This window comes from Amphiura filiformis, chromosome 19, assembly GCF_039555335.1.
Source record: "Amphiura filiformis chromosome 19, Afil_fr2py, whole genome shotgun sequence".
Classification (NCBI taxonomy): domain Eukaryota; kingdom Metazoa; phylum Echinodermata; class Ophiuroidea; order Amphilepidida; family Amphiuridae; genus Amphiura; species Amphiura filiformis.
The window spans coordinates 21309688-21445257 of NC_092646.1; the positions used below are offsets into that span (position 1 = coordinate 21309688).

Sequence of the window (135570 nt, forward strand, 5' to 3'; positions counted from 1 at the left end):
ACATTCTAAAATTTTGCCAAAACTTAGAGTTGATCTGGGGCAGCGCTAAGTCACTAGTTGACAACTAGTCTTAATGATTTTGAACTAAGTTTGACATGATTTATTGTTTTAATTTCATATTAACTGTTGTCAATTATGAAAATAATGTTCTCAGAATATTCTGTTTCTGAGGTCTTCAGTGTGTTTTACACATAAGAAACTGTCTTAAAAAAACACAACAAATTTAGGGTGAATGAATAAACATTGAACTAAGCCAGTATTGTTTAACCAAATTGCACAAGAAAAATGATTATGATATAGCAAGTAATCTTTAGTTAAGCAGATATGTTCAATCGAAGCAATTCTGTTCAATTGTTTGATACGTAAAATATATATTTTGGAGACATGTTACCAATGTTCTCTTTGGTAAAGATGCATGACTTATTTTCAATAACAAATTATATGTCAATTTGATAAAGATAAATCTTGCTTGGCTTTTGTCAGGACAACAAGCAAGATATATCATATGCTATTAAATTATCTAATATTATTTACACAGTGTTGCTCATGAAGCTAAATGAGCAGCGTTAAGTGGATGCATGTTGTTTTCTATTTGATGAAGCAATATAGTATGTATAGTATGTTTTTACAACAAACCAAGGACTTAACATGTATATGAACTTTACTTGTTCAGAGTATCTTTTTTAATTTAATTTGCCGTAACAACCTTGTAGGCCTATATAGCTTACAAAATACACATGTAATTTTATTAACGAAATCTCAATGAAGACCATCAGCAATGAGTCATTACATTTTGATCATTTTGACTGTGGTTCAGAGCTCAAGTATAATAGACATGTATTATATAAGCCTATTGTATTAGATGTTACACAACTGTTGAAGGCCATAGCACCCAAAACACCCAAATAAGTTATCAGCTAAATATTTCTAGTTGATAGCTAGTTAGCAAAGTGTTTAGCAAGGTTTTATGAATAAGAAATTAGTTGATTGCTACGTAGCTATCAACTAGTGGATTTAGCATCTTGCTAAGCACTAGTTGGTTGCTAATTTAGCAAGGCTTTATGAATATCGGCCCTGGGCTGATATTCATAAAACCTCGCTAGGCCTAGTTGACAGCTAAAATTGACTTTAGCAAGCTGCTAAGCCTAGCTGATTGCTAATTCTTATTCATAAAACCCAGTTAGAGTTAGCAACATTCTAAAATTTTGCCAAAACTTAGAGTTGATCTGGGGCAGCGCTAAGTCACTAGTTGACAACTAGTCTTAATGATTTTGAACTAAGTTTGACATGATTTATTGTTTTAATTTCATATTAACTGTTGTCAATTATGAAAAATAACGTTCTCAGAATATTCTGTTTCTGAGGTCTTCAGTGTGTTTTACACATAAGAAACTGTCTTAAAAACACACAACAAATTTAGGGTGAATGAATAAACATTGAACTAAGCCAGTATTGTTTAACCAAATTTGCACAAGAAAAATGATTATGATATAGCAAGTAATCTTTAGTTAAGCAGATATGTTCAATCGAAGCAATTCTGTTCAATTGTTTGATACGTAAAATATATATTTTGGAGACATGTTACCAATGTTCTCTTTGGTAAAGATGCATGACTTATTTTCAATAACAAATTATATGTCAATTTGATAAAGATAAATCATGCTTGGCTTTTGTCAGGACAACAAGCAAGATATCCCTGATATATCATATGCTATTAAATTATCTAATATTATTTACACAGTGTTGCTCATGAAGCTAAATGAGCAGCGTTAAGTGGATGCATGTTGTTTTCTATTTGATGAAGCAATATAGTATGTATAGTATGTTTTTACAACAAACCAAGGACTTAACATGTATATGAACTTTACTTGTTCAGAGTATCTTTTTAATTTAATTTGCCGTAACAACCTTGTAGGCCTATATAGCTTACAAAATACACATGTAATTTTATTAACGAAATCTCAATGAAGACCATCAGCAATGAGTCATTACATTTTGATCATTTTGACTGTGGTTCAGAGCTCAAGTATAATAGACATGTATTATATAAGCCTATTGTATTAGATGTTACACAACTGTTGAAGGCCATAGCACCCAAAACACCCAAATAAGTTATCAGCTAAATATTTCTAGTTGATAGCTAGTTAGCAAAGTGTTTAGCAAGGTTTTATGAATAAGAAATTAGTTGATTGCTTACGTAGCTATCAACTAGTGGATTTAGCATCTTGCCAAGCACTAGTTGGTTGCTAATTTAGCAAGGCTTTATGAATATCGGCCCTGGGCTGATATTCATAAAACCACGCTAGGCCTAGTTGACAGCTAAAATTGACTTTAGCAAGCTGCTAAGCCTAGCTGATTGCTAATTCTTATTCATAAAACCCAGTTAGAGTTAGCAACATTCTAAAATTTTGCCAAAACTTAGAGTTGATCTGGGGCAGCGCTAAGTCACTAGTTGACAACTAGTCAGTCTGCATTTATTGTTTTAATTTCATATTAACTGTTGTCAATTATGAAAATAATGTTCTCAGAATATTCTGTTTCTGAGGTCTTCAGTGTGTTTTTCATATACGAAATTGTCTTAAAACACACAACAAATTTAGGGTGAATGAATAAACATTGAACTAAGCCAGTATTGTTTAACCAAATTTGCACAAGAAAAATGATTATGATATAGCAAGTAATCTTTAGTTAAGCAGATATGTTCAATCGAAGCAATTCTGTTCAATTGTTTGATACGTAAAATATATATTTTGGAGACATGTTACCAATGTTCTCTTTGGTAAAGATGCATGACTTATTTTCAATAACAAATTATATGTCAATTTGATAAAGATAAATCATGCTTGGCTTTTGTCAGGACAACAAGCAAGATATATCATATGCTATTAAATTATTGTTGCTATGATTTGCCGTAACAACCTTGTAGGCCTATATAGCTTACAAAATACACATGTAATTTTATTAACGAAATCTCAATGAAGACCATCAGCAATGAGTCATTACATTTTGACTGTGGTTCAGAGCTCAAGTATAATAGACATGTATTATATAAGCCTATTGTATTAGATGTTACACAACTGTTGAAGGCCATATAGCACCCAAAACACCCAAATAAGTTATCAGCTAAATATTTCTAGTTGATAGCTAGTTAGCAAAGTGTTTAGCAAGGTTTTATGAATAAGAAATTAGTTGATTGCTTACGTAGCTATCAACTAGTGGATTTAGCATCTTGCTAAGCACTAGTTGGTTGCTAATTTAGCAAGGCTTTATGAATATCGGCCCTGGGGGGGGGATGCACATTAAAACCTGGTAGATACCGGACTATTTTGGGAAAAAAATCCATATCTTCAATATGGAAGGTCAAAATTTTCAATTGGCCGACGGCTTTTCCTCCCTGCTACATACACTTTAAGGGCTGGGGTATGAACGTTTGGACAGTATTTATTGTGGGACATTAGAGCACATCAGACATATCGAATTGCATTCTGAATACGAAGAATGTCATTCTGATATCAAATAATTTTGATTTTTGAAATTGCAATTTAATACACATTTTATGGCAAATAATTAAAAATTGATATTTTTGATATTTAACAGCACTTGAAGTAAACTTTATATATCTGATGATTTATACTTAAAGTGTATGTAGGTGGGATGAAAAGCCGACGATCAATTGAAAATTTTGACCTTTCAGTATTGAAGATATGGATTTTTTTTCCCAAAACACCAAAAAAAATTAGGTCTTTTTGGGAAAAAATCCATATCTTCAATATGAAAGGTCAAAATTTTCAATTGACCGTCGGCTTTTCCTCCTACTACATACACTTTAAGAATATGTCATTAGATTTATATAATTTACTTCGAGGACTGTTACATGTATATATCAAAATTTGAAAAATATCAAATTTTTATAATTTGTCATAAAATTTGTATTATATTGTGATTTTCAAAAATGAAAATTATTTGATATCAGAAAGACATGCTTCAGTATTCAGAATGCAATTCGATAGGTCTGAGGTGCTCTCATGTCCCACAAAAAATACTGTCGAAACAATAAATGCTCATTTTAGATCCCTTAAGAATATATCATTAGAGTTATATAATTTACTTGAGGACTGTTATATATCAAAATTTGAAAAATATCAAATTTTTATAATTTGTCATAAAATTTGTATTATATTGTGATTTTCAAAAATGAAAATTATTTGATATCAGAAAGACATGCTTTGTATTCAGAATGCAATTCGATAGGTCCGAGGTGCTCTCATGTCCCACAAAAAATACTGTTGAAACGCAATAAACGCTCATTTTAGATAAGAGCAACAAATTTCAACAAAAAATAACACACAAAACACTTTTATAAGGTTTCATAAATTTTACATTTATTTCACTTTTTCAAGTTTAGTCTCAATTGGCTAATCCATTTGAAATCCACACCCCACTGAGGAATATTTTCCAACCAAATTCAAAAGTTTAAATATAATTCCAGATCCAAACACTCTGAGCACACATAATCCCACCCAATAGACTTTTGAACTTGCCTAAATTATACATGTTCCCATTTCAGACTGAAAATACATGTGTCTGCAAGGTGTTTACATGTGTATGCTCAGCCACTGAAAAAGTAGAAAAGGTGTTGAAAATTTTGGAATTCCAAACAAAATGTTCTCATTTGAAGCGAAAGAATTGTGTACAATCCAATGGATTTAATGCCAACAGTTTTCAATTATTTTAGCATACACCTGGATGAACAGAAGGTACAACTGGAATTGAGTTGACTTCTGTGTAATCTTCCACATGGGGGGTGTGGATTTTAAATGGCACAGCCGAATATATTTTCATACATTTATTTCTTGCATAGGAATTTATAACTTGCATAGTATTATAACATTATACTATATAATATATTTCATCAAAATATTGACTTTGCAGTTACACCTAGGATCAGGCTTTTCTATTTAAAATCCATACACCCTAAGGAAGACCCGACCTTAAAATAATTATCCCACACAGGGGTGTAGATTGCAGGTAGCCCCATTAAGGTTGTGTCTTCAATAAAGGGTGTATGGATTTCAACTGGATTAGTCCATTTCTATTATCAAGCACAATCAGTCGGAACTATTGATTTTGAGATATAACCTGTTGTTTTGGAAACTCTTTAATTGCTCATATCTTTGGAACTGGTTGTTCAATTTCAATTTCAATGGAGTTTTCTTCAAAATGAAGCTTTGTAAATTATTTTTACTACCCTATATAAGAGTTCCGGCTGATTTTGCTTGATCACATCACATAAAAGTAAATGCAAGCTGTTCTGAATATTTCCAGGCTTTCTTTTGTTTTAGATCAAGGTATCAGTACAATAAATAAGCAGTTCACCAATCATGACCTTACAGCCAAAGTGAGGGTCGCTTTCAAAAATCGAGGTAACTATAATGACCGCAAGGATGTTTTCTTTATTTGAGATATCAGTGACGGCAAATTATGCAGAATTACCCCAGTTATGAAAGTAAAACTGATAGAAGGTACATATTCAATAGTTATACCCATATTAGCCTGTGCATAAGACAATAACTTTAACCAACATGTTTGATCATGGCGAGTGCCACAGACAATGTAATGGTGTGCTTGCTATAACATTGACCATGTTGTAGGAAAGTGAAAACTCATAAAATGTATGTGTACAAACCCATAGGAATGCATACATTTGAATTTGAACCTTCCATCGGTTTTACTTTCATAATTAACTTTGTTATTTCTGCATTATTTGCCATTACTGATATCTCTAATTAAAGGAAACATCCTTGCCGTCATTATGGTTGATTTTTGAAAATCAAACCTCACTTTGCGGCGTGAGCTGTTACTACCTTATTTATTGTGCTGACTGCAACAAGGACTTAAACAAAAAATGAATAGATATTTGTCCTGATATCTATCACTAGAGAAGAATTGATTAACAAAAGTACAAGCTTTGTAAAGATCAAAAATGAAAGATTCAATTTAATTAATCGGGGGTTGAGTCATATTGAGGGCATTTTAAGAAAATGGCAAAGAAGGTTGTTATGTCCTGCAGGGGTATGGGTATGGAAAAAATATGCACCTACAAGTAATATGGAAGGGGGAAAAATTACTCCCATGAAACTGCCACTAGCACCATTTTCATGATATTCTGACTGACTAAACCCCCTTCTAGATCTAGGATAATCAATTTCAATCAAGATCAAGAAGTTTATGGAACTAGAACTTGCTGTACTTTGAGCACACATAATCCCAACACAGACTATTTTGAACTTGCCTACACATTGTACATGTTCATTTCAGGCTGAACATAGATGCATCTTCAAGGTGTTTACATGTATGGTCACTGCTCAGCCATGTGAGTTGCTGATCATGAGATCACATCAATGAGGACCTGGCTTCCATGTTCGCAAGTCTGATGACTCTGCTGATGAAGAGCCAGTGAACAGATCGATCGCAATGTTACTGAAAATTATTGGCATTTTGGTCCATGTTGGAACATAAAAAGTTTTGATAATGGCAGAAGAAGTTAATTTCTGTCACTGTCTGTTAGTGCTGTCATCATTCACACAAACAATGTCCACATTTTTTGACCAGATCCTGCACAATATGGTCCAATTGACACAAACAAACTTTATGTAAGTGTGTATGTCATCTCCCCTTGGCATCATACCAATCTCTAGAAAGAATTCCGCACAATTGGCTCTATTTCATCCTCACACCTTTTTCATCCTCTACACAAGTCCCTAAAAAGATTGCACAGGTTATATGTTGCTTGGACGGATTCTTTCATAATTATATTGCACCACTTTTAGTTGACTTCATAGCACTGCTGATCTCACTTGTCCTTTTCTTTGAAATAGGAAGCTGAAATGTGAACCGAGGAAATGAATACATGTAAGTTACAAGTTTAATTTGATAAAACAAAGCTCAAAACATTTTGTTTTTTGGTGACAGTGTCATCAGTAAACCACTGAGTTTTTCAAAAGCTGGTGTTGTTGTGATGATCCAACAGCTGATAAAGCAGTGGATCATAAACACAACAGAGATAGTAGACTCCTCGTCTCTGCTCCCTCGTAACTCCTTGCCCCCCCCCTCCAGATGATCTGGATTGGCTCTCTGATCCATCTTTCTTTGCAACTAAGTCTAACATCACTACCGGAAGTGACACATAACTTCCCTCCAGTCATCAGCTATTGGATCATCAGAACAACACCAGCTTTGAAAAGGTCAGTGGTTCATTGATGAAACTGTCAGTTAAAAAACAATTATTAAGTTTTTGCTTGATTTTGTTGAATGAAACTCTTTAACCCTAACCGCCCTGAGTACTACAAAATACTACAAACAACTTCACTGCTGTGAAAGTGTATCCCACAGGATGTGATGATGCAATCACCGTAAGTGATAAATGGGCATGCTTTTGCTGGCCCAGCCAGCGTAAGACCCGTGGCTAAGTGTCGGCGGCCTAGTGCTTGGCATGCCAGGGGTCCCGGGTTCGAATCCCACCCAGAGCAAACAACTTCTTTGTTTGTTTTCTCTCTTTATTCCTCCCTTCTTTCCCTTCGAGTCCCCAAAAAGAACTTAGGCCGATAGGGTTAATAATAATAATAATACAAATTACTTCACCCTGCTACGCGAGCATCCTCTCCTTTTTACCCCTAGCCACACCCACAACATGCACGCAAGATCACCCTCCTCTTCCGCATGCTCATTAAGCCTAACCGCCATTCATGCTTCAAAATACAGGCTGTGTGTCTCCCTTTCAGTCGGCGGGGGAGGGCAACACATAGGGCATCTCTGACCAACCTCCTCTTGGGGCATTAGGGTTCAAGGTCATATTTGAAACTTACCTAGTTTCTCAATAGCCTCTACACATATGCTTGGAAACATATTCTCATTGTATGTTCCCATCACTATCAGAGATGTTGTTTTCACTAGCACCAAACCAATCTTTTCCTGAAATGAGAGTAATAGAAAATAGAATTTTCACATCATTAAAGTGTCATGACTTTTATGTAAAGTCTGCACAAAAAGTAACTCAGCTGTTATAAATACGCCTATAGATTCAGAACTAATAATTGTTTTCACAATATTTCAACATAGAGAGAAGGATGATTTAATTACACGCATTTTGATACCCCATTCGTCAAATGTTGTTCAATATTAACAACACAGTAGTGCTTTTACAGAAAAATACCCGAATTAAAAAGTTGCAGTTTACAGCGATCACTGGTTATAATGCCAGCACTGTAAACATGTAAAGCCCGCCATTATCTTCGCGCTTACTTCAAATCAATACAAGTAACTGCAACTTTTAAATTGGGGTATCAAAATGCGCGCAAATAAATCATTCTTATTTTTATGTTGAAATAATGTGAAAACAATTATCAGTTCTGAATCTATAGGCTTATTTATAACAGCTGAGTTACTTTTTGTGCAGACTTTAGTTCAATATGGTTATGGGAGTAGGTGGGGCTGGGCTCACACACTCCCATTTCAGAGATGACACTTTTTGAAGTATGATGGGCTAGCTGTTTAGACTCTCATTTTAGCATCACTGTCACCCAATAAGTTTTAACAAGTATATTTTACAAACCTTTGTGTCACCCAAACATATCCTACATATCCCTTGTTTTTCAAAAAAAGGGGTGGGGGGTGGGGGCAGGGGATGCACACACTCTCATTTCAAGGGTGATGCTTATGATGGGCAGTTATAAGACCCTTTACAATATTGCTGTATGCTGTTACCCAATAACTCTATATATATTTTACAAACTTATGCTGTCACCACAGATATTTCTAATACTTTCTTTTTACTATTTTGTCAATTTATCCTGCAGAAAAGTACATGTACTTCAATTTAATTCTATACAGGGTTCCTGCACCTTGAAGCCTTTAAAATTCAAGGACTTTTCAAGGACTTTCAAGGTCCAAAAGCATGATTTTCAAGGACTTACCACAACACAAAAATCATGATGCCACTCTTCATGCACCACGTATTAACGAAAGTGACAGCTCCTCGCCACTCCCCAAATTTGGTCAAAATTATACTTTAAAATTTTCAAGGACTTAGGACCTTGTGCAAATTTCCAGGACTTTCAAGGTGTTTCAAATTCAAGGACTTTCAAGGACCGTGGAAACCCTGTATATACTTAGCATTTATTTATCAGCTATTCTAATCAATTTCCCATTTTTTTTTTTTACCTGTTACTAAAACAGAGGGAAATGATTATATGACCTGTGCCTGATATTACTTACAGACTTGGCATATATTGAGTTCTTATCTGCTCTAACACACTTGTACAACTTCTCATTGAAAAATAACCCTTCATCTCTGGTTCTTGAGGGATCTTTGAAGGCATCTATGAACTTCTGGATCTGGTCTTGTGACAACTGAAAACAAAAAGAGAGAAATCTTGATACTGATAAAACTATAAAAGCACATGTTCAAATGATACATGCAGAGCCAATATAAGTGATGATATTACATGAATCTTGCAATGTAACAATCTATAAATTTTCCCTGGTGTAGGGTTGGGAGGAATGCACTCGGGAAATAGTTAGCTTATACTATATTTGAAGAGAAGAAAATTAGCATGTTTCAAATATTTTCACATATTGCTAACAACATGACCAATTGAATATGATCCTTAAAGTAATTTTTGAGTACTTCCATCGCCCAGGTATATGCTGGTGATCGGCGATCGCGTAGAATTGATGAGGTCTCCTCCCCTTCTACACACCGACGAGTGTTGGGGCAACGTTCTTGTTGTCAAGACCATTGATCAGCCAATCAGTGTGATTGTTTATCACTTCTGTGTTTGTGTTAGCTTGGTGCACAGCACAGACCAAGGAAGTAAAAAAATGAAGTAATATATGTTGAATTATGTTCTGCTTTTGTTAAACTCTTAGTTTGACCAACAGATCTGATAATGTTGATAATCAGCAATGTTCAAAAGGATGGATTTAATGCCCACGTTGCCGTTTTGTGAAAATTCCAAAGATTCTCCGACTTCTTGGAATAACAAGAATAGTAATGAACGGTCCTTCATTCCAGTGGCATAGCCAGAGGGCAAAGGAGGCAGCTGACCCCCTGTGAGAATCCCCCAATGGGATGCTGGCCCTCCTGATATTTAAAATTTGTAGGCTTTTTTTGTACTTTATAGCCCATTTTTGACCATTTCCGTCAAAATTTGCCCCTTTAAAGTTGCATTGCCACCCCCTTTGCCCACCCTCTGAAAAGTGCTGGCTACACTACTGCTTCATTCTATCTACAGCCATGTACATAGAATGCACTCCCTGATCCTCACATTCTAGGAATTGTGAAACAGGCCAACTTAAAAAAGGCAGCTTTAACATAATGATAAAAGCCCGGATATATCTTGACATAAAAAAAGAAAAGAAAATAGGGTGGGGGAAAGACGATAAAAAAGAATTGTATATCATTAAACTTACTGTGAATCCAGCAGAGCTTGCCCTCAATGAGACATCTTTTCTTCTGATTATGGCACAGTTCTCTACATGGCCTGTGGCTATCAAGGCATCATGGAGCAAGTTTTGTAACTGGTTCATCTTTGTCCGATCCTGTAATGAAACATAAAAAAATGCAAAATACAATATATGTCAATGTGTCGTCATACAATTACAGTTGGATCACAGTCAGTGGCTGGACTGGTGGGGGGGGGGGGGGGAAAGTGAATTTCAGGGGGGCAAAATTAACAAATTGGGTTTTATTGCTGACAAGACCTTAAAAGGATTTAATTAATGTGTGCACAATTGATAGATTTTCAAAACTTATCTTTTCAGTCACCGTCGCCCTCTGTTTGTTAGCTTCCCAAGTGGACTACTGACTTTGGATTGCAGTTAACATTTTTAACACAGGACTCTATGGAGAGTTAGGCCAATTTCTGGCCTAACTAAAATTGGTCATGATGTAATGCATCTTTAAATGAATCTGGCTTGTGATTGATCGCCCAGATCCCGTTATGGTTTAAATCCTCCCGACACGGACTGGTACCATTAACTATACATGGTACACAACTATCTAGGGAATGCGGCGCTTTTGTGCTGGCAGATGAACGTACGCATCTAGCGCGTATTGTACCACCATGCTTAGTCTTGTGGTTTTTTATTGATAAACAAGTATGATTGACAGTGTGTTTTAGAGAACGAAGTCCCGGGTAAACAGGGGGTAAAGTTCTGCTTAAAAGTGAAAGTCCATAGTCGGTTTTTCGGATAATAAACTGGCAGATTCTAAAATTAGAATTGTTCAGTATTGAAGTGTCATTATAATTATGCCATTATGATATGTTGCATTCAATAATATAAGCCTACGTAGGGCCTATACTTTACTTTTACTGTCACAAATATAATTATATAAACTTTTTCATAACCATTTTATACTAGTACAGGGTGAGTCAAAAAAAGTGCAATAGAGAATAGAATCCATTTTTATTTAAGAACCGATTTGAACTTTTTAAGTTTTAATACATTTTATAAATGATATATCCATTAGTGACCTTGTGTGAAAAAACCAAGGAATTAGCATTTAACGTTTTGTTTTTATGACACATTTTATAGCGATACCCAATTTTAATGTTTGTCCAAGAAACATCTAAAATTTGAATGTCAGCCCACTCTGTGTAAGGTAGATTTGGAACAACTGCTATTTTCTTAACCTCATTGGCATTGAAATAAAATGGAGCACCCAAATTGTTATTGTCCTTGGTCTTGTTTAAGGAAAAGAAACATTATTTGTTGTTATTTTCATTTCTCATTGATTTTAAAGATGTTTATTCTCTATCAAAAATATACACGGATTTTTCAAATGTCGCAATGAAATGCGCCATAAATTGAAGTGGAGTGCATTATAAAATATCCAGTAAGTTAGACATATTGGGATTAAAAAAACTGGAGTTGGAGTCGAGTGAGGTATGAAGGACTTAAAGTAATGTTAGAAAGTTTGTTTGAACAGAAAAAAGAAATTAAAATAACGCAAAAATCAACCTTATTTAAGTTAAAGTCAGTTTCAGAGCTGAATGCCTTTATCGTGCATTGTGTGCTCTCATTCAAAATACATGGTACCTCGTGGATAAGTAATGAAATTGGGTGTCGCAGCAAAAGGACTCATAAAAATTAAACTGTAAATGTGATTGACTTCATTTTTTCACAACAGATGACTATTGAGTGTGGAATTTATAGACACTTTCAATAATTGGAAAGTTCAACGTGGTTCTTACATAAATATCGATTATTTGCTCTATTGCACTTTTTTTGACTCACCCTGTATTTTGATGTAATAAATATCAGTATAATTTCTAGTTCAACTGAATGTGTTCATCATGATTAATAACATTTTTATTTATCAAAAATCGACTATGGCATAGTCTAGGATCAAAGCAAAGTGTGAATGGTAGAGATCCATAATGCATCTCACGAATGCGCACCAATTCTTTAGAAATTAAACCGCCCTGCATTTAACTGCATTTCCAACATAATTAGCTTATGTCCAGGCGCGTACAGAAATCTAGCAACCAGAAGGGGGGACACACATTTTTTAGTGAGCTAATATAACATAATTGAAGCTGAAATGGTCAAATATGAGATTAATCACATCAAAATCACATGCACACAGGTGTTTCTCTTTTCTTATTTCTCTTCTCTTCTTTGATACCCAGGGGTGTGCCCCTGTTTAAAAGGGCTGTATACGCTACTGGCGCCTCGATTAAAGGTAGAATACTAGGTAATTGTAAGGACAGGGAAAATGTGCGATGCACAAAAAAGCACTGAAATGTGCGCATTTCAGGTATAATCGCGCATTTCAGGTATAATCGCGCATTTTAGGTCCGACTGTGAATTTTAAGATTTTCCCAAAATAACTATTTTTCAAGTACTCATTTTCCAAAAACCTGAAGTTAAGTATCAAGTATAGAAAATAGCCTGTTTCAAAAAATTGCAAGAAAATATAGATGAAAAAAAAGCAAAATTTTCTAAAATATTGCAAATTCAAACTTTTTGGGGAGAAAAATCACACATTTTGGAAAAAAATGCACAAAAAATCGCGCATTTTCCCTAGCATAGATGCTTAGGTAATTGTAACCTCGTAAATCACCTACCTGTGCTGGTCTGTGTGGAATTTCAGGATCAATATGATTGATAACAAGACGCACAAGTTCTTCTATTTTATCCAAATGAGCGTAATCACTTAGTTCAACCATTGTTGTGACAATATCAATGTGTTACTATCAAGGTACTTGATTACACACACAAATCATGCATAATATAATTGGGTCTATTTGAGAAACCAGTCCGAAGGGGATCAAGATAAGAAAAGAAGAAACAGATCTTTCCAATCTGAGCTCGAAAGTTGGTAAACCGCAGCTGAATTATCTGTTGGCACTAAAATATGTTGAAAGATGTACAGTGTACATACGTGTAGATTACCAGGCTGCAATTGCCTACAATGATATTCCTTGTGCTTCTTGGTGATATGGTGCCTGCTTTTCTAAACATGCTAAACCGAGTCTGAAAGTTGAACTGCTGCTGATATTATGTTTCCATCAACTAGGAAACTGAAGATGGAAAGTATATAAATGAGGTATTCACCAGACTGTAATTACCTACAACACTGATAAAATGTGCATCTCCTCAAAGACAATGCTTACAAATTCATGCCGTCATGTATACCAACACTGAGGTTGAAAGTGGGTGAACTGCAAGTAAATTATCTATTGCTCCCAATAAAGAAGAAAGATGCAACCAGAAATTGCGTAGACAATAATAATAAAATGTGTCCTTTGCTCCTTGATGATGGTGCTTACAATTCACAAGATACAAATGTTGACCAGTTGAAACATTTGGCATATCATTATATGTCACATCAGCCTAGATGTTCTATCAGAGAAGATTCTCTGGTTGTATCAGTTTATGTTTACGTAAATACACTTCTCTGCTGGTGTATGGTGGTATGAAAACAGGATGTACGTCAATGCCGAGTAGCCTATTGGGTGCAGAATCAATATAACTTGCAAATTGCAGCCAAAAACATGGAAAAATATTGCTGCACCATGTGAATCCTTTTGCTGTGTCGTACTGGCAGCTCGCAGGTGATCAAGTGTCCGATAAAGTAAGCCAAAACATGGTGAAAATTTCCTCTAAAAACCATTGATTTTCAGAGAATATCAGGTATATTAGTAATCAATAACAACAATCCACCAATCCTAACTGTTAACAGTTAGGTAGACCAAAATAATCAATTCTTCTCATACACAGTGACTGTTGTTCCATTTCACCCTGGGGTCTATATTTAGTAGTGGTACAAACAAAGGGACAGTACACAAAGGATTATATACATGGGCAATTCCACGGTAACTCGTGCTACACTTTATGGCGTCCTTTTACATACTTTGTGCTCCAGCTTTTAAATTGATTTGATTGGAATCTGTATTTTTTGTATTTTAATACCCAACATTCAAGGCTAGATCCTCATAGTATTGCTAATTCAGGATATCAACTTTTGTATGTATGGGACAGCTATAAAATCGGTAACTTCGTGCTACTGAGCAGAGGACATGCTTAAAAATCACTCATTTTTATTTTGATGGTGTGCTAAAACAAAAAACACTAAAGCCTTATTGATTATATGATAAGTAATTGCTATAATAAGGTTTGTTTTGGTATACCTTAAAAAGTTGTGCCCCTCATAGTTTTACATTGACTGGCAAAAAACATGGTAACTCGTACTACGGTAACTCGTATACAGTTTGTCCGCCATATATAAAATGGTATTGTTCATCTAAATGTCTTTTTTTTTTTGATAACAATTCCTCAACAACTGGTGTAATGATCAAATAACTCAATCTATGTACAAATAACCCCCCAAATAACCCATCTATGTACAAATAACACTATTCAGTGTATGTACCAGCATACAATGTACCACACACATTACATACAAACATCCCAGCGTTACATACGCCTTGCTTGATCCTGTTTGGATATTTTATTCTAGGGCTTAAATTTAAACAGTTAAATTGAACAGTCAACAATTGATAAAACTTTTACTTCCATGTTATTTGACTCTAAATTCCCTCACAAAACTTGTAATGTTCATGGTTATTTGCTCTGTAAGTTTTTAAAAATTGCTTTCTGAGTTATAGAATGTTTGGTCATCTTTTGGTTGAGACCATTTCCTGCTTGGTGCAAATACTCTAGTTTGCCCGATTTCAATCACTTCACTATAAGCTGGAAAATGAGCCTCATTACACTCAACAACAAACCAATTTCCAATACAAATCTCAGAACTATACCAATCTCAGTATCAACAATGTCACTGTGGCTGTTAATCTCAGGATTTCCAGTATCTATTTTGTTTGTTTTATTTCTTCTTTTGCCTCGGTTACTCATTCAGTGGATGTTTTAAGGTATCCTCTGTTCTTCCATGAGGCCCATATTAATTGATTGGTTCTTAGGCTAGATCCTAGGGGGTGGAGGGCTAAAATTTTGGTTGCATCATTTTGACCAGGTATTGATAGTGGGATATATGCTAAATAGCATGTTTTTTAGAGAGACTGTACAATGTAAAGTCTTTGAGCTTAAAAAAAAAGGACTTTATTGGTGTGTGCAAAAATTTGGTATAAATAAATTTACACTATTTTGGCACATGATCGGGGTGGAAACGGGCTCCTTGAATCTTATCTCTCTCTTTGCCTTCCATATTTTTACTTTAATTTTCCTGCGACAGGAGGTCACTTTTCTCTTTAATTTTTGGCCCCCACACATGTGTGGTTGCCTGGTTGTTTCTTTCTTTCTTTCTTTGTTTGGCTGTCCGGGCGGAAGCAAATTCATTAATCCAAGTGCTGTACAGCTCCAACACAATAACTACAAACTTGGTACCGGTATGGTGATAGAATAATGGTGGCTTGATGTGCTGTGTAGTTTTGTGTTATGTTATTTGCATATTTATGAATATTAATGAGCTTATTTACAAATTTTGCCTACATTTTCATTAATCCACTTTGCAGCATTATAAACACAATAACCAATCAACTTCAAACTTGGTTTGGTCGGATATGGTGGCCTGATGTGCTGTATAATTTTGTGTCATGTTATTTGCATATTTATGAATATTAATGAGCTTATTTGCATATTGCATATTATTTTTATTTACAAACCTTTGTTATTTACACACTTTTGTGTGTGTGTGTATAGGCACCTTAATTACTTAACTGCATAATTCTAGTTTGTCATGGGCAGGCTGCCCCCTCCCCACACTGGCTACACTGCTGCTAGAAAGCTGTTACCAATATCATGGTCACATATAAATGCATATTCATGTAGTTGGGAGATCCTCTATTGCTGCCAAGTGGTAGATTTTGCATTACCTTTGCTGGTACATGGGGAAGTGGGCTATGGTAACTCGTGCTACATCGGTAACTCGTGCTACTGGTAACTCGTGCTACAGTTTTAAATGGGTCATTATTATGTGATGGATAGTGTTTTGTATATTAATTTCTTATTTTTACTCAAGGCACTACTAGTAGAAGGAAAATAATAAGTGGCATCAATTAAACTGCCAACATTTTGAAAATATATAAAAAAAATGCATCTTTCGGTAACTCGAGAAACGCCATATTTGCCGCTATGAAAATGCAAAAAAAAAAAAAAAATAGTTACCAATACCATGGTCACATATAAATGCATATTCATGTAGTTGGGAGGTCCTCTATTGCTGCCAAGTGGTAGATTTTGCATTACCTTTGCTGGTACAGGGGGAAGTGGGCTATGGTAACTCGTGCTACATCGGTAACTCGTGCTACTGGTAACTCGTGCTACAGTTTTAATGGGTCATTATTATGTGATGGATAGTGTTTTGTATATTAATTTCTTATTTTTACTTAAGGCACTACTAGTAGAAGGAAAATAATAAGTGGCATCAATTACATTGCCAACATTTTGAAAATATATAAAAAAATGCATCTTTCGGTAACTCGTGCTACGCCATATTTAGTGCTATGAAAACGCAATGAAAGAAAAAAAAAATTAGTGGGGATTATTTAAAATGTGTTGGATGTTTCTTGAAGACCATATTTCAGAGATATAAAATGTATCAAATTTAAAAGAAAAGTGCCCATGTTTACTAAAATAGGCCCACTTGGAAAATATCTAAGTTGAACAGGAGTTCTTCACTTAAAATACACTCCCCAAAGAAACTTTTAAAAAAACCCAAAATGTTAGAAAATGCCGAAAAAAGTTTATAACTTGAACCTTACATCTGTTTGGAATAATATAAAAGTTAAAAGAAATATATATTGACAATTTCATTTTTTGAGTCATGTCCACTTTTGCTTGAATTGCCCACATGTACACACCCACCTCAACCTCTGTTGGTGCTCTCAAAGGGCGCTTTCCTATTCTGCTATCAGGAGTGTCAGCCATATTGCACTTTTGTTTACACATAGAGATTGTTGCTAAGGAAGTGTGTCTGGGAGGAAATGCCCAGGGACAGCAATGCTCAGTGATGGATTGCCACCTGGAGTGTAATGACAAGCTACTGGATGGTTTTGATTGGTCAATAAATTTGTTTAATGTCATTAAATTATAAAACTGAAGAAATTAAATTGTTGCAAATGTTTGGAGTAGAGTACATGTTAAATGGCTTTAGTCCCAGATGAAAATCCATGGGGGGGCAAAGAGAAAATGTTAAAAACAAGTTTGATGAGTTTTTACTTTTTGAACAATTTTAGAAAAAGAAAAAAATGACTAGAAAAAAATGTAGAGAGAGGATACAAACTGATACTATAGATTTTGAGAAGTTGAATGATTTTTGGATAATTTTGGTCACCTTTGGTGTAAATGCCCAATGCTGACAGAAGTCCAGTAAACTTATTTTTGAAGTTTTAGGTCTTGACAAGCAATATCCATCAAAAACAAAACTATGGACACCAAAACAAGCTTTCTGTGGTAAAATTGCATTTGGCAGCCGGACTAGAGCTGAGCTAATAGAATATTAAAAAGTCTCTGGTTCCCAGGTAAATCAAGCCGCTATCCACAACAGGAAAAAGCCACTGGCTACATAATCCATTTTCAATATTGATGAATTTTTCATAACTTTGAAATCTTATTGCATGGTGCAAATTCATGTTCTTAAATTTCTTCTCTTGCACTATGTAAGCCTACATGATGAATTTTTAAAATAGCTCCTGGCTCAGTGAAAATAGCCCTGGTTGGTGGCAAGGACAAGCTTATGAACCAGGGACCTTCTTTGTAAATACAGAGTAGTAAGTAGCCCCTGGTCCCAAAATCCTTATTTTCAACCCAGGCCCCCCAACTCAACACAAAAGTTGGCAACCATGAGAGTTACCAAATCTTTCAAACACCCCCTTTTGCAATGATTTTTCATCAAATTTACCCCCTTTTCATGCAAAATCGAGGACAAAATTTGGCCAAAACAACCCCCTTTTGTTGTTTTCAATGACTAGAATTTCCAACACCCATTTTAAATGACTAGAATTTCAAACACCCCTTTTTCAATGACACTAAATATTGCCAAAAAATTACAAGATTTTCTCAAGTACCCCTTTTATCCAAATTTCGCGGACAGTGCAAATTAAATACCCCCAATAATGCTGATTTAACAGTCAAATTTCGCGGACAGTTCAACTTAAATCCCCCCTATTTTGCCAATTTCGCGTTCTTTGCTACTGTTAAAAAATTACCCTTTTTCCGTGCTTTTTGGTAACTCTCATGGTTGCCAATTTTGGGTTGAGTTGGGGGCCAGGTTTTCAACCTGGGGGGGGGTACTCCCATACAAAAAGGCATATGGGGATGTGCTGCTCCAATGGCTTGTTCTCTTGCAAATAATCCTTAGACATGGTCCCTATTTTTTGCTGGAAAATCCATATAGGCATAGATCCTTTTTGGGGTGATTTATTTGTCTACAAGAAAATAATCAAAATCAAATGTTATGTTCTGAGAACTGAATAACTGTTATCATACCCTTGTGTAACCATAGTGACCGCATACATTCAACTGACTTCAAAAACTATGATATACTTAACTTGGACAGGAAAATGGGTATATATTTTATAGAAATCCTTAGACATGGGTACTTATCCACGGTCAAATGGCCCTTGGAAATGAGTACGAATTTCAAGTCTGGAGCCTCACAGTCACACCCCTGTCCACAAAAATATTGAAGTACCCCACCCGAATTTTCAAGCTAGGTTTAGAGTCCAAGATTAAAAGCTGTAAATTGTAAGAAAGTACCAAATGGTTCATGAAGGTTGATTTACTTATTGCTAACTTAAGATGAATTACTGATTTATAAAGCTATCATTTTACCTCATCATGCTCATCATTATATCACCTGTTCAACTTCAAGACTGATGATGAGAGTGATAAATTTCATTGTTTCTCTTCATTCAACTCTGGTGATTGATGACCACAAAGCTACTCAAAATTAACACAGGCTCTGTGCTGTACTCTGATACCTACGATGATCCAAGATGCTACGCTTGGTGTTCGCTTTGCTCTCTATTCAAGAGGCGTTGTGTTTGTGAACGGGGCTAGTGCTACTCAAAATACCAGTATATTATTACCAAGCAATGGTGTCAATTATGATTAAATAATTGATAGACCAACAATAGAGGTAACAATAAATGAAAATAATATGCAGCATATTTGTTCCATTAGCTGCCCAGGGCACACACGCTTTGTTAAAACAAATTCATTTTGGGTGGGCGCTTATTTTTTACATTGTTTAAGCCGACAATACATAAAAAAGTGATGAAATATCCACGCAATTGACTTGAAATGCAAAGTACTACTGAGAATTATGTTGGGTTGGGAATGTGCATAATGATAACAAGTGGAAAGTGATATTTAAGGGTGCATTTATTGAAGTAGTCAGTACAGTGTCATTACATTTTAAATGTTCATCCGACTAAATTCAGATATCAACGAACACTAGCTGCGAGGGCATCTGTGAACAATTCGTAGCTAGTGTTTCTCTTGAAAGTAACTTCAAAAGCAGTAGTAAAGTAGGGATGGTCCATACGATCATCCCCCCTAATGTTGATACCTGTATGTGGGTTTCTGACCAAATTAACCTCATATTTGGCCATTTTAGCCCCCAAAGTGCCAATTTTTGCGCACTTCACATGAATATATTCAACGTTTCACCATATTGCATCATTTATTTTATAGCTTCAATAATGGCAAAAATTTTTGCGTGCTTCACACACATTTGTACCATAGACTATAATTGGTTGCCAAAGGGTGCTGGATTCATTATACTTCAAGAAAATTTGTCCAACACCATCCCCCAATGTCAAAAAGAAATCTATGCCACTGGCAGTGGCAGGGATGCACACAACCAGTAAGTTTTATATAGCTCCATCTTAGGTGTATTGTACAGTGCTTCCTTCCTGTCAATACTGTGCAGCTCTGGGTTAGCGGAAAATAAACACAAAACGTGATGCGGGCAGTAGCCTAGCCAGGATATTGGTGTGTGGGGCAAAGTAATACTTTTGTCCCCTGAGGGCAAAGTAAAATTTTTGTCCCCCTGGGGGCAAAGCCAAATTTTTGTACCCATTTGTCAATTGTTAGTCATTTTAAAGACGCTTTACTTTTTGCAGTCCGGGGGGTATATGAATGGGTCCTTTTTTCAAAATTTTCTCAATTTTTCTTGAAAAATTGGTATATTTATGGGTCCACTTTCAAATTCTCAGCGGCACGTCCCTACCAAAAACCAAACTTGAGTACCCCGGTGCCATGCCCTGCCATCTTATCCTTCAATATTTTCTGCCCCCTCATCCTCTCGGATATGCAACTGGTGTGGGCATGGTGACAACAGGAAAGTTATAAACAGGTGCAAATATAAACATATGTGTGCCAGTGTACCTGACTAGACAGACCAACACAGGCCATATACCTAGTGTAAGAACTAATGTGGTCCCTACAGATATAATCATACCAAGACAAAGCTGATTTAAACATGTAAAAGTCAGCTGTCAGCATTATAAAGCCATGTAAAGACAATATCAGTGACTGTTTCAGACAACAAAATAAACATAACCTGTGTCCCTCTGAGTTAGCTTTTAAAAATGTATACCTCTTCAGTCCCAGGCTTGATTCTTCCTTCATTCTCCAGCTTCCCAAGATATCTGGCAATCAACTCCATGGACTCCACTATGTCCACCATAGCTGCAGAAGGGTGTGTTCAAACTGAGATATTTCCAGTTTGCATTTCAAAATATCACAGCACACCCTGTGTTGCCAACAAATTTCAGCCCATAGTGGGTCACATCTCCGTAAAGTCACCCAATTTTCCCCTTAACCATTTGTTTCTATGAGACGCTGTACTATTGAAAGTCACAGGCACCAATACTGAAAAGTCACCTATTTTTTTCTTAACTATTGGTTTTTCTATGAGACAGGAAAGAAAATTGTCAAAAGCCATATATGCGGACAAATCTTCAAAAATCACCCAATTGGGCTACCAAATCATCACCATGGATTTGGCAAACCTGAGCAGGAACACCAGATTGAACACTCACCAATCATAGACCCTATAAAGAATAGGGTCTATGCACCAATGCTCACCAAGAAAACAGTTTTGATAAACACCACTTAAATCTGAAATGCTAAGTGGTGCTTGTCAAATAATATGGGCCCTACTTTTTTCAAGTGGGATTTATTGATTTTTTTCTTTGTTCCAAAATAATGTTATTGTGCCAGTCCAAACATTAGTTATATGCTGAGATTTTCTTCTACGCAAGCAATCTAGAGACATGCTTGATAAACTACTTACATAACAAATTACCGAGTTGCAAAACTTTTCGTGATAAAATCTCGAACGGTGGTAATGCAACTGCAAATTTCACTTTTGCAAACTTAATCATTCACAGAGTTACGCTGCATATTCCCCTTATTTTTTTCAATCTTAGTGATAAAGTCTAAAAATGAGCAAAAATACCTTTAAAAATATCCAGGGACCTCAAAATAGTGCGCATCAGTTACTATGTCCGCCTAGTAACAAGTTATTACGTCACACCAAACAAACAAAATCTTACGTCTTTGTGTATCAACACGTCGCGTCAAACAAGAAAAAACATGTATCATTTAGTTCGCGTCATCAAATTTTCAGTCATTCACTGCCTTAGGTCTTATATTAAATCTGTGGGCCCGGAGCAACCCATGTCATTTTTAGGGGCCGAAACTTGACACACACAAATGTTTCAAACAGTTTGCAGATTTGAATGTTAAACTGGTCCACCATTTGTGACAATTTCTCCATTGAAGCAATTTGTGATTTGTAATACCCAATGAGGTACTTAAATCATTGTAACATTTGCTGAGGAGGACACCCTCAATATTTCTCAAAATTCTGTTTTGTACAAGATTGTAATGTACTTTATCAAAGTAACATACCCCGGCTGCAAAAATTGAGACTTTAGGTGGCACTGTAGTTTTATCAAAATCCGAGATTTTGAATCAAACACAGGAACTGTTTGTTAAATTATTACGATGGAAATATTAGCCAAACGCGCATGCGGTACATAATGTTCATAACACACTTATGCAGTGGCGCATGGGATGGTCATACACACATCAAAGGATCATACCATAGCACAACCGACGTAGTGACACGCATAGGCGACATCTGCACTGGTAGAAAATTTCAATTTTCTTTGCTTAGCCTTATTCATGTTATTTGTTCAACACAAAATTAAAAGGGGACACATCTGATCGTAAATGGAAATGTTACAACATGGCTTTTTAAAACTACCCTGTGAAAGACTACTGTACTTAAAAGGCCAAGCAGGGTCAGAATTTCATTTCAAGGTGCGAGAATCAATCTTGATTCTTGCAGAATAAATTTGCAGGAATCAGTTGAATCTTGCAAATCAACTTCTGTGTAAACTACATTGATTCACGCAAATCTGTTCACAAGAATCTCTGCGAGAATTGATTCTCGGATTCTCGCCGAAATTCTGACCCTGCCAAGTAAAAAAAATAACATGTATATCGTCCAGACTGTTTCAAAAATCGGTGAGGGAGGTCTTTAATATTTGTTATTATGTTATTTTTTTCCCTTTCATTTCTGTGTAAAATTACAATTGCAAAGTGTTTGTCAAGTAATGTCAACACATCATAAAATCGGGGAGGCCCCCAAATATTTTTGTTATTTTCCCAAAGCCCTACCCCTAGCTTGAAGAAAGTGTTTGCAATGTGTTTATAAATGATAACCAAGAACTTCTTAACATGTCTTTTCATCACAATTTTAGAAACAAAGTAAAGAAGCAAATAGGAAAAATAACAAAAATATTTGAAAATCTCCAAAAATTGGTGAGGGCGGGGACGATATTACCGGTATATACATGTCATTTATTTTACTTGGCCTTAAGCCTGAAAAGATTTACTGTACAGTAAAATAAATCTGGGGTCAATGCTTGCCCTTAAATTATTTCAGTTGTCCTAAAAAAGTATTAAAAAATTTAGACGGTCTTTCAATTCATATTTTGTCTTTTTGTGAAAAAATGTATGTACCGGGTATTTTCAAAAGAAACTTAGGCTAAAATTTCTTTTGGTGACTGAGTTTTTGCTGCCAATGCTCCCAGTCCCAGATTGGGGAATAAACTACTACCGTACCAGGTCAAATAAAATATTGTACTTTTGAACAGTTCAGAAGCTACTGAAGAGCCACCTATTTCAGGAAATTTATCAGCAGTAATTTTGAGGTACCGGTAATGAGCGACTTTGAACATTTTGAAATGAATTTTGCGCTATACAAAATGTAAGTATAGTTTCCAGAGAAGCACTCTCTATAGGCATACACCATTCAGCAAATGTGATGCGATCAAGCAAAATGAGTTCGATGTCGATCAAAATCTAAATTCAGTATTCAATCTTATTATGAGCCATTTTCAGAGCTTTAATTTGCTGAAAACTCCATCATAATTTAGACTTATGGTTTCAGAGATATGGCCATTTTACTTTAGTGTTGCTCAAAGAACAATAAAATACAAAGGATTGAAAGGAAGTTGAATACGGTACCAGTACTATTATTGATTAGTGAAATCTGAGATTTTGAATAAAACACAGGAAGCGTCGTTTAAAAATTATTACGATGGAAACATTAGACTTAGTCAAACGCGCGTGCATCAGTACATACGATATGCATATGGCCCTTCGCACTTGATTATTAGTTTCCTGTTTTAAGATTTTGAAAAAGGGATGATCTGACTTTTAATTATTAATTATCTTTTATTTTCTTTATTTAGTTTGAACTATTACAAGCAACTATTGACTAGTTTTGACTAGAGCTGGCATTTAATTATTTCACAACAATAATAATTTGACAATATTTGATTTTATAAATGAGTGAAGGTGGAGTTGTACTCTTTGTTCATTTACAAATTACATCATGATTGTTGATATTATTTAAGTCAGAAAATGGCAAGTAGAAGTAGATGAAAGTTATTTTTAAAGGGGCATTTCGTGATCCACAGCCTCATCCCCCACTTTTCTCAAAAAAAGTTGAGATTTTTATATCACTGGAAACCTCTGGCTACATAATGTTTATGTACAAAATATTTCTTGCAGATTAATTAGTTTAGCAAAGATATCGTGAAATTTGAATTTCGTTCTGGTGCACCAGAACGAAATTACAACGTACTGTCTATGTAGCAGTGTAATAAACATAATCATGCATAACTCGCAAACGCAATATCGGAATCAACTGAAATTTAGGGAATATGCTTTTTTGCGGATATGTACTGAAATATGTGTCCGTGTGTTTTGAACTCGCCACCCTTAGCGTTACATCACAAATATTATGAGTTTTTACACCAATCAAGTTTTAAATTAGAATATCTCCACAACTATCAACCCTAAACTAGCAAAAGTATACATTTTTGGAAAGCTGAAGGCAAAAGCAATTTAAATGTACACATTTCAACTCATTGTACATGGTGACCTTGAAGTTATAGGCTACAGGGTGGAATACAAAAATTCCAAATAAAAAATGGGTCACTTAAAGGGGGATAACCCTATTGGTTTTGGATATCGGATTGTCTTTAAAATTACATAATAATATCAAATATCGCCCCCTTTATGCTGCTTTGTGAAAAACGAGAGCATTTTCAGCGTAAATGTGAATAAATAGCCAAATTTGCAATCCAATACCTTGGTATACGTGAATTGCATTCTGGGCAGGCAAGCAACAACAACAATTCCCGATCGTATGACGAATGCTGACATGCTGTACAATGCCCGGCCCGTATTGAACAGAAAAGATTTGTGTTTTTTCGGACTGTTTCAGAAAAAAAGGAAACAAAATATATTTCCCTTGCAATATGTACATTTCAAATGAATATAAAAAGTTTGGGTTAAAAATGGAGAGCAAAAAAAACTTCTGATACCGGGTTTTGAACCGGGTACCTCGCGGGTAACAGCATAACGCGCTAACCAATTGAGCTAAACCGCCCACGATGTCCATCTTGGAAATTAATTATTAAACACGCTGCACCGTCTCCTCAGCAGTTAGTGTGGTTCGCTTTTTTCACAGAATGTGTATAACGCGAAACCAAAGTAGCTGTTGAGGAGACTGTTGATTCGCAATTAATTAAATTCCTCCCCAGAAATCCAAGTAATTTTTGTATAATTTACAAACTGGTAACCTGTAAAAACCGCTGTGTTTCATGATTTCTCCGGAAATACATCGACTTGGAGCGTCAAATTTCAGGATAGTAATGAGAAAAATAGTATCTATTTATTATATGTGATACCAAAACCTCATCAACAATGAAAAAAATTGGGGGGGGGGGATGATGCTGTCGATCGGGTTACGGCCCTTTAATGCATTGCTTATTACTAACTTGCAGATATAAACTGAAAGTAAACGACATTGATTTGGTTAGAGGTTAGGGGGAGCCTACTGACTTTGGAAGAAAAAAAATCACAGCTGTTTGGTAATCAAGATGTTTTGTATGCTATGATTTCAAAATGCATTCAAATTCAATGCATTTTGAAATCATTAATAGAGTATGACATTTTTTAGGTCAACCATGAATGATCCTAGCATCTAGTTTGGACAATAAGCAATAAGTTTGGACACTCCAAAACCGAAAAAACAAAACAAAATTTTTATTTTTTTTTCAATTTCTGGAATTTTTTGAAAAATGGGGTGGGGTGGGACTATACTCGAACGTGGGACTATAATACTCAGACGAATACCGTAATAATCAAGTGCGAAGGGCCGGAGAGTCACAGAAACAGTACATAAATAAAATAAAAATAAATGTAGATTTTATAATAATAATAGCGGGCCACACCGTCGACGTCCTATACGATAAATATAAATTTAATACTCCGTTGGTGAGCGACGGGCGAGTGGTAGTGAGCGACAGGCGAGTGGTATTTCACTGAACGCAAGAAAAGGAGTTCTATCTGATTGGCTAGCAATCGATCGCTTAGGTCGCTCAGTAGTCAACTACAAACTCATGCATTCAATTCGATTGAAATCGATTATTCTATTATTGACGAAGACAAAGAGCGTGATAGTGTGTCAATAATGTACATTGTATTGCACCTGGCTTTACCAGCATTCCTTTATAAAATAATTTTCTCAAAGAGTTGAATATTATCAAAATTTTTACCCAGGATTTCAAATTTTTACCCGCAAATTGCAGTTAAACATATCCACAGCAAAATACCGGTCCTCACTAATTAGTACATTTAATTTCCAGTTAGTACATTTAAACGAAACCTGTGATTTACGTGACAACAAATAAAATTTTCTTACAATAGAAATATCATATGGGATACTGATATAGTAGGCAGCAACCGCCATAACGTGGAGCTGCTACTGCGTAGCTGACTTTTTGTTCCGTGGAGCCAAATTGACCAATCATGTTAGAGTTTTTCATTACTCGGAGGTAAAACTGACCAATCAAGTACGACTTACTCATTACGTGAAGCGAATTTAGTCATTAAGAATTTGCCAGACGAGCTTCACGTGGTTGCAAGATATCCTCGGTCACGATAGTTATGATTCAAAAAGTAATTTATGAAAAGTACGAACCGACTTATTATTAAGATGGACATGCACTCACAAGAAACTCATACAGTATTGTACACAACTATATAGCTAGGCAGAGTGGTGGTAAACCATGCACACAATTCAGGCTGATTTGTACATCTTATGCGGCGTGGCTCATGGAATTCGACCTTCAGCAAACCAGTTCGGATTTACTTTATATACTAGTAGTAGGCCATACATACTGTAGTTACGGTACTGCCCGCTTTTCCTATACACAATACTCAGTGCGCTCACCATTGACGCGTGACCTAGTGTATGTTAGAAGTATTATGCCATTGCCTATATGACGTCACTGTGTAAAAAATAACCAGTCAATATTTAAAGTATTCTCTGAAATTCTAGAAAATATAGTTTTGTAACATTTCCTAAATTTTTAGCTAATTTAGGTGTTTGGAAATATTGGTACTTTTGTGTTTTAGGAAGGATATGTAAACGACAGATAACACCAAAAAATATGAACAAATTATTTCTAAACCGTGTTAAGTCTGCAAACCATTATGCTTCTCATTTTCAAGAACGCTGGTTAACAATAAGCAGACTATTGTCTCATTTCGTAAACAAAAGCCCAGACAGTATTGTTACCTTGCGTTCGCTTTATCATCATTCACCCAACTGAAACTATAATACCAGCTCATTGTTCATTGCACAGGGTAAAACAGACACAAGTGCAGTGTGTATTTAACCAGAGAATTCTCTGGTTAAATACACACTGCACTTGTGTCTGTTTTACCTGTATGTACATAGTTGAGCTGTTTTCATTGAGTGTTATCTTGGTTTAATAGCTTTTAATGGGGTTTAAGTCCTTCAAAGGTCGTGGTGAATTCTACTGTAGACATGACTGCATCATGATTATTTTAAAGTCAACAACATTCAACAATATGATCACCGTGATAGTATGACAGTATCAGTACCGTGGGTGTCAGTGATCCTGGCCTGACACAGTAGACAAACAAACAAACACGCCACACACATGGCACATGCATGCAAGGTAACATTGACTATACACTAATCAAACAATGGTATTGATCCTGTACAACTGTTTGTGGTTTATTTACATTCGATTCATTTAAAATCCACATATAGTAAACATTAATTTTGGCAAGAGTTTTCTCTCTCTGGAACGATGATGCATCAACTGGCTCCGCGTAATGAAAAGATCTAACATGATTGGTCAATTTAGCTCCGCTGCGTTAAAAAGTAAGCTACGCGTAGCAGCTCCATCGCCAGGCGGTTACGCCAGCCATATACTGATCATGCGAAAATCGTAAAACATAGAATAGAAACAGTGTGGCCGGCTCTCAAAATCTCAAATTGTATGCATAGCCTGAGTCGCACGGCCTATCTCAAACAAAATAGCTCAAAATCACCATGCGTAGTTGTTGAAAAACGTGATGATTTATCGTACTACCACGGCAATTTTTAACACGAAGATATAGGGATGTCGACGGTGTGCGGGCGCTTTACATCATACATGTATATGTCGTAAACTGAACAGCTTCAAAGCGCTTTACATTTATTCCTCCGTTTAATATTAGAATATGTCGGAACCACGTTTGCAGCCTACAATTGGCGCAGGGTTCATCAGTACCGATACAACGACTGTGACTACCCCTAACACTAACAGTAATAGCTTCCAATCCCATGATACACCTGGGTGGGGTGAGGCAAGCGAGGGCGAGGCAAAGCACATTATTGGCATTGCCCAAGGGCTAAACACGGTCACGGTGGTGGGACAGGGACTCGAATAGACCCTTCAACTTCTCTTCATAGACATAATATTCAAGACGAAAACTTGCATTAAGATTAATCTAGCAGAAATTTTTTTACACTGACAGTATAAACAGGTAAGCTTAAATAAAAAATAAATCATGAAAGTACAACTTTGAACTGAAAGTGAAAATGAAATTTGAAAATACTTTTAAAAAAAGCATACAAACCTAGAGAACGATGAATTGATCCTCTATACTGTAAAACACGCTATCCTTTAGGTCGCAAGTTTTTTTCCAAACAAGTAGAATCAATGGAATATTGAAAGGAAATAACTTTTTTTTCTAACAACTTGTATGCAGCAGCAGCAGCCGACATCGACAAGGCAGGTAAGCGTTGGATTCGTGCGCTTAGAAGGAGGTCATGAATATTGATACACTACGTCATCACTGTCCATGTACGTCTCATACACAATAATTCTGTGGTCTCATGAGTCATATCCCTGCTCTTTTTTTGAAAAGAAAGGACGGGAATGAACAGAACCTGCTAAAAGATCCAGAGGATAAAGTCTTTTTGGTATTTTTCTCTTGGGGGAATAAAAATGCATTTATTCCGTGAAATATTTTCTGGTGTAGGAAAAATAGATAGGGTAGGCCTACACTCCACTTTTAGTACCAACTTTATTCCACAGTGGAATCCATTTTATTCCGTCCTGGAATAAAAACATTTTTAAAACTTTATTCTGTCTTAGGAAATGAAAAGAAAGTTTCCCTTACAAAGAGGGAAAAGAAGCTCATTTTTAACAAGATGAATAAAGTTCCTATAAAAGGGAAAATTCCATTTTCGATTTCTCGAATTTGGACAAAATGAAGGGAAGGCCTATTGAGTTATCTTTTTCAATTTCTCAGAAAAAGAGGTGAAAAAATCCTAAAAAGGGAAAGGTCCATTTTCAATTTCTCGAAGTTGGACTAGGAAAAAGATGAGCCAATGGAGAAGTTTTTTCAATTTCTCAGAAATAAAGTTGGTACTAAAGAGTGGAGTGTACCATATCTATTTTTCGTACACCAGAAAATATTTCACGGAATAAATGCATTTTTATTCCTCCCAAGAGAAAAAGCATTATGTATAAAGCCTACCTTTAAACCCCCCTAAGAAGGTATGAAAATACCAAAAAGACTTTATCCTCTGGATCTTTTAGCAGGTTCTGTTCATTCCCGTCCTCATGGTCCTTTCTTTTCAAAAAATGTTCAGCAAAATTTGAGGGGATGACCACTGACCAACCAACCCATTTTGTTGATGTGGTTGGAATGACATATGTGAGTAGGCAAACCTAATTGATGTTTTTAAAGCAAAGTCATCGAGTCCCAAAGCCAATATCTCTCAGAAATGTTGTCCAAGAACATATTTTCAACATACCTGAAGTTGATGGTGGGCCAAAATGTCTGACATTGGTTTTCAGGGCCGGGGGTCAAAATGTACAAAAAATGTACAATTGGGGTTTTGCATGGGTAATATCTCAGCTAAAAGTATTCTAATAGGCTCAATATGAGATAAGAGTAATGTCCTACCAAAGGGCTCTGACTGGCAAAAATGGACAATAACATTATTTTTACTTTTGGGGTTCTGACCCCCCCCGAAGTTGGCCCTGGATGGATGAAGTTGCATTTTGAGGGCCCTATATATTTTAATGTAAAGGAGTCACAAGTTTTCCGATGCCAGATTTAAATTCTACACAAAAAAGTACCCCAGGATACATACTTTTCAAAGTTGTTGGGGGTTTCCTTTATACATTTATGGACCTCTAAACATCGTCTTTCGCGTTGCGACACATTTTTTACGCTGACCACCCTAAATTTCAAATTGATGCCACGGGAAAACGAAATGGATTATGAAGCTCAAATTTTCAGGATTTTACTTTCTCATCAATATCTACCACCACACAGAAAAAGAAAGAAAATTGAAGAGGTGCTGCGGTGCACATCCCTGGAGTTGACATGGAATGGCTCAATAGTATTTTCTTGTGGTAATTGTATGTTAATGTATTAATGTAGTTATATATACATGTAGTTGTATGATGATTTCTCATTATGTGTTTTAGTTCATAATCCTAAACGATGGATAGTTGTAAAAGACCTTTAAAGAACGACGCATATTATAGTATACATTAAAGTTGCATATGCATCAAGTTTCCTAAAACATGTATAGTTTGTTTTAGTTCATAATCCTACACGATGGATATAGTTGGTAAAGACTTTTAAAGAACGACGCATATTATATTGTACATTAAAGTTGCATATGCATCAAGTTTCCTAATAGTCAGGGAGTGAAGGCAGTTTAGGTAGAATTAATTCCTCAATCGACGATTTTTGTACCAGTGGGTGTAGAATACATTGTAGTATTGTATAACAAAAATCGACTAAAATCTACTTTGGGCAAAAAAAATTACAAGCCTTTGAAAATTGCACTTATTCTAACTTTGAGCAAGTTTAATTCCGAAGAGGTAAATAAAAATACTTTTGCAAAGCGTGGTCGCATCGGCTATCGCGCCGGCATTACGCGCTCAATACATGAGCGTCAAATTGCGTATATTGCGAATACACCGTGTTCCGCGCTGACTCACAAAAAGAAATCTACGCCACGGATATTTAGCGGTTGCGGTTTTATACCATGCTATAATCTGCTAATAATGTCCCACACTCCCCATCGAAATTCATCACAACATGACAAACGAATAAACTCAAATTACTTTCCAATACCGTATATATGCCTAGGCCTACCTTGAATTTAAAATCTTCGGAAAGTCATTACAAAAGAAGTTTCCGAAAGTCATAATTTGCATAAACGAATGCAGTTGATTTATTATTATAGCCGTTGCGGTTACCATGCCGCATAATGCCCACTCTCCGTCGAAAGTCACCACGAACGGATAAACTAATATCACTTTCAAAATTATTAGATCACTTGGACCATTTATTTTCAAAATACGTAACTTAAAACCACCTTTGTCTCAGCCATTAATTTGTTAGTTCCGTCTAAGAGATGTGATATTTTCCGTCTTAGATGAAACTGGAAGTTTTGTTACCATTAGCGCGTCGGGAAGTTGCCACGACCTGTGCGTAATCCGCGTATAGCAACGCAGCAACGGACCGTAAATAAGCGGGCCACCATTGGTTGATCTACCGAATAAATCCAAATAATTATTTGTATTTATTAATTTATCTATCTATCTATGCATTTACCATTCATCTGGAAATGCTAGAACTTATTTATTTATCTATTTATTAATTTATAATTTATCTATAATCTCCGAGATGATACCGATGAATCGATCAGTTCCTCTTCAAAGTATCGATTATCGGCAAGTTCCTCTTTATTATCCTTCCGCTGACACACGGTTCGCAGCATTGATTGCATATATTTTGCCATTCATTGACGGCGGACTGTTTACGTTTGTTTTGCCAATAGATTAGCTTAGATTTGCGGATTATTAATTGGGAATTTTAGCATAATAGCTTAAAAGATATTTCGAAGGTGTCGTGTTAGTCTAAATAATATTATATTATGCACCTATACGCTGCCTATAGCAGGCAGCGTATAGGTGCATAATATTATAATAATAATGCCCACTAGGTCTAATATTTAAAAAAACAAAAAACAAAACAAAACATGTCTCTCGTCCTCGGCTCTAGTCCGGGTCTTTAAAAACAAAAAAAGGAAGAGTTGCTTTTTTTATTTCTTATAAATGATCGCAAAATTGGTGCAAATACAAATAAACTTAGGGCTGTTTTAGCGTAGGCCTATACAATAATTTATGTCTAAAAAAAGACAAGGGCTTAGTTATTTTGTTGTTCTGTCTGGAATTAGGCTGATCACAAAACCTTCCATGATGTTTGGTTCTTTTAAGTGGATCGTAGGCCTATCAGGGTAGCGTGTAGTACGGTACCCCGGTAGCCCGTGTCCCGATTGACCACTTTTTCCCTCGTAAAGCATGAACTGCCAAGATGGTTAAAGTCTAGAAGAAGTAGAGTAGAAACTGGATTTGTCAATCATAAAAATCTAATCGTTTTTTACTTCAATCCTACTACAAATCTGTCCTTGTAGGCCTACAAATAAATCTATTAAAGCTATAGGTTAAACTAAGTTCCGTCAACTTTCGCTTAGAAATAATATTTGAGCATGCAAGGTTGTTTTAACCGCCATCGATTGTCAGTGACTCAATTTCATGGAGCGATAACATTTCAATCAAATCAATATGATAGGGCCTCATAGGCTACGTTCACGCAGGGCGACGCTAGAAGGGGGTATGTGGTGTGATACCCCTCCCAATACACAATTTTTGTCGGCAAAAATGGACTGTGCTGTCAAAACCATGCGATTGTCAGCAAATGTAGTCAAAGCTATGTGTTTGTCGGCAGAGTCATGTAAAAGATTAATGTGTATAATGTGTTACGAATTTTTGTGCTATTGTTAACGTAGGCCTATTGTTAATGTTATCATGGTTATAGTAGTTACTAATTAAAAAAATGTCGGAAACAAATTGGACCGCTAACACCCCCCCCACACTAAAAAAATTGGGTGTACAATTCACATATATTTCCGTCGGCAAAACATGCTGTACACCCCCAATCATATTGGTCTAGCGACGGCCTAGGCCCTGTGTTCACGTTTAATAACTCTTGCTTACATTTCTTCCCGAAAACAAAATGACATTAAATTACCATAAGGACCTATTAAACTGATAACGGATAATATTGCCAACAATTATTTTAATCAACAGATCAACATTTAGGCCTATTGTATAATCATAGATTATGGTATAGGCCTAATTAGTATCAAACACACGCGATAGGCCTATCACAGGTGTAGGCTATAAGCGTGTAGTGTGCCAGCAGGTAAATACGTAGGCCTATAGTCCTATACTATTTGACCGTCAGTTATATTATACATTAGCAAAATAAAAACACGATAAATCTACTGCATTAGCAAATTGCATATAGGCTTATAGACTAACCGTAGGGCCTAGGCCTAGACCAAACTGTTAGCAGACTAAATGCTTGTTGGACCAAATGGTTTGTAGACCAAGTGGTTTGTAGACGAAATGGGTTATAATTTATTAGACCAATGGTTTTAGACTTATTAGGTATTAAACTAAACATGCTAAATGGTTATCGAACCAACTGGTTAAAAAACGGAATAAAGGTGCACGGAAAGAATGCAAAAAGAGGGATATGAGAGAAAGCCAATCCACGAGATACTTAGGTCTAGATAACTATTAATTTCCGTTGAAGGCTTCTTGTAATGTCTGATAGGCCTACCGATCTAGTCTGGCCTCTACCATGTAGTTGTAGACCTAATAACTTTTTCATAACAAAGTCCTACACTTTTTGACATTCTTGTCGACCGTTCTGATAGGCCCTAAGTTTGTATTTATTTAGGCCGTATTAGTGTTAATGGCTATGGGCTTATTTATAGACATGTAAGGTCTAAATTGATTAGACGTTTAGTACGCCTATACTATAATGACGTATATAGGCATAGGCTTAATTTAATGACCAGGCCTAATTGTAATTAATTGGTGAATGACATCGATGTATTTTATACATAAAATGTAGTACTTAAATATTTATTTTTTCGTATCCATTCAACAAATGGGGACATTTTGATTCAGGTATGACAAAAGGGTAAAAGTTGCAAAAACTTAAATTATCTCAAAATGGCCATTTTTGTGATACACCACTATGTCATCCGAGCGACAAATTATTGCACAAGGTGGCGATCAATTAGACACACTGACTTCGCGTGTTGTGTGATGTGACGCTCTGGTTTACGCAGTAGCCTATGCAACGCCAACACGCTCACTTGTTGCGCGAACGCAAATACAAAACAGTAAGCGTGGACGCGTTAACCATGTTTGCGTAAATGCGGCTTAATACAGGGTGTATCAAAATGATTGGTACCGGGCTATGTGACATTTTCAAAAATATATCAAAAATATAAAATTGCTAATTAATATAGATTTTTTACAATAAATAGAAAGGATCATATGTTAACTTATCGATCTAATAATATGAAGATGATAGGTTCATGCATCTGGGAGCTATTGTCATTTAAACGAAGATCGACGTAATCATGGTTTTACTTACACAACATGACAAAATGAATAGGTTCACTGCTTGAAAAATTTATTGCATTCATGCTCTTCAATATCTTAGTCTACATAACATAAAATTGCTTTACACATGCTTTTAGAAAGACAGTTCCTGAAGTCCCTGCCTTACGACTCTGGCAGTGTGAGGTGAAGCTCTATCTTGAATGAACTTAACACCTGGGATGGATCCATTCTGTTAATGCCCATATCAAATTTTGAAACATTGCAAATTATAGCAAGTTTGCATGGGATACTAGTACTCCTTGCTCTTGGAAACTGTCTTCTAAATCTTCTCTACACTCCTCCATAGCTTTGTGTCAACCAGTGATTCTTTACTATGAAAGCATGCTGAAGTGTGGAATACTATGGAGCTATTCCAATAACTTTTACCAGGTCTAACCTAACCTACACTGTCTACAGTCTATAGCCATTCTGCCACACCATCTACTTAGTAACCTCAATACTACAATTTAAATTACCGCCCTGGAAGCCGTTGATACACAAACTTCTTTTACCCCACCTAAATTATTCAAGTCAATAATATTACTCTCAACCAATGATTAGAACATTTATATAATATTATGAATGAAGAAATAGGTAAGGGAAAAAGCATTTCCATGATTTTCAACATATAATTCACACAAGGTATCTGTAGCAAAATAGAGTTTTGAAATTGGTGCGCTACTGATCCAGCGTTGCGATGAAAAGTGTAAAAACACCTACTTTCCTTTAGAATTATGTAACTTCTGAGAAGAATGTGCTATCTTTATGATCTAAAATTCTTAGAGACGATAAAACTATTATAATTACAAATATTTAAACAATTAACCCCAAACTGGTACACAAAATAGTAAAATAATTCGGTAAAAAATGAAAAGTCGTCGGTACCAATCATTTTGATACACCCTGTAGTCGGAAACGTTCGTGATTTGTGTATTTTTACTGTAAAATAGTGATTTTCAAATGCCTGTAGATTTTTTTGCCCAGGGTGGATTTTGGCCGATTTTGGATATGTGATTGAATATTTAAAGCCACGTCTACCAGTACAAAAATTGTCGATTGAGGAATTAATTCCAGCAGACACCCTATCTAGGGCTCTCACTCCCTCACTATAAAGCATGTAGAGTTGGAAAAGAGTTTTAAAGAACGACGCATATTCATGATATTGTATTTTACATGTCAGTGTATTTATGGTGATGATGAACATGATGATAATATTGTACATTAAAGTTGCAAAAACTATGAGAGAAAGGTGTATCAGTTGAAGACTCATTATTTGCTATATTGATCTGCTATCTACTGGAGATAGCTATGTTGATATGTTATCACTGAAGATTGCTATATTGATCTGCTATCTACTGAAGATAGCTATATTCATCTGCTATATGCTAAAATAGCTATATCTACTTTCTACTGAAGAAAGCTATATTAATCTTAAAATATGCTATCTACTGAAGATAACTTTTTTCATCTGCAATCTACCGGTGATAGCTACATTGATCTGCTATCTACTGAAGATACTAATATTCATCTGCAATCTACTGGCGATAGCTAAATTACTGAAGATAGCTATATTAATCTGCTATCCACTGATACCGAAGATAGCTATATTGATCTGAAGGTAGCTATATTGATATGTTATCTACGGAAGATAGATACATTGATATGCTACACCTCTACTGGAGATAGTTAATCACCTAGGCCTATATTGATCTGTTATCTACTGAAAATAGCTATATTGATCTGCTATCTAAAGAGGATAGCTATATTGATCTGCTATCTACTGGAGATAGCTATATCGCTCATTCTACAAAATCCGGTGCCAATCCACTATAAAAATTGAAAAAATAAAAGTTGTTCAAAAAGACCTGCTTTTTGTGTTTTTTAAGAGTAAATGTATCACCACTTTCAGATGTAAAAAATTGCCAACACCACTTGCATATTTTTCTTTCAGGAAGTCATGATGTTTTGTAACACTAAAACTCTCTATGTAATGTGAGCTACGTTACCGACTACAAAATGGGCTGGTTTTACTCAATCCAAGGTCATAAAAAGCAAATTAAAGATCACTTGAGTGAAATGTAAAACAGATTTCACCATTTCATAGAAGTTTTGAAGATGCGTAAATGAATGTGTAACGTAGCTCACAGTAATGTAGTTCACTGGTTTTTAATGTTTTTAATGTGATTTGCTAACGTTAGAACGTTATCGGGGTTCGACCACTGGTAGCTTTCACATATTATTAGGAAGTACATGTAATACAAGTGCATAGGCCTACTATAGAATCCTGGTAACGTAGCTCACCAATCTTAACATGGTCGGTCGAAATTTCAATGTTTACAACATTTCTATGCCAAAAATGCTACAGCATCACGATTTTTACTGTGATTTTTAAAAACCTATGAGTGTTTCCTTTCAAAGACCGCAAATTACATTGATACATGTAGGGCCTACCTCTATTTTACTTCTTTCCAATAACGTGTGTTAAAAAGGGGTAACGTAGCTCACAGCGTTTTATTTTAGAATTACACAAAGACGTTTTAATCACTAAAAATAATGTTGATAAACAATATGATGGTGCGTTATCTAATTAAAACACAACAAATATGTAAAGAAATCGCATTTATTCAAAGAAAATATCCAGGGTTAGATGTGACACTTGAGCAGTGGAAACGCATTTTTAGCGATTTTTGAGCCTTTGCAAGGGTTAATCAGGCTGAAGAAAGCATTTAAAGTATGGAAAAACTATATATGTCCGTGTAGATCTCGTTGCGTTCTACCAGAAAAACAACATATTTGATGCCCTAAATGCTCGACAAAGTGTTTGTGGACCAAAGAATGGAAAAAAGGCTATTGGCACCGGATTTTGTAGAATGAGCGATATTGATCTGCTATCTAGCCTACAGAAGATAGCTAGGCCCATGTCGATCTGCTATCTACTGACGTTAGTTACATTGATCTGATATCTCTACTGAAGATAACTAGGCCTAGGCCTAATCCCACTGGCTATTTTGGCCGTTTAAATTGCTCTGATTGGCCTACAACACGACCTATAGGCCTACAAACACAATAAATGTGGATGGTTCCATTTATGTATTGCAATGTCAAAAAATAACCCAATGGCCTATAGGTCTAAGATCATAGCATGCAGGCCTACAATATGGCTGTGATCAAACTTGGGAATAAGCATGATTATCTCGGGATAACATGATTATCTCGGGATAATTATCCCGGGATAATATGATTAGGCTATCCCGGGATAACATGATTATCTCGGGATAATCTGATTTTCCCGGGATAACATGATTGTTTCGGGATAATTATCCCGGGATAACCTGATTATCCCGGGATAACCTGATTCCCCGAGATAACATGATTATCCCGGGATAATATGATTATCTCGGGATAATTACCCCGAGATAACATGTTTATCCCGGGATAACATAACTTCGGGATAATTATCCCGAGATAACATAACTATCTCGGGATAATTTTCAAAAAAAATATTTATTAAATGTCACCCATGAGGCTTATAATTATCATTTGGCAGTGTGCCCGTGTGTGATAAAGTCTTCAGGTTTTCAAGAATTTAAAGGTTAACGCAGGCCTATAGTAGGCCTACATTTAGGCCCTTTCTCGTTCACTATTAGGCCTACTTGCAGTATTTTCTTTGTTTTGAAATGAGTGATTACAGCCCAATATTTGGTGCTACCTTTCCGCGTTTTACTCTAAAAATGTAGGCCCTATGAGAAAATAGCTAGTGAGCAGGGGCCGGTCGTAACGCGCTTGCTATAAAAAAGTTTTCCCCGAAGCTATTGAAAACGTCATAATATAAATATTCATGACCTCCTTCTAAGCGCACGAATCCAACGCTTACCGACAAGGCATGACAGGTGGAAGAGGTCGGGTCAAAAGTTCAAAGGTCATCTCCACAGAGACGACACAGAAAATAAAAATATAGTTCTCCTTAAAATCTCAATTTATATGCCACATAATAACAGAATGTTGTTTGCAACTATTTGGATGTACAACAAATATCATATTAATCATAAATAACTCATTTATTTTGCTTCAAAATTAACAGAAAACTTACAAAAATGGGCGCGTATGAATTCCAATGCGGCTCAAAGCGGCGGAACACATCGTATAAACTAATGTGTTGCTCGTCACTTCCTTGTGTACACAAAATGTATGGGAGAAACAGATCGATAATAAATTATAAGTGAAGATCCGTATAATACTCGACTGTATTGCGACAGGTGTTCTATAGTTACACTCAGGAAACGGAAAATGATGACAAGAAACGGATATAGTGGTGGAATAAAAGTCCATGCTCCATCATTACGAGAAGAACTACTGGCAAATGTGACACCAGAAAGGATCCATTCTTCTGTGAGTATCAATCAATCATTCATCATGTTCATGCATGCATTGCATTGAATGCATTTCAACTTAACAATGACTTAGTAACTCCACTTGCACATTTTCATAAAAATCATGTCGATAAATGATAATAAAACTCTAGGTATAGTTTCCCATGATTCCTAGCCAAGAATTACTTTCTAAGATATCTTTTTTTATTAAATCAAATTCGTAAATAAAATGAAATTCATTCTGCATCAATATTGTGCTTAAAAATATCTTTAAAAAAATAAGCAAGTTCGATAATTCAGAACAGAGTGCAGTCAGTGCACTGCATTATTGCGTTAAGGCTTAAAAAATTTGCGTCTTTGTGGAATGTGGATCCATGCAAGTTTGCCGACAAGGGGTCGCAAAAACTTGAAACCACACAGATATTTGTGCGTCCATCTGAAATTCATGATTAATCAAACTGGGAAATGCCGTGAAATTCATGATTTTACTGGGAAACGCCGTGATATGCAATCCATGATCATGATGATCCTAATGGCAATCCCTTGTTTAGGCTAATGAAAGTCGATTCAAAGTTTCCCGTTACCCTACTCCGCTCAAAACAAATTGTTGGCCAAATATTTCATTATTTTGAATAAATGTTGATTTCTAACAAACTTTTAAATATACAAATAAATAATTGTGTTTTTAAATATATCATAAATCTCTTTCTGTTGATTTTCAGGGATTTTCTTTGCATATAGGAGCATGGTATATGGCTAATAATGAATTAATAATGAGTACCTATTCAATTCTCTGTCCCGCACTTTTTGATCTGCTCTGATCTCATCCCGTAAAAAATATTGTGAAACTTTTGATAATAGTTGTACAATCACCTTCATGTGGTTGTAAACTACATCTGTAAACTACAAACTGTGATTTATCACATGTATACATGGGCAGCTATTGGTTTACACCTGTAACAGATGCAATAATGAAATGGTGTAAAATAATGAATAATGAATAATGAAATGGTCACCTACACAGTCATGAAAAATTATGTAACGGGAAACTGGGAATTGACTTTCATTAGCCTTAGGAAAGTTGTTGCTACTCGTACGTGTATTTTTGATGTCATATTCCATCATGTCCATCTCATGATAAATTTCCTTTAATATTTCCATGACAGTTTTGGTCCAAAACATGGTCAGACTCGGAAACAGACCTGTGAAAAATTGTTGGGTCCACGCGGATGCAAGATACACATACCGGTATGCAGAAAGATTGGTGGCGCATCCAAATTTATAAAATTATACGCATCTGGACACAATGATGCGCAAAAACAAGAACCCTGCTGGGGGATATCATGGCTGGGCTCACAGAGTATTTCAATGGTGATAAACTTTGCACTTTTCGAAGAACCTGTTTTGATTTTTTTTCAATTATTGTTAAGTTAGGTCGGATAACTCGGATTGACCCCCTGTCCCAGAACTTTCATATTTTTAACAAACCAAGGTTTAAACCGACCTTGGAAGTACCACCAGTGTTGTAAATGAAAAATAAAATCACAGGAATATCCGATCAGTCAAAGTTCATTCCCACAGTCGTCTATGGGAGGAGAGTGTAGGCCTACTTGTACAGCTGTTCATTCAATTGCAATTTCTATAAATGCAAGGTGGAATGTAAGTTTAATATTTGGCCGCATAACATGGGAAAAAAGGTTGGTCGTTCTGGTTCTGGTTGAGTCGGCATTGCCAGACATGCTGTACTTCACCAACGTCAAATACCAGTGAAACTTTGTTACCAAAGTCCAAACCCCAAAGTCAGAAAGATGGACTCAACAATATGGCATTTTTAAATTTTATACCTTAAGTTTGGTTCACAAATTTAATATTCATCCCATTTCCCACCACTTGGGGGATGTCGTTTTCTTCAGGGGGTGGGTCGATCATGAATACATTGGTGACCTGATGAGGCAAATTTTTAATGTGAAGAAAGTGTATGCACTGTGCAGAGAGTGTTAAAATTTTGATTATAAGTTAAACGAATGCGCTCTCATTGTGCAGAATATTTGAGTTGCCATCCTTTTGGTGTAAAAATTTGTATCATACCACTATAAGGGAAACATCAAAGAACACCACTAACCTGATATATTTTCGTATCTAGTCAGTGATTGCGTATTTTACGCTTTATATCTAGTCAGTGAGAGCGTATTTCGCAAGCCCGATACGCGTGTACGGCGAGGTATGCGTATAAAGGCGATTTGTGTAAATCAGGCGCGTAAAATGCACGCAATCTGTAATACGCGGAACAGTTATCTATTTTTTGTAATGTTTTTCCTATTTAGCAGCAATTAAAATGTTTAAAAACGTAATTATTTCAATATTTAGAATGACTTAGTGGTATGATAAATTCGTTATTAGGTTCAGCGTCGGTATGGTACGGGAAATTATCGTGCGCTCAGTGTCACGATAATTTCCCGTACCATACCTCCGCTTCACCTAATAACTAATAATACCCCCCTCTTTTTGGTCTAAAGATTCTATTACTACCCCCAGGCCCATATATATTCATGACCCACCTCTTCCTAAGAAAATGACACCCCCCTTGTGGTGTTGACTTGTATTGACTATTGAGGCTTTAGCAGTTATCAGTATCACAATCTTAATAGGCTTCATACAAGCGCACACTATAATAGGTCTACCTTCAAATGGTGCTTTTAATTAAACTGTAGATACAATTGAATTACTACTGGTGCTGAGTTTAATTTACTTTTAATTATGATGTTATGACAAGCACAGTACAGTAATTGCAATAATAAATTTTAAATGAATGTATGCTTCAATCATTCAGCTTTCAATTATTAGAAATATTATTCTACAGGACCCGGTATCTGATTTTATATACTTTCAACCACATTAAATTATGTTTAAAAATTTAAAATTTTTTTTTTTTTAAAATTCATAATTAACTCTCTATTCAATGCATGCTGCTATCATATAGGGGCAGCCTTCCCGATTGCAAAACATTTCAGCTAAAATAGGTTAATAGAAGAAACCAGTAGGCTTTTTCCAGTGAGCAAAAGGCACAAAGCTTTAATGGCAAAGGCTGCAGAATTTCAGAATGCTTTGATATTGAAGGCCTAGAAGTCTCGAGGGCAATTCAGCCATGGCCTCCTTGAATTTTGAGGCTTGCATGATATGGTGACCAGGCTGGTTATAGGACTGAGAGCTGGAACCCAGATACCTTTTGGTTTATTATAGAATTGTTTGTTCTCAAAAGACTTCCCATGTTTTGTACTAAAAATTTAAAATCATTTTGTAACTTGCATTTAACTATTTTGTCTCTTGAACAGCCTGGAAGAAGAAGACAAAGGACAGTTGCATCACCAACAGAAAGAAGACCATGGACAAGTCCATCAAAAAACCGATCAAATACAACAGTAGTATCTGCAGGAAGCAGTCGATCAACTCTAGACCAAACACCAAAGATTCAAAACTGGCTTTGCCATAAATCAGTCAGAGGCATTCAGGTGAGATCTCTTCACTTTATACTATAGTTACAGGGACCCAAAGCAGTAAAGCAATTATTGTCTTCCTGCCTTTGCCCCCATGCCATTTCAATTGTGTAACTTTGGACACCAGCGACCCATCCACCCATCATTTTGGATGGGCATTGCTCATGGGGCAGAAAAGATTCGGCAGATATTCAATTCTAAAAAGAATGCTTGAATGAGTTTTGTGAACTCAAAACAAGACCAGTCTAGTAACTGAAGGCTGCAGCAATTACAGTTACTGAACCCCTAGAAGGTGCAGAGGTTTGGTTTACATGTATGTTTTCAGGGTCAAATTGAGGACAGGAAAAATTTTGGTGAAAATGATGGACATTTGTCAAATCATGGCTAAGACCCTGTTGGGCACATGTATCTTTTACCATGTGATTGATGTAGTTCCCTTGCATCATGATTTAGCAAATTGCCCGCTTTCCTTTTAGCCCAAATTGGGCCAGTTTGCTATTATTGTTCAGTGCTCACATGCCATATTCAAAATATGAAATACCGGTATATTGTTATCAGTACAGCTCTTCTGTAAAAACCTACTGAATTTTTTCAAATATTGTTTAAAAAAAGTTCCAGTCTCTATCAATAACATCGATGGTGCGCCGTACACATTTCAGTTCAGAAGATATTCTAAAGTATTTCAAATGTGTGTGTGGTCTCAATCTGGTTTGTAGAAGTGTATTTGATTTCTGTGTATACATAGAGTCTGTAGATGTTTACTCAAACTTCAATAGATGTTGGTTTATGTTTCCCATTACGGTGCTAATAGTTGGTTATCTTTTGTTGCTGGGTGCTGCTACCTGGTGCTACTGATTCCATTAGTGTGGTAAATAAATGAAATCAATACTACAGAGAAGGAAGGGGACAAATTTATGACAACGAATTATTTCATAGACTTGTGAGCATTAAAAGGGCATTTTGTGATCCACCACTTTCCTCAAAAACCTCTGGCTACATAATGTACAAAGAATTCTTGCAGATTAATTTGTTTAGCAAAAATATTGTGAACTTTGGTGAAAAGTTCTGGTGTTACAACACGTACATTGTCTATGGAACATAATCATGCATAACTCGCCAATGCAAAATCAACTGAAATTTTGGGAATAAGCTTTTTTCATGGATATCTACTGAAAAATGTCATAAAAAGAGGATGATATCATCATTAAATACTCTTAAAATTGATCAAACCAAGAGTTCTGAACAATGCTTCTTGATTTGAGAAAACATAACATAAAGATCAATATAAGAAAATATTTGCTGTTTTTGTTCATAGTTTCAGAAATAGACATTGGATTTTTCAAAGTAGGGTGTCAAAAGCTAGTATTAAGGACAGATGTTGGTCACCTCAATGCTAAAAGTTTGAACATGGCATATATCGCATATTCTGAACTCTTCAAGTGAAGCACCAAATTATGTGTCGCGCATCAAGTTGTTCTTTTTAAAAGACACTTCTTTTTTGGAATTTACCTTATAACACATCATTCATCAGTTTTCTCCATTTTTGCTTTGATACATGTGATACAATCCTATTATTTTCTTATTTTTTTCTAATTTTCACAGACATGTTAAACTGTGTGTCCTTGAGGTGTTTAATACTGTGTCATAACCAGTGATTAATCATAAATTGGACAGACAGAAAATCCATAATGTTAACAAGTTCTATCATTCACATATTCTTCTACAGGAAAAGGCTGACCCTGAATCAAAGAATACCAAAAATATGTACATGGCAGTATTAGATAGAGAAAACTCATTTGTTAGGGTAAGTAGTCTTCTATCTTCATTAAACCGGGGGGAGGGCACTCAACTTTTGAAGTTACGGTATGTGCCTGTCAATTGGTCCCCTTTTTTAAAGTTGAATATACCCAATGACCCTCTTTTTTGTTAAAGTCGTACCAGATGACCCCCTTTTTATCAGGGCCGGCTACCCAATGACCCCCTTTTTTCCTAAAATTGTATCATCAAAATGCCACATAGTAATCCAGAAGCTTTCAAATTCTGTTATTTCAGCAAGTTTGTATTGTAAATTTGGGACAAGAAATAGAATTTTGCTCCATTTGTTTTTCAAAATTTTCTACCCAATGACCCATTTTTGACATTTTATACCCAATGTCCCCCTTTTCACTATATTTTACACAATGACCGCCTTTTTCATTTTGTTTGTACTCAATGACCCCCTGTTTTTAAAACAATGTTTTGTACCGATAGGCCCCTACTTTGGAATGCTGGGAGGCACATATACCTGTCACTTCTAAAGTTGAGTGCCCCCCACAGCATTTAACAGAATGGAAAGCTCTGGGGAATTGACATAAATTGAGAGGGCAAAATAATCAGAACTGTCGGGTTCGAACCAGTGCACTCAAATTTTCTGGTCCAGAGTTTATCCAACTGTATATATTTCACCAGTTTAGCTTAAATATGGCAAAATTTTCATGCACTTTGCGCATTTGTACTGTAAACTTTATTCTGCAGCCATAAAGTGCCTGTCCTCCTATACACACCGATGATCATTATGGGTTAAACCAATCTTGTTGCCAAGACTGGTGATCAGCCAATCAGTGTGATTTTTTATCGCCTGTGTGTTTATGCTCATATACGTGATACGCACAGTTCCGACCATGGGAGAAATAAAAAATTTACTTCAGATGAACATTTTCTACATATATATATTTTCATGTTATCTTTTAATTTTTTTTTGCAGGATATTGAGAACGAATTACTCCATAAATCATTCCTAGACAAGCGCAAAAAGGAGATGCTGTACAAGAAATGGAGCGAACAAATCTTTGAACCGATTCAAGACAAGATTTACAGAGCAATGAAAGGCAACTATGCAGCTGTGGATCGCAAGAAACGAGAACTGTTTAATGACTACATAAACCATAGAAACAAAAAGGTAGGGAAAAAAGAAATAAAGAAGATTTCACTAATGAGACAGAAATTTAAACTACTTTGTTACCACTGTGAATTTTGTTCGTTATGAACAATTCCAACTAAAAACGAAGGTGATTTACTCACGTTTTACTGACGCTTCAACCCGGGATTTCACCACTACACTAGTGGTTTCATCAGACTGTCACCTCAAGGATGAAGTGGCCTACGCACTCTACAACATCTTTGACCAGCTCATCACGCCCTCTACGCTGCATGAAATGAAACAGTCAGATGTGATGAGTTGCCAGTCTGATGAAACCACTAGCGTAGTGGTAAAGCGTCACTAAAACGTGAGTAAATCATCTTCTTTTTTAGTTGGAGTTGTTCATAACAAACAAAATTCTTAGTTTGAATCAACATTCCTAATGAATTTGTTCAAAGATCCTTTGTTACCAGTTATCAAATTCCAGAACTTCAATGTTTTTCCTTCATTAGCTGTACTAGCGGAATGGCATATGCGCCTCGTGCGTGTGTGTTAAGTGGCGTGTACACCAACGTGCTTACGATAGCACGCTTTCTGCTAGATTGGCATAGCCCGTCGGTTGGCATAGCCCGTACATAGCAACCGCTATTATTTGCCCCGAAAAACTCACTTTTTTACAGATTTTGAGGCCAATTTTTGACCGTTTTCAACCAAATAAAGTTCTTGCCCTCTCTGTATATTAGTTTTATTAGTTTTTAGGGCATATCTTTCAAGATACTTTTGATGAGAAAAATAAGATATGAATAAATCAAGGCTATATATAGCATGGCTATTTGAGCTGACTGAACCACTAGAAGGGTCAGAGGTTTAGTTTATGTTTCATGGTTCAAAATAGACCTAACAGTTTCTTCATTTTTAAACACACAGGGCTATGTATTTCTAGACACTTTTGATGAGAAAGAATATGATCCTCTAAGCCTAGTGGCACCAAGACCAGCACCCATCACAGCAACTACAGGAGCATTAAATGATCCATTGATTGCTCAGCGTAGAGAGAGAAATGATGAGGATAGGATGGTCATTAGGTGCTATACAGGTAAGATTATGGGCTATGGACAATATGACCTTAATTTTTCACACAGAGGGTGTAGAATGGATTCAGGTACATGTAACCCATTGATATTCACACTCCCTGTGTGGAAGATTAAGGTTACGTCTTCCGTAAGGTGTATTGATTTCAACTGGAATAGCTCTATTTGGTGAACTAGGCTGGTTGTCACTACGCCAGTCGGAAGTAAGCTAGAAGCAATAACAATGATGACAACATGTCATCTTTCATTTTCAATGCAGCACTTTTGGTGCCTATAGTATTATACTCATACAGGGGAAGGTGGGCACGCTGCCTGTGGGGATAGACAGTAAGTAAGGGTTGTCTGAGCGAACTCAAAAATAGCGCAAAAATGATGCAAGTGTATATGAAAGAGAGTCATGTCGCCAGGTTCGAACGTTGTAGCGGCGTCCGCTGAATTCAAGTATGCCTGTGGGGGTCGACGATAAGTAAGGGATGTGTGTGCGAACTAAAAAATAGCGCAAATGGCACAAGCGTTTACAAAAGAGAGTTTGCGCGTAAGCGTGCAGTTGAATGCTCCGTGTATACCCAGATGAGCGATGTCGCCAGGTCCGAATACTGTAGTGGTGTCCGCTGAATTCAAGTATGCTTAGGGAGCACAGGTGTGGAATATGTGTTTATGATATACTCAAGGCAAAGTTAGAATTTTATTAGTGATGTAACGTTGGTGTTTTCATTACCTAATTACAGGACAATCATTATCAGAGAAAGCTGTGGAGCAGAGTAGACTACCGCCATTACCTCTAGTCCCTCTGGGAAGACATGGTACAGAATGTAAAACCTGGTTGGCTATGCCATTGCATGATATAGAGAGTCCTGTCAGGCACATGAGCAGGTAAGTCTTATTGTTTGTTTGTTACTGCTAGTCCTTCTAGGAAGACATGGTACAGAATGCAAGACCTGGTTGGCTATGCCATTGCATGATATAGAGAGTCCTGTCAGGAACATGAGGCCTCATGATTGTGGGTTCCAGCCCCGCTGTGGCCATGCGTGTTGTGCCCTTGAGTAAGGTGCTTCACCTCAAAACTCCTCTCTACCCAGGTGTATAAATGGATGCCGGCATTCTTTAAATCTAGGAAGGTAACATACTCGCTGTAGAGGATGCGTAGCGATCCCCCTGCAGCAACATTACATGGAGGAGTCTGGCCCAATCGCCAATGAAAGAGGGATTGGCTCTCCATTCACTGTTTATATACAGGTTCGCCTCCTTCACCTCTTTTTAGCCACGCATTTTGTACATTTGTATGTGTTGCAGCTTCTTCATTAACTTAATGTTTTTAACTTGTAGCTATAACAGTATAAGGCCATTCCATTTGAAATCCATACATCCCATATGGAAGATGTGACCTTAATATTCCACACAGGGAGTGTGAATTTTAAATGGGGTTATCTACTTTGAAATCTATACTCCCTGTGTAGGAAATTAAGGTCATGTCTTCCATTGGGAGGATGTATGGATTTCAACTGGAATAGTCCTTCATGTGTTTCATTGGGAACTCATGTATAAGTTTAGTTTTCCAATAGGAGTTTTAACCTTCTGACCATGAAAAGTCAGGTTATTTTCCCCACTCTACTGATACAATGTTGTCAGAAATGTGTAGCTAAATATGGCCATCATATTCTTGTTATGTGAAGGAAAAGAGGAGATCCGAGGAATTAAAGGAAAAGAAAAATTTAAAGAACAAAGGCAAAAGACAAGTAAAGGAAGCAAAAGACAAGCAAAAAATAATAGAATGTTTAGAGAGAGAGAGAGAGAAAGAGAGAGAGAGAGAAAGGGATGGAAAGAAACACATGAAGAAAAAAAAGAAAGAAAGCAATATGGCAAAAGAAAGAAACAGATAGAAAAGACAAAGATGGAAGAAAAATGCACACAAGATTAACTTTATGAATTATCCTCCAAAATATTAATGTTTTTCATGAAGCAATATATTATATGACAATATGTATTTTTTCTACTATTTTGCAATTTCAGGAGAAGAATGAAAGGCGTATTCAACGATTGTCATTTTGACTTCAAAGATTGGCCGAGTTTCAGCGCGGACTCTACATCAGCTTCCAACGCCATCACCACCAATATTAACTCCACCTCCTTGGATGCACAAATGGATTCTCTCACCACAAAGGATGAAGTCGTCGTCGCTCCACCCCCGATGGAAAACAGGTCCTTGGCTTTTGTGACATAGCCAGGTCAAAGGTTGAATGCAATAATGACCTCGCAGGTCAAATGTTATATTTGATGACTTTTATGGCAAATGTTATATGTAATCAATGTATTTATTGTTTAGTTAAAAGAACAACTAAAAATGAACAAAATATAATGTAAATAGCAGAGTTAATGTGCAATCAAAAGCAAGGAATTCAATCATTTGATGAACAAAATGTGACATGGCATATCAAAAAGAGACACTTATGGGCAGTTTATCAATTTTGAGTGTTTTGTATATCTTCAATATAGAGATATTTTGCTCCACAACGCCATTTTCCCCAATGAAATCAAACATTCCTAAGTGAAGATAGTGAGTTTGTAAGTTATGGTATTATAAAATTGGAAATTGAGATATCGGTCGGGCCTTTAGAAATATTATTGACAATGTTGAGAGTAGGAATGACCTTGAAAAATGTCTGAAAAAATACAAGATGTCAGTTATATTCCGGTCTGAAACTATCAGACAATACTTTAAACATTATTAAGATCACAAATTTGCAACAAACCCAAATTGTGTAAAAAATCACGTGGGCAGATTTTTTGCTATTTCTCCATTTACGATCCTGCCCAAAAGTGTCTCATTTTGATATACTTCGTTACAAATGTGTATATTTTTATCACATTTCTTGACACTATGCATGCAGAAAGAAACTACTAGGCATATTTTTGTATTCTTGCATAGTTTTGTTATGATATTTGCGATTTATTATAATTATACACCAAAAAAATTGAACAAGTGAAACACAATTTTTAGTAAGAGTGACTCTTGATTCTATGCATTACATCAATAAGGTCTTCCTATGGTAAGATTGCATTGGGTCCAACCAAAATGTAGGCCTTAAGCATTAATATGAAGACAAGGCTGAACTGTTATATCAGTTAATGATATTATATTTTAAAAATATGGTAGAGATATATTGTAAAAACTCGATAGTTAGCACATGTGGTTTATACTATCGAACGCTTTTGAAAACATGAAATTGTACCAAAGTCTGCTTTACCAACTGAGCTAATGGGGTTGAGACACACATTTGCAGGGTTACTTGTTCGTATATAACTATGTCTATCGATGATTTGCTCAAAACCCTTTACACTTTTGTGGATGGGGCTCTTCACGTTTGCATGTTTTAAAAGCTCTCGAAAGCAAGCACATATGCACTCATAGAAATTGTTCGTTGGCATTACTCAGTAAGTTGATGTAAGTCGTTGCGTCAACTTTCCGAGTAATGCCAACGCATCATAATTTGAGTAACGCTGACTTCGATATCATTATGTTGGTCGCACTCATTTGCACTTACTTTATTGAGTTGTTACAACTCAGAAAATGAAACTAGCCTAGGTTAGCATAATTTTCTAGAGGTGTGCTATAGTATACAAAATTTTGCACTGATTACAAAAATAAATATTTGAATACTGCTAATTGTGCAGAAAATGATCCAATTACGTGAATTAAGTAACAAAGTACCAAATTGGGATAACTCAAAACAATAAGTACCAGTAACTTAATATGAACGAGTTACATCAACTTACATGTTGAGTTACAATAACTCAACTAATTGGTTCTTTGAACCTTGTTTATTTTTCTAAGTTCCCTGAACATCAACTTTTTAAGTAATGCCAACAGAGTTGATTAGTTGACGGAACTTTTGAGCTTTTCAGCATTTTTAAGTTCGGATAACTAAAATGAATTTTGTTTTGGCAACTTTTACACTATTTTTGAGTTGTCCAAACTTACTCCTTTTGAATTAAGCCAACAAGGCTGAACAAGTCATTTCTATGAGTGTGCTCACTATCAAGTTTTTTACGGTAGTTACTTTGTAACTATAAACTCACAAGTTCAGAGTTTTGAGCCACTCCAACATTATAGTCAGTACTGGTATGTGCTTTGTGAATGGGGACATGATTGAATTAAGAGTACAGCATATTATGTCCTCATTCACAAAAGACATACCACTGACTATACCATGTATACAGATGTCTTCAAACAAAGAACGGCAACTCAACAATTGGAATGTCTCAAAACTCCCAACTTGCGACTTTGCGCTCATTTTGTGGAAGTTTATAGTGATCTATATTGATACTTCCTGATCCAAATTCTCAAAGACTTTTAATGTTCAAATCCATGATAAGATGTCGAGTGTCTCCATGGATTTGATAACTTGCAAAAATGCAACAGAAAGTCTTTGGGAAATTGTATCACAGATATGGAATATCACAGTAATTATGTATTGTATATTGTTTGATAATCATTGTACAGGGTTTAATATAAAGATTCAAACAAGTGTGCTGATTTCTTCTAAACCACTCTAGCCATTTATATGTTGTCACTATGGGAAATGACCAAAGAATTGGGCCACAAAAAAAAATTGTTTGATTGGCATAATCCGACCGACCCTAAAATTAGGCCCGACCCTAGATTTTTTTTAGTTTTTTTGCAAAAAAAAATTAATTAAAGTTTTCTTCAGATTTCCTTTTACAAATTAAGCGTACTGCTAGCCGTCCAGCGCTATTATTTGCACAAGGTCCAATGCACACGCTTGATGTTGCGCACGTATACGCGATGGTTATGCTGTCAAAGGAAATCTGAATAAAACTTTAATTAATTTATTGATTTAATTTTTTTTTAAAGAAGAAAAAAAGTTCCAAGGCCTTTATCAAAATCAATTTACAGCTTTAAAAGTTAAAAAAAAAAATCCCAACCTACTAATTTACGCCAATCAAACAATTTTCTTTTTGTGGCCTTGATGAAGTCCGTCCAGTATCACAATAAGAAAAGGAATGTATTTCTTGTTGATGAAATCCATGTTCTGTTTGTATAGAATACTCTTTATGTATATAGAATATTTTTGTCTCTCAGAAGGAAAATAAAAATGCCATCCAGAAACTTGGAACAAAAGAAAACAATGAGCACTGTGCAATTATTTTGTGTGTCGTGTGTTAGTACCGCATAATAGTGGACTTGGTTCATATGTTCGGTCGTGCTGAAATTGCTTAACTTTATGTGAAAACCAATTTTGCAATAAAAAAGAAGCCAGAATTTGATCATCAAAACTTTCCAAAGCTTACCATGCACTAACTGAGAATGAATGGATGTGTTGGCCTATGTCGGATGAAAGGGGTGTGCGTATTTATGAAACCTCATGTGAAATGGTTACGTTGTGCAGCAATAGGCCTAGTCATCATTTCAGGATGGAGCTTTCTTGAGGCGAGAGCATTTAATTCACTCCCAGTCTCCCAAAATCATGAAGGTAGCAATTACGACGGGTTTATATAATACAAAAGATAATTCATACATTTAGCATTTTGATCGGCCAATTATTATACCCCCGAATTGCGTTCTGAAATGTTCAGTGATTTGTTTTGCTATCTACTGTAGATAGCAATTACGGGCGAGGTTTATATAGCACTTTGATCGGCCAAATAATATAGCCCCAATTGCGTATTGAATCATCATCGCTTTTAATATATCAGTTATGTTTTGCATTTAAGTTTGGATCTTGTCTGCTATACAAGTTTTAAATTTTATTAGCTTCGTCATAATAGCATTTCTTTATACAGCTTTGCATTCGCATATTGGCTATTTTTTTCTGAACGCACGCCAAGTTAGAAGCAGTTAAGAAACTCTTTTGGTATATTTTTATGTTTGATATTTGTTTTGCTATCTACTGAAGATAGCAATTACGGCGAGTTTATATAATACAAAATAAATTCATACATTCAGCATTTTGATCGGCCAATTGTAATATCCCCGAATTGCGTCCTGAAATGTTTGGTGATTTGTTTTGCTATCTACTGAAGATAGCAATTACGGCGGGTTTATATAATACAAAAGATAATTCATACATTTAGCATTTTGATTGTTATACCTCAATTGCGTCCTGAAATGTTTGGTGATTTGTTTTGCTATCTACTGAAGATAGCAATTACGGCGGATTTATATAATACATAAGATAATTCATACATTTAGCATTTTGATTGTTATACCTCCGAATTGCGTCCTGAAATGTTTGGTGAGACTCAGTACACCGGTCGATCTTACCGTTTCCGATGTTGATTAAGATACTTCTTGCATCGATCCCGAGATGCGGAAAAACCAATAGTCATTTTGTCCCACATAAATGAATAAATAACAAAACCCCCGATCCCCGAGTGGACTCACCCATTCGGTGACGTCACACGATAATCATCCTTATCCTCCTTGGTTTCTAGATGAGATAGACGTGTGGATTTTTCTTTACCAACGCTAAGTATCATTACGAACCAAAGGACGAGATATACAGTTTGTTTGTTACACTGAGGTAAAAACCAACCAGTATAGTCGCTAGGGAGATAGTTTTGACGACATTTTCGGCTAGAAAAGTGACAAAAACGATCCAAAAACTTAGCTTGTATGTGTGTTTCCGTTCATATACGGGACACACGTTTTCAAAATGGCCGCCCTTAGGACGCCATTTTATTTTTGTTCTCACGTAAAACAACTATAACAGACTAGTAAGTTACAATAGATGTTTGTACAGTACTGTGTATACATGTATGGTGAGTGATTATCGCTATGTTTATGGTGTGCTCTATCGTTATATCTTTCAGTACGCGTCTGATGACGAGTTACTGCTAAGAGTTCGTGGGTTTCGAAGGACCAGCCTGACAAATCTTCCCCAAAAGGTTTTCAGTTTTTCATCCCTTTGTATATATATTTTTATATCATACCACTACATCAGCGTCAGCCACTGTGCGTGTGGGTCTGTTTATTGGGCTTGAGCTTGTGTTCGGGGGTAGTGCTATCGCCCCCGATTACTACAATGTCTAGGCCTTGTCAATCATGCCCTTCCCTTGTGCCAGAGTGGGACCCGCATCCACTCTGCTACTCCCACAGGGATTGCTCTAAATCAAATAAGTGTGCTTCCTTTTGCATAGGCTTATCGGACATCCACTTGAGGATTTAGAAAGTAGCGCTTCGTTTAGGTCTTGACACAGACAGAAGACGAAGACTAAGAAACAGAAGCCTACAGGTAAGATTGATATGGTAGGTACTAGCGAGGCCGGCAAGGGCCACGCTAAGGTAACCTCTGGGGCTCCGGTCCCGGGCAAGCAGGCGGACCCTCCGGGGACTGCTAGCGAGCCCGAAGGCCTAGCAGCCAGCGAAAGCACTGACTTTACGTCTAAGCTAGTAGCAGGCAGCAGGGCGGTACTTGCCCCAACAGGCGAGTACCAGTCTACCAGTGAGATCTCTAGCGAGCTTCTTGCAGGTGGACACCCGTCTATTGCTGGCGAACGAGCGGGTGTCGCACCCGCGGCAGTAGCCGGCGACGGACACTATGCGCAGGGGACCCCGGGCTTGCCTGGGTTGAAGCCTAGCATACAGCGTGCAGCGGACTCGCCTCGGCCGGGCTGTAGCACGCAGCGTGCCAGTGGAACCCGGGCTTGCCTGGGTTGATCCACGCACGCAGCACGCCTTCGTTCCCGCAAGGGTCGAATGAAAACGTGCATGGGTTTAGCAGAGACGATACCGGGCTAACGCTTCAGGTGTAGTCTTAGCAGAACCAACTGGGGTTGTCACACGGCAGCGTTCCATGGTGGGACCGCCGAGTGATTCCCTGGGCCTTGGAATGGCTGCCGGCTGTCCTCCGGGACTGGCTAGCGGCTATACCGGGGCTGGGCTCGCAGTCTCTCACGGGACAGCGACCCAAGTGCAAACAGTGGCAGCTACCGAGACGAGCTACGGCTTGACTTCAGTGGTAGCCACTATGCACGCGCCCATAGCTGCCGTGAGTGGTCCGCCACACACAGCGACCTTGGGCGAGGCTCAAGAGGTTAGGGTAGGTAGTTTGAACAGCCTGGCTGATCAACAACCCACTTATGTCCTCGAGAGCCAGCAGAGCGTGGGTGATCCATTACAGTCAATGGGTCAATTACCCTCTTATGATCGATCACTATCTATTCAGCGGAGCATGGCTCCATTGATTGATACTGCCTATTCAGGTAGCGAGGTGACTGATCGAGGGTATACACGCTCAGCTACCCGTGATACTAGGCAAGCTCCTTTTAGCCAAGGGACAGCCAGTATAGCGGGTACCCATACACACGGCTTGATCCTCTGGCGGGAACGCTGTGAGGCATGGGTACAGTGGTACGCAGCCGGGAGCCCTACCGGGCACCTACGCTACAACCACGCAGGTACCGCAGTACTGCGTCCTGGTTACCACAGTCTCTGTGGCAACAGGGGGGAGGCGGTACTGGTACTGCCGTTCCATGGGGTTTCCCTGGTGGCGGATCCTTTCAGGGACAGCTACCAACAGGGTATGCCCGTGGTATCCGCCGCAGGGTGGTTTCTTCCACGGTCTACCACCGTGGCAAGTGCCGCCTAGCGTTGGGCAAGCAGTACCACCAGTTGTTACCCAACCCGGGCGGCGAGTGGCTAACCCTGATACAGCTCAGGGTAGGCCGCACACTGCTATGTCTAGGGCGACAGCAGCGAGAGCGTCGCGGATCCCGGGTGCTATAGCTAGCATCTCGGGGTCTAGCGGGAGTACTCCCTCTTCTGCTGGTGTTCAGTTGGCTAGCCACACGGTGGCGACACCTCCCTGTCCACCTTCAGATGCCCGTCGTCAGATCTCTTCCTCATCAGAGAGTGAGTCAGAGTCTGAAGGCGAGGAAAGGAGTCGGAAGATGAAACCAGTAGCGACTCACAGTCTGATGAGACTGTGCAGCTAGCTTCAGGTATCCTTCCCCGCTTCCCGTGAGGAACTCGCTAGCAATGGTCTGCCTGCGGACACCGCTGAGGTGATGAGCCGTGTGGCCCAAGGTTTGGGCCTGGCTTTCTCTCAGGAGGAGTCCGTTCAGGAGGACCAGGGCATCTTTTCAGTAGGATGCCCAGCTAGCGCGTCCACACAAGGGTCGCCTCGCACTTGCATTCCCGGCGGACCTCAAGGGTAGGTTTCAGTGGGCTGTCAGGCTCGCTGGAGCTTCGACGCCGGCGTGCTTGCACGCTTCCACTGCGTGTTTCGCAGGAGGACTACTGAAACCTACCTCAGGGTCCCTGACATGGATCCAGACGTTGCTGCCGCCTGCCGCTGGCGGCCAAGGCGCACGGGTCGTTCTCCGCCCAGTGGGAGGAGGAGCTAAAGCTCATCGATAAGCGAGCACGCCGCTTATCAGAGTCTCTAGCGTCGCTACCACGCTTGCCGAGCACCTCGGTAGGAAGGTAGCGAACGACCACGAGCAACGTCGAACTCTTCCGCGAGGTTAATCTGTTAGCGGTGCTAACAGCTAACCTCAACGAGAGTTCTATGGGCCTAGCCCATAGGATGTCATCTCGCCGCCGGGAGAATGCCTGTCTGTCCCTCCAGTCAACTTACGGCTCCGACTTTGCTGATGCAATGAAGAAGTCAGACTCGGTGGGACAGGGGCTACTCTTTGGACAGGCCTTTTGCGCCACGGTTGAGGACCGGGCAAAGAAGGCCACCAATGAGAGCACTCTGAAGAAGTCGGAGGCTGCCCTGACCAAGGGAAGGGCAGTAAGGCGAAGAAGAAGCACAAGAAGAAGAAGTCTTCTAAGCGTTCTTCAGCGCCAGCTCCAGCTTCAGCAGGACGCCGCACCACAGACTACGCCCGAGCCGAGGCTACTCCAGCACCTCCCAAGAAAACTGGGAAGCGCAAGAGTAGTGCTGGACCGATGGCAAGCCCCTAAGAAGAGCCGTTCTTCTAAGGGTGGCAAACCAGATCGGTCCTGAGGGCACGGCGGTCGACAGTCCATGCCGGCAGGCCTTGGACTTCCACAGGGGATTCCCCTGTGGGCGGCCGCTGTTGCATTACCCCAGAGATGGCATGCCATCTCACCGGGCGCCTGGGTATTGTCAGTGGTCAGTGGGGGTTACAGGCTGGAATTTACCAGCCACCCCTCGTGCGCCTGCACGATTCAGAGGTCCACGGTAGTGCCGCCAGACGGCCCCCAGCGTCGGGCACTACTGTCAGAGGTCACTCAGCTTCTCACGAAGCAAGCGATTGTCCCGGTCTACCCCCTTTCACCAAGGGGTTTTGGAGCACGTTTTTCTGGCTCCAAAGAAGACCGGCGACTGAGGCCCATTCTGAACCTCAAGCCGTTGAACGAGTTCATCAGGCCCAAGAGGTTCAGAATGGAGACTCGCTTCGGTGCTAGCCTGCCCCATCAAGGGTATGTGGGCGGCATCGCTAGATCTCTCGGACGGATATCTGCATGGTCCGATCGCACCTCAAGATCAGAGGTTTCTACGCTTCAAGGTACAGGGTCAAACTTACCAGTTTCGATGCCTGCCATTCGGCTTGTCCACCTCCCCCAGAGTGTTTACACTCCTGGTCAGGGCGGTGGCAGCGTACCAGAAGCGCAGGGGAGTCAACATGTGTTGCTACCTGGACGATTGGTTCATTTACGGACGCACCCCGCTGGAGACACAGTGTCTCGTGGAGTTAGTAGTCCGTACGGTGCGGGACCTGGGATTTCTGATCAACGTCAAGAAATCCAATCTGGTCCCGACGCAGACACCACTATTCTTAGGGGCCCAGATCAACCTCAAGGAGGGGATCGCGGTGCCCTCACCCGAGAGGGTGACGAACATGGCGAGGTGTGCCCGACTCTTGGCCGAGTCAGAGGGGGCACCCGCTGTGGCATGGATGAAGGTTTTGGGCCTTATGGCCAGTATGGTAGACCTCGTACCGTACTGCCGCTTTCACATGAGGCCTATACAACTACACCTTCTAGCCTTTTACAGGCCCAGTCGTCACCCAATATCCCTCGCGGTTCCGATGTCGGAGATCGCGCGAGAGGAACTCTGGTGGTGGACCCATCAGCCCAATTTGACTCAAGGTGTCAGGTTTCCTGCACCAGCGGTGCGTCACGTAGTGACGACCGACGCGTCAAAGCTGGGCTGGGGGGGGGCACATCCACGGGGACTCAGTCTCGGGCCTATGGTCGGCCACGGAGACGGAGTTCCATATCAACCTTCTCGAACTTTGGGCAGTGGAGAGAACTCTCCAGCATTTCGAGAAGGTGATCGTGGGATCTCATATCGTTGTCCAAACAGACAACACAACCGTGGTGGCCTACCTCAACAGACAAGGGGGCACCAGGTCACCACGGTTATGCCTGCACGCACTACGCCTGATAGGGTGGTGCAAGGCCAGGCAGATTACGTTGAGAGCGATGCACATAGCGGGATGCACCAACATCCTCGCGGACGATCTGTCACGAGGAAAGGTGTCGGGACCTACAGAATGGTCCCTTGCTCCGCAGGTCGCCCAGACGATCTTCGAGGTGATGTACCACCCCTCGATAGATTTGTTCGCATCTCATCGAAATCATCAGCTGCCGGTGTATTGCTCAAGGGTCGCAGACCCACAGGCATTCGCCGTGGACGCTCTGTCCGTAGACTGGGGAGGAATGACTGCTTACGCTTTCCCCCCGATCTCACTGCTCGCAAGGGTGGTGACCAAGATCGGGAGGGCGGATTGCAACGTCATTCTGATAGCACCGTTCTGGCCGAAACACCTGTGGTTTCGACCGATGGTGGATCTACTAGCGGCTCAGCCGCGAGTACTCCCCGAGTTACCAAATCTACTCCGGATGCCCGGAGGAGAGGTACCAAGTCTACCACTAGAGCACCTGCAGTTAGCTGCATGGCCCTTATCAGGGAACGTGCGGCGGAGGGAGGCTTTTCATCAGAAGCTGCTTCTCTCATCGCCGGGGGTAGACGAGAGTCTACCCTCCGTACGTATAGTCAGCGTTTGGCTCCCTACTACGCATGGTGCGATGAGAGAAATACATCTCCCACTAGAGCCCCTGTGCCTCTAGTGGCAGATTTTCTGACAGAAAAGTTCAGGTCAGGACTTCAGCAGGCAACGATAGCCAACTATAAGTCAGCCATTCTCTCGATTCATCGGGGATTTGAAGACGGGTCGACTATCAATTCAGATGGGTCCCTAAGTCTTCTTCTCGACGGTATGTTCAACGAGCGCCCGCCGGAAAGGAAGGTGGTCCCTCCATGGGACCTCAACACAGTCTTGGAGTATATTAAGGGTCCCCCTTTGAGCCCCTGTCAAAAGCGACCCTTAAATACGTCACTCTTAAGGCGGCCTTTCTTCTGGCGTTGGCTTCGGGACGGCGCTGCTCAGAGTTGCACGCAGTCTCGAAGTCAGCCTCCGTATTTACTAACAACGGAGCGACGCTGTTTCTTCGCCCGGATTTCCTTGCAAAAAATGAGCGAAGTACATTCCGACACTCGCCCCTCTTCCTCCCCAGTATTGGGCAGGGTTCGTCAATAGCCGAAGACAGGTTGTGGTGCCCGGTGAGGGCGCTACAGCACTACCTTGGCCGAACACAAACCTTAAGAGGGGCTCATGACCGCTTATTTATCACTCACGCAGAACCGCACGGTCCAGCCGCTAAACAGACTCTGGCACGGTGGCTGGTCCAGGTGTTGGTGGACTCGGGGCGGCAAAAGACGCTCGCCCCAAGGCCCACTCAACCAGATCTATCTCATCTTCGTGGGCCTACCATAGGGGGGTCCCCATAGAAGAGATTTGTCAGGCTGTGTCTTGGAAGAACCCGTCGTCCTTTTCCACGGTTTACTACAAAAACGTAAACCAACGACCAGGCGATAAGTTCTCCAGGGCTATTCTGCGGAGATAATATGGTGGTTGGGTATCAGGTGTTTTGCGGACAATCAGAATTCCAACATGGTAAGAACCAGTGTTTCTATTCTTAACCACTGAACTTTCAGTTCAGGGGTTTTTTGTCTGTTCACGTAGTCTTTCTGTTTCCCGGCCGTGAGGGGGGGAAATAGTTTGACCTCGCGATTACCATGCTACCCACTCTCCCGATCCTTATCAGATGCTGGCCAATCTTGTACCTCCATCCGTCGGTTACTTGCTAGATCGATCTTTCAGATGTTGATGCAAGAAGTATCTTAATCAACATCGGAAACGGTAAGATCGACCGGTGTACTGAGTCTAGTCCCAAACAAAAATGTTTGGTAGACTCATAACCGGTGCGATCTTACCTTTCCGATGTTGATTATCCTGACCCCGGCCGCCCCTACAAGTTTGGCCGAGTAGGGCTGCCCAAGTCGGATAAGGGACGATTATCGTGTGTGACGTCACCGAATGGGTGAGTCCACTCGGGGATCGGGGGTTTTGTTATTTATTCATTTATGTGGGACAAAATGACTATTGGTTTTTCCGCATCTCGGGATCGATGCAAGAAGTATCTTAATCAACATCGGAAAGGTAAGATCGCACCGGTTATGAGTCTACCAAACATTTTTGTTTGGGACTATTTGTTTTGCTATCTACTGAAGATAGCAATTACGGCGGGTTTATATAATACATAAGATAATTCATACATTTAGCATTTTGATTGTTATACCTCCGAATTGCGTCCTGAAATGTTTGGTGATTTGTTTTGCTATCTACTGAAGATAGCAATTACGGCGGGTTTATATTTAATACAAAAGATAATTCATACATTAAGCATTTTGATCGGCCAATTATTATACCCCCGAATTGCGTTCTGAAATGTTCAGTGATTTGTTTTGCTATCTACTGTAGATAGCAATTACGGCGGGTTTATATAGCACTTTGATCGGCCAAATAATATAGCCCCGAATTGCGTATTGAATCATCATCGCTTTTTAATATATCAGTTACGTTTTGCATTTAAGTTTCGGATCTTGTCTGCTATACAAGTTTTAAATTTTTATTAGCTTCGTCATAATAGCATTTCTTTATACAGCTTTGCATTCGGCATATTGGCTATTTTTTTCTGAACGCACGCCAAGTTAGAAGCAGTTAAGAAACTCTTTTGGTATATTTTTATGTTTGATATTTGTTTTGCTATCTACTGAAGATAGCAATTACGGCGAGTTTATATGATACAAAATAAATTCATACATTCAGCATTTTGATCGGCCAATTGTAATATCCCCGAATTGCGTCCTGAAATGTTTGGTGATTTGTTTTGCTATCTACTGAAGATAGCAATTACGGCGGGTTTATATAATACAAAAGATAATTCATACATTTAGCATTTTGATTGTTATACCTCCGAATTGCGTCCTGAAATGTTTGGTGATTTGTTTTGCTATCTACTGAAGATAGCAATTACGGCGGGTTTATATAATACAAAAGATAATTCATACATTTAGCATTTTGATTGTTATACCTCCGAATTGCGTCCTGAAATGTTTGGTGATTTGTTTTGCTATCTACTGAAGATAGCAATTACGGCGGGTTTATATAATACAAAAGATAATTCATACATTTAGCATTTTGATTGTTATACCCCCGAATTGTTTAGTGATTTGTTCATACATTTAGCATTTTGATTGGCCAGTCAGCTAAGATGATAGTTTTCGTTCATTCTATCTCATTAGTTTGGCGCAAATTTACCAGAACATTTTCCTGGAAGTTGTATCTAATAATAGATTATAATATTTGACAAAATTTGACCGAAATCGTATAGACGGGAATCGTGTGAAAGGGAACGGGGAGATAAACACGGAGGAAAATATTAATGGATCAATCAGTCAGCCGCCTGGACAACCAATTCTTTAGAAATGCTTAGTCGCGCTAAAAGTCGATCGATACATGTAAAAATCAGCACAATTCAGAGATACACCTTTTTGCTATGAAATAAATTTTCTCGGTCAAATATAAAGCAATATTTATTTTTTCTTCAGTAATGTCAGTTAAAAACTTGGTGCTTGGATATACATTTTTTTTTTAATCCTGGTGTTAAAATTAAGCATCAAATTGTGTCTTTCAGTGTGATATTTTTGATTTTTATAGGCCTTGAATTCGCCTGCGAGCTTTTTACGGAATTCATGTTTTAGCGTCTCAAACTAACATAGTTTGCTAAAGAAAGATATTTCCCACCTCTGTAAAGCACATCGTGTGGGTCTATATGTTATAGTTTTGTCAGAATTTCCGTTTTTGGAGTTTTACCCTTTTTCCATTCATGCTCCGAAAATGTCAAACTAAGTAAAAGTAGGTAATGGTGAGTACTTTTATCTCGAGAGCAACCAGCAGAAATAGTCGATATTTCCTTTGTTGTTATCCAGGTCAATTTTTCATTGAAAGCAAATTGCCCGACCAGCGATTAAATCCCCAATTGGGTGTTCTGGTTAAACATGATCAGTAGGAGCGCTATAGGTCTGGGAATTTCTTTGCTATATTGAAGTTCTGGCAACACTATAGCCATGCCGGTATTCCTATTAAACCCAGGGATATCGATCCACAATGCTAGTACTAGCCTTAGATTTCACGTGTTGATTTTGAAATTTTTTCAGCCGACAGTGAAAGATGGTGAAATCAAAACGGAAATTCTGACAAAACTATGATATATCGCTCACGGTGATGTGCGTTAGAAAGTTGGGAAAAATCCTTCATTAGCGAACTATCTTACTTTGAAAAGCTAAAGGTTGATCCAAAAAAGGCTCGCGGGCAGAGTTTAAGCCTATCAAAATCGAAAATCTTACACTAAATGACTAAATTTCACGCCTAAGTTTAACACTAGGATTTGAAAAAAATACAGTATCAAGCACTACAGTTTTTCCTGACATTTACTGAAACAATGAAAAGGATTGCTTTTCATTTGGCCGAGAAAATTAATTTTACAATGAAAAGGTGTAACGCAAAATTTAGCTCATTTCAACACCAAATTCGATCGTTTGTATTGCCTCATTAAATGACTGAGTGAGCCTTGCAGAACAAAAGAATCGGTTGTCCAGGTTGCTAACTGCAATTAAATCGCTAAAATGTCAAATCTGAGCGATACAACCCTCATTAAAATCATACGCAAGTAACAAAAATGCAAAAAGTCATCGCTGCCAAACAATAGTTTCAAAAATGACATTAATTAAAATACAATTGGTGCACCCGGAGTTGTCCGAAGGGTTAAAGCGTTTTAACACTAACATATGCCTACATAATTATAGGCTGTTTTAGACCTATAAAAGTAAAGAAAAACTAGATCAACAGAGAAGTTACTCAAAAATCGGGTTTAAGATCTTCACCTGGCTATAACCATCGAAACAAGAGTGCCTAATTTCGATTTGATTAATTCCTGCTAATTTTACATGAACTTGCCAAACTTTTACCCTTCAAATTACTGGTCAGATGAGTAACCTTCTTTATTTCCTAAAATTGTTTCATTGGCCGAAACTTGAGAAGATAATGATTTTATGGTTTTGCGCATAATAATTTATTGGATGATGAAGATGAAGACTCTTTTTGGTAACTGATCTTCTGATTGGTCAAAATTCGTAGAAACCTCACTTTAATAAATATTCACGTGTTCTCTCGTTGTAACCAGGAGGTTGTCAAAAGTAGATCTGAAAACCGAAATGTATAAAAGTTCCGTCTGAAAATAAAGTAAACCATTGACCAAAAAAATAAATTCAGCATTTTTTATAGATTACGCGCCGTATACCCTGACATGGTCCAAAGACAAAATGACATCCGCCATCTGTCGGTGAAAAGACTATTCTGATTCGTTACAATCAGATTGCCTTCGACCAATAGAGGGCAGTAATTCATTTCCCAAATAATAAATAAAAAGTAAATAAATAACTGAAATTATAAAGATGTGTCATCGCGTGTCTTTGAACTATAAAATACTGAAGGTAATTCATACATTCAGCATTTTTATCAATCAATTATTATAGCCCGCCGCGCCTCGTTCAGAAATCTCTTTCTTTAAATTACGTTTTATATTTTTTCCAGGCCTACTTTTTTAGTTCCATCGGGTAGCGGATGTTCAAGTTTCTCTTTCTGCTACATATAAACTCCCGTTCAGAACAATTAAATTATCTCTATATTATAAGCATCGTCGTGTTTCTTGTTTTCGCTATCTACTATAAAAGATAGCATTTTGAGCTTAATAAAATACAGAACATAATTATATTTAGCAAAACGCGTGTTGTGATATATGTCCGTTTGTTTTTTCGGTATCTACTCAAAATTTACGGCGCGGCGGGCCTATGCAATACAAAAAATGTGAAAGCATTAAGGCCTAATTTTGGTGTTGAAAAAATTCGTTCCAAAAACTTTTAAAAACGACTTGTAATAATTGAAAAATGTGTAAAGTTGAAAAATTTTGAAAAAGCTATTTTTCACTGTTGAAAAATAAAGTTTTTTGATATATATTTGTCGTTTCATGGTTTTTCGGTAACTTAAAAAAATACAGAAAATAATTCATATAACTAATTTATTTAGCAAAACTCGTGTTAACAATTTTTGGTATATTTTGATGAGGGCTTATAATTATTATCAATTGGGAGGAGTCAAAAATCTGCGAAAAGGTAAAAGAAAAGCAGGATGGATAAGTATCAATTCAGATCTGGAAGAAGCGTATGAACAGAGACGAGGGGAGCTACAATCTAAGTCATGTTTATGATCCACTGTTGGAGACTGCTTCTAACATTGCTACCGGAAGTGACATAACTTCCCGTCATGCAGTCACCAGCTTTTGGACCATCACAACAACAGCAAGCTTCGAAAAAGTCATTGGTTTACTGAAGAAAAAGTCAAAACTTTTTAAATTTTTATTAGGCCCTGTCCCATGATAATCTTGCTACGTGCTATCTTCTGTAGATACCGACACGCGTGACCTGATATGGTTAATCTACGTGCTATCTTCAGTAGATAGCAACATAACCTCCCTCATAATTATGTTTATCTAACCCCGATAAAACCGCAACTTGCTATGTGCTATCTTCTGTAGATAGCAACATGACCTCATAAGTTAATGTGCAATTTTCTGCAGATAGCAACCTCTTGTTGATAACAACATACGCGTGACCTGATATGGTTCATAATCTCATACGTTAGCAACGTAACATAATATATACGAGGGTTGGTCAATAATATCCCGCAACTATATATCCGCTCATGCATGACTTAGATGACTGTTACTTACGATCAATAAAGTTTGTACCTTTGTCTTTCAAAACACATTAGTATTAAGCAGTAGGCCTATACAGACTTTTTATTGTACGTACAATATTGTATGTACAATATGTACGTTATTTAATCTATTGCCATTCTATTTCCAGTACTGTTTAAGTTTTAACGAATGTTTGATGACGTAAAATAGATAATATATTTCTGCTAGATATTGTATGCAACATATTATCGATTTTTCGTCATCAAACATTCGTTAGAACTTAAACATTACTGGAAATAGACTGGCAATAGATTGAATAACGTACATATTGTACATACAATATTGTACGTACAATACTCGGAGTCTGAAGCCCGCTTTAGAGTACTTTTAATTACATAACCTCATTGCATAAAGTCATTGCTATACGGTATGTACACTGAAAATTGTCAACATTGGCGGGAAATTTGAATTGTAGTTGAGGAACGTGTAGTCAAAAGAAGCACAAGTAAGGACCAAAGCAGTTTACAAGCCTTATTTTTGGTATGAGGTAATCCAAGTATATATATTCAATTGATAATTGTGAAAGAAGAAATGTACCCGTCAACAGATGAAGAAAGAGACCGTATTTGAACTTTACCAAAAAATAGGCCTTAACGACAAACAAAAATGGTGTGAAAATCGTGAGAAAAGAGCCCACAAGGTAGAAGCGAGAATCCAAATTATCTCCAAAATGAACCAAAAACAAATATGATTATTGGTATGGTATGAGAGACCATACTCAGGACAATAGAAAATGTTGCAATAAAAATAGAAATATGCGCATGCGTTGATGGCATGATTAAAAGTACCAAAAATGTATGGAAAAAAAAGAAAATTTCAGCAAAAAAGCGCTAACAATATGACTAATACAAGGTTTGCGGAACAGTAGCTGTGTGAGTGAATTGCTATGCTAAAATTAGACATACCTTTCGAAATTCAAGTTTCTTATTCAATCCAGAGCCTCTCTATGGTGTGCTACTTTGATTACAAAAACATTACCTTCTGAAAACAAAGGGTTAATTAAGAAAGAAATGTTTGTGATTTCACCACTGGGACCTCCCTTTTAATAATCAGTAGATACCCAATCGAACCAGTTACCATTTGTTAAATTTTGTCATCGATTAATCTTTCTATCTCTTATTATTTAAAGAACAATGGGTGATAAAGCCTACTCAAAATTGAAGATATTCAACATGATCCCTTATCTTGAATAAAAATGGTATAGGTCTATAAAGAGCATCATTTCTATGTTATCGGTCTACAAAGTCGCAAAAACCCCGTCGGATTCCATATACTTTTATTCTCGAGATATTTGGAATTATGTAACAATACCTCAATTTGCCGCGAGATTTTCTTGACTACTTTTCACCATAAATCAGGCAGTGTCCATACGCTATTGTGTTTATGCTAATGTCATTACGTAATCAAGTATTAAACATCGCTAATACATAATTATTGGTTTTGAAAGACAAAGGTATAAACTTGTATTTAGCGTAAGTAACAGTCACTCAAGTCACGCATGAGCGGAGATATACCATACCGGTAGTTGCGGGAACTTATTGACCAGCCCTCGTATGTTTATCTACTTCCGATAACACTGCAACTTACTAAGTGCTATATTATAGCAACATATCCTTATATGGTCGAATCCAACCAAAAGTGTCCACGGGCCAAAAATAAAAGTCCGATATAAAAATGTCTCCACAATTTTTTTCCTTTTGCCCATTGATTGATGACATATTGGCCTTATAGGAACCAAAAGTGCCATTACTAATCTTGAAAAATAAATCCAGGACGTATGATAGTAAATGTGATATCAAAACCCAATGTTACCTACGAATACCACTAGGATGCTTTCACTATCGCAATACTAATCAACCTAAAACAAATGGAATATTCCCATTAACGCTTTTTTCGTGTAATGTAGACCACAGGGTGTCAGGAAAATGCTAGCTCAACCAGAAAATATTTGTTTTATTTTTATAACGCGATCAATATGATCTTAGTCAATTTATGCTAGTTTGAAAATGAAGTTTAGGTCAGTTTCTGTATTTTATTTATCAAATGAGTATGAATCAATTTACACATTGTATAAGAACGAGTAGGATATATGTTTAGGTTTAATAGTTTAGGTATAATAGTTTACCAATAAACCTGATCAAGATTCTGTTTCCCGTTCTACTTATGCATGTCATCAAAAATGTGTAGCTGAATCTCGCTGTTATATTCTTGTTATGTGAAGGAAAAAGAGAGATCAGAGGAATTAAAGAAAAAGAAAAATAAAGAACAAAAGCAAAAGACAATGAAGCAAAAGACAAGGAAAAATAATAGAACATGAAAAACAAGTTAAGTAAAAAAGAGAGAGACACAGGTAAAAAAAACGTGGATAAAAAAGAAACAAAGCAATATGGTGAAAGGAAAAAACATTACATAAATAGAATAGATAAAGATGGAAGAAAAATATACACAAGATTTACTTCATGAATTATGGGCAGGAAAACCTCCATGTGTCTTTGGCCCCTGAACATGTTTAAAGCAAAACTGCCAACAGATTACATTACAAGGAGGTTTTGCTTTAAACATGTTCAGGGCCAATGACACTTTTTACTTAACATGACATTTCTCACATATGCATGATTATTGGTATGGTATGAGAGACCATACTCAGGACAATAGAAAATGTTGCAATAAAAATAGAAATATGCGCATGCGTTGATGGCATGCATGATTAAAAGTACCAAAAATGTATGAAAAAAAAGAAAATTTCAGCAAAAAAGCGCTAACAATATGACTAATACAAGGTTTGCGGAACAGTAGCTGTGTGAGTGAATTGCTATGCTAAAATTAGACATACCTTTCGAAATTCAAGTTTCTTATTCAATCCAGAGCCTCTCTATGGTGTGCTACTTTGATTACAAAAACATTACCTTCTGAAAACAAAGGGTTAATTAAGAAAGAAATGTTTGTGATTTCACCACTGGGACCTCCCTTTTTAATAATCAGTAGATACCCAATCGAACCAGTTACCATTTGTTAAATTTTGTCATCGATTAATCTTTCTATCTCTTATTATTTAAAGAACAATGGGTGATAAAGCCTACTCAAAATTGGAGATATTCAACATGATCCCTTATCTTGAATAAAAATGGTATAGGTCTATAAAGAGCATCATTTCTATGTTATCGGTCTACAAAGTCGCAAAAACCCCGTCGGATTCCATATACTTTTATTCTCGAGATATTTGGAATTATGTAGCAATACCTCAATTTGCCGCGAGATTTTCTTGACTACTTTTCACCATAAATCAGGCAGTGTCCATACGCTATTGTGTTTATGCTAATGTCATTACGTAATCAAGTATTCAACATCGCTAATACATATTTGTTTTGAAAGACAAAGGTATAAACTTGTATTTAGCATAAGTAACCGTCACCCAAGTCACGCATGAGCGGAGATATACCATACCGGTAGTTGCGGGAACTTATTGACCAGCCCTCGTATGTTTATCTACTTCCGATAACACTGCAACTTACTAAGTGCTATATTATAGCAACATATCCTTATAATGGTCGAATCCAACCAAAAGTGTCCACGGGCCAAAAATAAAAGTCCGAAATAAAATGTCTCCACAATTTTTTTCCTTTTGCCCATTGATTGATGACATATTGGCCTTATAGGAACCAAAAGTGCCATTACTAATCTTGAAAAATAAATCCAGGACGTATGATAGTAAATGTGATATCAAAACCCAATGTTACCTACGAATACACTAGGATGCTTTCACTATCGCAATAATCAACCTAAAACAAATGGAATATTCCAATTAACGCTTTTTTCGTGTAATGTAGACCACAGGGTGTCAGGAAAATGCTAGCTCAACCAGAACATATTTGTTTTTATTTTTATAACGCGATAAATATGATCTTAGTCAATTTATGCTAGTTTATTTTGAAAATGAAGTTTAGGTCAGTTTCTGTATTTTATTTATCAAATGAGTATGAATCAATTTACACATTGTATAAGAACGAGTAGGATATATGTTTTCAAGAATATTAGGAATTATAAGCATACCCCTAACGCTTTATACAATGAAAAGGTGAACAAACCCGGGTATTCGTAGGTAACATGAGCGATTTAACAATATCTATATTGAGTTTAGAGGTTTAAAGTTTGATATTATGGTAATGAATTAATAAAATGGAAGTTTTTAGATCTCTTTCAGATGGTACGTCCAAATGAATAAATGCTATTACCTTAGATCAAAATTTTTTGATGCTTTTAGCAAGATTTTGACCACTTCATTTTGATATACAAGTAGTTAATCAGCAATTTTACATAATAAATAATTGTTGAATGAATCCGTATATGGGTAATATTAGTGTCCTGGGGTACCGCTTAAAGTTTTTGACAATTAATTTCCATTGGTAGCGACACTTCATTACACATGTCATGTATTATGCTGTATTCGTAAGTAACATTTCAGTATTGTAGGTAAGAATTAGACTTTTGGTGGATATCCCAATCAAAACTTCATTTTATAAAGCACTTTGAATGTATCATTTTCTTTATGTGCGTTTATTGATACTTTAGACCCTATCATGTATTAATAATGTTGGTTCACAGCGGTTGAAAGAGTATTGAAGTAAGAAACAAAGGCACTAAAGTGACTTTAATTTGCTTAATTGCACACAATTCGCTTAAAACCGTTATTGCAGACTTGTGAAGTCCATCTTGGAGTCAGTTACGTATTGTGGCCTTTCGTTTGAGGGCAACTACAATTAGCTTTATACCAGGGTCCATCATTATGTTGTCTAGATCATGAGACAATGAGAACAGTCGTTTTTTCCATGGTATTCGTAGGTAACCTTAGCGAAAACGTCAAAAGTTACCTTCGAATAAATCAATTTGGACATAAATTACTCAGACACCAGAAGGTCGGTAAACATTTAAAATGAAGCACACATGACAGTTGACAAATCCAAGTATTTATCCCTTCTAATCTTCTTTGAATCTGATTTTTCTTTCAAATGAGCAGACCGTCGTCTATTTCAGTACATATTTTTCAATAATTAAGCCGTATTCAGTTTTGCATGGTGGGCATGTATGTGAATTCTCAACTTTCATTGACATATGATTTGATAGCAAACATACAGGCCTTCGTTATGTACCAATATGGGCATTGGCATGAATGGCGGTGTTTCACAATTGCGCATTTATTAGTGATTTCCATTTTTTAAAGATATATATAGTGCTATGAAAAATTGTATTCGTAGGTAATGTAAAAAAATACCACTCAAAAAATGATCACAAAAATTCATAATTATGTACAAAGAAATGAAAAATTGAACAGGCAATCTTTGAATACACGCCTTTCAGGAAATCAATTTAGATTCAATCCAATGACTTCTTTTCATAACTGATTTAGACGTTTTTAAAAAATATTTTAAGAAATATTTTGAAAAAATGGGTAAAAATAGCATGTTTTGGGGTCTCTGTGTCTAAGTTTTTCACAGAAGGGGTCTTATTATATATGGCGCGAAGCGTATGATCATCATCATCATCATCATCAGTCGGCTGCGGAGCAGGCGATTACAAGCTTTCTCCAACTAATGCGATCTGGGGCAAGCGAAACAATTTTGTTTGGCTGCAGCATCCCTTCAGTATCTCCCAGGAGGTGCTGGACATATACTGTAAGTACAGTGTGCGCGGCCGTCCCGGTTTCCTCTTCCCATGTGGTGGAATATAAAGCGCATATTCTTTCACAGGCTCGCCATCTTCAAGACGCAGTATATGGCCGAGAAATTTGAGTTGATGAATCTTGACTCTGGTAACCAGTGGAGTGGTGTTGGTCAGGTTGTAGATGGTTTCGTTTGGAATCCGATCCACACGCTTGATGTTTAACATGACTCTGTAGCAAGATGTTGCAAATGCATTGATCTTGTTTTCCATGTCCTTGGTAATTACCCATGACTCGCACCCGTACAGAAAGACAGTAACACACGTTGTCTGAAACAGCTTGATTTTTGTTTCGATTGCCAGGGACGGGCTTCTCCAAAGGCGTTCCAGTTTCCAGAAAGCTGCCCAGGCTAGTGCTTTTCTTCTTTTTAGGTCTCCAACACTAGAGCCCATCTTGGAACCCAAATACCTGAAGTCTGTGACATGGTTGATGGTACTACCATAGACTTCAAGTGTTGGTTGGGCGTTACAGTTTGCAGTCATATATTCTGTCTTAGGTGCGCTGATTTCAAGGCCTAGATCTGCTGCTGCAGTTGCAGTCCTAGTAAGCTGTGACTGGGCCCGGTCTATGGAAGATTCCAGCAGGGCAATATCATCAGCAAAATCCAGGTCATTCAGCATCTTGGCAGGATACCTGCTTGACCGACGTGGGTAGGTAACAATTCCAGCGTCAATTCCAGAAGTTGATTTCATCAGAAGGTAGTCTACCAGGATAATAAACAGGAATGATGATCATAAACAGCGTATGATCAAGGCGAATAAACACAATACAAAAATGAATGCCAATTGATTAATACTTTTAAGTTATGGCCCTGAACATGCCTTGTACACTTTTCGTTGGATTCGACCATATGTTTATCTACTGCTGATAACACCGCAACTTGCTGCGTGCTATCTTCTGTAGATAGCAACATAATCTCATAAGTTTAACTGCTCCCGATAATAGCGCAACTTACTCTGTGCTATCTTCTGTAGATAGCAACATAAACCTCATAAGTTTATCTATACTCCCGATCCCGATAACACCGCATCTTGCTAAGTGCTATCTTCTGTAGATAGCAACATATTCATATTGAGTAATTTTCATCCAGATAGATAAAGCTGAAATGCTACTGACACAGTTCAAATATACAACTTGATCCGGGCAAGTAACAACGGGTGTTTTAACTGTTACCAACGGGCAAGTGCCAAAATCGAGTCAATTTTAATGCGTGGAAGGAGTAAGCAACCTTAACTTGCACTTTTCTCGCATACACGGGAACACATAGCTAACATTTAATCTTCGTAAATTGCGGCAGCTGTGGCAATTATTTAAACACATGACTTTCATTCAGATCTCTTTAAACATGCATACGCCACGGATTTTATTTGTAAAGAATGTGTGCTTCAGATTTATTACAAAAAATGAAACTGAACAATAAAATATCATAACTCGCACATGAACATGTATAATAAAAAGCCCTAAAATATACAAACATTGGCGGTTGGTCACAATATGGGCATGTGTTCAAGTATAATTGTCGAGGAAGTTGTTTAACTGTGTGAAACTGAACCACAACAGTTGCCCGGCATGAGTACTTTTATTTCATTACCCTAAGACAGAGAAATTTAAGAAAAACAATCGGACGCAAATTTGCAAGCATATTGGCAATCGGACACGACAACCATTTATTGACTTTTGTTTAGGACCCGCACCAAGTACCTACACTCTCAGCCGTACTATAGCAAAATATATAATAGGAGATTCTCTAATCGAGCGAACAATACCCAACCCAAGACTCTAGCGATACAACGACCAAAGGCGCAGAGAAATCTCATTTTGGACACTCTCAGCCGTACTATAGCAAAATATATAATAGGAGATTCTCTAATCGAGCGAGCAATACCCAACCCAAGACTCTAGCGATACAACGACCAAAGGCGCAGAGAAATCTTATTTTGGATAAACCAACACGTGATCCAAACTTGCATTCGGGTAGCCGCCACCCGAAGCTCAAATTCTGAGCGTTTGACCCCGAACCCTTGGATCAATAAATCAAATATAATGGCTGGAAACTCAACAATAAATTACGGTACTGGTGCATACAGGTCAGACGCTCCCAGAGTGTACCAATTCTCGAGACTCTCAACAGGTGATTGCCCTGAAGTTACAAAGGATAAAGTATTAATGTTAGCATTCTATGACATGTACATATATCATAATAAATAAATACAGAAAAGATAATTCAAAACCCCACCTTATTTTATTTTGCTTACTGTGTGAAGTCTTTGACCCTATAAAAGAAAGCATATTCTATTAACACTGTCTTTGAAAACACCTGTGCCAGCATGTAACAATATGATTCTCAATTCCTGTAAATATTCAGAAATATATAAGTTTGGTGACTTACTTCCCTCTTGAACTGTTATCCTACATACATTGGTTAATACAGAATAAATATATAAATTATTTGTAGCATATCGATGGCTTACTTCCCTCTTGAAATGTTATCCTACATTGGTTAATACAGGACAAATATATAAAATTTTTATGTAGCAACATATTGAACACATGATCTATTCGACAGTGTACATTGTACTTTGAAGATCTGAGAAAGGGAAAATAATTGTAAGTCACATGTAATTCTAATGATTGGCGTCAACACTCCATTCCTTCCTCCGTAACTATATGAATCATAACTCTTGATTTTTAAACTTGCAGACAGTTGAATGCTTTACTTAGCTATTTAACACACTACTATGTAGTAGATGACTGTACCTAAGTAGAAAATTTTTTTCTGCTGTTAAACGGGTCATTACTTATGACTGTCACACACAATTATATTTTAACTTCTTCTCACACGCTCATATAGGGAGCGGTGGGTGGGAAAATTTGTGTCGTTGTCGAGTCCGATACAAAACCAACAGTGAATAAATCATCACCTAATCACGCCCGAAGCCCGCGAAGGCGACAAATCCCATTGGTTCCCGATAGAGACAATCAACATAAATATCGGCATGACAATGATTGACCTCTGACCCGGTAAACAATAACAAGGATCGCCCAATTTCTCAGCGGTGGTAAATGAGTTTAACTGGTTGCACGGTGTTAAACTTTAATTGTTGAACCAGGACGAAGTTAATCGGAAATCTAATCACATTTTACGCTTGAAAATGAATACGATGTCAGTCAAAATATTATGAAGTTTGCTCTATATATGTCACACGCCCTATTTTTGCGCCCAGGTATTCTAGTATGCGCATGCAGATAGAAAGTATTCGATAGTACTGGGATATGCGGCTTCGAAAAGTTGCATTTTTATGCGATCAATGGACCGTAAAACTACAGAATAATCTGGGGAAGAGTACTTTCTCTGTAGAAATAAAACACTTCGGTCAGAAACCTTTATTCGTTTCTTATTTGCCCGTAGATAATTCATTCTACGGGCGTTTATGTTGCACCATCAGTATACATGTATACTCAAGAGAATTTGATAGGTCGCAGTGTATATCCAGCAAGCACACAACGTTTTACAGAAAACGTTTAATTGTCAGATTGTATAAAGGATGTACTGCAAAAACAGCACAGCAACACTTAATAAACACTTAATAAACACGTGTTTGTACAGTGAAGGTATATAGGGGTGTTAATTTATAAACACTAAAACACATAAATTATGAAGATGTTTGCTTTTTAACACAAGATAGTGTTTAAAAGTGCTTTTTAACACTATCCCATGTTAAAATCATAAACATCTTCATATTTGTATGTGTTTTAGTGTTTATAAATTATCACTCCTATACCTTCACTGTACAATCAAGTGTTTATTAATGTTAAAGTGTTTATTAAGTGCTGCTCTACTGTTTTTGCAGTGTATAAACAGGTGTTTTGATAGCATTCAAAAACATTTTTGAAAATGTGATGAAAAACATTCTAACAAAATGTTATTTAACTGTTGACAAAATATTTTGCCAAAATGTTTGGCCAATTTATTAATACGTTTTGAATAAACGTATTAAGAACATTTGTGTGTTTGCTGGATAATTGCTGACCGAGGTTGCTATCTGCAGTACATCTGTGCAGACAGATAACCGCTGCAGAAAAGCTTATTGCAGGTCGAGGTGTGTCGCTGTCTACAGATATCGAGATAATGTTGGTATATACAGAAGATCGTAGCATATTGCTATCTACAGTAGATAGCTCATTGTAGATCGCGCTATATTGGTAGCACGTTGCGCTGCTATCGGCAGTAGATACATTTATGAGGTTATATATATAATCTACAGAAGATTACGTCACCAGTCCATGGGTTGTGATCTGTAGTATTATAACAGATCGTACTTTTTTTGATCTAGAATTGAATTGAATTGAATTGAATTGAATTGATCAGTGCAGTAGGCTTACAATAAGATGAAATTTATATATAAAAAATAATTATTTTTACATCTTCTATCTGGTGATAAATGATTGAAAAAAGTATTGAAATTCATTCGAGAAATATTGCAACAAATTTGACATTCAACTGATTTTTTTTTTTTCACGAAATGGAATGATATTATTATAGCTTCGACTAGGTCAAGTAAAAATAAAAACATGTTTCTCGTCCGGGTTTTTAAAAATTAGGAGAATGAGGGGCTTTTTATTTTCTATTTATTATTGGAAAACGACGCTAAATACCTGTATTTGGCACCATATTTCGGGTATTCGACATACAGATTGATATCTGAGAAAAAGGAGGAGGCCCTTTTTATTTTATTGTTTTGAGAGTTAGACCCCTCTAGTGATCACAAAACTCTTCTTAAATGATGTATTATGCATTTACAAAGCCATAAAATAAGTTTCAACTTCTGAAACATCTTTTTCAACAAGTTATAACTGAAAGTTTACAAAATAAAGAGAAATTTGAAAAATCTTCCAAAAATGAGGAGGGCGTGGACAAGAAACATGTATTTTTTTTTACTCGGCCTTATTCGTGCTGTATCATACAACGCCCAATCCTGACTATATTTGGCACGCTATGATGCCCACATTTAACTTTTATATCCACGTTTGAAATTCAATTCCCAACTATATATGCCTTTTAATATACTACCACTGTTAAGTGATTTGACTTTAATACTGAAGTCAATTATTGGTTACCAAAATTGTCTTTATTGTTGAACTTTCAGTCGAGCGAAGTATATCACTAACTCAATAATATAATTATACGCTATTTAGCATTGGTAGGCATCGAGGCGAATAATGATATTAATTACTCTTCGACGAATTCTGTTTTATGACGGATGTTGGGTGACACATGGTTTGAAAGAATCACTATGGACCACAATTGCCTCATCCCAATGGCGTAGTTTAATAACCTCAATCAAACGATCATAGTCCACAATTTGACCTCAAGTTTCAGAGTGTGAGTTTTTGTACCAACATTTTGAAAGGTCATTCAATGAATGTACAAATGTATTTGGGGTTAAAGAACTGTACCCTGATAGATGAGCATGTTGTGGATCCTAGTGAATGGGCTATTCCAGTTGAAATCCATACACCCCCTATGATATGGAAGACATGACCTTAATCCCCACACAGGGCGTGTAGATTCCAAATGGAGTCAACCATTCAGCTCAGGTAGCCCCATTTGAAATTCATACTCCCTGTGTGGAAGATTAAGGTAATGTCTTCCATAGGGGTGAGTGGATTTAACAGGAATAGCCCAATTTCTCTGTTACGGGATTTACAGCACACCTCACGCACCTGTAATATTTTTTGTTAACATCTTATTTTATTTTTCTGATATTTCTTTCCATAATAAATTTGTTTAAAATGAATTTACTTGTTAGTAGGGCCTATACTAAACTTTTTTGAAAAGTTTTGTTTTTAATTAATTTCCTTTTGTATATTAGGACCCTATGTTATATGCACTATAAAACTTTTTTTTGTTGACATTTAACAGTTCTCAAAGCAAACTTTATATACGAAAAGCCGTCCATCGTATTAAAGTTTTGACTTTTCGTTTTGAAGATATACATTTTTACCACAAACATTTTGGTAATATAGGTAATTTCAATTGTCAATAATTTGCCATAAAATTTGTATTGTATCATTGTATCGCGAATTTCAACAACAAAATAGATTAAATATAATAAAATAAAATAAAATAAAGTAAAATAAAATAAAATAAAATAAAATAAAATAAAATAAAATAAAATAAAATAAAATAAAATAAAATAAAATAAAAATTATTTGATATCAGAAGGACATTTCTCGTATTGAGAATGCAATTTGGTGTGTCTGATGTTCTCTCAGGTTCCAGAAAAAAAATACTGTGCAAAAGTGGGTGACCGACCTCTTAAGTTATTGATTTGAATTAGTTTGAATCTTTATCAATTCCAATATTGCGAAGTTACAGTTCCCTCATCATCCTACTCATCATCAGCATGTATAATAGATTTCAGATATTGGTGTTGTGTGCAGCGCCAATATAATATTGAGCCAATCAGAGGACCAGAACACGCTGTCGCTCTACCACACCACGACAAATGTCAACTATTAAAAAGATCACACTGCGTTTTTGTTGTTGAATTCAATTTACCACTTAACTTGTAAACCCAGCTACTGGTGTTACGCAGAAAAGGTACTACTGGTATTACGCGTTAATGCGAAAATTGGAACTTAACCGATAAATTATTTTATTAAATGCAAGAGTTTTTTCTGTAAAAGTAGTCGTTTGGATTTTAAAGTTTTGTTTGGACAATAAAATGATACATTTCGGAATTGAAGATATATGACGGAGTTGTCGATTTATACCATTGTAACAACTTATATCTCACATTGGTGCCAGAGGAAGGTTTTGAAATTTGAGAGTGCGGAAGTAAATGAGCTTAGGAGAAACAGCGACTATGAGTGCAAGAATCGGACAGATATCAAGTAAGTAATTTACAAATTATGTTATATTATTCCTGTCAAACATTAATGAATTAATATTAATTTTATATGTATCAACCGTTTCATCGTTTCTTTTCTTACCTCGGTCGAGTGGCGATGTATTTGGCGTTGGCATGATGAAACAATCGGCATTAATGGATTTTGCAAGGCACAGTAAGACCACATAACTTTGGATGAAATATTTTTCAAAGTTTTTGTTTGTTTTGTTTGTTTGTTTTTGTCTGTTTCTGATTTCCTAATAACTTCAAAATCACTGGATTGTAAGCTAAAAACAGAAAAGAAATAGTTCATTATTAAATAAGTTTATCATAGAATAATGACGAAGGAGTCGTCCCAAAATATGCTTCATCCTAGCAGGACGCAAGGCAATGCGAGATTAATATATGCGAAGATCAGAAATAAATGATGCAAGCCCGAGAAATTATGATTTAAATGATGATTTTTGGGGCTCGATCAAGCTTGCATATTGAGCGACAAAACATTAGGACTCAGCGGGGATTGAACACCGGTCGTTGAATTACCGGATTGCTCGAACACTGTAGCTTTAATTCTGCTCTTAAGGGATGGGGTATGAACGTTTGGACGGTATTTATTGTGGGACATTAGAGCACATCAGACATATCGAATTGCATTCTGAATACGAAGAATGTCCTTCTGATATCAAATAATTTTGATTTTGTGAAATTCGCAATGTAATACATTTTATGGCAAATTATGATTAAAAATTGATATTTTTGATATTTAACAGTACTCGAAGTAAACTTTATAAATCTGATGATTTAAACTTAAGGGGGTACTACACCCCTGGTCAATTTTGTGCCTATTTTTGCATTTTTCTCAAAAATTTTAGCGCATTGGTGACAAGTAAGATATGTATATTATAGGGGCAAGGACTACAACTACATGCACTGAAAATTCAGCAACTCAAGGCAAGTAGATTTATTGATCAAATATTGGGTTTCCCTCATTTTTGACTGTAACTCCACAACTGTTGTCTGTGTTGAAATAAAAATTTCCAGTGCAGCAGTTGTAATCCTTGCCCCTATAATATACATATTTTACTTGTCACTAATGCGATATAATGTTTCAGAAAAATGCACAAATAGGCACAAAATTGGGCAGGGGTGTAGTACCCCCTTAAAGTGTATGTAGGTGGGATGAAAAGCCGACGATCAATTGAAAATTGGGGAAAAAATATGAAAGGTCAAAATTTTCAATTGATCACCGGCTTTTCCTCCCAGCTCCATACACTTTAAGAATATATCATTATATTCATAAAATTTATTTCGAGGACTGTTAGTTCTATATCAAAAATGTGAAAAATATCAATTTTTAATAATTTGTCATAAAATTTGTATTAAATCGTGGATTTCAAAAAATGAAAATGATTTGATATCAGGAAGACATTCTTCGTATTCATAGTCGGTTGGCTTATGTAAAAAAAGCAAATTTTTGGGTAGATTCTTGGCAACCATGTTTAAACACATCTAAAAACTTCACTGATTTAGAAAAAGGTGGTTGCCAGTTTTTCCATTAACATTAAGAGCCTCCATTTTGAATTTCAAAATGGCCGCCAATTTTAGAAAAAATTACAAATTAACCATATCTATTCATTCAAATGTCAAACAATATTTATTATATTCTATCTTAACTCACATAAAAGGGCCAACGAATCATTGAAAACAAAATAAGAGCACTAGAAATACTCTTAATTAGCAAAAATCCAAGATGGCGGCCATATTTCGGGCTTTTTTACGAAAAATGCCATAACTTTGAACCAATGGACACAGTAAGGTGTTTTTGATGACTAACCATATGTTTTGGCATATGAGGATTCCAATAATAACAACGTATTTATAATTGGAACAATGCCAATCCTTCAATTGTCACATTTTTTAACCGATCTGTATGATATTTGGTGTTCAACATTATTTTAAATATATTCGTAATGTGTGCAAAGAGTTTGGGTACCAAATGCATTATAGTTGAGACAACTGTTTATCTGAACATTGCTGGTAAATAAAACTAAATAACAATCGTTACAACAGAGCGATCGAAGCTCACCAGTTAACTCTTTAGGCACTCTACGATCTCTGATTGGAGAAATTATTTGAGGATCAACCCGTTGTACGTAACACCCTGATAGCCATCATAAAGCAGCTGACTGAAGCATGCAGGGATAAGACAGGCGTTGCAAAAGCGCATCAGGCATTTATAATGGAGATAGAATCCTTAAATTGCAAGAAACAGCTACGAGAGTTAGACGCTAGTCCTCCTCCTGCTCTACTCCTCCTGCTCCTCCTCCTCCTGCTCCTCCTACTCCTCCTCCTCAGGTGTGAGTAAGACTGTTCAGCAAGTTGATTGCTGCCAGCAGGCCTTCAACACAGTCTTGACAGCGTTAAAGAAACAGGATGCAGCTGGGTCGGTTAACAGGCTGTTCCAGTCACGGGTAGTGCGTGGAAAGTATGACTTTGGAGCCCGCTTTGGAGTTGTCAAACTGCATCGCGGATTTTGAAAGCAGGAACCATGGCCTTTGGTGTTTGAAGCTAGCGGGGTCATGTACTGGGACCACCTGATCCCCGGAACCTGATGTCGATGAGGTCAAACGGAATGCAATACATCATCTCCAGCCTGCTTTGGGGACGTCTACGAATGCAATACATCATCTCCAGCCTGCTTTGGTGACGTCTGATAGCCAAGCTCAGGTGGGCAATTGGAGATCTTGAACCATGGCTGTCACACTGCTGCAGCGATATTAGATACCTGTGACAAACCTTGCACAATTTTTCTATACCTGCTCAATCTTTCTGATGTTGCGTTGTATATGAGGGTCTCAGGATGTAGCAGCATACTCAATTATTGGGCTGATGAAGGTTTTGTAGCTGGTCCCATTGATCTTGTGTCTACAGTGGCCGATTTTTCTACTGAGGAAGGTTCTGGTGGAATTGACTTTCTTTGCCACAGTGTCAGCATGCATGTTGAAGTTCACCAGCTTCGAGTCGATGTGGACCCAAGACAGAGTCAACAAGCTCCAAGTCTCCAACACGTGGCCATGGATGGTATATGAAGCCAGTATTGGTTTCCCGAGGGCTATACGGGAGGGTAATTGGCGACTCTACTTGGTATCACTGGAGCATCTTTGCAAGTTCTTCTTTGCCTATTCCAGGCTAGATTATGCTCAAAACATTCCAGAATTCATCGCACGCATGGATGCCATAGAACTGACCCAGAACTATGGCAAAGCTTTTTAAACCAACTGCGAGTTTGCAGTTAATACCAGCAACCATATTCCATTCACACGAACTGGTGTTGATCTGGTAATGGAACACCTCAACATATCAATGAAAGGTCATCTCGAGAGAGCGTCAATCTGGAAGATGTAATTAGGATGCATATATCAACAAAGTTCTTATGGCACCGGATGGATTTTTTCATCCCACTACAGACAAGTGATAAAGCTTCTGGAAGATCTGGTGGCAAATGACACCTAAAGCTTCTGCACAGCCTACCGAGTTTGAAAAGAGATCGGGCACGATGCAGTCAAGAATTCGTTTTGTTTCTTTCTTTCTTTTATTTCTTCTTTAACCAGGGACATTTAATCAGTTGAAAACAGAATTAATCATCTGTTTTTCCTTGAGGCCCAGGAATTTTAAGACTTGCAAAGAGCTTGCAACATCCTTCGTCACACTCATTGACTCAAAGGCTTAAGGATATTGTCAAGTGCGAGTTATATTTGACTACTCAAAGAAAGCAGCACAGAAGAAACATATTATTATAGAACGGCGGAAAGGCAAGGTGAAGGGACAAAATGATGTTTCTCGGCAGCAGCAGCACAAAGGATTGGCTAACTCTCTACCTTTCCCATCGGCTCATCCACTACAGTAACGTCCATGTTATGACTGCAACACGGCAGGAGGTCAAGGCGAATTATGACTGTCAAACAATGTCAGCACACACGAAAGAGGCGGACACTCTTACCATGCTGTAGAAGTTGTGAGCAAGGGGATTAATGTTCACATTATATTCACAAGACACAGATGTGCTACTTTTGTCTCTACGAACGTCGAAGAACACCACTACTTGGCAACAATTCTGCGCTAATCATAGGTACAAGTGAAAGACGACACAAAGTCTTTCTGCAGCCTATATATACAAGCTTGGCCCACAGAAATCAGCCGTTTTGATCAACTGGCATGCTCTTACAGGCTGTGATCCAAGGAAAGAGAAAGAAGGCATATGCTTTGCAACTTTCCTGAAGGCAAGCCCCACAATTTTGATAGCACAGCTGGTCTTGGCGAAGGGGATCCCATGAAGTTCTACATGGATGTGAAAAGTTTCTTTGCTCTCTTTTCTGCCCAAGTGAGTCCACATTGGGCAAGCAAAGATGATCATGGTTTTGGTTCAAGCAACTCAAAGATGAACAAGGAGTTGATAAACTGCCACCGATTTGGATTGAACATATACGCCGTGCCTATGTCCAAGCTAATATCTAGCGCTATAAGATATGGTATTGAACCCAACTCATCTTGAACATCTGACCTTGGGGTGGTGGAGCCTAGACAGCAAGCTGCTGACGGTTCTTTCTCAGGTTGCTCCAAATCCGGTCCGCAGCTCATCAGGTGTAACTGTGAGAAATCAAAGTGCTCGAGAAGGTGCCCAATGCATAGGAAACAATGTGATCTGTACCAAATTTGCAAGTGTGGTGGGGAAGGTGACAGCTGTATGAACATTACACCACCAATGAATATATTGATTGAATATGTTATCTTCATATTACATGCAAAAAAATTTAAAAACTTACAAAACCGACACGGGTACCTGATTTAATTTCAACCAAGCATTTCACTGTTTCGTAGTGAATGTGGATGTGGATGATGGCATGCTGCCATTCATACTACAGTTCATTTATAAAAAATATCAAACTCACTCGATAGTTTCGACCATAAGGTATATTCTAACCAAATTTAGACACCATCCGGTTATTTCCCTATAGTTACTATGCACTGAATATTGGTCATGATGTCCATATTTGGCATTTGGCAAATACACATATTATACACAAGTGCGCTAGAAATTCCCACACACGGGAAACATGTAGCACCTCCTTTGATGGTTACTGGGATATGGCAAGTGTGGCCTTCAGCACGTAAAATTGGGAGAGCTATTTGGCATAAGGGTTAGTCCCCGATACACTGTGGATCAAGGAAAGTGGTTATTTGCATAGTGAATATACTATCAAATCACGGCGAGATTGCAACGTATTGTAATGCGTGAAGCAGATACAGGAAAAGTTCTGATGCGAGTAAAAAATGTTCCAATCATAAATACATTGATATTATTGGAATCCTCATATGCCAAAACATATGGTTAGCCATCAAAACCATCTTCATATGTCCATTGCTTCAAAAGTTATGGCATTTTACGTAAAAAAGCCTAAAATATGGCGGCCATCTTGGATTTTGACTAATTTTGAGTATTTTAATGCTCTTATTTTGTTTCTAATGAATCGTTGACACCTTTATTATGAGTTTAGATGAAATATAATAATTATTGTATGAATTATTTGAATGAACAGTTATGGTTAATTGGAATTTAAAAAAAAAATTGGCGGCCATTTTGAAATTCAAAATGGAGGTTCTAAATGTTAATGAAAAAACTGGCAACCATTTTTTCCTTAATCAGTGGAGTTTCTAGATGTGTTTAAACATGGTTGCCAAGAATCTACCCAAAAATTTGACAAATATGAAAAATATCACGTAAGCCAACCGACTATCAGAGTGCAATTCGATATGTCTGATATGCTCTCATGTCCCACAAAAAATAATGTCGAAACGCTCAAAACGCTCATTCAGATCCCTTAACCATTAGAAGAGTGACAATTTTGATGGAATATCTTATTACCACAGAACACTTTTTGAGAAGTTGAAGCATGAAACTTTTGCTTCGAAAAGAAATCCTCTTTGTTTCGTAAACACACTGCAACAACATTTTAAAATGTTGTCAAAATGTTATTGCAAATTATTTTTGGCAAACATTTTTGCAACATATTTTGTCAACACTTGGCCTATTAACATTATATTACAATGTTTTGTTTTCAAAAAAGTTTTCTGATTAATATTATTAAAACGTTTTGCACGTTTGGTACGTTTATTTTACAAAATAAAATAATCAAACTGTACATGTGGCGCAAAAGGAAACCCCCTAACTGAATCTTTTTAGTCTTGAATACACGATTTATTTGAGAAGCTCTGTCCTATATGAAGATCGCCTCAAAGAGCTTGCGCTTTTTAAGTCTTGAACACACATTTATACATTTAAAGACAACATTCTGTTTTTAAGTTCTTCCATGATTTTGAACTCGATCGAGGTCTCTAACAAAAGAGATTTCCGTTCATCATGTTCATCAAATTTATACAGGTTACGATCATCAGGTTACTCCTTCATGTAATTATACACGAAATTAGGGTTAGGGTTAGTTTAGGGTTAGGAATAGGGTTAGGGTTTGGGTTAGGGTTAGGGTTAGGGTTAGGGTTAGGGTTAGGGTTAGGGTTAGGGTTAGGATTAGGGTTAGGATTAGCTTACACGAAATAATTACATGAAGGATCGACCGATCTTCAGACTGTCCTACCTTCATTTCAAATAAATACAGGTCCAACATTTGCAGCAAAACATTTTTAACCGCATTTGCAATACATGAAACGACATCCTTTGATCATCATACAATCAGGGATATCGTTTCGCGAATTGCACATGTGGTTTAAAATGTTTGGTTTAAAATGTTGGTCCTGTATTGGAATGTTGACAGAGCTATCAAACGAGTTCACGTCTTTAAGTTTACCATGTTTGCGGCGGTATTCAAGACTTAAAAAGTACAAAGCTCTTTGAGGCGATCTTCATATGGGACAGAGCTTTTCAAAATAATAGTCGCGTGGCTCTTCTTTCCGGGTTTTCTTTGAACTCGCTCAGTGCCACTAGCAAAGCCTTTTGAAATGGAGTTCCAGAGTTTTCTCAACTCGCATATGAGCAATAGTATAAAGTTTTCCTAGTTTGGACATCATGTTTTTTAACTAAGGTAGCAAAAACGTGTTTCACAACGGCCTATAGAACACTATGGTAACCACCACCGGGATGAGGCTATCACTTTTTCGTCCATAACGTGTGAACGGAACATATTTATCGCCTAATATCATGAATATTTCACTGGGATGTTTAGATATACCAAAATCACCATTTTGACAGGATGAGTGGGGTGGCGTTGGAGAATGAGGCTGTAGATCTGCTCACAAACAACCACCCTTTAAATAATACAAACAAATTACAAATATTACATTTATTAACAAACCAATTATGTATATTAATATACGATGTACGATATCTACATACCATAGTCCAGACCGATTTATGCAATATTTTTTCCCATCTCAAATTTTCTTTATGATGAATTCAAGTGGAAGATATGAATGAGAAATTGACGGTAATATGTATAGTCACAAAGTCAACAGCATGATTTGAACTCTGCAAAAAATGCAATATTTCCTTTCTCCATGTTTTCAGCAATATTTCCATCTGAATCGTATCTACAAACTAGGGCTATATTATAGGTTCAAACTGAACCAAAGCACTGGAATTTTATCAAGATTTGTGTTTACATTTATGGCATTTTGACCATAATAATTAAATTTGATTTTTGAAATAAGATAATTATATTTATTTAAGTTCCAAATAATAATCTAAATTAGGACGAATGCATTTATCACCGCTTTTGAGAGTGAGGTTTTGGACCTCTATGTGGAACATTTAGACCAGTCAAAACTGTTTCTCTTAATACAAAATAAAGGGGATAAAGGGGAAAGAACGTGGACCCTTTCGAGCATCATTATTTCTGCATTTATTATGTCCAAAGTATATAAAAGTATACATTTTTGGAAAGGAAATGAGTCAAGAAATCCCATGATGACGTCTTGCAGCTTTCTTCAAAAATCGCGAGTTTTTGAACAAATCACACAAATTCACTTTTTTTACACCAAATTTTTGTGACAACATAAAAAAAATGGTTCGGAGTAAAACATTTCAGTTATAGCTTTTCATGAAAAAGAGACACGAACTTAGGGAAGGTTCTTTTCATTTTTTTTTATTTTTTCTCTTTTTCCGAAATATTGAAGAAAACATGTGAAAAAAGCAATTTTGTCACTTTACTCTATAAAGCTAAAAATTGCACATATGGTATAGGCCTATATTTTTGTTTAAAACAAATATTTGGAAAAAATGAAAAAGCCTTCTCTAATTTCATGTCTCTTTTTCATGACAACAACAACAATATAATGTAATAAAACATAGAAAATGGACATATAAAAAGTTTGTAACTTTGCGACTAAGTATGCGATGGACAAATGAATTTGCACATACACTCTTGTCAAACTTGTCAAATTTGACAAGGGAATCTAATCAGCTGGGAACATAACAGATTTCTCCTCAAAATAACTCGCATTCTCATCAAAATTACAAGAAACTATTCAAATAGATATTATTTGAAAAATTTGATCTTGTCAATTATTATAGAATGAATAGATTCTTGTCAAAAATGACCCAACTTAATTTGAGTAGTTTGTCTTGTCAGAGCGGGACTTGTCAAAATGAAATGGATAATCTTGTAAATTAATGAGTTGGAGATCTTGCCAATATGAATAGTTACTTGTTAAATTAAAACGAAAAATATTCAATTTGAATAAACCTAATCAAAATGAACAGTATTTAACGGGATCAAAAATAAATGAATAGTGATTTTATCTTTAAAAAATGAATAGCTCGAAATTAGAGTGTATAGGTTACTTTTCAAAATTTCCTACTTTGCACCAGATCATGTCACATTATCAAACATTTCTAGTTGTTGTAAACAAATCACAACTTATACTTGCCAAAATGAGTGTCAAATTTGCTCAAAACAGTGTCTGACTAAATCTCTTTGAAATTTGCTGTTTCTTGAAGAATTGTACAAGCTCTGTCAAAATAATTGGTACCCATTAATGTTGATGTTTATTGAAAATGCCTCTTTCAAAAATTCTTGAAATGTCTAGAATGTATAGTTTATGACTTGTTATACATTATACAAATTATTTGGATCTGATGTTGAATTTGGATGCGTCAGACTCATCCACTATCAGTGAAAACTGATGGGTACCAATCTTTTGATACCGCTTGAATATTATGTTACTTTCTAAATGTAAAAGAGTGAAAATCTCACTCCCCAAAAGAGTGATTCACTTATAAAACCACTCATAAAAGAGTGAAATGTGTTTTTTAACTTTCAAACCACTCAAATAAAGAGTGAAAACCACTCGAAAAGAGTGAATTTTAACTCGTTCAATGAGTTAAATGAAGGACAACACATTTTTAGAGTTGTCCTTCATTTAACTCATTGAAAGAGTTATAATTCACCCTTTTAGAGAGGTTTTCGCTCTTTTTTGAGTGGTTTTATAAGTGAATCATTCTTTTGGGGAGTGGACTTTTACATTTAGAGAGTACGATTCTAGTAAGGAGTATACGTAAAAGTGAAAAGTCGGGTTATAAATTGGGTCGAATTATTTTTATACCAACTATGATTATGGATCTATATTGCAAAAAGACATGTATTTTCGTTAGTTTTGGTACGAAAATGATCACGTTTTGAATCTCTTTTTACGAGCAACGCAGGCAATTTCCATGATCAAAACATTGGCTAAAAATGATGAAATCACTCCGTAGCAAACACGAAACGTTTTACAGAAAACGTTTAATATCGGGTTATATGAAGGGTATAAAACATTTTAATGACACTCAGAAAACATTTGTGGAAACTTGATGTAAAATGGTATAACATAATGTTATTATAGCTGATTTTGCAAAAATGTTTGCCAAAAATATCTTGCATTAATTAATAATAGTTTTAATGACCTTTTGTTTTAATGACCTTTAGATAACTCGTTACTTAAATGTTATTAAAACTTGAATGAACAAAATCAAAACGCGTTTCGAACACGTTTATAACGGTTTAAAAAAAATATTATAAGCGTAAAAGTTACAAAAAAGAAAGAAAGAAAGAAAGAAAGAAAGAAAGAAAGAAAAAAAGAAAGAAAGAAAGAAAGAAAGAAAGAAAGAAAGAAAGAAAGAAAGGAAGAAAGGAAGAAAGGAAGAAAGAAGAAAGAAAGAAAGAAAGAAGCAGTCTGTATCCCAAGTGTCACACAAATATCCACCACATAAGCTATACGGTATATAATGTGAATAGCTCCGAGTGGGACAAAAATCTTGTGATATACCTTGCCAGAAAATAAATATACCTTTCCATAATATTAAACTGGCAAAATAAATCAACATGATCAAGACGCAGTTTCTTTACAGCGCTTTGTCCACAAGTTATATCAGGTCTACAAGTTAAAATTGATGCAATAGATTTCACCTTACCTTACTCAAGCTAATTTATGACCTATTTTTTCTGTACTAAAAGGTACCTTGCACACTATATCAAAATTTACATCTTTTAACTGAAAAGAACATTCCGGTGTTAAATCACTATTTGCGTTACGACAAGCAAAAACGAATTATAGCATAATTGAGGTCAAAAATCGACAAATCACCTTAGTCAAAATGAAGCAACCGAAAACATCCGATTTTATCTCAATATTCTCGAATAGTAGATTCATTGTGTAACCTGTTAACCCTCCAAGTGATCGGCATCCACAACATGCTCATCTATCAGGGCACTGTTCTTTAACCCCACTACATTTGCACATTCATTGAATGACCTTTGACAATTTGGGTACAAAAACTCATACGTTGCAACTTGAGGTCAAATTTTGCACTATGCATGTTTGATTGAGGTTATTGAACAATGCCATTGGGATGAGGCCATTGTGGTTCATAGTGCATGGTACTTCTGTAAATAATCTCAAGTTTTATATTCAGAAGTCTAACTTTTCATGTCAAAATTTGAAATATAAACAGAATTGTATCAAGTACAAACATCCCTTGGATTAAGCAGCCTAGAGGTTCTTGAAACATAATTTGCGAATTTGTATACTCAGGATTTCAAATCGATTTTCCCCAACCGTGAACTCATCAGTTCATACAAAGAATATTTCAACATGTTCTGCCGCACTGATACTATGATAAAAACATATTTTCTCTCGGTCGATTATAGAAAAACTGGTTCATAATCGGTGTTCTTTCAAATTTTTGTCGGCATGTGGTTCCTTTCAAGATAATCATCATTACCATTTCGGATGAGCGAGCTCTTTTGCGTTGTGGTTCGCACCTGGGTTAGAAAACGACTGTGAAAAGGAGACTAATGATTTCTGATTAGGGCTATCAGATTTAAACCGTACGAATGCAATCTGATGTTTTGTTTCGGGGTTTTAGGTTTTGAAGTTGTTGACTTGTTGATCTGGTTTGAGTTTCTTTCATATTATTGAAAGTTATTTAAAGTGCTTCTGGGTTTTTGAAATGAAAGTGGTATAACTTAATTTTCTCACAGTCATCATTCGGAGTAAATTATGAGTCATTTCTGAACTAAATTTTAAAGCTTACGAATAAATACTATTATGTGGTATGAATTCTTATATTTTCCAATTTAAAGCTCTTATATTTATCATTTCAAGAGTGAAAAAGAAACTTCAGAATTTGTTTCAAAATATTTTTTTTTAAATTTTTGGCGCGTGCTCAATGATAGTTAAACATAAGCTTATGGACTTTCGTCAACATTTTCAGCAAATTTTGACTTATTATATCTTCAAAGCATGTATAAATGAAACTACTGATTACTGAATCAATAAATTAAAAAAAACAAATGAAAGAAAATCATAAACGTATCTCAAAGATTGATAAAATAACATTCTAACTTGAAAACTCGCTGACCTCACAAACCTATCAAAACAGTATCGTGATAAATGAAGAAAATATACAAAACAACATCATTCCATAAATATGTATAAAATAATATTATGTGAACTAATATTAAAGTTCAAATTTCAAACAAAATGAGCGGTTGAAGCTCTTTATTCATTTCACACATCTCTAATAGGCCTAGATGTAGATTATAAGTCATCCAATCCAAATCTAATAGATCTGCATTAGGCGGCTAGGGCTATTCTCTTCGCATTTATCATTACCTGGGAGACAAAATACCCATTCATATCCAAATACGCCGTCACACATTTATACGCACACCACGCCTTTAACGCGGTGTTTTAGCAAAGTGCGTACTCAATCTGGATTAAAAACAGTCCGTTTTAATAAAGTGGATCACCAAATACCGTGTGAATGACCATAAATGGTACACAATATACCTTTTGACCATGACTTTCAACTTGCCCGAGGCGCATCTTTTTGAATTCATCTTTATGTGTGCTCAATATGCAAAATAAGCTCTTTAACTTTTACTGCCAATTGACTTTTTCATTGTACAACCAAATACCCTCCTGGAATAATATTGGAGGCGGTGCTGGGAGGTTAATGATCTAATCGTAGCACTTTGAGCCATAGTGGTCTCATCTCAACGGCGCAGTTGGTTGACCTACATATTACAATCAAAGCTCAAAATTTGACCTTATATTATGGAGTATGAGGTTTTGTGCTCAACATACCCAAATGTCATTGTATGAATGCATGAATAATTTGGGGTTAGAGAATTGAGTCCTGTGGGTGAGCATGTTTGAGAACTTAACAAATTATATAGGTAATCAATGTAATTATGAGATTTGATAACACTAGTCAGCATTTAATATACTAGTATTCAATGGTATTAGTATGATTTTTTTGCCCGGAGCTCTAAAAAATTGCACTACTATACGTGAGCACATCACCGTAAGTATAAGTTTCCTATTCTTTGATGTGTTTTAAAGGGCTCTGGTATGAGTCGAGCGTTCGGGCAGTATTTTTTTTGTGGGACATGAGAGCACATCAGACATATCGAATTGCATTCTGAATACGAAGAATGTCCTCCTGAGTCCTGATATCAAATATTTTAATTTTTTGAAATTCGCGATATAATACACATTTTATGGCAAATGATTAAACATTGATAATATCAATGATATCCGGGATTGATATTTAACAGTCCTCGAAGTATGGATGAAAACCGACGATCACTTGACAATTTTGACCTTTCGTATTGAAGATATGGATATATTTCCCCAAAACACCCAACAAATTAGGTCTTTTTGAGAAAAAATTAGATGCAACATAATATAATGTTATTACAGTCTAAAAGCACACCACATTTCCCTCAATTTCCCCCAAATCTATAACATGTCTCGATCTTCCATTATTTGTTATACTTTGATATGAAAATAAGTTGATTATGACCCATTTAAAATAAATAAATAAATAAATAAATAAATAAATAAATAAATAAATAAATAAATAAATAAATAAATAAATAAATAAATAAATCATGATTACGCAGGTTTTGCCTGATTTGCTGATCATAGCACAACTTCAGTTCAGAAGATAAACAAATGCTGCAAGTCCTTTTTTCTTTTAATGCACTTTTGCGTAAATATGAGCCTTTTAAGTTAATAATAGCAATAAAATAATGGATGGCTTTACAGAAGAGCTGTAAACAACCGACTAGTCAGAAGAAGATTAATCTAAAAATATAGCTCTTATGTAAAAAACCGTGAAGTAAAAAGTCAACAATATAAAATAAAGTGTATACTACCGCAAAATTTTGAGTGCAAAATTACCCAATGACCTGGGTACTAAAATAATGGACTTATACTGTATACAGGTTATCCCAATAAGATCTTAACTCGGACAAAAAGTCATATTTTTCTATAGCCATGATAGTATAGTGTGTTCAAAATATCTGCGGTTTATATTATTCCGTAACTTATTTCCTTTCAAAAAAATGTATTCTTTATATATATTTTGCACATTTAAGAAGTTAAAACAATTTTCATTAATGCATTTGTGAATGTGCACAGTCCCCATAAGTTGATGAATTCATGCAGAATTCTCCGCAAGTCGAATTTTGACCCATTTGTTTGCTAAAGCATACCTTTTGTACTAAACACCGATTGAAGTGAAATGTTTTTACTTACGGAGCAATTTTTAAATGTATCCGACGGGTTTTGTCATTTTCTAACTTTATTCACCGTCACTTTTGTTAGGATCTTTTTGTGACCGTGACTACCTGTATTTTATCCATCGCGCGCTTCCTGTGCTCATATATATGTTGCTAACTTTTATAAGTCCTACGATTTGCATGGTAATATTTTTTCATGTAAACGAAACGAAAATATAGGTAGTTCTCCAAAATTTCCCCGAAAAATCATAGTGAGACTTTCTATGTTCCGTTCTCGTAAATTTATCACTTTCAATGCTCAATTGCTCATAGATACTAGGAATTATATGGTATAATTATAACGAAAATGGTTTGGGTTCCTCTTGAATTTAAAGTCATATATAAAGCTGTCTATTTTCCGTGGCGGATTTTCTGTTCCTTTCTTACTAAGAGAGGCCGGTCGACTGTATATCCGTCAGTACACACTTTTCAATACGGAATAAATGCTAACCTCATCGTGACATCATCCAAGCAGCAAAGTTCATTTCCCATTGAAAAAGCGTGTATTGGCGGATATGCAGCTTCTGCTAAAGTGTTTACTCAAACGGTTCTACGCAATCATCTTTTAAAAGTCATACATTTTGCTTAGAGCGCCGCGAAAGAACAAAACGCCATTTCTGGCTCATGGTTACCTACGTAAAAATGTCAGAATTTCACAGATGTTACAGAGATGATAGAAATATATTGACATCTATTAAGGGCCCACTTCAACCGATTTGAAGTCAATGTTTGAGTCAACATGATATCGTATTTAATAGAATGATATTTTTGTTCAAATTATCACGCCCCATCGATTTGTAATTCGTGCCTTTTGACAACATAAATAAACAGAACAGAAAATGCAGGTGCAACAAAAGTTGATTATGATATGGCAAATTTGAAACTGTTGAATCGGGGGGGGCACTCGATTTGGGAAGTCATGGGAATGTGTGGACAGCAGTTTGAAACTAGGGGTCTTTGGAGAAGGCCTCAAAAAAGGGGTCTTTCCGTGAGACATGGGGAAACTTTTGGGTCAAAAGAAACAGTTGATGCAAAATTTTCAAAAAGTCCTCCTAAATTTGAAATTTTTTGAACAATTTGAAGAAAAATAATGAAAAAAAAATGTGGTCATTCGGTGAGATATTATCCAAATTTTGTCAAAAATTCTTGAAAAAGGGGGTGTCTTTTGGTGACAAGAAAACAAAAAAAGGGTACGTGAGAGGGCGTTCAGTAAAACAAAATAGGGGTTATTGGGTGAGAGGAATATGAAAAATGGGAGTCATTGTGGTCGCACATCCCCATCACCCATTTTGGTGAGTGCCCGGGTTGAATCGGGATGTTTTCTAAGGCCGAACAAAATTTTATGGCACAAAAATTCCAACGTTTCTGATGTAAGTTTCGGATTGATCTTTTGGGATGGTCTGTAATAGCTGAGAGTTAAAGAAATAGTTTGAAACGCTGAAAATGTATTATATTCAATGTTTCTTTCCAGTCACGAAAGTTAACAAAACTGCGCAGCGACATAGCCAAAGTAATTTAAAGTTGGGTTTAACTTTTTGGACGCTCTGTATGTATGCACATCTGATCATTATTCCCTCCAATCGATCGAATGAACGTGAGATTCTAATTATAAATGTGCTAAAAAGTCACGAAGTTCAAGCCTCCTTAAAACTAGAACATCAAATAGACGTATTGTGTCACAGGTGTGATACAGACAATGCTAAATGTCTATCATTCAACAAAACAAATATCAAAAAATTTGTACATCTGTCGGGATGCGGCTTTTAAACTCCAATACGCATGTGCAGTCATATAATACATTTGAATATATTAGGTCCAAATCCACAACTTAAGGTTACATGTTACTATTATTTTCAAGAGCCTATTTTAGCAAACGATGAAAGGTAAAGGTAAACTGACACATGTTGAAACCCTGCGGATTACTCACATTTTCTGCTAAGGGAGTGTTCATAAAAACTTTGGTGGGGTTGGAAATATAGGGGATCAAATAACAACAACAATTGCGTCCTAAGAAAGGGGGTCAAAAATATTGAGTCCTTAATAGGGGGGAATCAAAAACATTTGAGGGTACGGGGTAATGTACGACAAGGCATAATCATCCCAAAAATTTGCGCGCTCCACGGTATTCATTAATTGTGTAGCTGCAAGCTTCAAATCAACAAAATTTGCGCACTTTACAATTTGGATGTAACACTATACCGTAGGCCCTATAACTCCAATGAGTAATAACTTAAAATGGTCATTTTTAGCTAATGAGTTAATAACATATATATTTTTTATATTTTTAGTTTCTTTTTTATAGGACACGGGAGCCGGGGATAAAAACAAACAAACACTTTTACACCATTTAGACCATTTATGAACACTCCCTAATAAACATTTAACTTTGCGTGCGGTATTTCAATGGCAATTTCTCTTTAATTAATAAAAAAAAGTCTATGAAAATAACCACTAACCCAATACTAGCACTGTTTTTCATCATTTGAATGCATTTGCATGATGACTTCGAATACGGTATCTGACCAAACTATAGAATTTTGAAATTTGTGAAATTTTGAAATGTTTTGCCTTGGCCCAGGGATAGGCCTATATGAGAATTTGCTTGGCCAACTCTCTATCTCTCTCGACCACATGACGTCGAAGCACTATTTATCTAATCCATAACTATCCTATTGGTATAAGTTGACATCTAAAAGTAGAAATCAATTTTTCAAAAGATAGTTTGACTTTTAGTGATCAATTTATTTACAGAAGATGTCAACTTGTGTGGGTGTGTGTTCTCATAATTGTATTTTGTAATAGTTAAATGATATGAATCCAGGTGTTCAACATATCGGAAATATTAATGACGGTAAGACAATGTAAACATATTTACATCACGACTGACATGTGAGAGTGATCGATGGAATACCAAATTAAACGCTAGTCGATGCATTTTAAAATATTGATCTTAACTCTGAATCCATCTGTGAGGTCAAATTAGAGCAACAATTTTCAGTTTGGGAGAAAATCCCTTCAAAGCGTTTTTTGACACATTTTTTCGGGAAACGTAACAAAAAAAATATTTTTTTTTTATTACTCATTATCCCCTACCTACCCCACACACGTACACCCCCCTCCCCACAACCACCCCTTTCCACACCAACTCAATTCCTTTTTGCACGGAGTTGCAGGTTCAGGAAAATCGACATTCTAATATAGGCTACATATTGCATGCGCACATAATATATCTTCAACCACTTCACCTGGTAAAATACAGACATCAGCAAACGAAGTAAGGTACCAGTTATGTTCACCCCTGCATATCCTAAGTAAAGACAATATGTACCCTTTAATTTGTTGAAATCGGTTGAGAATTAAAGAAACGCTGACCTGAAACCCAAGAAAGTGACGAAATCAAAGTTGCATTTTAATGTTCTAATCAATGGAAAGCACACCGCTATTCTTTTGTTCGAGCAATGAAATTTGCATCTTCCATTTTGGATCACTGTGTCTTTATTTCGTGACCGATTCCAACAAATGAGATCTTAAATCCTACCTTAAAAATGCAGCAATTGGTTGCTGGTTCTAATTATGACATATCTGTCTTTGTTTAGGATATACAGGGGTAAAAAAAACCGTTCTTAAGTATTTTGCTCTGTATATTATTTGGACATCACACCATTAAGTTTCTCAAACTCTTTCCACTCTTCCTCAGGTCGTATTCTGGACATACCATGTAAAGTTTGCGGAGATCGTAGTTCAGGCAAGCACTATGGTGTCTACGCCTGTGACGGTTGCAGTGGGTTCTTCAAAAGAAGTATCAGAAGGAATCGAACCTACGTCTGTAAGAATCGCAATAGCGGACCATGTCCTATAGATAAGACGCATAGAAACCAATGCAGGTCGTGTAGACTCAACAAATGTCTTCGTGTTGAGATGAACAAAGACGGTAAGTTAGTGTACAATCTATTTTTTACTTATCATGGATTTGGAGGAAGACTATATTGCTTCTTTTCTTGTTCTGTAAGCTTTTGTTTTAGGAACAATAATAATAATAATAATAATAATAATAAAAATAATAATAATAATAATAATAATAATAATAATAATAATAATAATAATAATAATAATAATAATAATAATAATAATAATAATAATAATAATAATAATAATAATAATAATAATAATAATAATAATAATAATAATAATAATAATAATAAATAATAATAATAATAATAATAATAATAATAATAATAATAATAATAATAATAATAATAATAATAATAACAACAACTGTTAATGTAGAGTGTCCATCCAGTGAAAGACTGAACGTTCTGCGGAACGTTCTGACAATATTGAAATGTACCATATATATCAACGATTCTGAAGCATTCAACTTCTTTGATAACTTGAATTGATAAAATAATGGGTTGTCAAAGAAGCTCAGATACTTTTTTATAGTCGGTTCTTTATGTTCTTGGTTCTATGTCTTTTCGATAGGCCCATGGTCTGGGTATATCCGACCAGTCTTTAGCTTCCTGCCGTAAAAGTCCCTTTTAACGGGTTCTTTAATTCATAACCACGTAATCACGATAATAGTTCTTCAACATTAACAAGAGTCAAATATTTAAAACTTGACTACAACATGATTAATGATTCTCAATACCGTATTTTCATATGTGTTATGAGAGGTTCATGCGTTTGGTTGATGTTGTTGGAGTGTGCGCTTGAAGTCTGCACTGTAAATGTTAATTGTCCTCGCGATAAGTCAGATAGGTCCCATCTCAGTCCTATTGAAAAACCCTACAGTTACGTGTTTTATTTTTTCGTGATGAAAATTCGTGATTAAAAATGTCTTTCCAACCAATTCAACAAGTTTTTGCTCCTGTTTACCTTGCTGATCCCAACCACGGTGAACGCACGACCTATATATAATGAGATGTGGAAAATAAAACACCTGGGACCAATGGGAAGTGTGACCACTCCAATATAACAATACATCATGGTTTAATATTACCAAGTGCATATATCGCTTCTTATACAAATAGTCTAGTCAAACGAACGAAAATTTTGTAAAGACAATAATGCATTAAATACGGCGTGTTAATCAGCTGTAAATTATACTGAGCGAAAAGGGCGGGAGAAACATGTAGCATGATCCCAGGAGAAAAGCGCGAGTGATGCAACTATTTATCTGTGATATACTCGGGTTATCCGGCTCTTGAGTACTCACCATTTTTAACTACGCGTCTTTAGTGGTAGACAAATAGTTCGATTTGGTATGAGTGTTTTTATGCAAATAGGTTTTTCATCAATAGGTGTAGTTTAATAGCAAATTAACAAAGAAAGTTAATGAAATGTCGAGCCTGAGAAAAAATAATAGAATAATATTTGCCGAGTGTTATACTCTCTACGGGGATTCCATGGCCTTGTTTAAGCGCGTATTTCGTTGTAGACTAGGGAATATTTCTAAAGATGACTGGTGAAAAGGCAACGGTATGACTTAATACTAGGCATGTTTTGTTAGAGTGTATTTTTCTCAAATTTTTTGTAATATACACAACATTCTTAATGCTATTTTATCGCACATGAAAATGTTTAAAAATAGTTTAGTTCTATAAGCCTATATATTCTTTTCGAAACAAATTTGGCTTGCCATGGATGTTGACCTATATTTATTTGGAACGGCTAAAAGTTTCATTCAGCTTGTTAAGTTTGACAAAATAAATACATTACTATTAATATTATCTGTCTGTCTTAGATAATACAAACATCAGATTTGAATGATGTCAAATAGCCTACTTGTAACACATACAATTTAAAAAAAAACATTTAAAAGGGCATTTCGTGATCCACAGCCGCATCCCCCTACTTTCCTCCAAAAAAGTTGAGATTTTTATACCACTTGTAGCCTCTGGCTACATAATGTTTATGTACCAAATATTTCTTGCAGATTAATTCGTTTGGCAAAAATATCGTCAAATTTGAATTTCGTTCTGGTATAAAAACAGTGGCCTATGGAGCAGTGTAATACATATAATCATGCATAACTCGCAAACGCAAAATCGGTATCAACTGAAATTTTGGGAATATGCTTTTTTCGTGGATCTACTGAAAAATGTCATAAAAAAAGGATGCTAGGATCACGAAATCCTCCTTTAAAAAGCATACTGAAGGAAATTTTGTATTTGGTTGGTCTTTTGTGTGTGTGATTGAAGGATGTGTGGGGTATGTGGGGAGGGGTGTTGGTGGGGGTGTGTTGTGGACTGGAGGTGGCAAGTGCGTGTATAAACTATGTTTTTGCTATGTATCATGCGAAGTTAATTCGATTGCTAACAATTTGTTTCCTATCACTGTTTAGCTGTACAACACGAGCGTGGACCCAGAACTTCTACTCTACGAAAACACATGGTTATGTTCATGCGAGATTCAAACATGCCAGATATGGTTACACCGCCCCCTCCCAACATGAAATACGTCCCACAGATGTCCCCCAACGCACTCTGTGGATGTTCCCTGCCATGCAAGATACCAGATGATGTTCACACGAGACAAGCGGTTAGGACTTCTTCGGAGTATCGGTGTAACTATGGAGCAGGAGTGTACTCACTTGAAAGTACATGTAAAAGGGTCAAGGAACCTTGCTTAAGGGTATGTTTCTTCTTTCAAAATATTCAGAAAATGTTGAATATTATTTTATTTGACTAATTTTAGTTACAAGTTAAAACATACACGTATGTTTTAAAACAACAGTTTAGATTTAAAAGTACATATTTTCAAGTAAAATATAGGCCTAACCTTTGTTTTTATTTTTGTTGATTTACCAATTTTCAAATACTTCTGATATGTATAATATTTTGACAAAAAAACCCAGTATATAACAACAACAACAACAACAACAACAACAACAAATAACCTTTTGGAAAAAACTTATCATCAGTAGATAGTAGAGCTGATAATTTTATAGCTTATCATCATGTGATCATGATTTATTTAAATTGATTTCTGTGGTAAATTTGATTATTTTGCATTTTTCTCAAAAATAATAATACACTGGTAATAAAAATTATGTATATTATTGGGGCAAGGAATCCAATTACTACACTGAAATTTCAGTGACTCAAGACAAGTGGTTCAGTATATATGATAGGAAACGAGGTACATGCTAGCGGTACCTTATTTCTTATCATAAATAACAAACCACTTGTCTTGGGTCACTGAAATTCCAGTGTAGTAATTGGATTCCTTGCCCCTACTATATACATAACTTTTGTTACCACTGTGTTATTAGTTTTTGAGAAAAATGCAAAAATAGACACAAATTTATCGAGGGGTGTAGTACCCCCTTAAAGGAGTATGACTAGCTTTACAGTATCATCCAACCCGCTTTATCCCATTAAAAAAGAGATTTTGGCATCATAAAAAAAGCTCATGTTTTTGGTGTTTTTTTTCATACTCGCAGTGAAATTTTAAGCGATTATGTTCCATTATAAGATGTTAAGAACGAAAAGTGACAGCCTCATCCTCCGTGGTGGGATACAAACATAATGTTCTGAAACACGTGTTTCCTTCTAATATCAAAACCGCTAGCACAATTTCACTCAAAAGTTGGGAATCAGATTATTTTGATACAGGTCTTAATGTGAAGTATACAAAACACTTATACGAAGGGATCAGCCGGACGATGTTTTAAAAGGACATATTGTATATAGTACTTGTCTTTCTTGTTACATTGACAGTGTTTTTAGAATGAAACACTTTCGCTAATTAGTGTAATAGAATAATTTTATTATGTTTTCTTTCAAATCAACAGTTCCCGCATTCTGTGTGTCCGATACCAATAAAGCCAGAAAATATGTGTAATAATAACGTAGACTTAGTGAGCCATAATAACGTGGAGCTAGTGAGTCACCACACTGCGATCAAGTTGCTTCATATGTCGGTGAAATGGGCAAAGAATGTTCCCGCTTTTGCCTGTCTTCCAGAAAAGGACCAGGTAAATATAATTTGTTTAGAATGATTATTACTAAGAGATAAACTGATCAAATGACTTTTGGCTTTGTTGATGATCATGATAATGAATAAAATATATAAAACATAATAAATATCACGTTATTAAATTCATTGCGGAAAACAATAATACCGGTAATACCGGGAGGGCGAGTTAGCGCAGCGGTAGTTCCCTCCCTTTGCACCACTGAGGTCCCGGGTTCAAGCCCGGCGCGGCCCAAGGACTCATGTGCACTTGGTTTATCCCGATTCCATGCTCGCTCTCGCAGGTTTTCTCCGGGATCTCCGGTTTCCTCCTGCTTTCAAAAAAATCGGTGATTAGTTATTTGGTTATCAAAAACTTCCTTCACCCAATGGAATTTGGGGAGCTGCACAGATAATTGGTGGATGTTACAATCTTAGTCCGGTGTGCGCCTAAGGTTCGGCTGCAACTGGCCTAGATGATGCGATCTGATTGTGATGATTCACCATGGCAGCGAAATTACAGCGCTTTGAATCCTTCAAGATCTAGATGGAAAAAGGCGCTATATAAATCCGAAATTTATTTATTTATTTATTTATTAGTATTGGCAATTAATCCCTCCACGCGCATGCGTAATACGAGATTAATATTGGTCAAAATGCTATCTTCAGTAGATAGCATCATATCTTAGCACATAATAGATAGCACATTAAATTATTGGTAGGCAAATGCGCATGCGTAATACGAGATTAAATATTGGTCAAAATGCTATCTTCAGTAGATAGCATCATATCTTAGCACATAATAAATAGCACATTCAATTATTGGTAGGCAAATGCGCATGCGCAATACGAGATTAAATATTGGTCAAAATGATATCATCAGTAGATAGCATCATATCTTAGCACATAATAAATAGCACATTAAATTATTGGTAGGCAAATGCGCATGCGTAATACGAGATTAAATATTGGTCAAAATGATATCTTCAGTAGATAGCATCATATCTTAGCACATAATAAATAGCACATTAAATTATTGGTAGGCAAATGCGCATGCGTAATACGAGATTAAATATTGGTCAAAATGATATCTTCAGTAGATAGCATCATATCTTAGCACATAATAAATAGCACATTAAATTATTGGTAGGCAAATGCGCATGCGTAATACGAGATTAAATATTGGTCAAAATGCTATCTTCAGTAGATAGCATCATATCTTAGCACATAATAAATAGCACATTAAATTATTGGTAAGCAAATGCGCATGCGCAATACGAGATTAAATATTGGTCAAAATGATATCTTCAGTAGATAGCACATACACGAGATTTACTATTGGTTAAAATGCTATCTTCAGTAGATAGCACATACATGAGATTTACTTGGTTAAAATGCTATCTTCTGTAGATAGCACATACACGAGATTTACTATTGGTTAAAATGCTATCTTCAGTAGATATCACATACACGAGATTTACTATTGGTTAAAATGCTATCTTCAGTAGATATCACATACACGAGATTTACTATTGGTTAAAATGCTATCTTCAGTAGATAGCACATACACGATATTTACTATTGGTTAAAATGCTATCTTCCGTAGATATCACATACACGAGATTTACTATTGGTTAAAATGCTATCTTCAGTAGATAGCACATACACGAGATTTACTATTGGTTAAAATGCTATCTTCAGTAGATAGCACATACACGATATTTACTATTGGTTAAAATGCTATCTTCAGTAGATAGCACATACATGAGATTTAATATTGTTTAAGAGAAAATTGGCCACAAACATGCAATTTTGCATGATTTCTCACAATTTCAGTCACTAAATTCAAAGACTTGCCACCAAGTCTAAGCATTCAAAATTTGGAGTATAGGCTATGAGTTTGCTCATAAATTTAATATTTTATGTTAATTTTGATAATTGGTTATAAATGATATTAGAAAATAAAACTTGCATGCGTTTTCTAATGCATTTGTGATCTTATTTCAGTGTTATCTGAAATGGCCAAAGTCTATCAAAAATTGGTTAAAATGCTATCTTCAGTAGATAGCACATACACGAGATTTACTATTGGTTAAAATGCTATCTTCAGTAGACAACACATACACGAGATTTACTATTGGTTAAAATGCTATCTTCAGTAGATAGCACATACACGAGATTTACTATTGGTTAAAATGCTATCTTCAGTAGATAGCACATAATAATAATAGCACATTAAATTATTGACAGGCCTATTAGCAAGTGACAATCCCCCATGCACATATGCGTAACACGAGCTTTAATATTGGTTAAAATGCTATCTTCAGTAGATAGCACATAATAGTAGCACTAGATAGCATCATATCTTAGCACATAATAAATAGCACATTAAATTATTGGTAGGCAAATGCGCATGCGTAATACGAGATTAAATATTGGTCAAAATGCTATCTTCAGTAGATAGCATCATATCTTAGCACATAATAAATAGCACATTAAATTATTGGTAGGCAAATGCGCATGCGTAATACGAGATTAAATATTGGTCAAAATGATATCTTCAGTAGATAGCATCATATCTTAGCACATAATAAATAGCACATTAAATTATTGGTAGGCAAATGCGCATGCGTAATACGAGATTAAATATTGGTCAAAATGATATCTTCAGTAGATAGCATCATATCTTAGCACATAATAAATAGCACATTAAATTATTGGTAGGCAAATGCGCATGCGTAATACGAGATTAAATATTGGTCAAAATGCTATCTTCAGTAGATAGCATCATATCTTAGCACATAATAAATAGCACATTAAATTATTGGTAAGCAAATGCGCATGCGCAATACGAGATTAAATATTGGTCAAAATGATATCTTCAGTAGATAGCACATACACGAGATTTACTATTGGTTAAAATGCTATCTTCAGTAGATAGCACATACATGAGATTTACTTGGTTAAAATGCTATCTTCTGTAGATAGCACATACACGAGATTTACTATTGGTTAAAATGCTATCTTCAGTAGATATCACATACACGAGATTTACTATTGGTTAAAATGCTATCTTCAGTAGATATCACATACACGAGATTTACTATTGGTTAAAATGCTATCTTCAGTAGATAGCACATACACGATATTTACTATTGGTTAAAATGCTATCTTCCGTAGATATCACATACACGAGATTTACTATTGGTTAAAATGCTATCTTCAGTAGATAGCACATACACGAGATTTACTATTGGTTAAAATGCTATCTTCAGTAGATAGCACATACACGATATTTACTATTGGTTAAAATGCTATCTTCAGTAGATAGCACATACATGAGATTTACTATTAGTTAAAATGCTATCTTCAGTAGATAGCACATACATGAGATTTAATATTGTTTAAGAGAAAATTGGCCACAAACATGCAATTTTGCATGATTTCTCACAATTTCAGTCACTAAATTCAAAGACTTGCCACCAAGTCTAAGCATTCAAAATTTGGAGTATAGGCTATGAGTTTGCTCATAAATTTAATATTTTATGTTAATTTTGATAATTGGTTATAAATGATATTAGAAAATAAAACTTGCATGCGTTTTCTAATGCATTTGTGATCTTATTTCAGTGTTATCTGAAATGGCCAAAGTCTATCAAAATTGGTTAAAATGCTATCTTCAGTAGATAGCACATACACGAGATTTACTATTGGTTAAAATGCTATCTTCAGTAGACAACACATACACGAGATTTACTATTGGTTAAAATGCTATCTTCAGTAGATAGCACATACACGAGATTTACTATTGGTTAAAATGCTATCTTCAGTAGATAGCACATAATAAATAGCACATTAAATTATTGACAGGCCTATTAGCAAGTGACAATCCCCCATGCACATATGCGTAACACGAGCTTTAATATTGGTTAAAATGCTATCTTCAGTAGATAGCACATAATAGTAGCACGTTAAAACTATTACTATAAGCCTATTTGAAAATCACTCCAAGCGCATGATAACACGAAATTTAAATATTGATTAAGATATTATCTTCAGTAGTTTAGTAGAGAGCACATAGAAAGGATATTGAAATATTGTGGATAATTTGATTTTAGCATTTAAAAAATAATCTTTTAATTTTTTGAATAACTGCAAACAAAAGACTTCAAACACAGGAAACAAACTGATTATTCAATAATTTTAGCACTGTTGAACAAAATCAATCAAAATATGTCATTGTTTGATAAAATATTAATTTTTCTTGATATTATCTTTGAACTCTATAGTTACTTTTACTGGAAGAGAGTTGGAGAGAGCTATTCATTCTTGGCGCTGCACAGTGGCACATGGAAATAGAGGGATCAACGTTAATGGCGGCAGCAGGTAAGCGCAGCAGCCTGGATCCCGCCCTAGCCCTCTATTTATCTGTAGCTTGAGCACGTAACTGAATACGGAATAAATCTCAATTTTTAGGGGACTAGACCAGGATTCATGTTATTGCTAGAAAAACTATCCCTCTCACAAGTAAATATGCAGTTGATAGTAATTATTTCTGGCAGATACTGCTACTTACTTGACTTTCTCCACGCGGTGTCAACTGCAGATGAGAAATTTCAAATGCATTTATTTATTTGTTATTTTTTCAAAATTTCCAGAATTATAAATTTTCATGACCATATTTGATATCAGCATGATAAATGCATTAAAATAAGTACAAACAAGCCTAGTACGGGTTCAGTGGTTTTTAATATAGAAAATATCTCAAAACTGACTTTAAAGGTTCAAGTAATGTTTGATATTTTTTGAATGATTCAGGTTTGACCCCAGAAAATACAACTTTGGAGAAGTTAGCCGCCATGTCAAGCGAAATACAGGTTACCAAGGAGATTGTTGCTAAGTTACAACAAATAGATGTAGATGCTACCGAATACGCATGTCTAAAAGGGATTGTCATGTTCAAAGCAGGTACGTGTGTTACCAAAAAACGGGAAAGAAGGAAGGAGAGAAAGAATGAAGGAAAGAATAAAAGAAAGAAGGAAAGTGGACATGTTGAAGCAAAAAAACAAAAAACAAACAAACAAAAAACAACAAAGAAGGCAATAAACAGTGAAAGAAAAGGGAGAAAGGAAGACAGAATGAATGAGAAACGAAATAAATAAATTAAGAAATGAAGAAAAAAGACACAACAAGAGGACATAGAAAGAAAGAAAGGGTAGAAAGATACAACGTAAAGAGAGTAAACGGAGAAAGAAGGGAAAGAGCGAAAGAAAGGAAGAATGCATATCCTGACGGAAAGTCGTTGCCACCAGCCCAGCATCATAATCATTTGGACGTTTAAATGGAACTAGTTATGAAAGAAAGAAAGAAAGAAAGAAAGAAAGAAGGAAAAAGAACGAAAGAAAAAAGAACGAAAGAAACAAGGAATGAAACAAAGGGAAGAAAATTAATGTAGAAAGAAGAAAAGGAATGGGAAAGAGGGAAGGAAAGAAAGAAAGAATGACAAAATGAAGAATAAAATAGAAGAAACAGAAACAAACTGAAGAACCTGATAAATAAGAAAGAGACGAATGAAGGAAGACAGGAAAGATTATTTGAATTTGTAAGAAATAATTCCAGTAAAGTTGTCGCTCTCAATGTTTTATTTTTTTCCCATTTGTTTGAAAACAGATACATGTGGACTACAAGACCCCGCAGTTGTGGTTAGTCTCCAAGACCAGTCGCAAATGACTCTGAGTAAATACGAGACCTTCCGACACCCATTACAGCCGTTCCGTTTTGGCAAACTATTATTGTTGCTTCCAAGTCTCCGAGCAGTGCGACCGTCTACAATTGAGCAGCTTTTCTTCAGACGAGCTCTGGGAACGGTACCATTCCAAACCCTGCTACATGATCTTTATTATTCACCGGGAACTCTGTAGTTAGATCAAAGGACAACGATCGAGCTGTACTGAATATGAAGACATTAAACTAAAACGAGTGCAATTCGGCCTTTACGACATTAATTTTCATCTGAGCAACGCTACGTGCTCTTCATTGCAAAAACAGCAGATCAATAAACACTTTAACACTTCATAAACACTTGTTTGTACAATGAAGGTATATATAGGGATGTTGATTTATAAACACCAAAACACATTTAAAATATGAAGATGTGTATGTTTTAACACAAGATAGTGTTAAAATATATTTTTAAACACTATCTTGTGTTAAGAAACATAAACATCTTCATAATATTTTCAAACATGTTTTGGTGTTTAAAAATTAACATCCCCATACCTTCACTGTACAAACAAGTGTTTATGAAGTGTTAAAGTGTTTATTAAGTGTTGCTTTGCTGTTTTTGCAGTGTTATTGCTTCCGTCATGCGCGTCGTACGCGGGACCGTATGACGGCCAAAAAATAAAAAGATGGAAACATTGCAGACAAGATTGCAGAGTTTGGTAAAGCTCAGCTCCATCAAGAATAGTTTTAAAACGTCATAAAACGGTTTTTTTTTTACTTTGTTTGCCAAGACGTTTAATATTGGGTTGTATAAAGGTCATAAAAACGTTTTTAAACATTTTATATGCAAAACAACAACATTTGCTTTATCAAAATGTTATTTAAATATTTTTGGAAAACATTTTTACAAAATATTTTGCGGCAAAGTTGATTTTGTTTGAATGTTATTAAAATGTTTTATACCGTTTGTATAACCTAATATATAAACGTTTTCTGTCAAATGTTTTGTGTTTGCTCGAAGTGTTCCCCGACAACATTATACTGCTGTGACATAAGGTAGGCCTAGTATACTCGATGGATTGTGATTAACCAATGACGTCCGTAAGATGCGGCCTACGACACTTAAAGGAAGTCTCCGACAATCATAACATTTTGCCTTACATGTAAGAAAAATAATTATCAAGCACGAATCAAGTGGTTTTAGTTAAAACAAACTCATATTGACCATAAAAACGAATAAAAACATTCGTCTCTCAACACGCGATATTCAAAATTCCCGGGTGCCGAAATTGTCGAGTGCAATGACGTCCGAGTAATAGGCCTACAATGAAGGCTGACGACGATTGAGCACAAATAACCATTACGTCATTGCACTTAGACAATTTCGGCGCGGGAATTTTGAACATCGCGTGTTGAGAGCCGACTGTTTTTATTCGTTTTTATGGTCAATATGAGTTTGTTTTAAATAAAACCATGTGATTCGTGCTTGATAATTATTTTTCTAACATGTAAGGCATAATGTTATGATTACCGGAGACTCCCTTTAATTCCTTTGAAAGAGCAGCAGCCTATTGACATGTCTAATAAAACGCCGAGATGACAATGTAGTTCAGAATATTTTTTGTTTGGGGTGGGGGGAGGGGGGGGGGGGCGAAGAGCTGAAATGTTGACCTTTTGTGAACTTTCCTTCAAAAAAGGGCTGATTTCAACGTTTTTACTGAAGAGACGGACTTTTTTTCGGTTTGGCATGGGGGACTCCTGATATCCAGCTAAGTCCCGCTTAATTTACAATTTTGACATCAAAGGTAAAACAAGTTGTTTTTGTGGATTAACGCTTACAAATGGGTTTTTGTTTTTGTTAACTATAAATCCATGTACAAAATAATGTAAAACAATAGACGAATATATAGTGCAATAAAATAAAAACGAATTTGAAAGTACAGCCTGTCTCTCGTTTTACACAAATTCCTAACCACCAAAACTTCTAAACACAACAAAATCTACACCACTTTGGCAAATGGAAGCCTTTATTTATACAAGACGTTACAAGGATTTACTATTAATACTATTGATGCTCCCATAATCATAATACACCAACATAATCATGATAATAAAAACATGGAATAATTCATGACACATGTAGGCCTACCCCGTAACTATTATGTTGTTAAGGTGGTACTACACCCCTTGATAAATTTGTGACTATTTTTGCATGTATCTCAAAAAATAATAACACACTGGTAACAAAAGTTACGTATATATTAGAGGGGCAAGGAATCCAGTTACTACACTGGAATTTCAGTGACTCAAGACAAGCGGTACGTTATTTATGATAAGAAAAGAGGTACCGCTAGAATGTACCTCATTTCTTAAAGCCATATTATAACATTTGCTGAGGAGGACGCCCTCACTGAATTTTTTTAATTCATTTTTTTTCACGATTAAATTGTACTTTATTAAACCAATATAGCCTGCAAAAATCAAGACTCTAGGTGCTGTAGTTTTGTCAAAATCAGAGATTTTGAATAAAAGGCTGATTCAGCCCTTTATTATTACGATGGAATTGTTAGTCGAACGCATACACGATGTTTATAACACACAGTACTACGCGGCGTGCGCGACGGTGATATACACAACAAAGGGTCGTACCACAACATGACCGAAGGAGTGGTACGTATTGGCGACATGTGCGCTGGTAGTAAATTCCAATTTTCTTTGCTTTGAAGTAGTTGTTCGGCTCAAAAATAAAAGGGGATATATCTGACAGTAAAAGCTAACATTTTATGGCAAAGAAATGCTAATCTATTTTGTTTGAAAATGTTATAATATTGCTTTAACATAATAATGAACCATTTGCCTTGAATCACTGAAATTTCAGTGAAGTAATTGGATTCCTTGCCCCTATAATATATATAACTTTTGTTATACCAGTGTGTAGTTATTTTTTGAGAAAAATGCAAAATTATTCACAAAATTTATCAGGGGGTGAAGTACCACCTTTATATTCGAATTGAACATCATGGTCATTTTACGTTACAATGCTTCAAGTGGAGCAAGGGCCATTATTACACCAACACACTGCAACAACACGACACAAAGAGTAATGGAGTTTGACATCAATGAACTCGAAGTCCTGAAACGGACCTTCTTTTTTTATTCCATGTCATGTCGAATATTGATGCAACAAGTACGGGTTATTTGGTCTTTTTTCAAGTAATTTTAATCTTCTAACGAATGTTTGGTGACTATAAAAAGTATTCGCCATTGACTATTCGACGTAAACTATTATAGTTACCTAGTACTTTTCCTTTCCCTGGACCTGTTTCGTCAAAAATATACGTTAGAAGAGTTTATGACTACAAATAGAATAACGACTATACTAGTTACATCGATTATTCTACTTCCAATAATGAGACATCGTTACGAGCAGCATCACGTGATTAAAACATCATCTCGGATTGGTTAAAGGAGCTGGGCGAAGCTTGAAGAAGATGAGCTTAGACACCCGCACGTTATGGACCGAACGGCTTGCCATAAACGAGAATATAGGAACGCGCGATGAATCCCTTTAAATCTTACGGGATTTCAACATCTTTCAAACCAGTGAACACACACGCTGCAAACTTGTTCATGGGAAAGATAACAGTCAAAGGAAAAACACTCGAAAAACGCTGTCTATCACTTGACCAGTTCAGCGGTTCAGTTGCCTGATGAATTCTGGTGCTTCCTGACACAGCGTAACAAAAGTTGCAAAAAGCAAGTTCCAGTATCAGATTGTGTCTCTCCTGCATGGAAATCAAAAATGGTGCAACGTTTTGTGTTTTCCTGGTCATTCTGGTGTGATATTGACTGAAAAACTGACAATGACAGTAGATCCTATTTACATCAGTTCTGACAAATCTGTTGTTTTATCTCGACAAAGTTCCTTCTTGCTGAGTCCAGGTTTATGTCCTGCAACACAGAAAAAACGTAGATATTTGAAATGATTAAAACTGACCATCAAGTATTTCCTTTTCGTCATAATAAGCCAAATGGGAATTTAAATTTGCAATGCATTGTGGGACAGTTTTTGCAGTTTTGGGACACTTTGCCCTCTGACCTATCGGGAAAATTGTTTTCGTGCCTACTCAATATTATTTAAAATGTTTTACTAGAATAAAAATTGTTTAAAAAATATGAATATTACAATAAATTAATTATTTAAAATATTGTTAGTGATAAAATTATTGCAATAATGAATGAATGAATAATAATTAGAGCAATTTCCCCGATATGTCAGAGGTCAAAGTGTCCCAAAACTACTCTCAAAAACCAGAAGTTAGAGAAAGTTGAAACTATTATATTATATATTATTTTAGTTAACTGTTAACTGTTAGTTAACTGTTAACCCGGGAGGGGATGAATAGCTCATTTTGGTATAGGTATGCGGTGCAAAGAACGCCCCCGAAAAACTGAACTGAGCATTGAAGGAGATGCCGAATTTGATGGAATGGGGGGGGTCGGAAGCTAAAGAGTTTCTTTTTGTGAGTCTTGAGAACTGTTATTTTGACCATTTTGAGGGTCATAAAATGTGGAAGCTGTAGAACTGAGTGAAATAACTGGGGTTTTGTGAACTGACATCACAGAGAGGCTCGAAATGGGAGGGGGGGGTGCATTATACCAAATCAATACCATGGAACTAGGAGGCCATGTGGTTTGAAATTAAACACGATATTGTTTTTGAAAGATTTAGGTACGGAAGATTTGTGTACATACAAAGTAAAGAAAAAGTTGGCACAGCTAAGATATCATGATAGGCTAAATTGGGATCAAAAGGAACTATCAGGGCAGGGCTACTAACTTTCCCGCGTTCAAAACTGTTACAGTTAGTAACTTGGCAACATATTGCTGGTGAACTGGACAACGACCTTACTCCAGTTTCTTAGAATAAGTATGGTAAAGGGATATGTGTATTATTTTGAAAAAAAGGATAATTGAAAGTGCACTACTTACCATGTACTCTTTCTATGTCATCACAAATCTGTTGGTATTCATCAGAAGCTAACAACGCCCTCCATGCTGGGTTCCACCAATTTTCAAGATACGTGTCTTTCCTCATCATCATACCAGCGCCCTCTACAGAACATGTCATGATTTCGTCAGATATGATGGCGTTACGAGCAACTAAATCAACGTCAGTACCCACAAATGCTGCATCGATCTGTACGAAAGGAAGTATCATGAAAAAAATTAGTTTTATAACTGTTCAAAATGAGATTCGACAAGATAGCCTATATTATATATAACACTCACTCCCAACCCATATTGTCACAACTTTTACCTCTCTCTGAACACTGGAATGAAAGTCAGCTTTTGTGGTAATTAACAGAATTCTAACAGCAATGCTTTCATAACATGCCAGCTTGTAAACAGTCTGCTCAGGAAATTATTAATGCACCGTACCATCAAACTATGATATTTTCATATAACACATGATATACAAACCTCTCCTAAACCGAGGGCCATCTCGAGTGCAGCAGAAGTTTGGTACATCACTATCTGGTTCTCATGTAACGGCAATCCCTAAAATGATAATAGCATAAACCAAAGACAACATTATACGTGATGAATATTAAAAAAAAAAATAATAAGAAACAAAAAACAACAAAAAACAAAAAAAAAAACAAAACAAAAAAAAAAGCAAAAAAACACCAAAAAACAAAGACAAACAAACAAGAATAGAAGACATTTCAGCCAAAGAAATTAATTTCACCGTATGGCCAACGATACCAAGTAACATATTGGCGGGCAAGTTGTAAACCAAAGCAATTGGACCAATCAGGATCAATAGAAATGTCGATGAAAATGTTTACCTAGACTAAATCCTTCAGTATTTCAACAACTACGCACGGTCATCGGGTTGTGCTGTGAGGGGTTGTAGGTAAAAAAGGCGCCGCTGAAGGATTTAGGCTAATGTTTACCTGTATATCCGGTCGCCGATTAAGGCAATTTGGATCTGAAAACCATCCTTCCCAAAAACCAATTTTCTTGCCAGTTAAATCCCTCCAGTTAAAATTCTTATCATCTCCGGGTTTCACGACAAAAACAGTGGCGAGTTTTTGTTGGAATGGGTCGGTGAATTTGAAGGTTAGCTGACGATCTCGGGAGATTCTCCATCCTTCGGTAAGTTTGTACGTTATGAGGGATGAAACAAAATAATTTTGTTTTTCTTGATACATATTAAAAACCATGTTACGTTGCAAACATTATGCTTTATCGCCATCAACATCCCCTATTCCTTCTTTTCATCACATTTCTGCTCTTCATCTCCTCCTCCTCCCCCTCCTCCTTCTCCTCCCAGTGGTGGCTCTAGGATTTTTGTCTGGAGACAAGGGGGAGGGCAAATTATTTGGGGGGGGGGGAGTGCAACTATCTGGAAAATATTCTTAAAATTGGACAATTTTAGCCAAAACAGGGGCGATTTTCGTGCAACATTATGAACATATAGGGTGATTTTCGCTTTAAAATGCGGCAATTGCCCACGGATAGGGCAATTCCCCCCTAAATAGTGGATTTTCTGTGATAGTTTCCTGACGGGGGGGGGGGGGGCAAACTGGGGGAGGGGAATGTCTGTGACGCCGCCACTGCCTCCTCCTCCTCATCTTCCTCCTCATCTTCCTCCTCCTCGACTCCTCCTCCTCATTGAATTTGAAGGTAAGCTGGTGTATAAGTTTTATACCATTTACATAACGATAAATTTATTTCTATGTTAACAATGCGATTTCAGTATTTTTTTTATTGTGAATAAGTTTCCAGGAGGCAGACTTATTTTAATTACCTGTGCATGCATGATACCATCGGCTCATGAGGCCTTCCCCTCCATAACCACCAGACCAGCATCTTGAGTAGGAATCCAATACGATTTGACAGTTTTTGTTAGCCCGTCGGCAAACTGAATTAGAAAACAAAAGACTCTGATAAGTCAACTATAGTATTAATGTAAGGGCAGACAGACAGTGGTAAGCCTACGTTAATATTAATGTAAGGGAGTCCATGCAGTGGTAAGTCTACGCTAAAATTAATGTAAGGAAGCCCAGGTAGTGGTAAGTCTACCTTAGTATTAATGTAAGGGAGTCCAGGCAGTGGAAAGTCTACGTTAGTATTAATGTAAGGGAGTCCAGGCAGTGGTAAGGTAAGTCTACGTTAGTATTAATGTAAGGGAGTCCAGGCAGTGGTAAGTCTACGTTAGTATTAATGTAAGGGGGGCCAGGGCGTGGTAAGTCTACGTTAGTTTTAATGTAAGGAAGCCCAGGCAGTGGTAAGTTTACGTTAGTATTAATGTAAGGGAGTCCAGGCAGTGGTAAGTCTACCTTAGTATTAATGTAAGGGAGTCCAGGCAGTGGTAGCGGTAAGTCTACGTTAGTATTAATGTAAGGGAGTCCAGTCAGTGGTAAGTCTGCGTTAGTATTAATGTAAGGGAGTCCAGGTAGTGGTAAGTCTACGTTAGTATTAATGTAAGGGAGTCCAGGCAGTGGTAAGTCTACGTTAGTATTAATGTAAGGTAGTCCATGTAGTGTTAAGTCTATGTTAGTATTAATGTAAGGGAGTCCAGTCAGTGGTAAGTCTACGATAATATTAATGTAAGGAAGTCCAGGCAGTGGTAAGACTACGTTAGTATTAATGTAAGGGAGTCCATGTAGTGGTAAGTCTACGTTAGTATAAATGTAAGGAAGTCCAGAAGTCTGCGTTAGTATTAATGTAAGGGAGTCCAGGCAGTGTTAAGTCTACGTTAGTATTAATGTAAGGGAGTCCAGGCAGTGGTAAGTCTGCGTTAGTATGAATGTAAGGGAGTCCAGGTAGTGGTAAGTCTACGGTAGTATTAATGTTTGTTTGTTTGTTTGTTTCAACTGTCGCTCCGTGTGGAGACACGCTTGGGTCCTGATGGGACCAGGCTCAAACAAAATGCTCAAGCCAGGCTAAAAAGCCTATATAAGCATGCTGGCCTGTATGGAAAGAGAAGATAGAAACAGATTTGGAGACAAAGAACAAGAAAAAGAAGGCCACTCCCAACAATCAAGTTAACAATTTTAATGTCAGCCTTTGGGTCAAGAGAAAGGAAGTGCTTAAGGAAGTCCAGGAAGTGATAAGTCTACGTTAAAATTAATGCAAGGGAGTCCAGGCAGTGGTAAGTCTACGTTAGTATTAATGTAAGGGAGTCTACAGTTTTAATGTAAGGGAGTCCAGGTAGTGGTAAGTCTACGTTAGTATTAATGTAAGGGAGTCCAGGTAGTGGTAAGTCTACGTTAGTATTAATGTAAGGGAGCCCAGGCAGTGGTAAGTCTACGCTAAAATTAATGTAAGGAAGCCCAGGTAGTGGTAAGTCTACCTTAGTATTAATGTAAGGGAGTCCAGGCAGTGGAAAGTCTACGTTAGTATTAATGTAAGGGAGTCCAGGCAGTGGTAAGTCTACGTTAGTATTAATGTAAGGGAGTCCAGGCAGTGGTAAGTCTACGTTAGTATTAATGTAAGGGAGTCCAGGTAGTGGTAAGTCTACGTTAGTTTTAATGTAAGGAAGCCCAGGCAGTGGTAAGTTTACGTTAGTATTAATGTAAGGGAGTCCAGGCAGTGGTAAGTCTACCTTAGTATTAATGTAAGGGAGTCCAGGTAGCGGTAAGTCTACGTAAGTCTACGTTAGTATTAATGTAAGGGAGTCCAGGTAGTGGTAAGTCTACGTTAGTATTAATGTAAGGGAGTCCAGGCAGTGGTAAGTCTACGTTAGTATTAATGTAAGGTAGTCCATGTAGTGTTAAGTCTATGTTAGTATTAATGTAAGGGAGTCCAGTCAGTGGCAAGTCTACGATAATATTAATGTAAGGAAGTCCAGGCAGTGGTAGCGGTAAGTCTACGTTAGTATTAATGTAAGGGAGTCCAGTCAGTGGTAAGTCTGCGTTAGTATTAATGTAAGGGAGTCCAGGTAGTGGTAAGTCTACGTTAGTATTAATGTAAGGGAGTCCAGGCAGTGGTAAGTCTACGTTAGTATTAATGTAAGGTAGTCCATGTAGTGTTAAGTCTATGTTAGTATTAATGTAAGGGAGTCCAGTCAGTGGTAAGTCTACGATAATATTAATGTAAGGGAGTCCAGGCAGTGGTAAGACTACGTTAGTATTAATGTAAGGGAGTCCATGTAGTGGTAAGTCTACGTTAGTATAAATGTAAGGAAGTCCAGAAGTCTGCGTTAGTATTAATGTAAGGGAGTCCAGGCAGTGGTAAGTCTACGTTAGTATTAATGTAAGGGAGTCCAGGCAGTGGTACCGGTAAGTCTATGTTAGTATTAATGTAAGGGAGTCCAGGCAGTGGTAAGTCTACTTTAGTATTAATGTAAGGGAGTCCAGTCAGTGGTAAGTCTACGTTAATATTAATGTAAGGAAGTCCAGGCAGTGGTAAGACTACGTTAGTATTAATGTAAGGGAGTCCAGGCAGTGGTAAGTCTACGTTAGTATAAATGTAAGGGAGTCCAGGTAGTGGTAAGTCTACGTTAGTATTAATGTAAGGAAGTCCAGAAGTCTGCGTTAGTATTAATGTAAGGAAGTCCAGGCAGTGTTAAGTCTACGTTAGTATTAATGTAAGGGAGTCCAGGCAGTGGTAAGTCTGCGTTAGTATGAATGTAAGGGAGTCCAGGTAGTGGTAAGTCTACGGTAGTATTAATGTTTGTTTGTTTGTTTGTTTCAACTGTCGCTCCGTGTGGAGACACGCTTGGGTCCTGATGGGACCAGGCTCAAACAAAATGCTCAAGCCAGGCTAAAAAGCCTATATAAGCATGCTGGCCTGTATGGAAAGAGAAGATAGAAACAGATTTGGAGACAAAGAACAAGGAAAAGAAGGCCACTCCCAACAATCAAGTTAACAATTTTAATGTCAGCCTTTGGGTCAAGAGAAAGGAAGTGCTTAAGGAAGTCCAGGAAGTGATAAGTCTACGTTAAAATTAATGCAAGGGAGTCCAGGCAGTGGTAAGTCTACGTTAGTATTAATGTAAGGGAGTCCAGGCAGTGGTAAGTCTACGTTAGTATTAATGTAAGGGAGTCCAGGTAGTGGTAAGTCTACGTTAGTATTAATGTAAGGGAGTCCAGGTAGTGGTAAGTCTACGTTAGTATTAATGTAAGGAAGTCCAGGTAGTGGTAAGTCTACGTTAGTATTAATGTAAGAGAGTCCAGGCTGTGGTAAGTCTACGTTAGTATTAATGTAAGAGAGTCCAGTTAGTGGTAAGTCTACGTTAGTATTAATGTAAGGGAGTCCAGGTAGTGGTAAGTCTACGTTAGTATTAATGTAAAGGAGTCCAGGTAGTGGTAAGTCTACGTTAGTATTAATGTAAAGGAGTCCAGGCTGTGGTAAGTCTACGTTAGTATTAATGTAAGAGAGTCCAGTTAGTGGTAAGTCTACGTTAGTATTAATGTAAGGGAGTCCAGGTAGTGGTAAGTCTACGTTAGTATTAATGTAAGGAAGTCCAGGTAGTGGTAAGTCTACGTTAGTATTAATGTAAGGGAGTACAGTCAGTGGTAAGTCTACGTTAGTATTAATGTAAGAGAGTCCAGTTAGTGGTAAGTCTACGTTAGTATTAATGTAAGGAAGTCCATGTAGTGGTAAGTCTATGTTAGTATTAATGTAAGGGAGTCCAGGCAGTGGTAAGTCTACGTTAGTATTAATGTAAGGGAGTCCAGGTAGTGGTAAGTCTACGTTAGTATTAATGTAAGAGAGTCCAGTTAGTGGTAAGTCTACGTTAGTATTAATGTAAGAGAGTCCAGTACAGTCAGTGGTAAGTCTATGTTAGTATTAATGTAAGGGAGTCCAGGCAGTGGTAAGTCTACGTTAGTATTAATGTAAGGGAGACCAGGCCGGGAGTCCAGGCAGTGGTAAGTATTGCTGAGGCTTATAAAGTGTGCCGAGGCTTGTGGATCAACGTCTAAGCGTTGTGCCTGTGCGTAGAGCACTATAAATCACTGCGCTTTTTAAAAAAGTCTACGTTAGTATTAATATAAGGGAGTCCAGGCAGTGGTAAGTTTACGTTAGTATTAATATAAGGGCGTTCAGGCAGTGGTAAGTCTACGTTAGTATTAATATAAGGGAATCCAGGCAGTGGTAAGTCTACGTTAGTATTAATATAAGGGAATTCAGGCAGTGGTAAGTCTACGTTAGTATAAATGTAAGGAAGTCCAGAAGTCTACGTTAGTATTAACGTAAGGGAGCCCAAATTACTGGTAAGTATACGATAGTTTTTTACATAATGCGCGGTGTAGGCCCTAATAATAGTAGAAATATTTGACTGTAGTTGATTTACTTACCAGCGTTAACAACATCAATATTGTAGCCTTTTATCGTACCAGAAACGTTGTCACTATGGAAACAAAACAAAATTATTTGATATAATAAGAATAATATCGATTTCAATAAATAAAAATTTCACTTCCAGGATGAAACCGGTGTGCATCAAAGAGCCTCATACCCTAACCAATCCCCTCGGTACCTAAGAAAAGTGGAACACAGTTAGTCAGTTTGAGTAATAATTCAAGATCGTTGCGTTGGACAGAAAAAAGAAAATATAATAAGCATTTTACCTCATGTGGATGAAACCTAATATCACCTGTTAGGTGATTTGTTTGTATGAATTGAATATTATATTACACTTGTAATAACCTTTTGTTAATAAATGAGCAAATGAACTGCATAAAATCGCGGCATAAGATATAATACAATTTTAATATTTGGCCAATTTTGGGAAATAAGGGCTATAAATATTCAATTTCTGCAAATTTTCTTAGGATTACAGTCACAAAATTCAAAGAGTTGACACAAGTTTAAGCATTCAGAATTTTGAGTATGTTAATGATTGGCTATAAAATAAAACAGAAAATGTGTTTGTTAAAAATACGGACGCGTGAGACGTTAGTCAAAATTGTCACAGAATATAGAAATGCCTTTAAAATGCATGATTTTGGCCCTTGTTTCCAAGAATTGACCAAAATCGAAAGTTGACTTTAATTATCAGTTAGTTCTAACATATACGAATTAGGATTTAGCCAATTTTATTACATAAGATATTACAAGTAAACACCACATTTAATACAATATGGATTGTAATTGATATATTGATTAGAAAAATAATTAATCAATTCAATCATCCGGTTTTTTACTATAAATAAATTTACTAAACAGCTATATTTTAATTAGCGACATATTCTAATTATTAATAAACAATATTCCTCACAAGGTCGGTTCACATAAAGTTGAAGGACACTGCTTAAGAAAAATCTTTATCATAATTCAGAATTGAATTGTGTTTATTTGTCTAAATCTAAACTGAAGAAAAGCAGGAAAGAAGAATGAAAAAGGATTATGAGAAAACGAAGAAGAAGAAAAGAAGAAGAAGAAGAAGAAGAAAAAGAAAGAAGAAGAAGAAGAAGAAGAAGAAGAAATTGGAATGGGAATTTACAGTGGGTTTCTCCGACACAAATAAAATGTTTACTCCAGTAGTGTTTTATACTATTTTTTTTTAAGTTTTCCGGTTTTTTTCTTCAAATGCGAGCATATAAGCCGTCAAAAACGAAATGCGCGTGCGCTACAGGAAACAAACTTGTTTTTTTTTGCCTAACTGTAGATATAGGATAACTATCTAGGAACTGTTTTTTATTTTGTTTTTAATTTTGACCAATTGTACCATAAATGGACGAAATATGGGTGAAAAAACGCGTTTTTTGTGATTTTTACTTTAGTACCATATTGAGCACTGAGCAGTTTCAATATTTTCTCAAAGTTGTCAAAATCCGAAAAATAGGGATAAATTCAATTTTCATCATACTTACATGTATTCCAAATTGCCATCATCCACGGCCATATGTATAATCCAAACCTCATCAGTATTACACCCATTGGTAGAATATGCTATAATTATGTATTAATTAAAAACAAAAGAACTTATATTTAATAAATGATATTTATTGTTTTATACTTCATCACGATTTCGTTGATTGTGACTGTCGCCACAAACTATTAGTCTGATGATCATGTCTGAGTGAGCTTCCATTTAGTTAAAACAATGAATGAAAAACATATTGATCAAGAACACACGGTTTGTTTTAATTAGAAATTCACTATCACCAAAAAGGCGTTCTCCACTGTGTATCCAATAATGTATGAAAATAACAACAACAAAAATGCTTTGGACTTTATAGAATCTCCTGTTCGATTCCTGTTTAGTATTATTTGTCTCTAAAATTCACCTTTTAGGGCCGCATTTTTACAGGATATATTAGGGCCCCCTAAAGTCGAAGGCGACGAAAAAAACCCTGTTCTGATGGACGAACGGATCTTTCAAGTAAGGTCGTTCGGTCGGGAGTTATCAGACAATAATCTACTTTTTGCCCCAAACAGTTAATTTTACATTTTATAGCAATTCCCGTTCAACTCGATCCAATTTTGTTCGAAAAATGCTGATTTTACATGCTTACAGCAAATGATAATAATAAAAAAACTCAAAAGGAAAACCTGGGTCTGTCGGGCCGGTAGAACATGAAGGGTTTTTTTCGTCGCTTGATAATTATTATAGCTTCATTTTAGCGGGATAAAAATCTGAGGAAAATAAATAACATAAATAAAATTAATGATGGTTTACAACGTACCTCGTGTAACTTCATCAAGCATTGGATCACAATCATCCATATACATGAAAATATTGAGAACTAAACTCGCAATCGATGCAATCCCCACAAGTAGTAAGATGCCAAGACTAACGCATAGAACAGCTCCCGATCTACGGCTTAAAGATCCTTGCCTATTCACTTGCTTATATCCACCCTCCATTCCGCTGTTGAACTTCAGCTCTGTTTTACAATAAGTAGAAACAAACAAATAAGCACCCAAACAAACAAGTAAAGCAAGCAAGCAAACAAACAAACAAAAGACAATGTTAGCAAAGCTATTCCATTGAAGTTGAAAAACAAATGGTAAACTGTTCTATTGCTCGAATTCATAAAATAATATTTATTAATGTTTAAATAATTGTTTTTCAGTACCCTTACGAGCTATCTTCAGTAGTTAGCAAGTTGTGTATGCGCTATCTTCAGTAGATAGCAAGTTGTACTTACTAAGCTATTTTCAGTACCCCTATGAGCTATCTTCAGTAGATAGCAAGTTGTACTTATGAGCTATTTTCAGTACCCCTATGAGCTATCTTCAGTAGATAGCAAGGTGTACTTACTAAGCTATTTTCAGTACCCTTGTGAGCTATCTTCAGTAGATGATTTTTCTTTAGTAGCAAGCTGTAGATAGCGAATTGTAAATATAAGTAGATCTATCAGTAGATGAAGTTATTTATCTTAAGTACATAACATGTTATACATAGATAGCAAGTTGTACAGTATACATAAACCGGTGTGCATCAAATGTATGAGTTATATTCAGTAGATTGTAAGTTGTACACACACGTTATCTTAGGTACATAGCAAGTTGCATAATGAGTTATCTTCAGGAAACAGAATGTTTTACATAACAAAGATTAAACTAAGCTATGAGTTATCTTCAGTAGATATCATGTTGTATATTTTGTATGATCTATCTCAGTAGATAGGCAGTTGTACATCGTCAGCCATTTCATATAATGACATATTTGGCATTTTCATAAAATTTGGCAGAGTAAATAAGTAGACAACACTATTTAAAATCACCTAATCCTGGCTGTAGATGTCACTGAATTAGTGCAATTATTTGTCTGAAAAGATATTTCAAACAATAATTGTCATTATTGCCAATTTGTTTCTTATTGTAAGTACACAATTTCCAAAAGTAACTTGCATTTAATATTTTAAACCCCTCGTCACCTTCCTATATGAAATTCAGATCAAAATATTATGTATTTATATTACGCTCGTAAATTGAACCGACAAAACGAGTGTGGAACGTTTAAAATTATTTAAAGCTATTTTTAAACGAATTTGGTTAAAATTGGTTCAAACCAGATATTTTGGTATATTTGTAATGTTTACAAATGTCCCATCTTACAAGAATCATATCAGTTCAGACAAAATCCTGCAACAGTAGAACTCCACTGTTAAGCGGTCAAGATATAGTAAATAGGTTTGCTTTCATTTTACATCATTCGTTTGGCTTAAAATGACGAGAAAACCTTCTTGACAATAATTATTATAAAGGCATGCTCTGTTAGTGCTTACATTAAAAGAAAACTTCAACAACTAAACTTGTGAAGGTAAAACGCAACAAATTACTCCATTAACAACCTTACATTTTGAAACGTAGATAAATCTATATCGGTTGATCATTTTTTAAACATTTTGAAATTGATACGATTTAGCTATTATATATAAGATATAACAATTGTTTGCCAATATATAATGGCTTTATGAACTGAGTAAAATTTAATGTTAGGAAAAAAAATTAGAAAGTATGAACTTACCTTCTCGTTCGTGTACATCTGTGAATGTATCCCCCATCGTACGCAAATCCCGGTCAAATACTAAATAACCACACTATGTATGGCTTCCTGGTGGACTGATTGGCCGCACCAATTGACTACTCCAGCCACAGAGATGGACTTATTATTATATACCACAATGCAACGGAACTATTATATGATACTGGCAAGGACTATTTTAAGGTGGTATATGATGATATTTCTGGATATTTGGAAATCTTCTGAACATGTTTTAAACAGATTAATTGAGTAGGGCAGAGTACATTGATCAATATGCCTTTTACATAATTATGAGCTAATTTGCATAAATGCTTATTAATTAATTATACAAATATGTAAATTTGAGGGCGGCTAGACATAATATATATAATACATTATTAGACACACTTTGACCAAGTCTCTGGTTTCATGTCAAAGGTATGCAAAATAAAAGTACCCGTACCATTATGAGCTTTTCCAGTAATTTTAGCTCATTAACTTTTTTGATTATTGATAGCAACAATAAGGTACAAAGAAAATATAAATGGATGTATTTTCCGATTTGCTTCAAACAAAATTCATATTGATAAGCGTGCTTTGCTCTATTCAATTAATCTGTTTAAAACATGCAATTCAGAGCATTTCCAAAATGCCTCAAATACCACCTTAAGGTCAATGTTGATTATTTGACAGATAAAACGACAATCGATGAAGGAACACATCGACGATCTTCATATTGTTTTATAAGTATTGTATAATACATGTATATATATAATGTACTTTTAGATTAAAAAATAATATTGATGTTTATACTCGTGCGTTTGTTTTCTTAATTTGTTCGCATGGTAACTATTAGATAGATAATGATAAGTTTTATCAATGCGAAATGAAATCAATCAATCAATCAAAAACATTTATAAAGCGCCATTATTATTAACATTAATAATACTATATTACTAAACATTTATAATGTCACGTGGAGTTTCATGGTATTTGACGAAAGAGTATACCCAGCAAACAAAAAACGTTTTCGAAAAAGGTTAGAACAGTTACCAGAAAACATTTGAATGTCGGGTTATATAAAGGGTATAAAGGGCATAACACGTTTTCATAAGAAAGGTCATTTTTTTTCCATTTTTGTTATAATATTATGAGTATTATAGATTTCCTAACAAATACTGTAAGTGATAAAACCAGAAGTGACCTATAAATTAGGATAACATTTATTTTATAGTGGAATTTTTCCGGGAACAACCCCGGGGAGGGGGACACTCAATTTAAATTTGGTAGGTGTGTTGGAGAATTTCAATGATTTACCGCTCAGTGTTTTAAACTTCTACTAGCTATTCCATTGATCTGCACGTATGTTATTTTAGGAAAGGTTATGAAAGGGTCAATCCATTTTAAAACTGATTTTAACTGACGAAAAGGCGATTTGGAGATGCTAATCTGCGTATGTACATGTATAAGAAAGACCTCTCCTAGACCACATTTTCAATCTCTTAGATTCCCTGCCTAAATTAATGCTCTGCGTGCCAGCCATAGGCTTCAACATAAAAAGTTCAAGTTTTGAGATATTTTCTTAAAATATCAAGAGCTATCTTAAGAACCACTGAACTAATACAAGGCTTGCTTGTACTTACTTTAATTAATTTTTTCAAGCTGATTCCAAATATGGTCATATAAATTCACAAATTTGGTCATGAAAATTCACAATTTTGAAATTTGTGAATTTTTAAAACAAAATTTGAAACTTGTCGTCTGCAATCGACACCGCGTGGAGAGAAATTATTTAAAACTTCAACCTCCAGGATCAACCGATGCCCTGTTTGCTTGCGGGTAAAGATATCCTATAAACAGTAATTATTGCCGCAATGCATTTCGGGATCACATTAAATTAATCCATTCACATTTAATATTCATATAGATATATATCTATATGATCAAATCCAATACTAAAGTGTACATAATCTAATTTGTATTTGGTTGTATCCAATTCCCATAGCTCGGACATAAAAAAGACTCAATATGAATTTTAAAAAAGCAGAATCTGTTTTGCCTTTTGAAAAGGCTTATTGAGACATCACGGGAGTAAATGAACCCGATGTCGGAATTAACACTAGGAGCCACAACATGCTCATCTATCAAGGCACAGTTCTTTAACCCCAATACATTTGCACAATCATTGAATGACCTTTGAAACATTGGGTACATAAACTCATATTCTGAAACCTGAGGTCAAATTTTGCACTATGTTTGTTTAATTGAGGTTATTGAACTATGCCATTGGGATGAAGCCATTATAGTGTAAGGGGTTAGTACGAAAATGGCCTTATGTGCAATAGCTGCCCTATAGACATTTAGCAATATCGGCATTCTATAATGTATACATCTAAATATATTACACCAGGCAGCTATTACAGATGAGACCTGCTTCTAACACTTTAACCCCTCAAATTGAGGTTTTTATCAACATTTGATATCACTGCAATATCTTAATCATAAGGAATAATGCTGGTTTCATACTTTCTGTCGCTTGCCGCTCAGCGGCGTGACGCTTCATCATGCCACGAGTTGACTTGAATTCAACTCCCAGCGATGCTGCCGCCGCGGCAAAGGGGTGGAGTGATCGATATATCGGCTTGCCGCTGGTCACCGCTAGCGTTTCTGGTGCGACTGCGCAGTGAAGTAAAATTATCTTTAGAGCGGCAAAGCGGCAAGCGGCAGAACAGCGACATGACACTGAACGCCACTCTTGCCGCTCAGCACCGCTCAAAAATCGTATTTTGCTCCCACGTCAAAGCGATACCGCTCCGAGTTGACTTGAATTCAACTCCCAGCGATGCTGCCGCCGCGGCAAAGCGGTGGAGTGATCGATATATCGGCTTGCCGCTGGTCACCACTAGCGTTTCTGGTGCGACTGCGCAGTGAAGTAAAATTATCTTCAGAGCGGCAAAGCGGCAAGCGGCAGAAAAGTATGAAACCAGAAAAAGATTCATCTCAATCATATTATTGGGGTTGCAGTTCCATAAATATGACAGGACAAGCGGGACATAAATACTGACACTGTTATAATACTCAATAAAGAGAAACGAACTGGCAAAACGACTACTTTAATAGTCCTGCCATAACTCATTTTGAAACACAAAGCTGCCTCTATATATAGGCTACCACAATCCAAACGTATAGATGTTACTCTAGTATTAAAAGTTCTTTGTAATTTGAAACCTCAAAAAGAAAGAGGTAACACGTTTACGAAACTCGGGAGCTGATCCTGGCTGCGATGGCTAGGTTACGTTGGTATGGCTAGGGTCTGCGCATTTTAGTTGCAATTTGCTGAGTTGTTGAATGGTTTATGGAATGATTGTGGCCACAGTTGTAAGCAATAATCTGCAAGGTGCACAGAAACCTTTTGGGCTTGGCATAGGGCACTATTATAATAGCTTTTAGATGCGTAAACTGGTATAGTTTTAAGTCGTGTCACGAAATTAACGAAAGGTGTACCATGAAAACTCGGCAAACACAAATATGTGTTTAAAACGTTATGAACACGTTATAAGCGTGGTATGGTTTTGGTCAAAATGTTTAATAAACATTTAAATGTCGGGTTATAATTATAAATATTTTGTCAACACTTATAGAAAACATCACGTTATGATGTTTTGCATCACGTTTTCAAAAAAAAAGTGTTTAAATGTTCTGGAAACGTTTTATATAACCCAACATTTAAATGTTTTCTGATAACATGGTCAAAGCTTTTGTGAATGTGTTTGCTGTGAGGTTAGTCTCTAGCTGCAGCACTCACGTAGGCCGAATACGTAAACCAAGGAAAATCATAAACACTGCCTCATTTCAAATATATAGTTTTAGTTTTGGTTTTGGTTTTGGTCACGTGGTTTCCTATTGTCCTGCCTAACCACTTGAATCACAAGATATCGATCTCTTTGTTTCTACCTTTTGTTTAAAACTAAACATTTGTGACAGGTAGTTTCGGTTTTGGTTTCAGTTTCTTATAAGTGGTGTGACGAATAAAATTACAGGATTTTCGAGTTACCTGATCTAAGTATACAAAAGAAATGTTTAAATTTCGCAGTGCAATATTCACGAGCAGAGAAGTCGAACAAAACAGTCTACATTTGAAAGCATTGATTTAGTTTGAAAGCATTGGCTTGAGACTACGAAATAGCCTAAGCTGATTTCACTGTGAAAATATATAGACCATCGAAATATTTGCATTTTACAAAAGGGCCACTACTGTAATTGTATAGGTGCTATAAACAAAATCGATTCATGTCCTTAATCCCATGTACCAGAATCGATGGAAGGCCATTATATGACCTCTAATAACCTAATGACTTTTACTGAAGCAATTTTTACTGCAAAAAGTAGAAGATAGAGGGGAGAAGATTGGGGTGTGTGTGTGTGTGTGTGGGGGGGGGGGGGAAGGGCAAGGGGGATATGGGCCGGGAGAGAGAGAAACATATGAGAGAGAGCATTGGAAGTGAAGAGGAGGGGGAGGAGAGCTCGAGATGAAGATATCGAATGTAGGGGAGGAGGAGGTGGAAAGGGGTAATTTAGGAAAGAGGTGGTTATATAGGGAGGGGAGCACCCTCTTAAAGAGGTATGGGTTGTGCTTCCCGGGGATAATAAACTAATTCATAATCAAATCATCTCCAAGTGCATCGTTTATGTTTCATACAAACAAACAAAGTCCCCCACCCCACCCCATCCTTCAGTATACGCGCATGTATTTCTAGGCCTAGAACTCGTGAGTGTAATATGCCACCTACCTTCCACAGAGAGCATCAACTGTCGTCCGCGGGATAGATTTCCGATATCAATCATGATAATAATTATGTTAGCACAATAGGCTATTGTATACTTCTGGTTATATACCCTATACTGTGTCCTCCCAGCATAATAGTGTTATGATTGCAGATCAGATCAGCTCTACTTTTTAATCCCTTGATTTTTGGTTTCTGAACAAAAGAGAAACCAAAACTATATATTTGAAATGAGGGAGTGTCTCTTCCAAAGACTCCAAGGAGACGTTGCGAGCTTATTCGCTCTTTAATGCTCACCTGCTCAGTTTATTATACATCCGTATCGAAACTCAAAATGGAGATGTAGGTACAAGTGCATAGATGTATGAAGGGCACATTAGACCCCATTGTCCTACTCCTAGTAATGACCCTTTTTTTGTTTTATTCTCACCAAAAGACCCCTTATATGACCCTTTTTTGTTTTACTCTCACCAAAAGACCCCCTTTCCGCTGAACGAAATAAATCGATATCTTATCTTCAGTAGATAGCGCCATCAAATAAATTAAGCTTATCTTCAGTAGATAGTTAAAACTCGAATTCCACCGTTTGAGGCCATCCAATGAAATCAGGAATTTGAGCCCAGATCGTGCAAGATCGTAAATGATTGCGCGAATGGACTTATCCTGCGCAGCTAAAATTCCTATCCAAAGTTTTAAAGTTACGCTTTTGCGAGGATCACTGTACTGGTACTGAACCTTATGATCTATAATATTTTTATTTGATTTAGAACATTATATAGGCCTTCAAACACACATTTAGAAGCACCCAGACTTTGCTATATATCCTGACGTTCATTATAATGTTTGGAGCTCTACAATTCATATAAAGTTATTGTTATCTCGCAAATGATGCTTTAGTCGCAGAAAAGAGTTACAACTGATCATTGCATTTTCTTGCATGTCTTGGGTTAAAACAAACTTACAATATGTGTTGTACAGCAATAATTGTCATGATTACATGCATAATTAAACTTATCATCCGTAGTATACAGGGTGTAACAATAAAATTTGTACAATTTTGAAAATAGAATGACACAAGTATGCCGCTTATGTTGTGGTTTGATATTTGTATGCCTATCAAGATAATTTCTTTAGCTTTGTTTCAATAAAATCAACGGTATAAAAGTGAAGATATGGCCAATTATGTAATCTAGTCTTAAAACCGCTTGGGCCACTTTTGTCTAAACTGTTACAAAAGTGACTGAATAGAGTTGGAACCATAGACGATGCTCTTATGATAGGTAGTTTTAAACAATGGGGTATTAGAAGCGATAGAAATTATTACATAAGGGAACAACCCAAAAGTTCAATGAAGCCCTATCAACTTTCGTTAGGGAGGGAGATGGTCAAAAAGTCCGATTACGTTTGTGAAAAAGTAGTTAAAACATCGGTCAAAGTTGATCTTTTTTTAAGGATTTAATATATTGTAAAATTTTAGTATTTTCTGAAATACGATATTGACATTTTTCAGTGGTTGCTTCAAAATGATTTGAAATAAATATAGAGTGCAGTACTCGCAACCTGCAACTTGTAAGTTCATTTTTTAAAGCAGCTGTATTTGAAAATCCAGCAAGTCCTTATTTTTTATGAAGAAAAATATTTCAAAATAAAATAGAATTATTGTTTCTTAAACGTGATCAATATCCTAGCAATATCGCACCCCTCCACAACCCATCGACGGTCCTGTGCCCAAAGAATACGGGTTGAAATTTTCGATATTTGACACTTACGTTAGAGGGGAGGGGTTAGCCTTCTAACCAAAGGACTTTCGTTTATAGGGCTTCATCGAACTTTTGGGTTGTTCCCTAATAGAATTGAGTTTTTGAAAGTCACAACTAATCACTGACATAACAACCTTATTTACTAAAAATCGTGGCTGCAGCTCAACAACTTCAACACCAATTCACGTTGGAAGAGCATATTTTTATGGTTCTGACATTCGGTAGCACATGGAGTCAAACAGAAACCATAAGATTGTTTATAGCTCATTTTCCAAACTCATGTCTTCCATCAAGGCATACAATTACACATAACTATCAGAAGTATGTGGAATTTGTTAACAGAAATGCTGGCAATAGTGGTCGCCCCAGAACAGCTAGAAGCCAAGCTGAACTTAATTTCAAAATCCTATTGTTTTGTACTTATGGATGCAAAAACTGTTCTCAGTTTTACCAACGATATCTCAAGGATATGAGAAATTGCTTTATTTATAAGATAATTTGAAAGAAATTTCATGATTTCATTTATAGATATTAAAGAAAGATCATATTATCATTAAGTTTATGTTAATTATATGAAGAAAAACGATAATTCTTTTGTGTCAGTTCTTTGATGTTTAATGCACGATAAGCATATCTACGCAGTTCAAACTTGATGTGCGCAAACTGGGAAAAGTGGCCCAACACGTTTTCTGGGCGTTTTAATTAATTGGATATAACTTTTGAACCCAAGCTTTTCTTCTTTTCTTCTAGACCAAAATTGAGGGGGCTAAGCCCCCACAAGTCCCTACCTCGGTTCCTAAGCCTATGCAAACGTGGACACACCTGCAACCGTAGACATGTACACGCTTATTCAGACAGCGCAAATAACATATACATTTACAACTCTACGTTGAGGGGGTTCAATACAAATCACAATTGCATATCCATGTTGTCGGGTGCTGGTGAGATAGGTCTACCGTGATTCAAGGTTAGTTGTATCCCCATTTTCATATGTAGGCCTATGCAAAATGGGGCCCTTGTGTGCAGATACTTAGGCCTGCAAACAGGGCCGGTGTGTTTGCAATATACAACAAACTGCGTTTTAATCACACTTAACCTTTTCAAATCGTAAAATACTACACGTGCTTGTTTATCCAAGTTTACTCATTCCTATTATTAATTCCAATACTTGTGATGTCAAACATTTACAATACCCTACATCATGCGCACTTTCTTTGGTACGCCCATTTCCATTTTAAAGGAATTTTTATTTATTTTTTAGATAGCACTGGAGACAAAAATTACGCCATCAAATAAATTAAGCTATCTTCAGTAGATAGTTAAAACTCGAATTCCACCGTTTGAGGCCATCCAATGAAATCAGGAATTTGAGGCCAGATCGTGCAAGATCGTAAATGATTGCGCGAATGGACTTATCCTCAGCAGCTATTTCCTATCCAAAGTTTTCAAAGTTTTTGCGAGGATCATTGTACTGGTACTGAACCTTATGACTTGTGATTTTTATTTGATTTAGAACATTATAGGCCTTCAAACACACGTCTAGAAACAACCAGACTTTGCTATATATCCTGACGTTCATTATAATGTTTGGAGCTCTGCAATTCATATAAAGTTATTGTTATCTCGCAAATGATGCTTTAGTCTCAGAAAAGAGTTCCAACCGATCATTGCATTTTCTTGCATGTCTTGGGTTAAAACAAAACTTAAAGATCCTTGGCCTTGTGACTTCTACAGCCTACTGGTACTACATGTTTTAAAAAGATTCCTGTACTACGGCCTACTAGCACTGGCAGTTGGAATTGATGCAACTGGCCGGGTTTTCTTCAGCTTCACAAAACATCCACAAAAGGCTTCCTTAAAAGCGTCCCGATAAAACGAACTGATCAGGTTGTATACAAACGGATTGAGAGAGGAATTCAGGTATACAACATGCATCGTCCAAAGACTAACATAATTCCGTAGGTTTCCTCTGATTTATAGATCCGTTTACCGAAGATCCCCGATATAATATTGTTCAGAGTATTTGTTCGGATCCATACTTGACAAATGAAGAATAAGGTACCATTGATAACCAACATACGAGCTACTTGATTGCGTACTCGAGCGGCTTCAACCTGCAAATACTTTTGTAGGTCTACTTCATCTCCCTCTCCGTCTTTTTTCGTCAACATTTCGCGATGGCCAAGACTGTACAGGATTCTAGCGAACATATACCCATTCCAAATCAGTGCAACAAAGAATGGGATAGTCTCTGTCAAGTTACTTATTATATTCACTTTCTCGCTGATGGTGACACAGAATTCATTTTTTTGAGGCCATCCGATGAAATCGGGAACTTGAGGCCAGATTGTGCAATACCGAATGAGTTTACTGTATTTGAGCGTGCGATCCGGCGCTTAAAATGCACGCAATGATCCATGTAATGCCTATAAGTTTCTTCGTGCGACCTTTGCTCGCAATTGCACGATGTTGCAACGGGTAACAAATACCATAGTACCGTTCAAGAGTCACTAAGCTCACAAGTCCAAGAGAAGCGTAGTACATTACATTTGCTATTCCAAAAGATAGGGAACAACCGATGAAAGTGCCATACGGTACGTCATGCCGAACTGGGGAATCGTAAAAGGCGTAAAGATACGTACTTATTGATGTTACAATAAAACCAACATCAGCAAAAGCTAAGTTTGCCAAGTAATAGTTAGTAATGGTATGAAGTCGTGGTATTTTTGCCACTGCGTATAAGAAGGCACCGTTCCCAAGAGTGCCGATGATAAGAGCTATGGGCAAGCCGATGGTAAAGATTCGAACCTCAGCGGTGGAGTACATCCAAGTGTATGCATACCAAACCAAATTGGTCAGGTTGGAGTGGAACTGGGGATCATCGCATCCTTCTGGAAATGTTGTTAAGTATTCCATATTTGTGCAAGTTCTGAGAGAAAAAGATTCACGTTTTACTGACATAAAACCCTGTCGTTAAATAGTACGACTGACCTTTGATGATAAAAAGAACTATTATTAATTACTCCAATTCATTTTACGGTAGAAATTATACTCCAGTCGCTAATGACTAGCGACTTGTAGTTAACAAATAAACTGGACTGTTCTTGCTAGGCAATGAAAAAACGATCCGCCTGATTGGTCAGAAGTCAAACGCTCATACATATCTATCATCTGACGTTTAATCCAAACGTATTAATTATGGTGGATCATCCGCGCTTGTTTTTATAATTAATTATTTATATTTTCATGGCTACTTGGAGTCAGAAATCACGTTAAATATTAAGCATAAAATAAATTATGTATGTATTATGGATATTTTTCTGCCATTTTTTTATTAGCAGTACATGATTAAGGGAACTGGAATGAGCGTTTCGACAGCATTTTTTGTGGGACATGAGATCACATCAGACCTATCGAATTGCATTCTGAATACGAAGAATGTCTTTCTCATATCAAATAATTTTCAATTTATGAAATTCACGATATAATACAAATTTTATGACAAATTATTAAAATTTGATATTTTTCACATTTTGGAGATATAACAGTCCTCGAAGTAAATTTAATGATATAGTCTTAAAGTGTATGTAGCTGGGAGGAAAAGCCGACGATCAATTGAAAATTTTGACCTTTCATATTGAAGATATGGATTTTTTCCCAAAAAGACCTAATTTTTGTTGGTGTTTTGGGAAAAAAATCCATATCTTCAATACGAAAAATCAAAATTTTCAATTGATCGTCGGCTTTTCATCCCACCTACATGATGTGCTCTAATGTCACACAATAAATACTGTCCAAACGTTCATACCCCATCCCTTAAACCTATGAATTTTCACCAACGAAATGGAAAAAACTAGTGAGATGAACAAAAATTGCCTTACTGATCAGTATATAAAGGTACACATTGAAATTGAAAAAGACAACTTCGTTGGAGATGTAGATACAAGTGCATAGATAGCTATAGATGTGTGAAGGGATGAATAAACTAAATCCATTATTAAGAAGTGGACAATTTCGGCGCCCGGGAATTTTGAATATCACGTGTTGAGAGTCGGCTAATGTATTCGTTTTTATGGTCAATATGAGTTTTGCCAGAGACATCATTATAGTATGTTCTTCAAATAGTCTGAATATTTTTCTAATCGTTCTTCTCCTTTAAACATGACATAAGCTTATATCCTTTAAATACTTATCAGAGCACAGATATTGGAACACTTAAGTCAGAAAAGAATTGACAGTCATGAAAGGAGTGTCAAATTATAATGACTTATCTGGACTTATCATTATCTGGTGTAGGCTATTTTGTCAGCTGTTCTGAAGATAACACTTTTGGGAAAACTTACCAAATTTATTTGAAACGATCTGGACTAAAGATAAAAAAAAGTCGACGGTGTCATTTATTTTGTTAATCTGCCAATGTTTATGTAAATAATTGAACCAATTGGAAAGTATAGTAAGTTCCGAAGTCCAATAGCCAAAATAGGAACTTCAGCATAAGCGAAACTCGAAACCGGAACTGAAAGATAAACGTGAAGGGTGCATATAGTCCTCGTACTCTTATGGTAAGTTACTGTTAGGGGTTATGTTGTAAATAATAGAGAGATTGCGATTTCCAATCTATTCAAAACCACTCTCCTGTGACTTCCAAAATTAAAGATTTCCAAGGAAGATTTCCCATAATCTGCCACAGTTTTGATTTTTAAGCGAAAAAGGTGGGTTTTTTTAAAAAAGAATTCCGCTATCACATGTCTGTGCTGATATAACTGTATGTCAACATTTTTAGCTTTTTGTATCTTCTACAGATATAAATGAATCGACCAGTTCTTAGATATCATCGCTAACAATGAACACGACATCTGCCAAAATTCTGTCACTATGCATTCTCCTGTTGGACACCTGCATATGTGGTATGCTACCATTGTGTCTTGTCAACTGTCTAAGACGAGCTGGTACAAACACAATCACACGCATTCTAGAACTTGCCAATCTCTTTGCTGGCGGAGTATTCCTCGCTACACTTCTTCTCCATCTCATGCCTGGAGCAAGTGAAGCGTTACATGGAGCTCTTGAAGACAACGGACTTCATATAAACTACCCACTTTCGCAACTTCTTGTTGCTACAGGATTCTTTCTCATAGGACAGAACATATTGCTTTTTGTTTTTATCACACCGTACCTGACACTGGAGACCAAACTTTGCAACCAGTTTATGATCATTCCATCAACGCCACCTACGAAGTACATGATGACAACATAGATGACATCTCGCGCATCTTGCCAGATGAAAGGACGCCGTCCCTCACCCAAAATTCAATGGTGGACACATTGGGACAATTCTCTGTTTCTTATGAGAACTCTTGCAGCGACAACGCGCCTCTGCAAACCCATCAGACACATGATCACGTTGCCAGTGAACTTGTATTGACTCGGAAGACGTTGACTATAAGATCCTTGCTGTTCTTCCTGGCCTTATCTTTACATTCGCTATTTGAAGGAGTCGCTATTGGTTTGCAGAAATCAGCCACAGACGTGTTGAAGACTCTCCTTGCAGTTGCTATTCACAAAGGAGTCATTGCGTTTAGTTTCACTCTAAGCATGACACAACAGGCTATAATCTCGTGTATTATATTGTTTTATGTCATTGTCTTAGCCGTGATATCGCCTGCTGGAATAGCCATTGGTATTGCAGTCAGCAACAGCGATGCTGATATAGCTGCTGATTTGGCAAACGGAGTGCTACAGAGCATTGCAGCTGGTACATTCCTGTTTGTAGTGTTTTTTGACATTTTACCTCGAGAATTACACAGTAATAAAAAACGTGAAGGAGCGTTAAATCTACTTTTTACTTTGCTTGGATTTGGTTTAATGGCAGCACTACAAACTATCGGTTCGCATGACCACAGTGAGATATGATGATAACTAACATTTTATTCAAAAATGGACTGGTCTGATTGTAATGATAATTCGCCTTGTTTCTCATATTGACGAACCATGGATACCTGTAAACCGACCCTTTGACTAGTATCATCTGATTTTAGAGGGAAACGTTCTCGATTTTATTGATGTGCAGTGCTAAGTCGTTTTGTCATAGTCGCTATTCCACCCGGGGGAGGGGGCACTTAACACAAATGACCATATATATGTATATATTTGACCAAATTAGACCCTTGATTTTTCAGCTCTAAAAGACCCCAAAATTGCTCATTCTTCATATTTCTGGCTTTTTCATGCGATTTACAACCAAAAAGCCAAGAAAGACCCTAGATTTTGACTGTTCGCAGCTCCAAAAGTCCCCATTTAGCTCGTTCACAGCCCGGTTCGCAGCTCCAAAAGACCCACTACCTCAAAATTCCGGGGGTAGGCACGGTTTATAGTAATTTGTATTCGGCAGTATGCGGATATCACGCGTAAGTAGGATTTCTAACATATAGCACTGCTATCAAAAATGTTGTTGGAGAATATATGCAGTTAGGGATTTATAGTAGGCTGTGCAAAACTCAAATAAAACTTCAATCAAAATCGGTAAAATAAAGTAAAATCAGGCCAATAAATGGAATGGAAGGTGTCACCTGTCAGTGTACTTCGGTTATATTTATAAATGCGCTTTAATAAATACGCACGTGACTCATGGGCACGACATACAAAGACCAGCAAGTACGACCAAATCCCCATGTATTGACATACAAAGACCAGCAAGTACGACCAAATCCTCATGGTATTGACCACTATACAGAAAAGGATAACAAGTCTACAGATAAATATCATCAATTTCTATTAAATATTCGGCATTGTAACTACTTGTATATTTAATATTCATAACGGAGTCTTACTTGTCCTGCGAAGATCACTGTTCAGCAAAGTCCACAGTACACTTGAATTTATTATATCCTTTGCGTATAAAATCCTCGACCAGATGCCAAGCTTTGAAACTTGAAGGATTATCCATGAATTTTTGTTCTCTTTACTTAACTACTATACGTTCACCATATATAGGCCTATAATATACATATTTGGACTTTTGGCGTCTCTGAATGAAGGGACTGGTTTCCAACCCTATTATGATCAAACTCTCAGGAATGGTTCTCACAAGGATACATGAAAACAAATTGTGAAAATCATATAAGAAGAATCGCCTCACATAAGCTCAGTATATAGAGATTGACACTCTCAAAGTTCAAAACGTGTGTCCGAATGTACGGAATTAAATCCCGGCAAAAAAATTATAACCTCTAAAGCCGATGTTAATATCGTATATCAGTAGAAATTTTCCAAAACATTAAACCATTGCCACTAAAATAAAGTTCTGCAAATCCAATAAAAAATTAAGATGTTGAACTCACAATTTACATACACTAGTGGTTTCATCCGACTGACCATTCTGATGAAAACATTAGTGCAGTGGTGAAACGTTACTGACAACATGGACAATTTGAGTTTACAATCATTGGATTTGCGTTAAAAAGAACCACGTTAGCGGTTGAATCTCACACTGAATCCAAATGAACTTGTTCAAAGAAAAAAATAATGTTATTTACATTGTGCAAATAGCACAAGTCAAGTCGTGACCAGTTTCATATTCTGAGGGCAAACCACTAGAACTAACGACTTCGACATGAAAAAAATACGAAATTGGATCACGGGTGTTTGTACCACGTATGGTTTCTGGGTCCCGGTCTAAGCAGACATATTGGGTGCGTGGGTGATTCCATCTTGCTGCAGCCATGTAGCCAGCATATTCTCTGGTCCAATTTGGAGGGCATTCTGTAGTTGCTGGCATCATGAAGACTTGTACTCGAGCCATTCGACTCTGACACATGACGCATGGGGTATCATGAGATGTGACATCGTGTATCGCCCCTGGATCACCACTACGGTATTCCGCTCCGTAAATTCTTGCCCGGGCCGGTTGCTGACCTGACTCTGATTGGTTGAACTGTGGAGAATGTGTTAAGCATAGGTAATTGGAACCCCGCCTGGTATAATATTATCTCCATCACCTCCTTTACCACCAGCCGCTATACCTGCAGTAAATCAAAGAGAAGAAGCTAGAAGACATTAAGAGAGATCCAAGGTTCTCCCGGCAGGTCTAAACTACCAGGGGGCCTATACTATAGAGTATGTATTCCGCAGGAGTAAA

General features: G+C 36.6%; 4 protein-coding genes and 1 pseudogene across 5 annotated transcripts; 3 read left to right on the plus strand and 2 right to left on the minus strand.

The window, feature by feature from the left end:
* Window positions 1-5259: 5259 nt before the first annotated feature.
* LOC140141039 (profilin-4-like) lies at window positions 5260-21218 on the minus strand. Of its 2 annotated transcripts, none has more exons than XM_072162818.1 (5): window positions 21128-21218; window positions 10471-10599; window positions 9274-9408; window positions 7866-7971; window positions 5260-6882 (listed from the first exon to the last, which is right to left on the minus strand). In XM_072162818.1, exons 1-5 carry the CDS (start codon window positions 21215-21217, stop codon window positions 6854-6856), a joined length of 489 nt encoding a protein of 162 aa, XP_072018919.1. In that variant the 5' UTR covers window position 21218; the 3' UTR covers window positions 5260-6853. The 2 variants fall into 2 exon arrangements, with proteins under 2 accessions (XP_072018919.1, XP_072018918.1); XM_072162817.1 differs by lacking the exon at window positions 21128-21218 and adding an exon at window positions 13131-13232.
* Window positions 21219-39192: 17974 nt separating this feature from the next.
* LOC140141041 (protein FAM228B-like) lies at window positions 39193-50716 on the plus strand. Its single transcript, XM_072162819.1, has 7 exons — window positions 39193-39365; window positions 42679-42855; window positions 44567-44644; window positions 45584-45778; window positions 46667-46835; window positions 47559-47703; window positions 48841-50716. The coding sequence occupies exons 1-7, from the start codon at window positions 39264-39266 to the stop codon at window positions 49049-49051; spliced, it is 1077 nt and encodes a 358-aa protein (XP_072018920.1). The 5' UTR covers window positions 39193-39263; the 3' UTR covers window positions 49052-50716.
* A 26729-nt stretch (window positions 50717-77445) lies between these two features.
* LOC140140292 (nuclear receptor subfamily 2 group E member 1-like) lies at window positions 77446-105779 on the plus strand. Its single transcript, XM_072162074.1, has 7 exons — window positions 77446-77660; window positions 95471-95704; window positions 98117-98406; window positions 99569-99751; window positions 104019-104115; window positions 104548-104697; window positions 105400-105779. The coding sequence occupies exons 1-7, from the start codon at window positions 77609-77611 to the stop codon at window positions 105648-105650; spliced, it is 1257 nt and encodes a 418-aa protein (XP_072018175.1). The 5' UTR covers window positions 77446-77608; the 3' UTR covers window positions 105651-105779.
* Window positions 105780-108335: 2556 nt separating this feature from the next.
* On the minus strand, window positions 108336-121010 carry LOC140141042 (uncharacterized). The gene is made up of 9 exons (XM_072162820.1): window positions 120893-121010; window positions 119103-119303; window positions 118287-118365; window positions 116769-116821; window positions 112271-112384; window positions 111414-111610; window positions 110938-111015; window positions 110446-110653; window positions 108336-109404 (listed from the first exon to the last, which is right to left on the minus strand). Exons 1-9 carry the CDS (start codon window positions 120927-120929, stop codon window positions 109334-109336), a joined length of 1038 nt encoding a protein of 345 aa, XP_072018921.1. The 5' UTR covers window positions 120930-121010; the 3' UTR covers window positions 108336-109333.
* An 11736-nt stretch (window positions 121011-132746) lies between these two features.
* On the plus strand, window positions 132747-133346 carry LOC140140436 (zinc transporter ZIP1 pseudogene; annotated as a pseudogene).
* Window positions 133347-135570: the final 2224 nt, after the last annotated feature.

What these genes read in the sequence shown, in the direction of transcription:
- LOC140141039 (XM_072162817.1), bottom strand. Translation starts at nt 13,232, where the DNA reads ATGGTTGAACTAAGTGATTACGCTCATTTGGATAAAATAGAAGAACTT. An exon ending in TTCCACACAGACCAGCACAG is followed by an intron (nt 10,600 to 13,130) that starts GTAGGTGATTTA and finishes GTTTCATTACAG; the next exon opens with GATCGGACAAAGATGAACCA. An exon ending in AGAGGCTATTGAGAAACTAG is followed by an intron (nt 6,883 to 7,865) that starts GTAAGTTTCAAA and finishes TTCACATTTCAG; the next exon opens with CTTCCTATTTCAAAGAAAAG.
- LOC140141041 (XM_072162819.1), top strand. Translation starts at nt 39,264, where the DNA reads ATGATGACAAGAAACGGATATAGTGGTGGAATAAAAGTCCATGCTCCA. An exon ending in TAAACCATAGAAACAAAAAG is followed by an intron (nt 45,779 to 46,666) that starts GTAGGGAAAAAA and finishes TTAAACACACAG; the next exon opens with GGCTATGTATTTCTAGACAC. An exon ending in CCTGTCAGGCACATGAGCAG is followed by an intron (nt 47,704 to 48,840) that starts GTAAGTCTTATT and finishes TTGCAATTTCAG; the next exon opens with GAGAAGAATGAAAGGCGTAT.
- LOC140140292 (XM_072162074.1), top strand. Translation starts at nt 77,609, where the DNA reads ATGAGCTTAGGAGAAACAGCGACTATGAGTGCAAGAATCGGACAGATA. An exon ending in TGTTGAGATGAACAAAGACG is followed by an intron (nt 95,705 to 98,116) that starts GTAAGTTAGTGT and finishes ATCACTGTTTAG; the next exon opens with CTGTACAACACGAGCGTGGA. An exon ending in GATTGTCATGTTCAAAGCAG is followed by an intron (nt 104,698 to 105,399) that starts GTACGTGTGTTA and finishes GTTTGAAAACAG; the next exon opens with ATACATGTGGACTACAAGAC.
- LOC140141042 (XM_072162820.1), bottom strand. Translation starts at nt 120,929, where the DNA reads ATGGGGGATACATTCACAGATGTACACGAACGAGAAG. An exon ending in ATGGTATCATGCATGCACAG is followed by an intron (nt 111,611 to 112,270) that starts GTAATTAAAATA and finishes AACTTACCGAAG; the next exon opens with GATGGAGAATCTCCCGAGAT. An exon ending in ATCGGCGACCGGATATACAG is followed by an intron (nt 111,016 to 111,413) that starts GTAAACATTAGC and finishes TTATCATTTTAG; the next exon opens with GGATTGCCGTTACATGAGAA.